The 144,179-nt window shown below is 40.2% G+C and overlaps 7 protein-coding genes and 1 long non-coding RNA gene across 14 annotated transcripts; 4 read left to right on the top strand and 4 right to left on the bottom strand.

Annotated features, from left to right (window-relative positions):
• Positions 1-1,499: 1,499 nt before the first annotated feature.
• On the bottom strand, positions 1,500-3,686 carry LOC124268241 (glutaconyl-CoA decarboxylase subunit gamma-like). Its single transcript, XM_046703281.1, has 3 exons — positions 3,650-3,686; positions 2,420-2,745; positions 1,500-1,610 (listed from the first exon to the last, which is right to left on the bottom strand). Exons 1-3 carry the CDS (start codon positions 3,684-3,686, stop codon positions 1,590-1,592), a joined length of 384 nt encoding a protein of 127 aa, XP_046559237.1. The 3' UTR covers positions 1,500-1,589.
• A 5,965-nt stretch (positions 3,687-9,651) lies between these two features.
• On the top strand, positions 9,652-10,850 carry LOC124268240 (spore wall protein 1-like). The gene is made up of 2 exons (XM_046703280.1): positions 9,652-9,872; positions 10,658-10,850. Exons 1-2 carry the CDS (start codon positions 9,652-9,654, stop codon positions 10,848-10,850), a joined length of 414 nt encoding a protein of 137 aa, XP_046559236.1.
• A 14,016-nt stretch (positions 10,851-24,866) lies between these two features.
• On the bottom strand, positions 24,867-26,587 carry LOC124268260. Its single transcript, XR_006896250.1, has 3 exons — positions 26,306-26,587; positions 25,421-25,614; positions 24,867-25,119 (listed from the first exon to the last, which is right to left on the bottom strand). It is a non-coding gene; the product is annotated as an uncharacterized LOC124268260 (long non-coding RNA).
• A 10,032-nt stretch (positions 26,588-36,619) lies between these two features.
• LOC124268214 (solute carrier family 2, facilitated glucose transporter member 1-like) lies at positions 36,620-102,054 on the bottom strand. Of its 6 annotated transcripts, XM_046703245.1 has the most exons (13): positions 101,888-102,051; positions 98,592-98,690; positions 97,875-98,035; positions 91,868-91,992; positions 90,797-90,967; positions 89,952-90,059; positions 84,972-85,060; positions 84,568-84,666; positions 83,922-84,134; positions 83,210-83,285; positions 82,507-82,634; positions 81,978-82,202; positions 80,516-81,403 (listed from the first exon to the last, which is right to left on the bottom strand). In XM_046703245.1, the coding sequence occupies exons 1-12, from the start codon at positions 101,987-101,989 to the stop codon at positions 81,993-81,995; spliced, it is 1,581 nt and encodes a 526-aa protein (XP_046559201.1). In that variant the 5' UTR covers positions 101,990-102,051; the 3' UTR covers positions 80,516-81,403; positions 81,978-81,992. The 6 variants fall into 6 exon arrangements, with proteins under 6 accessions (XP_046559202.1, XP_046559206.1, XP_046559203.1 ...); XM_046703246.1 differs by lacking the exons at positions 80,516-81,403; positions 81,978-82,202; positions 82,507-82,634; ... (7 more) ...; positions 97,875-98,035; positions 98,592-98,690 and adding exons at positions 36,620-39,975; positions 40,751-40,878; positions 41,492-41,567; ... (6 more) ...; positions 63,931-64,091; positions 64,569-64,667 and having other exon boundaries at positions 101,888-102,054; XM_046703250.1 differs by lacking the exons at positions 80,516-81,403; positions 81,978-82,202; positions 82,507-82,634; ... (5 more) ...; positions 90,797-90,967; positions 91,868-91,992 and adding exons at positions 36,620-39,975; positions 40,751-40,878; positions 41,492-41,567; ... (4 more) ...; positions 61,881-62,051; positions 63,218-63,342 and having other exon boundaries at positions 101,888-102,053.
• Positions 102,055-102,202: 148 nt separating this feature from the next.
• LOC124268215 (DNA-directed RNA polymerase II subunit RPB4-like) lies at positions 102,203-107,559 on the top strand. The gene is made up of 5 exons (XM_046703251.1): positions 102,203-102,314; positions 104,626-104,683; positions 105,998-106,120; positions 106,464-106,559; positions 106,785-107,559. Exons 1-5 carry the CDS (start codon positions 102,248-102,250, stop codon positions 106,861-106,863), a joined length of 423 nt encoding a protein of 140 aa, XP_046559207.1. The 5' UTR covers positions 102,203-102,247; the 3' UTR covers positions 106,864-107,559.
• Positions 107,560-115,076: 7,517 nt separating this feature from the next.
• Positions 115,077-120,429, top strand: LOC124268257. Its single transcript, XM_046703294.1, is given in 5 exon segments — positions 115,077-115,499; positions 115,502-115,777; positions 117,398-117,606; positions 118,699-118,794; positions 119,520-120,429. Coding segments are annotated over 5 exon segments (1,359 nt in total). The 5' UTR covers positions 115,077-115,144; the 3' UTR covers positions 119,943-120,429.
• A 4,246-nt stretch (positions 120,430-124,675) lies between these two features.
• Positions 124,676-132,338, top strand: LOC124268213. Of its 2 annotated transcripts, XM_046703243.1 has the most exons (5): positions 124,676-125,048; positions 125,079-125,465; positions 127,024-127,256; positions 130,461-130,556; positions 131,562-132,338. In XM_046703243.1, the coding sequence occupies exons 1-5, from the start codon at positions 124,937-124,939 to the stop codon at positions 131,985-131,987; spliced, it is 1,254 nt and encodes a 417-aa protein (XP_046559199.1). In that variant the 5' UTR covers positions 124,676-124,936; the 3' UTR covers positions 131,988-132,338. The 2 variants fall into 2 exon arrangements, with proteins under 2 accessions (XP_046559199.1, XP_046559198.1); XM_046703242.1 differs by having other exon boundaries at positions 124,676-125,465.
• A 1,236-nt stretch (positions 132,339-133,574) lies between these two features.
• LOC124268239 lies at positions 133,575-135,583 on the bottom strand. The gene is made up of 2 exons (XM_046703279.1): positions 135,122-135,583; positions 133,575-133,788 (listed from the first exon to the last, which is right to left on the bottom strand). The coding sequence occupies exon 1, from the start codon at positions 135,581-135,583 to the stop codon at positions 135,125-135,127; it is 459 nt and encodes a 152-aa protein (XP_046559235.1). The 3' UTR covers positions 133,575-133,788; positions 135,122-135,124.
• Positions 135,584-144,179: the final 8,596 nt, after the last annotated feature.

Raw genomic sequence — 144,179 nt, 5'->3', positions numbered from 1 at the left:
GTTTCAGGCATAGCAAAACCGACTGACTAGCAAAATTTGGAAACTATACTGAACATCATTGAAAACGCACCACTTATAATAGTTCAGATCATTAAAAGCACGTGTAAGGAACTGATATTTTTTGAGTGGATAATAACAGATAGACGACTGACAAAAACAACAACACAGAAAAGACGCTCATTCATTGAAATGTTCCACAGTCAGAAAGGATCAAACACACGTGGGGTCAAATCGAAAAGTCAATATCGCGAGTGACCGAAATTTGCATTGACACATGCAGTTCAACGTCTCCTCATTGAGTCAATAAGCGTCGGAATAGAGTTCTTGAGGACGGCATTCCACTTCTGCAGTAGTGTAGCCTCAAGTTCCCGGATGTTTCGCATCTGTTGTCGCCGTGAAAGACTCTGACGAATTTGGTGGTGATTGACGAATTTCGTCCCAAAACTGCTCCATGGGGAATACATCTTGCGAACCACACACTCATCAGCATAACGTTCACCACGTCTACGCCAAACACGTAATCGGCCGTCAGCTTTACGTAGATGAAGACGTGACTCGTCAGTGACTACTACACCATGCCATTGTTGTAACCTTTACTGAAAATGCCTGCTAGCCCATTGTATACGCTCATTCTGTCAGTCAGAATTGGTCCAACGTAAGGACGTCGAGCATGGAGCCCCGTAGCGTGTAGACGGCGTCGCATGGAGTCAACGCTGATGACCCCCACGTCAACCTTGAACTAGTGCAGCAGTCCTGGCAGTCGGCAGTGTTCAATCACTGATATGGACAAGGTCAATATGGCGATCCTGATGGAGCGTTGTAACACGTTGTTGCCAAGGCCATTGACGGTCACGGGTGCTGCCTGTCTACTGATGTCGTCTATGAAGCCTAACGATGGTGGAGTGGCCAAGTCCAAGTTGTCGAGCAATATCCCTGCTGCTGGTGCCAACCTGAATCATGCCTAGTGCACGTTCTCTTTCGTGAGGTGTTAACCTCGACATCTCTGTCCTCGTTTCACAATCGTTAGTGAAGAAATGCGAATCGGTTCTCATACACCCGCTTTAATGTCACAGTCAGTATGATTTCAGAATAAAATTCGCGCTTTTTTATGGCGTGGCTGCATGTTGATGCATTTTGGAATTAAGAGTCATACTGTGGACAGGAATTTGTTTCTAAAGCATTCAACTGGACATGCCCTTCGACTTCATGTTAGTTATATTCATTGATCATTGTCATGCTTAAATCCATCTTGATGAAAATATGGACAAATTTAGACTGGTGCGTTTTCAATGATATTCAGGATATTTCGCATACTGGTTGGGATAATGTTCAAAGCGGTGTAAATTTCTACTCACTCACTCACTCACTTCCGACTCACTCACTCACTCACTTCCGACCCAAGGTGTACAAACACTCGTATAAAATGCAGAACTACATATTGATAATAAAGTCTGAAAACACTGAAGTAGATCTTCATTACTTTTATTACAATTTCACTATTCATCATTTTACACATCAACAATCCGTATTTTATAAAATATATATTGATCCAAGAAAACCAGTGAGACCAGCTCCACCCAAAGAAAACCTCAACCGAAAAAGGAGCGAATCTGAAAGTAAACAAAAAATACTTTTAGAGTTGGTCAATGTATGGTTACACACATGCCATGCATGTAAATCCCTGGCCTATCACTGAAAACAATATTTATCTATCAATCTGTCGAATCACATTGATCTGAGATACATTTCCTCGGATGTGGAAGTTTATAATAATTGGTTTATTCAATATAATGTGGCCCCATTATACAGTTACATGAGTCATATCATGAAAGTGGAAATCTGGAGCGCCATAACACTGTACAAGGGCAATAAACATACACTTAATGGGTTGTACAAGTTTTGTTAAGGTAATTGTTACGTTGTTTGAATGCAAGGAACAGAAACTTCGCTAAACGATTTAAAATACCTGAATCGTGTGATGTGCAAAGTAATACAAGTTTATCATAAGAAGGATGAGTACAATAGAACTCAGGCAAAGGGTGGGGTGGCGTAGTGGTTAAAGCATTTGCTCGTCACGCCGAAGACCCGGGTTCGATTTGCCACATAGATACAATGCGCGAAAACAATTTCTGGTGTCCCCGCCATGATATTCCTGGAATACTGTCGAAGGCGGCGTTAAACTAAACTCACCCATTGGAGATTTTGTATAGCTCACCAATTACAGTTAATCATCATAATAATAACCCTAATAAGGGATCATCTGTATATTTGACAGTTTTACATTTTTCGACTTTTCTTGAAAGAAGACATCATAAACATTCTATAGATAAAATCTGTGGTTATGAATATAAGAGAAACCAAGCTTGGCCACTTCAAAATTGTCCATTTAACATTATACTGCTATCTCGAAACTACTAACTGACAAAGCTCTATTTCTTTCCACCGTTGAGGAGAGCCTGCAGGAGGGCAGCATCAGATCCTCCGCTGCTGCTGCTACCACTGCTGCCTCCGTGACTGTAGGGGACGGGGATTGGGATGGGGTAGTCCTCGGAGGACGAGGACGAGGACTTGGAGCTGCCTCCACAGCTTGAGCAGCCGGAGGACCCGCCGGATGAGCCAGAGGAGGACGGAGAGGAGTGATGGTGGTGGACGATGATGGTCTCATGACTGCTGGAGCTGCTACTGCTGCTGTGACTGTGGCTGTGGTGACGGTGATGTCTGTGGTGGCGATGGTGACGGTGATGTCTGTGATGTCGGTGATGGTGGTGATGATGATGGTGGTGGTGGTGGTGATGATGACGGCGATGACGATGACGACGGTGATGATGATGGGCGTACGCCAGAGCGGCTATCACTGGGTAACAGAGGGAAACAAAAGTAGCATTAAGGTGCCAGCTGAGACCGGAAATGCAAATCTAATATGTACATGTATTTCATTTAATCTCCAATACAATATCTGATTATGTTTTACAGGTTGTCCATGTGATTCCACTCCCGATACCAAAGATAGGAATCCACTGATTTAACAATGATAATATTTTCAGATAATTACCAAACCATGTACTCATTCACAGAATATATATTTTCATAGAATGTGATATATTGCTGGAATATTGCTAAAGACTGCGCAAAACATAAACCCCAACTCACTCATACTGAGTATCTTGTAAGTAGCTTTAGCAATATTCCAGCAACATCACGGCATACTCACTCACTCACTCTGGTGAGGAACAACGTAAATGGCCTTTACGCATTGTACACATGTGTGGAATCGAACCCACTCCTTCGGCGTGACGAGCGAATGGGCTTCCACACCGTCCCTCACTCACTCATAGAGATGCATCTACATTTATGTGCATCCATATAATCCATATTACACCCAAGGCGAACAATACAATATTGCTGAGTGTACAGTAATCCGAGCATGACACTTGTCCAGTGGACAACTATATTTAAATGACATGAACACAAATAAACCTTATCATGACGGACAGAATCAGCACATCATAAACATACAACCAAGACACAAAATTCCAGGTACGTAGTTTATAGAAGATCCGGGTTAGACCGCTGCCATATAGGTGGACTATTGCTGAGTGCGGCGTAAAACAAAAAAAACGCAAAAGAAGAGAAAAAGACTAATACTCACCCACTAATACAACGAGGATCAAGGTGAGATTCTTCATGCTTGAGAGAAATTAGCTGAGGTCCAGCGAATGATGCTTCTTCTGTTCGTGGTTGTTCTTATGTAGTCGTGTATTTTGAAGCTAAGCATTATGCAGCATTTTTTATAATACTTTATTACTGCATTAACTGTGATGAAATTGGTGTGATTCTGCTATAATCTCCATCACGCTGTCATCACAGCAGGCTCTGAGGATTACACAGCCAGAGCTCACCATTACCGTTACAAAAACTACACCAAGTATCTCTTTACCTTTGAACTTGTGTGAAGCGTGTGATTTATGATATTATTTCAACAATACGTCATGGTATGTTCCACAGACTGTGGTTGTTACCCTAATACGGAGATTTACGGAGTCATGATGAAAATACTATGACCTGGCTCCCTGGCTTACCTACCACAGCTGTTTCCGCGTGATGTTCAGTTTACCTTACTGGTTGTGTGTCTTCAACTAATTGCTGAATGGAAACTGGACTTTCATGGAGTAATTAATACGCACTGGATGTTGTGAGCTGGTTACAAATGATGTGTGACTCAATGTATCCATTGAACTGCAAACCAACTTATTCAAAACATTATTGGATCCTTGTTTTTGTGAGTATTTGCAGTGAGGGGGGTGTGTGTGCAAAAACACGGCTTTAAAAGCGATAAAAAGTACAAGATTCGTTCCTATTATTTTAGTTAATATGTCAAGGTAAGAATAACTGTAGTAATTTTAAAGAATCGAGTGTTCTTTAACTATTTTTGTGTGAAGAATACTTTCTGTTTTTATATTATGAATCTTCTTAAAGGAATAAAGACAATGAGTGAGTGAGGCAGTGAGGCAGTCACCTAAATACAAACCCAGTCTTATAGAATAGGTCACTTGCCCTGAACAAGGTAATTCATCACTAAAAGAGAAATTTGACTCACAACAATGAAAATGTACTTAACCTGAAAGAGGCAATCCACCCAAAGATAACAATAAACATTTACCACCAGATGTGTTTGTAGTCGGGTGTGGTAGATAATGTCCAGCCACTGGGCTGCTAGTCATAACATAAGTTTATTTGGTTCAAAGTTGGGAGGAAGGCTGAAAAGAGAGAACCTCCCTCCTATAAGAGTTCATGCAGAAAGTATATAATTAAGCCAAATACTTTACATGACTATAGCACTAAGACCATGTGCTCAGTCAGAGTTATAAAATATGTGGTAGCTGGTAAATATTTAGATAATATATGAAATAATATTGTAATTAAATATATTTTGCTATTATGAAGTAGTGAGAAAGCCTTTAATGAATAGTATTTGATTCCAGAACAAAGTACAGAAAGATAAGAATATTGAAATCATTCTCACTTGAAAAGAGGGAACCTCCCTCCTATAAGAGTTCATGCAGAATGCATGAGGGGGCAGGTGAGAAATCAAGTTTAGAGAGGAGGACCAAAAGGCAAATCAAAAGACAGATTTAAGTAGCATCTCCAAATGTTCATTATTGAAGATCACGTTTTCTGCCCATTTATTCAATTGGAGAATAGACTGTGTCAAAGGAAGTCAGATGCTGGACAGTTACATTAGGTGATGGAAGTGTATAAAAATAGAGAAGGGAAGTGCAGGTGTAGCTGGAGAAATCAGAGGCTGCTAAGGGTATTCAACATTGAAGATGTTAGTGGGCTGACATTCAACTGCAGACAAGGACAACATATAATGCAAACAGCATGAAATGATGATGACAATGACAATATGGGTGATAATGTATATATATCATGTATTTGATAAGACTGTGGGGGATTATGAGAGGGTGGTCATAACTCACTCAGAGGTATAGCCACCTGCTACATGTTCAATTCGTAATGTGGCAGAAATTACCATGAATGCATAAGAAATATGTACATAGTACCACTGGGGCTTGTATTGCTGAAAATACTACGTCCAGGGTCCTACTTTCGTTCAAATATCCATATCTGTGAACGAAAGTAGGACCCAGGACGTATTATAATAATTATGCCCCTGTGCATAGTACCATGTGCATCATCCCGCTACTACGCCAAAAAATATCAAATCATCTCTATTACACGGTTAAGCTTAGTGAATAAAATTTATGGACAACAAATTCCCATATAAAACCCCAAATGTGTTATGTTCTTCGACTTGACAGAACTCAAAACAATATATCACAGGACAAATGACGTCTGCTAAAAACATGTGCCTCCTGTTTGTTGCCTTACTCAACGAGAGTGATACAAGGGGACGTAACTCGCATCGTAACATCGCAGTCCGACACAGCGGTAGAGCGCCTAACCTATATTATCGTCAACACACTACAAACTGAGTCTCAAGAGCTATACTGACCGTCGTTCAGGGACGAGAGGGGAAGGCGATACGGCCATGGTGAAAAGCCTTGTTTTACAATACCCCGGTGATAAAAAACACACATCACATACATCATCCGAAAATATGTGAAGGTCATAGTCCGAGAAATAAAACCAGCTTCGATTATCAGACAAATCAGATTAAATTTTGCGTAAAACCGTTTTATGATTTGTCTCAAAAAAGGGTAAGCATGTAAGTATAATAGCAAGTACATGTAGTTCAATAATTGCTATGTCCAGAGCACTGTAGTCATTTTCAATGTGTTAAAAGGGTACGTGACACAGTTCCTGGACACAACGGTTGACAGAACCTTCTCAACAGCTTCACGGAGAGCATGAAGCATGCTGCATATGATTGTGTGGTATGTGTGCGACTGTGCGTCTTGTTTCAAACTCCCACAGGACCGGTTGAAAATGGACATATCAATTAACATGACAGGAACAAGAACAGTACGGATAGATTAACAAAATAAAAAGCTTGAAAACTACCGACTGACATTGTACTGACATAAATAAACAGCATCTTCAGATTAAGTTTCAAATTCATCGTTTCATTGTGGCTTTTCACATTTCTCCTTACAAGCGGATTTTAAGCTCAGATTATGATAAAGTACTTTCACGTTTTTCCGACATCAATATTACATGCCATGATTTAACCGAAACACTGTTATACTCAATCAATAAAACTATCGTTCAGTTATTTATGTATCCATGTAATCATCTGAGGTCCTATTGAATCTTTGCTGGACTTAGTCGGGTACAGCAGCATCAGGTGTTCGAGTGTCGACGGGAGCTAACTCTAAACATAGATTGGAGCTATACCATCCATTACGCCTGTCTGTATGTTGTTTAGCGCCGCACAGAGCACTGTTACAACTAGCTAAGATACATAGCCTTCACTGACAGGAGGTGCTGCATAGCGTTTATGTCAGTGAACGCTATGTATCTTAGCTATGTTCCAGCTAAATATCGGCAGCCTATCTTCAGTCGAATCTGGGCACGACCAATCAGTGAATGATGTGATACAATGCTTGTTCTGGAGCATGCGCGCACTTTTTTAGAAACCGTTTGCCAGTTTTACTTTTTCGAAACCGTTTGCCAGTTTTAATGCTATGGGCTCATTGCGTGACGTTACATATGAAATATTATTCTCTGGTGGGATAGAAACAGCAGTTATTGTATTGTATGTCATATATTACATATTTTTCAACCTTTGATCCCCTTTCACTAGCTCTTCTCATTCACACCTGGGCGGTAGGGTAGCTTACTGGTGAAAGCATTCGCTCGTTACGCCGAAGACCCGGGTTCGATTCCCCACGTGGTTACATTGTGGGAAGCCCATTTCTGGTGTCCCCCGCCGTGATGTTGCTGGAATATTGCTAAAAGCGGCGTAAAACTAAACTCACTCATTCATATCTCTAACTGACTCATTCAACGCACTCTGTGTCACTGTTCATGTGTACGTGTTTGTAATACCGAGACAAACATGCTCGGGCAGAAGCTACAGCTCTTCACCTGTGTAATGAGTGAGTGAGTTAAGCCGCTTGTAGCAATATTCCAGCAATATCACGGCAGGGGACAGCAGAAATGGGCTTCACACATTGTACCCATGTGGAAAAATCGAACCCAGGTCTTCGGCGTGACGAGCGAACGCTTTAACCACTAGATTACCACATCGCCCCTTCAAATATGTAAGGGGATAGCAAATATTTATATAGAAATTCCTTGTATGTGGATTATACAGTCCTAAGACTGTAGGGATGCGGTCAGAGTGATAAGATTATCAATGTCGGTGATTAACGTTTAATCCATGAATAATATAAAAATAAATTACATTTTTTAAATTAAGTAGAAAGTAATATGATCTGTTTTCTGCATGTAAATTGGTGATTATTTGCATGCAGGTTTGATCATGTGTAGGTTTACTCGAACCAATATTTAATAGTAGTAGTAGTAGTAGTAGTAGTAGTAGTAGTAGTAGTAGTAAACGTTTCTGGTACTTTATATCACATTACATTAAATGTTGAAATATGTTTGCGTGGTTGTTACACAGTGTTTTGCATGTACGGGTACCGGAAATAACAATCACATCAAATCGATACCCTTTTGCATGTTTCTACTTTAGACTCGAAATATCTTTTCTTGCGGAATGCAAAGGATTTATGACAAAACACTACATGTGAAGAAAATATGTCGTGAAGTAAACTGTGTGGCTACCTAGCATGCTGGAAATTACACCATTAAATAACTTCCTTAATGACGAGGTCTATATAACGTAGGCAGAGCACATCGACTGTCACCACAAACTCCGGATAACACTACCACAATGAACAAGGCCATTTTGATTGCGTTTATCGTCGTTGGTAAGTAGAAAAATTATACAAATTCATGTCGCTTAAAAAAGTCAAATTGACAAAACCTTCATAAGAAGTACCTGCTTAAAGCAGAGTCGCGTTTACGATTCCGATCATATGTTATATAGTGAGCATGTGTTTCTGAATCGATTTTAAACACTGATGATGCTAAATGTTCATGAGGTGTTCGCCAGATGTTCATGAAATAGTGATGAGACCAGGTGTTCGAACGAATGAATTGCATTGGGTCGTTTGTAGGGGTGATCATTCGAGGCATTGACGTTGCAGCAGTTAAAACAATATAGCAATAAGTGCGAGGAAATTGTAAATGTATGTAGACATTGTTATTGTATTTCGATAGTTTATTTACAATGAGGATCGACGATTCTGTGTAGATTCTAACACCGTTATCAAATAAGCACTTACATAATACTCAAGCACTTACAATATGCCTCTCAAAGAAACATATTTGTATTATGCGGCCTGTATTTGTGTTAATCATTTTATTCAGGTCATTTTAGTACAGCCATCATTTGTTGACGATTTCCTAAAGCAATCATTTCTTAAGCCAACTTTGTTTTCGATATCTCTGTTTCAGAAGGTGTTGAATGCTTGAATTTGTGTTTATCTCGGGTGCTAGTAGGGCATGACATGCTTAGTTGTATCTTTTCGCGAAAACCTTTTGACTGTCATCACTGATTTGCAGTGATCCATTCATTTAATTTTTACAGCTATTTTCCCTTTTACACTAAGGGACCGTTCATAATTTATGGCTAGGGGGCTGATGATGAATTTAATGGAGAAGCATGTACAATGTGAATGACCCCCTTAAAATACATGTACAAAATAAGTAACCCCCTGCTTGTCATGTACAAAATCAATGACTCCCCTCCCCTTCCCATAATTTCTAAGCATAATTTAAAAATATTGTTATGTACCAAATTGCTGACACCCCGCCCCTAGTACATGTGTACAAAATCGATGACCCCCCAGCTCCGCAGAACAAGATGGGTGAACCCCCTCAAATCATCATCAACCCCCACTCCCACCCCCACCCCCACCCCAGCCATAAATTATTAACGGCCCCTAAACGGACTTTGTTTCTGAAGTAAGTCAAGAGTGGGTATACCTTTGCACTGACGTGTGGTTTATGTGATTTATGTGTAAATTTCAGTAATATGTGCTGTCTCGTACGCTCATCACAAACATCACGAACATCGTCACCGTCATAAACATCATCACAAACACCACCACAAACATCATGGACATCACCGACACGGTCACCATGGTCACCATGGCCACCATCGACACGGTCACAGCCATCGTCATCACCATGGGCACGGACACGGACATGGTCACGGGCACAAACATCACTCTCACGAACATCATCACCACCATCACCATAGCAGCAGCGGCAGTAGTGGTAGTGGTAGTAGCGGTAGTGGCGGCAGTAGCGAAGACGAAGACGACAGCGAGAGCAGCGTCAGCTACAGGTAATATTTTCACGCAGTAACAGAGATGGATGGATTGAGGGAGGGAGGGAAGGAGGTGTGGATGGATGGATGGATGGATGGATGTATACAGAGTCCCTGGTTTGACCAGATTATGCTTGGTTTAATTAAACCTGAGTCAGATCTGAGGCACAGACATATAAATTCAACTTTAACCCATTAGTGCTGTTGACAAACGTTATTCAGTCTTCTAGGTATAAGCACATCTATTTTGTAATAGAAATGCAATTGTCTTGACGGGGCGGTGGGGTAGCCTAGTGGTTAAAGCGTTGGCTCGTCACGCCGAAGACCCGGATTCGAATCCCCACAAGGGTACAATGTGTGAAGCCCATTTCTGGTGTTCCCCGCCGTGATGTTGCTGGAATATTGCTAAAAGCGGCGTAAAACCAAACTCAGTCAGTCAGTCAATTGTCTTGACACGTCTTGTGATCTATTATCGTTTATATGAAGTCCAAATATGTGTATGTAAATTACTTGAATCAAGGATATCTAATATATAACGCAACACAACACCTATTACATCTTATCTTTATAGAATATTGTTTTTCATGTGGTTTTTACCTGTGATGAATCGGGGACTGTTTTCCTCGTCAGTACATCCGAAAAATATTAATGTTGAAATGTACAATTTGATCATTTGTTCAATCTCGGTCATTCAGTTTGTCCTGGTAGAACCCGAGTAGTAATCGGCACGTCTCTTTGAAATATTGTCAAGGGCAACGCGTGACCCACGACTTTACAATATTTGTCTTGCAGCAGCAGCAGTAGCGGCGATGAGGGCAGCAGCTACAGCGGTGAAAGCGGCGAAAGCAGTGGCAGCAGCTCCTCCAGCGAGAGTGGCTACGAATCTGGATCTAGCTCTTATGGCTCCTCTTCGGGCTCCTCCGGTTCTTCATCCGGCTCTTCGGGATCTTCCGGCTCCTCTGAATATGTCATCTATGATGACTAGTTTTGTTACTTTGAATTTTGATGTATGAAATATCTACAAGCGTTATTTCATATTATCTTTCACACTTTTACTTTTAGGGCATGTTGCATATCAATCAACATGTTATATCGTTGCTGTTACTTAACATCATTTGTATATGAACTTACCATGTTGAATTGTTACAAGCCTTGTTAAGTTTGTTTATATTGTAATATTACCTTTGTGACACGTTAATACATCATGTTTTCACTACCGATTAAAATATTGTACATATGGTTCCGTGTTCAAGTGGTTGTAGGGTTGTTTAATGTTGGCTCGAAACTGTGTTGGTGTTCGACGCGGAGTGAGTAGTGAGTGAGTAAGTATGGTTTTACGCCGCTTTTAGCAATATTCCAGCAATATCACGTCGGGGACACCAGGGTGCTGTTGTTCAAAACAACCTTAGCACTAAGGCTACCCTAAGTAGGTGTTAAAGTATGGAAGTTACGGTCACCTTAGCGCTAAGATCGCTTTGTACAATGGCACCCAGAAAAGGGCGTGACGAGTGGACGCTTTAACCACTAGGCTACTCCACCGCCCCCGTTCGACACAGATACCAGTGGGTGGTGGAGTGGGGAGTAAGCGATTGATACGTGGTTTGGTTGGTTCAGAGACCATATACCGTGGCTACGAGGGCAACCATATGGTTTTTAAAGAAAATACACATACGGCTTTAGGGGGTTACAACTGAGATAGCTTGCCGCATTAGAACTTGAATACCCCACTCTGACAGAGTATACAGAATCTGAGCTGACAAGTCTTTGTCAATGTCGAACACCACCAGGGCAACAATAAGTACCATCTCTTGACTTCTTTCGATATGACGCGGCCGGGATCAGGGATCAAACACCCAACCGTCCACAATGGCGAAAGACGCTCGATCCACTCCACCACATAATTTCGATGAGTGATTGATGGGAAGATGGTATGGATAATAACGCGATGTTCTTCAGGAAATCGTCGCTAATTTGAAATACTGAGGTTGTAATCCATAGCAACTGTTTTAACGTAAAAACACATAAACCTGATTGAATATGCTTATCATTTTATTACTTAAATACGCATTATTTTACCCAGTCACAGCCTCTGCATTCAGACTCTGTTCCGTCACCTGGAACGAAGAAGGCCGGGAAATGATTAGGTCATTTGGAAAGGTACCGCATACCTCCTTGAACGAATCAAGTGGCGTCGTCGTTTTCCTACATACTCTTTTATTTACATATGCGTGAGTGAGTTTAGTTTTACGCCGCTTTTAACAATGTCCCAGCAATATCACGACTAGGACACCAGAAATAGGCTTCACACATTGAACCCATGTTGGGAATTGAACCCGGGTCTTGTACGTGAAGAGCGAACGCTTCTACCACTAGGCTACCCTACCGCCCTTATTTACATATGAAATTACGCATAACACCAAATGTAGTTTTCAGTAATCAGGTTCCGCATTTTCGGTTACTGGAGTAAGTGAGTATGGTTTTAGTTTTACGCCGCATTTTGCAATATTCCAGCAGTACCGCGGCGGGGGACACCAGAAATGGGCCTGTTACTGGAAGAAAACATTACAATGGAATAGTTTTCGCATGTACATCACAATGACCACGGTAATTAAAAACGAACTGATGGACGCGAAATACATGAAACGTCATACATACTTCTTTCCGAAGGATCCGAAACCCCCAAAGGAACTGAATCCGGATTTGGAGAAACTTGAGGGAAAAAAACTCTTGAACTTGCTGGAGCCGCTGCCGCTGCTGCTACTGTGACGGTGATGACTATGTCGGTGATGACGGTGGTGACAACAGCCGTCGGTGTATGCAGCTGAGGCCAAGACTGAAGAGGCAAATAAACATGTCGAAATATATAGAAATAGCATGTGCATACTAAAATACGCACAAGAAAAACATCAAACATAATTCATATTAAAATAAGTAAAGTAAGAAAATTAGTATTCTTACAAAGGAAGGTGTTTATTATAAGATTGTAATCTATTATTTTCTGGAAATGTATCAGCCCAAAACTTTTCCATTTCCGGTTGAAAATACATGGAAACAAGTTTTGGTGTATGTAGATATCCTCTGACCAACCAAACTATTGAAAAGATATCAATGAATAATCTAACAAATAATTATTTACATAATTAATTTAAGTTATGTATCTTTTGGGTCGTTTTGTTTTGTTTTTTTTGACTGAGCACGAAGTCATACCATTGTTAGCTAATACACATCAAAACGTATCGTTCATACGCTTCTGAGAGTAAGTTTCCTGTCCCTCGTCCAATGGAAAATCCGCGTATCTCGTGAAAATGACATTAAGTTTGATTGATAGATTTTGACATGATCATTATAATTCATCCAAGACCTGTAATACTTACAAAGCAATGCAGAAACAAGGAGAGTGACAAGGGGCCTCATAGTTGAATGACTGTCGATCAAGGTCTTCAAGATCTGGTGCTTTGAGCTGTAACTGCGATCCGGGGTACACCCACACTTATATACAGTTTCACATCTCACTCATCTCAAAACTGAATCTTTAGCTTATCCTATTTCCGCGACCTGTTGTTTTGATCCGGTGATCGGAACAGGTAAAACTGTGTATCCTCGATGGTTGTGTTTCGATGGATCAAAGACAGGACCGTGACCATCTCACAGCAGGACATGTGTCCATGTGCCCAATGAAAGACTCTTTGAAAACTTAACACGTTCGGATCGTTATTTAAACCCTCTTGAACAAAATCACGTACATTCGGTCACGTTAGGTTTTATTAAAAATATAACTGAATTTACTTCATTGTTATTTTATTGTTATAACAGCAAAACACTTCTCTTTATGGAAACCTTTGTTATGTGAAGGCCGTGTGCTTGTTTGTTTGTTTATTTGTTGTTTAACGCCGCACTCAGCAGTATTCCAGCTTTATAACGGTCGTCTAGAACTACTCTAGTCTGGACCAGATAATCCAGTGATTGACGTCTTGATCATCGATCTACGCAACTGGGATACGATTACATGAATCAGCCAAGTCAGCGAGCCTGACCACCCGATCCCGTTAGTTGTGTCCCTTTCGAAAAGCATGGGTTGCTGAAGATCATTTCTCAACTAGGCCTTCACAGGTATATGGGGGTGTATGCAAATCATTTACGAGAGAATAAATATACGTTAAATGTAGATTGTTCCAAGCACTGCACGCATGTTCATGTCTCTCGAATGTAATGTATTTTGTGTAGATCATAATACTGAAATATCAGTCCAGATAAACACCATTTGATAATCGGAATCAAATGTGTGGAGAGCATATATAATGACTGATGGGAGCGTACTTTGACTATGTATTGGGGCCCCTCCATAGTGTGATCTTCAGTAACCCATGCTTTCCGTAAGAGGCAACTGACGGCTCTGTATAAGTGAAAAAAAACCCTTTTGGCGCGATGTTAAACCCGTATGTATTGTTTGTTTGATGTTTAACGCTGCACTCAGTAATATCCCAGCTACAAGACAGCGATCTCTAAATAATCGAGTCTGGATATGTGTAGCCCATCACCAATCATTTGACCACCCTAGTGTCTATCTATCGTTCTCTCTATCTATTTAACTAACTATTTCGCTCTCCTTATCTGGCTCGCTCTCTCTTTCTCTGTTGGGGACGTGCGAATGTTAGGACGTGTTTTGTGTATAGAACACTACAAAATCTTCTGCAGATAATTATTGTCAGATCAGAGGGAAGTATTTGTTTCTTTTAGGATCTTCGATTTTATTTTTACTGCACAAGAACAATGACAGATCCGATATAGTTCATCATCCTTTCTTTATTCCGGTCATGTACATTACATATCTCAGCCGATGAGTCCAGCTAGAAGCGCCAAGTTACTTCCTGATCCGGATCCGGAGTGGTGAGATCCAGAGCTGTGGCCAGACATGGGGACTGGGATGAACATTGGGTAGGACTCACTGGAGGAAGAGGAACTCTTGCTGGAACCACAACACCCACAGCTGGAGGAGCCGGAAGAGCTGGAAGATCCGGAAGATCCGGAAGAACCGGAAGACCCTGAAGAGCCAGAAGAGCTGCCATGGTGATGGTGAGAAGATGACATCTCAAGGCTTGCAGCTGCATTGTAACGAAAACTAATTAATGTAATGAATTCATGTAAGTTAATCCTGATATCTATTTTAAAAGCTTTGTAAAAGTTAGTCGTCTTTTGAAAGACTTCACACATCCGCCTGGTGTATATATGTATATACATATTTATAACATGGCAACGTGTTATAGTATGGCCACTCTCCGTGTTTCCAACCAAAACTAAAAAGCATCCAGTAATATACAGTTTAAAGTGAGTGTTTAATCGACGTCTCAGCTATTCGCGACTCACAGACATACACGCAATCATTGAACAACATATTATCTTACTCGATCCCGTTGTACCGCACCAAGACAAGTATCGACCCAAAACCCTCACATGTATGTTTTACAACGGAAATTTTTCAAAATCTGAAAACAGTCCTCCACAGTACATTTACTGAATCTGATCCGCAAACATTTCCGTTTTACATCTAAATGCCATTTCTCTGGTAAGGAATATAACAACATTTAGACCACATCAAGGGGCAGACATGCACCTTACCCAATACAAGTAGAACGCCCGAGAAGACGATAAGTTTGCTCATCTTTAAAGTGAATGAGATTTGTCCAGGCTTCAACCAATTATGAATTCCGTCCATACATGAGGCCTATTTAAGACATGTGTATTACCCCTAACAGAGTGTGTGTAGAGATATGAACGTGCATTTCTGAACCTGTTCTTCAGGAAACCAGAAAACACTGCTGGGCGTGATCCTGCTTAAGCCGATGACACCGCAGGGCACGCTGTCGACACTGCTGCGACAGTTACAGTAAATATCATGCAATTAAATGTTACGAGCTTCTACGATATCTAATTTTTTAAGCAGCAAAGAAACTAGTTTTCATTTCATTTTGAGACTTATTGCTTTCGCCATCGCAATTGGCTTTGTGAATATTGCATCAGATGATAAAACATAATTTCAAATTAGACACCCCGTCGCGTATGCTAAAGTGAGTAATCTTTCTCTCAGCTGGTCAACTGCGTGGGAGATGGGAGATAGCACTGTGCCATATTCAGACCAGCATACGATTTTCGCACGTGTGATTCGCAGGAGGTGGAAGCATTTTCTTATAAATATCCCAGTCATTGCTATGATCATTATTAGGGTGTGTGCGCTGCGAGTAGTGTTGTTAAAGGAATATTTTCAGAGATGCCCAAGGTTGTTCTTTTATTGGAAGCGAGAGAACAACAGAGAAAACACTTGCAAGTCTTACAAACATTTAGAAGTTTGTGTGAAGACTTTTATTAAAGGTTCAAAGTGATACACTTGCATTTACTAGTTAATGGATACCATTAAATAATAGCATCTAAAAGTAAAGATAGGCAGTTATAAGTGAAAATCTTTCATTCATAAAACGTGTCAGTTTTTGGACAAGATGGTAAATCAGCTCCTTCACTTAAGAAATCAGTTTACGATAGTAGATTTCCAAAGACTACATAAAAGCGCTGAGAATTTAGAATAAAATGCATCTTCACTCTACTTTGTTCCAATATTCTGATATTAAACGTGGCTTTTTAACGCACATATACCTGAGATGTACTGGACATTCTTACACCATGCGAACATTAAAGAAACTTAAACCATTATGAAGTTAAATAAGCGGTTTTCGTGAGTTTTGTCACATTGCAACTATCATGTTTCCGTGGCCGTACTTCATTATGAAATTGTCCACAATTCGATTACACAAAAATCTTTTCTCAAAAAAGATCACCACGTAAATTATCATTGTACGCTTCATGGTCTGTTGCTTTGCTGAATTCATAAATAAAGAACACGATTCCTAGTAGAACAAGAGTCTGAGTATTGAAAGTTATTACCTATGTTGTAACCTCCATATATGTATATAACATATGCTCAGTTGAAGATGGAAGTCACTTTATAAAGAGAGGGAATATTTGCTAGATTTAATAGAATTCAATGTCACTGAAGAAATCATCCCTCCATAATGTTCCTCTTGTCAAAAAACACAAAAATTGGAATAAGCAATGTTGAGGATTCATTGATGCAAATGGGATCGGGTGGTCAGGCTCGCTGGCTTGGTTGATACATATCATCGGTTCCCAATTGCGCAGATCGATGCTCATGTTGTTGATCACTGGATTGTCTCGTCCAGACTCGATTATTTACAGACCGCCGACATATAGCTGGAATATTGCTGAGTGCGGCGTAAAACAAAACTCACTCACTCTCTTGATGCAAACTGTTACACGTTTAAGGTCAGCCTACGAGATCAACTCAAACAGGGTAGCGGAAGGATTTGTTAGCTGGTGGTTAGTCTCTTCCCAGAATGCACGGTTCTGTAGCGACCACACGAATGTCAGTGCTTTATCTGTGGGCACGTCCAAGGCGCCTTTCAAATTAAACTTAACAAAGACATACTACAAATATTGTCTTCAAAAACATTAAAACCTGAATTAGCAAGGTACTCATTGATGCAAATTGTTTAAGATCCTAGGTCAACTCAAACAGGTTAGCGGAAGGATTGTTTGGATGGTGATAAGTCTCTTCCCAGTATGCATGGTTACGTACTGACCACATCAAGTCAATGCTTTGTCTGAAGGCACATTCAAGGCGCCTTTCACACTAAACCTTTACCAAAGAAATGCTACAAACACCAGCTCAGAGGTGTAAATGGGAACTGCTAAAACGCGTCCTCTGTTGCGTGTATGCATGTTTTAACTATCACGACATGTAGCGTATATTGCGTACCCTTAGTATTTTGGAGCGATTGTGGGTGTGAGTGTGTGCGTGCGTGTGTGTTCGTGTGTGCCTGTGTAAGTGTATTGTGGAAAGGTGATTTCTAAATTGACACGCAGCTGTTAACTCAGATATCGTTTCTTACATTATAAAGTGTGCGTGGTCAGTGCATCTGTGTGTTCATGTGTGTGTAGGACACGTGGTATGTGTATGTTATCTTGGTATGTGATGTGTGTGTCTGTTAAATGTGGTTTGTGTGGCCATGTGTGATGGGTGTACAATGTGGTATGTGTTGCCATGTGATATTTGTGCGTTCTTTTAAGGAAGTGGAATTCATTAGTGAACAGTGCTGTAATCGTATTTCTCTGTTTCTGTAAAGATCTAGTTGAATTCATGGCGTTGTGGCACTGGTGATCACTTACATAAGAAATAGTACAGATGGCGGAATTATTTGTCAATTCATGGGCTGCTTTTTTATACTGGTGACGGAAAGCAGTGTTGCTGTGCTAAGCTCGTGGGGATAATGTTTTGTTCACATAAAAGTCTGACGTCTCTCTCAGGTGGGGTGCATCAATTAATGAGTGTATTGTGTAGCAAACTCTAACGTCAATTGCTGACTTTTCATTAGAAACAATACAAAGGTCAGAGAGAAGTACACAAACTCATCTTATAACTTCTATTTGTTAGGACATTTTATCTTTATTGTACACGAATCATTTGACCACCCTGAGCGCTCTCTCTCTCTCTCTCTCTCTCTCTCTCTCATTCTTCTCTTTTACTGCACAAGAACTCTGACAGATCCGATATAGTTCATCTGGCTCCTCTTTTCAATGTTGGGGACGTATTCCGGTCATAGAACATTACAAAATATCTCTGCAGATGAGTCCAGTCAGATCAGAGGGAAGTATTTGTTTCTTTTAGGATCAACAAGTTACTGCACAAGAACAATGACAGATCCGGATAGTTCATCATCCTTTCTTTATTCCGGTCATGTACATTACATATCTCAGCCGATGAGTCCAGCTAGAAGCGCCAAGTTACTTCCTGATCCGGATGGGTGGTGAGATCCAGAGCTGTGAACATGGGGACTGGGATGAAGGACTCACTGGAGGAAGAGGAACTCTTGCTGGAACCACAACACCCACAGCTGGAGGAGCCGGAAGAGCTGGAAGATCCGGAAGATCCGGAAGAGCCAGAAGACCCTGAAGAGCCAGAAGAGCTGCCATGGTGATGGTGAGAAGATGACATCTCAAGGCTTGCAGCTGCATTGTAACGAAAAATAATGAATGTAATGAATTCATGTAAGTTAATCCTGATATCTATTTTAGAAGCCTTGTAAAAGTTAGTCGTCTCCTGAAAGACTTCACACATCCGCCTGGTGTATATATGTATATACATATTTATAACATGGCAACGTGTTATAGTATGGTCACTCTCCGTGTTTCCAACCAAAACTAAAAAAGCATCCAGTAATATACAGTTTAAAGTGAGTGTTTAATCGACGTCTCAGCTATTCGCGACTCACATACATACACGCAATCATTGAACAATACATTATCTTACTCGATCCTGTTGTACCGCACCAAGACAAGTATCGACCCATTTTTCAAAATCTGAAAACAGTCCTCCACAGTACATTTTACTGAATCTGATCCGCAAACATTTCCGTTTTACATCTAAATGACATTTCTCTGGTAAGGAATATAACAACATTAAGACCACATCAAGGAGCAGACATGCACCTTACCCAATACAAGTAGAACGCCCGAGAAGACGATAAGTTTGCTCATCTTGAAAATGAATGAGATTTGTCCAGGCTTCAACCAATTATGAATTCCGTCCATACATGAGGCCTATTTAAGACATGTGTATTACCCCTAACAGAGTGTGTGTAGAGATATGAACGTGCATTTCTGAACCTGTTCTTCAGGAAACCAGAAAACACTGCTGGGCGTGATCCTGCTTAAGCCGATGACACCGTAGGGCACGCTGTCGACGCTGCTGCGACAGTTATAACAGTAAATATCATGCAATTAAATGTTACGAGCTTCTACGATATTTAATTTTTTAAGCAGCAAAGAAACTAGTTTTCATTTCATTTTGAGACTTATTGCTTTCGCCAACGCAAGTGGCTTTGTAAATATTGCATCAGATGATAAAACATAATTTCAAATTAGACACCCCGTCGCGTATGCTAAAGTGAGTAATCTTCCTCTCACCTGGTCAACTGCGTGGGAGATGGGAGATAGCACTGTGCCATATTCAGACCAGCATACGATTTTCGCACGTGTGATTCGCAGGAGGTGGAAGCATTTTCTTATAAATATCCCAGTCAGTGCTATGATAATTATTTGGTTAAGGGCGTGTGCGCTGCGAGTAGTGTTGTTAAAGGAATATTTTCAGAGATGCCCAAGGTTGTTCTTTTATTGGAACCGAGAGAACAACAGAGAAAACACTTGCAAGTCTTACAAACATTTAGAAGTTTGTGTGAAGACTTTTATTAAAGGTTCAAAGTGATACACTTGCATTTACTAGTTAATGGATACCATTAAATAAATAGCATCTAAAAGTAAAGATAGGCAGTTATAAGTGAAAATCTTTCATTTCATAAAACGTGTCAGTGTTTGGACAAGATGGTAAATCAGCTCCTTCACTTAAGAAATCAGTTTACGATAGTAGATTTCCAAAGACTACATAAAAGCGCTGAGAACTTAGAATAAAATGCTTCTTCACTCCACTTTTTCCAATATTCTGATATTAAACGTGGCTTTTAACGCACATATACCTGAGATGTACTGGACATTCTTACAACATGCGAACATTAAAGAAACTTAAACCATTATGAAGTTAAATAAGCGGTTTTCGTGAGTTTTGTCACATTGCAACTGTCATGTTTCCGTGGCCGTACTTCATTATGAAATTGTCCACAATTCGATTACACAAAAATCTTTTCTCAAAAAAGATCACCACGTAAATTATCATTGTACGCTTCATGGTCTGTTGCTTTGCTGAATTCATAAATAAAGAACACGATTCCTAGTAGAACAAGAGTCTGAGTATTGAAAGTTATTACCTATGTTGTAACCTCCATATAACATATGCTCAGTTGAAGACGGAAGTCACTTTATAAAGAGAGGGAATATTTGCTAGATTTAATAGAATTCAATGTCACTAAAGAAATCATCCCTCCATGAAGTTCCTCTTGTCAAAATACACAAAAATTGGAGCAATTGAGGATTCATTGATGCAAATGGGATCGGGTGGTCAGGCTCGCTGGCTTGGTTGATACATATCATCGGTTCCCAATTGCACAGATCGATGCTCATGTTGTTGATCACTGGATTGTCTGGTCCAGACTCGATTATTTACAGACCGCCGACATATAGCTGGAATATTGCTGAGTGCGGCGTAAAACAAAAACTCACTCACTCTCTTGATGCAAACTGTTACACGTTTAAGGTCAGCCTCCGAGGTCAACTCAAACAGGGTAGCGGAAGGATTTGTTAGCTGGTGATTAGTCTCTTCCCAGAATGCACGGTTCTGTAGCGACCACTTAAATGTCAGTGCTTTATCTATGGGCACGTCCAAGGCGCCTTGCAAATTAAACTTAACAAAGACATACTACAAATATTGTCTTCAAAAACATTAAAACCTGAATTAGCAAGGTACTCATTGATGCAAATTGTTTAAGATCCTAGGTCAACTCAAACAGGTTAGCGGAAGGATTGTTTGGCTGGTGATAAGTCTCTTCCCAGTATGCATGGTTACGTACTGACCACATCACGTCAATGCTTTGTCTGAAGGCACATCCAAGGCGCCTTTCACACTAAACCTTTACCAAAGAAATGCTACAAACACCAGCTCAGAGGTTTAAATGGGAACTGCTAAAACGCGTCCTCTGTTGCGTGTATGCATGTTTTAACTATCACAACATGTAGCGTATATTACGTACCCTTAGTATTTTTGAGCGATTGTGGGTGTGAGTGTGTGCGTGCGTGTGTGCGTGTGTGCCTGTGTAAGTGTATTGTGGAAGGATGATTTCTAAATTGACACGCAGCTGTTAACTCAGATATCGTTTCTTACATTATAAAGTGTGCGTGGTCAGTGCATCTGTGTGTACATGTTTGTGTAGTACACGCGGTATGTGTATGTTATCTTGGTATGTGATGTGTGTGTCTGTTAAATGTGGTTTGTGTGGCCATGTGTGATGGGTGTACAATGTGGTATGTGTTGCCATGTGATATTTGTGCGTTCTTTTAAGGAAGTGGAATTCATTAGTGAACAGTGCTGTAATCGTATTTCTCTGTTTCTGTAAAGATCTAGTTGAATTCATGGCGTTGTGGCACTGGTGATCACTTACATTAGAAATAGTACAGGTGGCGGAATTGTTTGCCAATTCATGGGCTGCTTTTTTATACTGGTGTCGGAAAGCGATGTTGCTGTGCTAAGCTCGGGGGGATAATGTTTTGTTCACATAAAAGTCTGACGTCTCTCCCAGGTGGGGTGCATCAATTAATGAGTGTATTGCGTAGTTTAAACTCTAACGTCGATTGCTGACTTTCTATTAGAAACAATACAAAGGTCAGAGAGAAGTACACAAACTCATCTTATAACTTCTATTTGGATTTGTTAGGACATTTTATCTTTACTGCACAAGAACAATGACAGATCCGATATAGTTCATCATCCTTTCTTTATTCCGGTCATGTACAATACATATCTCAGCCGATGAGTCCAGCTAGAAGCGCCAAGTTACTTCCTGATCCGGATCCGGAGTGGTGAGATCCAGAGCTGTGGCCAGACATGGGGACTGGGATGAACAGAGGGTAGGACTCACTGGAGGAAGAGGAACTCTTGCTGGAACCACAACACCCACAGCTGGAGGAGCTGGAAGATCCGGAAGATCCGGAGGAACCGGAAGAGCCAGAAGACCCGGAAGAGCCTGAAGAGCTGCCATGGTGACCGTGCCCATGGTGATGGTGACAAGATGACATCTCAAGAGTTGCAGCTGCATCGTAACGACAAAATATGAATTCATATGAGTTAATATTACTGCGCAAAAAATGTCACTTTCAGTGGCCACATGTGTGCTCTGTAAAAGCAGTCGTGTCTACAGGTGCAACAACTGGGATGTTTTCATTCTGGTGTACATGTACAACACACCATAGGGAAAAATATTTTCAAATCAGCATATTTCCAACAAAGAAGTGTGGATTCACAAACCAAACAATTTAAAGTGAATGTCTCATCGAAGTCGCAGTTTTTCACAACTCACTGGTTTTACAGACGTTTTATAAACTGAATATAATACCTTTCACAGGCCTTTGGTTTCACACCAGGACAACCTACATCCCAATGGTCCTAAAACTGACATAGCTTAATGTATATTTTCAGTGCAAACAATTAATGATTGCCTTTTCCACCCAAACGTCCATCTAATCCAATGGGAGAGAGTTTCTGATTTACATATAAATACTAATTCTACAAAACCACTACGACCAAACCAAGTGATGGAACAAAGACATTACAGAAAACCTTACCCAACACAAGCAGAACACCTGAGAAGACGATAAGTTTGTTCATCCTGAAACTGAATAAGGTTTATCTCAAGCTTTACGAAATTATGAATTACTACCCAGGCGTAAGGTCTATTTAAGAGATAGATATTACCCCTTACAGTGTGTGCATAGTGATATGGACGTGCACATCAGAACCTGTACCCCATGAAGCCGGAAGACTCATGGGCGCACCACCGTCCTGAGTGAGCCGATTGAACAGCAGGGTGCCATTTCGACTGTTTTGGATCAATTATCAAACTTTTAAGTAAATTTATATAAAATTAAATAAATATAACAATGTGCAAACACGATGTGGGAGATGTTATCATGTAGCAGAAAATATATGTTATATTTGTTGTTTTAGGGTTATCGCTTTTACTTCTAGCAAACACCTGGTTAATTTCGCTTCAGGTGTTTAACAATACAAACTGTTGAGACACCCCGCCGTGTCGACGTACGTCTGAATGAGTAAACTTCCTATCACCTGGTCAGTTGCGTGGGAGATGTGAGATACACTTAGTAATATTCAACTTTGGTTACGATTTTCGCACGTGTGCTTCGCGGGAGGTGGAAACACTTTCTTTTAAATATCCCAGTCACCTTGTGTAAGATATGTTGTATGTTAATGGCCTACTATACTAGTATGTGAGTACTGTTCTTAAAGGAACTTTTAAAAATGACCAGGGTTGTTCTCTTGCCTTGAAACAGTAAAGTGTGCAACACAGCAAATTGCAGACGGAAGACGATTTGCTGAATGAGAATTAAAATTAAAATTTAAGAATGAAATATTCTACATTATACATGAATCTACATGAGTAGTTTCTCCGGAAACCACTGTGGGTGACAACAAGTCCCCTGCAACTGTACTAAGCATCAACCTCCACACCCTTATGTTGTAAAACAGTGTACACGCTCTAATGTTAAAAACATGTATATCTTACAGGACACTGACAAGGAAGAGTGTAGGGCCGCTAACATGGCCCTGTGGCTGATCGGTTTTAACAAAGGTCCATGTTAAAGTATGGGAGTCACGATCCTCTTTGTGCAAAGATTGCTTTGTCTGTTTGTTTGTTGTTTTACGCCGCACTCAATAATATTCTAACCATATGGCGGCGGACTATAAATATTTGAGACTGGACCAGTCAATCCAGTGATCAACATCATGAGCATCGATCTACGCAATTGGGATACGACGACACGTGTCGCCTCATACGATAAGCATGGTGGCTGAAGTGGATGCAAGTGGGTCCAGTTCAAACGAAATGAACCTCATGATACTTTCAAGAGATCGTGAGTTATTATGTTTCTAATCCTAGTTGGAATCCGTAGCAGAACAGGTACCATTCAAAAGAGGATCAGGGTTTTTCAATGCGAGACTTGTCCGTGAACCCTCATGTTTTCAATCATAATGTCATTCTATCAACCAATGACATGCAAAGCCGTGACTCTACTTGCACATTCTGTCGAGATGTTGGCTTTGTATTACTGACAGATGTGTTCAAAAACATTCGCACTGAAATCTAATTATGCAATTAGGGTAGCCAAGTGGTTAAAGTGTTTGGTAATCACGCTAAAGTTCGCTTCCCCACACAGACCCTATTGACTGATGCATTAGGAATGATAAAAAACGTTTGCGATGTGTCTACAGTTTTATTACTCGTTGGTTATTTCACGTGGGTTCACTAAGTGGTGAAGGGGTTTGCTCGTCACGTTGAAGTTCAGTTCTTCCGACAGTCACCACGTATGAAGCCAATATTTATTCTCATATCACTCACACATAAGGAATTAGGAAAGGATTGCTATGTGTCAACATTTTTATTACTCGTTGGTGATTTCACTGACATATTCGTTATCCATTCTAAATGCTTCTTGTGTTGTGCAGTCTGAAAAAGTAAAAGCAGAACTTCATTGAATAAGCATATACTCAGATCGCAGTCGATATCAATACTCAAAGTCATTTGTACCACGTAAATATGAATATATTTCAGAATATGTTTAAATGTGATTGTTAATGGGTTTACGCCAAACACCTGGGTTCTTTTCCTCACAAGAGATGTATATATGAGGCACATTTTGATGTTACCTTCCGTAATATTAGATACAGTTTACGCCATAAGTACTGAGGTTCAGACACCGGGCACACCAAATAGTTGAACTGAGCAACAGTAAAAATGTACATTCTACCTTTCATTTCCTTCCAAAGGACCCGAAGGATCCGAAACCACCAAAGGAACTGAGTCCAGACGAAGAGAAACTTGAGGGAAAGAAACTCTTGAACTTGCTTGAGCCCAAGCCGCTACTGCTGCTGCTGCTGCTGTGACGGTGATGACTATGCCGGTGATGACAACAGCTCTCAACAGCATTGAATGTTAGGGCAACTGGAAAAACGAGATTGTCAGACACGTAAAACTACGATTGAGAAAAACGTGTGCTCTTGTAATGATGCATATTAATAATGTTTAGAACTGGTTGAAAAAATAAACTTATCCACTATATTTCCACTTACAGATTAAGAACTAAAACTATGTTCGTATTCTGATTATATAAAAGCGACAAAGGCCTTTCCATATTAAGGGCGTTTGGGTGGCCTAATGGTTAAAGCGTCCGCTCGTCATGACCAGGGTTCGATTCCCCACACGGACACAATGTGTAAAGCCCATTTCTGGTGAGTGACATTGCTGGAATATTGCTAAGAGAGGCGTAAAACCACAATCACGCACTCACTGCCTTTCAATATTGATAAAAGCACACCTCTCGACTGTACAATCCAGACTGTGCCATGACCATGTAGTGACGAATTACAGTCAAATAGTTGTGGATACAGTGTCCCGTTCCATAAAGCCATCTTCCAGCCAAGACGATCCTTTGTGGAACAAGAACTTGGTCGTCATGGTAGCATGGATATTGCTGAGAGTGGCGTTAAACAACAAACACGGCAAGTACCATCCTGACATAAGCCAGATAGTGTACCAAGTGATGTATTTCATTAAACATATTGAGTCCCTAATACACTGAAGCTTATTACCTTAAAATATATCTGTTTCCTTTTATACATGCACGTTGACTTACCGAAACAGATGGCCACCATAACGATCACTGTGGACTTCATGATGTTTGTGGTCTGCGGATGAATTCACAGAAAAAGAGAGATTTGTTGATGAGCCAAGTGACTGTTTAGTGATCGTGGTCCCGAGCGTTGGTTCGGTGGAAGATCGCCAACGTTTATTTATACCAACGCAACGACTGATGTAAAGGGAAAACAGCTTCAAAAGATCGGAACAGGGTTATATTTCTTTAAAGGGCCTTGTCTTTGTACCTCCATCGTCACCCCATCACAGCATGTGGCTTCCTTTGTTGTCTCTGCTTCAAAAACAGAAATATATGAATCAACAAGGGCTAGGATCAATCGAAAAGCTCTGTGTTTAAGATTCACCTTCGCGGTCAACTCACGCAGTCAGCGGAAGGATTTATCAGCAGGTGATAAGGCTCCTCCCAGCATGCTCGGGTTTGTGGCTATCTTCGCTACCATCGATGGCGTCCATGTTTTATCTAGATGCACGCTCTGTGTACCTTTCAGTATAAACTTTAAACAAATATATGGTGAAACACTACCTTTTTGTACTGTAACATTGTGTTTAAGCAACCGCCACCAGAGACTATATACTGAGATTACCCAGGGAGACTATATAAGTTGTAGAGTATCCCTGGATTACCCAACGAGTATAAGAATGTACACACCATAATGTATAAGAATTAGCTGTGTTACCAAATTTGTATTATCGCTGGGATACAAACACGAAGGTAATGTTTCTTTTTATCATCCCTAATATATTAAATAAAAAAGCTGTAGGTTCCCTGTTTTGGAAACGTTGCACAAAACTGAACAGTGTCATGACTTCTACTTTTTGACTTTGGTATTGTACACCTGAATTCTTCTTTATCAAATGAATAACAGCGACGAAATATTTTCTATATTCATATGAAATCTGCTCAAAGAAGAGCCGACTGTAGTATTTCACGTCTGTATCGACAAGTATATGGGTATGAATCCCTATAAAACAGTTAAGATACCAAGCGTTCGTCAAAAGAGCAAATCCTGTCCGATCCGTGACAGCAGTCACAAACACGTGCAGGGGCAAGTCAATTGTTGACCTAAAACAAAACACAGAAACGTGACACAAGTCAAACTAAGGATATTGCATCCGACTAACTAGACTTCTGGATCAGCATCGGAGTAATTTGTGGGACGAGAACAATATTTTGTTGGTTGGGAATACCCAGATGATCACCTACAGTGTCTTGACAAGATAATAGGTATGAGTTTCGAATTTTTAGGAGTCTTTATTCCGTTTTTATGTATTCTACAAATCATTAGATCCACTGCGCAAAACAGCGCGTGAAAATCAGTTCGCGTGGATCAATAGACATGCACTAATCATGCTATAGGGATATTCTGAGTGTCCAGAAGGAGAGTAAATGTACTTGATGCACGATAACTATAATAAAGTTCAAATAGCAATAATCAAAGTTACATTTCACAATGTACGTAACAACAAGGTAGCGTCCCAGTACTTACCTGACAGGTGTACAACAAGGTGGCGTCACAGTACAAGGATGCACGAATAAAAGCCGCTTTTAGCAATATTCCAATAATATCAATATATTGGCAATATGTTTCACACATTGTAACCATGAAGGGAATGGAACCTGGGCTTTTGGTTTTAAACACTACACTTTCCAAGCCATCCTCAATATAACTGGGGAGACAGAGATTATTTAATGATATTCTCAAATTCCAGCTACCAGAAGCAAATATTTCATTTATTCGTATTTCCAAATCTTTGGAAATTCAGACGGAATTACACAAAGAACTGAAATTATTCAGACGAATGACATCTTGCTGGGCGATTCCATGTGCCCCAAACTGTGGACTTACTTCCTCATGGACTGCCTTCGTGGTTACGTGGATAGAGTATTTGCCAAGAGAGAGAAATGTCAGTGGTTCGATCCTACCAAAGACGTTAAAAGACGGTATTTGTCGTTTCCCTGTCGGTTGGCATTAAAGTGAGACAAAAATATGAACGGGTCTCTTCGGAGTTTACTGTTTCAAAGTGGGGTATCCATGGTAACTGTGACATTGCCTCTCAGTGTGATGGCACTATAAAACCGGCACCAGTCTGGCGTTTCACGCACTTTGTTTCAAGCTCAATGGTCTCGAACACGACGTAGAGCCCCTTTTGACCTCATCTCCTCGGATCTATTCCCGATCTGTTTCCTTCGGGAATACAGTAGAGTGCGGATAAAATTCAACCGTGTTAAACGTTGCGCCCAGCGGATCACCTAAAGACTCTACGTTGTGAAAATGAAGTCACACGTGCACTTTCCTGTCTGTTTGTAATAGTGTCGGGATGTTTTCTATGCTCAGCCAGCATCAAATGTCAAAAACAGAAATCAGGAGCGCTACGGGCATGTAAACCCTTGGAACTATTGGGAGAATTCACGTTTTAACTTCGATGACATGCTGGAGAATTCCACCATATTTATCTTGAACATTCCATCTAATGCTGAGTTTCCGTCCGAATGCAATGTGCACTATGCCTCTATTGAGTAAAATATACTTGCACGTTTTATTTCAACGCGATGGTCACGGGATATCAAAGGTAGTGCGATATCACAGAGTTCATTGTGTCACCGTTATATGTGGATGCTTTCAAGAGGCTTGGCGTTTCCTGGACGCCCATTATGACAAGTCGGTGTTCGGTTCTCTCTGTGTGTGATGTACAGTTCAAACTGTCACGTTGTTGGTTTGTTTTTTAACGCCTCACTCAGCAATATTCCACGTATATGTCGGCGGTCTGTAAATAATATGTCGGTGGGGAGTAGCCTAGTGGGCGGTCTGTAAATGGGCACAATGTGTGAAGCCCATTTGGGATACGATGATATGTGTCTAACGTAAAACTAAAAGTCAGTCTAGACCAGACCTGATGATCAACAGCATGAGCATCGATCTACGCAACCCGTTAGTCAGCGAGCCTGACCCTCGATCCCGTTAGTCGACAAGCATGTGTTGCTGAAGATCACTTGATTCTCACCCGTCGCAATATATGTGTGCCACTGATTATGGATCTTATTACTGTACATATGTTAAGAACAAATGCATAGTTATTGGACTTATTCGTCATATTCAAGCTTAGTCCGTACATTTCAGATCTTCCATCTCATATCATTGTAGAGAAAACAACATTTACAACAAGCACGCTTGTAACGAACTTCAGTAAAACGAACTGGATTTTATCCCAGCCACTAACCGTAATATTTTAGTCGAAATGCTTTTACCGAAACTACCGATGTAACTAACTAGACTTAGGTACAATATCGAATAAACTTTATGGATAATAACGTCTTTTTATTCGTGAGTGCGACGTTTTGATACAGATTCTTGTACCGTTGTCAAGCATGATACAGATTCTTGTACCGTTGTCAAGCATGACAACCGTACAAGAATCTGTATCGAAACGTCGCACTCACGAATAAAAAGAAGTTGTTATCCATAAAGTTTGTTCGATATTGTACTTCCCAACTTCTAAAATGCCACTCAAAGAAGTTAGACTTAGGTAGTTTTCATTATTTGTATATCTTTTCTTTGTTTTTTTTAAGAAAAAATAGGTCGGGGGGTACGAAAGGAACTCTAACCCCGTAATTTACTGTATTTGAGCGCATGCTGTAAATGTCAGTCAGTCCCATCACTATAAGACAGTTTATTACGCATCAAAGTATACCGTATAGTAGCATATACCTCATTAAAGCATACTGTATGGTAGTATATACCGAATCGAAGTATACCATAAACCAGCATATACCTCATCAAAGTAAACCGGATAGTGGCATATACATCATTAAAGTAGACTGTATGGTAGCATATACCGAATCGAAGTATATCGTATACCAGCATATACCTCATCAAAGTATACCGTATAGTGGCATAAACATCATTAAAGTCGACTGTATGGTAGCATATGCCGAATCGAAGTATACCGTATATAGGCATATACCTCATCAAAATAAACCGGATAGTGGCATATACATCATTAAAGTAGACTGTATGGTAGCATATACCTCATCAAAGTATACCGTATACCAGCATATACCTGATCAAAGTATACCGTATAGTAGTATATACCTCATTAAAGTAGACTGTATGGTAGCATAGTGAGTGAGTTTAGTTTTACGCCGCACTCAGCAATATCCCAGCTATATGGCGGCGGTCTATAAATAATCGAGTCTGGCCCAGACAATCCAGTGATCAACAGCATGAGCATCGATCTGCGCAATTGGGAACCGATGACATGTGTCAACCAAGTCAGCGAGCCTGACCAACCGGTCCCGTTAGTCGCCTCTTACGACAAGCATAGTCGCCTTTTGTGGCAAGCATGGGTTGCTGAAGACCTAATCTATTCCGGATCTTCACGGGTACCCGTATACCAGCATATACCTATTAGTAATCAAAGTATACCGTATAGTGGCATATACATCATTAAAGTAGACTGTATGGTAGCATATACCGAATCGAAGTATACCGTATACCAGCATATACCTGATCAAAGTATACCGTATAGTAGCATATACCTCATTAAAATAGACAGTATGGTAGCATATACCGAATCGAAGTAAACCGTATACCAGCATATACCTCATCAAAGTATACCTTATAGTAGCATATACCTCATTAAAGTACATGTATACTGTATAGTAGCATATACCGTATCGAAGTATACCGTGTACCAGCATCTTCCTTATCAACACTATTAAATCAATCTCACGGTGTGTCATATTAATGTGAGAGATAAGCCGAAGCGATGCGGGTCTCGGGGTGTTTACCGTGAAATCCACAGGCAATAATTACATAAATGTGATGAAAAAAAATATTGTTCAAAATCAACTCACTTGCTGTAATGATTTTTTTTATAAATACCTACATCATTTATCATAAAGAACACTAGCCCGTGTTTGAACTTAAAAATAGAAGGTTCACGTTTCATGACAAATTTGCATCAGTAGAGTTTATAGATAATGCCGACGCAATACACACAGTAGACAGTGTATGACTAAACACATCCAGCATCAGCCGCGGTGGTATATAAACACGTACGGGATGTACAGCAGTAGGGACAAGGTTGCTTCCTTGTGTGGTGCCAAGCAGCATCGTCGCCGTCGTGAAGTCGTACAGGCAAGATGATGACGCTAGCATGGTTTATGCTCATGTCTTCCATGATGAGTGAGTACAACGAAGTTATTCTCTGATGGCAATCTTTTCATTACTATATTTTGAAAGAATTTGAAAATTAATTCGGGATTGAGAAGTTGTCCGGCATATAGGGAGATGGCAGGTGTCCGCTTTAGGGTTGAGTGGATGCTGCCAGTGACGGTAGTGCAGCTAAGATGTAACGGAGTGATGCTTGGGAATGTTGGGTGTGTGTTAGTTAGGAGATAAACATCATGTGTTGGCCAATTTCCGGGTGTTATTGAGTATTTGAAGCACGGGAATTCATTTGGAACCAACGGCATCAGCCACAATATGATTTGATTGACGTCACCACTGCTGACGACGTAACAATACAATGGTGTGTGCGATGTTTGTACGTATTAACACGTAGCGAATGGTCTTGCAATTTCCGGGAATCGAATACCATTCGATCATGTTTTTCAACCAATCGGATTAAAGAACACGGTGACTTTTGGTTTACAATATAGGGCGGGTGTTTCACGTCGCACTCTGCAATATCGTGGGGAGGGGCGCCACGTGGACTTGAACCCTAAAGGTGATGGAGTATTAAACGGCATCATGAGAACACCGGAACTTCGTGATGTGAAATGGGCGACCAAAATTAGATCGATAAAGGGAAAAGTACGGTGAAGGGTCTATTAGGACAAGGGGATGTGGATATTTTTTATATTAAGCATTTCGTTTTAATCTTTGTGAACGTATCAAATATGTTCATAGGAATAAGTCGTAACACTTTCCAATCACTTAATTTTCAATGAAAAATGTACATCTCTGAACACGGTACTGCCATTAGACTTGCAGTGCAGCGATGTCATAGCATTGTGACGTCATCAAGTATATGACGTCATAGCATTGTCAGGGCATTGTACAAAATCTACTGTCAAAACGATATCTCCTAGTCCTAGGAGATATCGTTTCATCGCACACAAGCGATATCTCCTGTGGAACACAGTTTTTGATGATACAATTACATTTGTATAATGTGCGAAAAGAACCTGATATCTCGACCATTTCGCTCATATTTGAACACCTAATAAGAGAATTCCCTCGCCTATATTATGGGTAGAAAGTAGAGGCTGAACAAACGTAGAGTTGAACTTGTCCTTGTTCTCGGTATTGCTGACAGTTTGGTTTTCTTCTTCACTCGTTTCAATCTTTTCTTCATCACTCGTTTCAATCTTGTGTCTGTAGATCGACATTGCATGACTTTATTACTAGAAAATGAAATAGGAAAATTTCCTTTCAAACGAAATTAAATTTGGTAAACTATAATAACTTTAATAACTGAAAATTTCTTCTTTCACCTTGAAATCACGATGGAAGTGGTACATCTCTCAGTGTTGGTAGTCCGTGTTCGGAAACTACCGCATGTTGTCCCATATCAACATGTCAGTTGAATCATAAGGACATTATCTTTGTGGTGGTGTCGCTAATGACGATGTTGATGACTTGACAGGACGCCGGAGACGACGGCGTATCTTCTGGGTGAGGAGAAGACGGATGATGTGGATGTGATGTCACGGTGACCTGTGAAGTGGTGGACACAGCTGCAGCACAGCGGAAACATCAATATCAGCAAATCCACGAACACCATCCACGGCTACTATTTGTTTAACAACAACGAATTGTTTACACAGCGACAGAGGACTCGTCAAATGTGTCGAGAGTCGATCTCTACATAACAGCAGGGAGACTGATAACAGTAATAAATAGAACACCCAAAACAATAAATTGTCGTTTTTATAGAACAATCATGGGTGAATACGGCTGAGCGTGTCAGCAATTGTCTGCCATACGAAAGTCGGAAAGACTTCCGCCGTAACCCCACCCCCTCTTAAAATTCATTCTAGTCAATTCTTATCATATCTGGATGCATTGTAAAACTCGGCATCAAGGGGGTTAATTCTAAACAAGCTTCAGAACGTATGACGCGCCTGTCGTTAACAATGTTTTGTTAACATATTTTCACCTCGGTGAGGTGTGTGGACAACTTCTCACAAGGACCCAACTGGCTGGTATGATACCGGAAGCGAAACGGTGTCACTCGGTCAAAGGGAGACAACTCAATCAACAGTCCCTTATCATTGGCTAAAATGTTTTCGAACACAGTGTTGACGCTCGCTTTAGCAGAGCATGTTGCGTCGTGTTGCGGATGATAGGTTGTATTTAAAGGAGTTTTTTATGGTTACATCGGTAACGCACTGAAGACTTCAGTTTCATTCGTTTCCATCAGGTGTATTCGGTAGCAACATGACAACCATGCGAGCCATACGCCGTGCCATTGATGGTCTAAGGGAGGTAATTGTAAATCCTAATCACATTTGCCAAAAAGATTTATCTCCCTTTGGGACAACAGGGACATAACTCTTGTTTATTATACGTGATTACCTCCCTTCGTTTATTGGCACACGCCATGTGTGAAGTTCTGAGCGAGACACTGTGGGGAGTTTACTCCCTTAAAAACAAAAATAGTGCGATTATCTCCCTTTGACCATAAGCATTCTAACATGGTACTTTCTTTCGGTATCGTGATAACTCCTCAAATGGAACCTTCATTTGCTAAAAACTACCACGATCCTTTTATTAGAAGAAGTTATACACGTCCCCGATTAGGATGGTGTGGTGGACCAGTGAACGAAGTGTTTTAAAGATTCCTCAAATATTTTAAAGTTTGGATTCGGTATGAGGCAACACTGTGGCGACTTAAATCAAGGGAGCTAACTCTTGTTGAAACACTTACCTGTTTAATTACTTCCCTTTGACCAAGACCAAATAAGATTGGGAACATCGCGATTACTTCCCTTAGACCATGAACAAACAAGGTTGTCACGAAACATCGCGATTATCAGGAGTTTAATCTATACAGAACCCTGCATCGTTTGAATTCAACACTTCCATATCAGATTTTATGTTTGAACAGATTCGCATGGAGGAAGATTATTTAAGTTGAACGTTGAGTGTTACTTCTCGTTGCCATCCCTCTGAAACCAACGATTTTTTTTAGTTCAAACGTAATTTAAAGTTTGTACCATGATGACCACATAATTTTATTGGAATTTATTTTTTTCATCAGTAAAGTTTGGTTTTATTTGATGTCGCTTAATCTTAACTTGAGAGCATGCTGTAGTTGGCTTGTGTCAGGTTATATACAATGGAGAGCCATAATTAATTATTAACGTTCGAGGATCTAGGCAGGTACGGGAATGTTTTAAAATCAGATTCACTCAGATGCAATTTCCTGATTTCTGAAGGTAAAATGACTCCATTTATATAATCTCCAATTTTGTATAAAATAGTTTTTTCCTGCTACGTCTGTTCAAAATTGTAGCATCTGCACATGATGTTCTGAACTAAACTTTATTTATGTTATGACAAATCTGTATACATTTGTATATGCAAAACAACTGTTTTATTCAGTTTAAGTATCAATATGCAATAGTTGTATTATTAAATTCATTTGAATCTTCAGGTTTGTTCATACACAGTTTACTCATTGCAACTTAACAAGATAAGTCAGTCAGAAAGATTGCTTTATTTATGATCAACCATGAATTTTACACATCTACAGTCCCAAGGAAATATCAAAAATGATTTTTACTCCATCATACACTTTTAGCTGTATTTGAATTTCCTCCAGTCTGTCTTCCTAGAGTAGATAGTGCATGGACTTGGTATCAAAGGTGGGCTTCTGTATGTGTGCAGCATAATGCCAGAAGAGTTAGATGTTCAGTGCTCATTGTAGCATGTGTCCACAGCTTTAAATTAAGCCTTCGAAGAGAGGCAAAAGACCTTTCACAAGCAACACTGCCGGCTGGTATGGTCATGAACACACAGATCAAGTTACCACATGATCATTGGGATGAAGGAATGATTAATGATATAGCATCGGTTCATAGTAGTGGTGGTCCGATTAATTGAAATAATCGAAGATTGGTCGCAGTGACTAAACGACCAAGCAATCAAACACGACCAATCTTGGAACACTTGTTTGCATTAACACTATTTTTCACAAGGCTGGTTTTGTCTGTCATTAAATTTACATTTCATAAGCACTACATGTACAAGCTCGTTCCAAGTCATGATTGAATTTATCTTAAAGAATCCAGGAAATATGTGATCCTAACATACTAATCATCATTTAAATATGCAAAATTTGCAAATGGAATTGATGCAATTTGCAAAAAAACACAAATTACTACAGTTTTTTTCTTTATATTTGTGTGCATTAACAAAAATTACAGGAACATTTGATAAATGATGCTAACCAATTATTTTCGATGATTGATCGGTTGTAATGGACCAATCATCAATTATTAGATTTTAAACAATTCCCAACACTAGTTCATAGTTCCACAAATAAAACAAATTCGATAGTTTATATAATACTATGTATTTATTTTTTCACCAATCTATGTTTGTTTGTGTATTGTATATTCATTGTTTTCTATGTTATCCTTTACTTTGTCTATCCTGTCTATTGAAGTTATGTGGATTGAATGCAATCTTTTTTCTAATTAAGTCTTTTGCTCCTTGATTATCATTAGGTATTGCACAATATGCCTTCAGTTTAAAGGATTCCGGCTAGTCTATGTCATTGCCCTGAATTCCTTATTTTATTTATTAATGGTAGTTGTTATCATATGTAATTAGGTGTATCATTTCTGGTACCGATCATCTGTCAATCTTTGCGTCATAAATTGAGGTGTAGATTTCAGGGCTGCGTTGAGGGTATACGACACTCAAAAGAGTGTTATATCAATGCTTTGATGTACATAAAATAATCTGTAAAAAAACTGTAGGGGGGCAGCTGCCTCTCTGCCCCTGCCCCCCGGGCTACGTACAGCCCTGATCAATCATACTAAAATTCGGGGTGATGTTGTTCAAAGCAACCTTAGCACTTCAACGCCAGTTGTAAGTCTATATTATGGTATGAGAGTTGCGATCACCCTAGCCCTAAGATTGCTTTGTACAACGGTACCTGTTCAATAAGTCTTGTAGTTCCATTGTTAAAGTTATTGAGTGACAACCACACAATGCCCCATCATAGAAGCTCGCTGGACTTTCAGTCTTGTCAGCTAATAATAAATAATAAACAAGTGTTATACAAAAATCTTTTATTTGCAATATCAACATAAAGTAGTTGTTTACAATTATCTTTCATTAAAATATAACTGTGTGATTTGTTTACACTTCAACATGTATATTGCCAACATGTTTTCTTTGACAATGGCAAGATGGCATTCAGAGAAATCTGTGTTTGACATGATTCAGATTACACAGGTGAACAAATGTTCATGATCAGCCATTTGTAGCCTGGTGAATTAACACCTTTCCATTCAGGCCACAATTGTAATTTCTAGTTGCCACATTCAGCACCCTGCTCCATAAAGGATTACGTAGATTCAGCCATATGGTGACTAAGAATGTTGTGAATTTATAAATAAATAAAAACAAATTTAGATAATATATTTACCTGTCTGCAAAGGACAGTAAAACAACTAGAATGTCACAGTTATACAGATGTATATGTAAAACTAATAGAGAGTGAGTGACGAGAACAATTTAATTTATATCAATATCAAAATTAATAAATTTGGTACGCAAAAACCTGTCATCATTGGACAGTAAAAATACTAGATTATCACATCTCTTAATTTAAAACTAGTAATAAAAATAAATCACTAGAGATAACAGTACATATAAAAAAGGGGGTATAGATCATGAGCCACTGAAGGCTGGACATATTGGGACTACACAAAGAGAATATACAATGTATACATAATCAACAGATCTGATTGCACAAGGTCATTCAAAGGTCAGTCCAATTTTTCTAAAACAGTAACAATTATCACAAGGAGTAAGTCATTTCCCTATAGTTGGCCCATGATGTATACATGATCAGAAACATGGAACTTGAGTGAGTTTGACACCGTTTTGAAACATATTTCAGTTCAGTTGTGTCATGGCATCTTGAAGAATGAGTGAGTGAGTGTTGGGTTTACACCGCTTTTACCAATATTCCAGCAATATCACAGCGGGCGACATCAGAAATGGGCTTTGCACAATGTACCCATGTGGGGAATCAAACCCGGGCCTTCGGCATGACGAGCAAATGCTTTAACTATTAGGCTACCCACTGCCCCACATCTTGAAGAAAATCCCAAATGATGTTGGGTACAAGGTACAATAAGACTGAACTGAATCACATTGTTCACTCTCATTCCCACCAGTATCAATCATCAGCAATTTACACAGAATTGTGTGGTCACTGTTTGTTTTTTCTTTAATGCCAAACTCAGCAATATTCCTACAATATGGTGCAATCTGTAAATAAATGTGTCTGGACCAGACAATCCAGTGATCAATATCATGAGCATCAATCTATGCAGTTGGGATACAAATCAGCAAAAGGGGCGGATCTAGGATTTTGGAGAAGGGGGAAGGTGCACATAAATCATGAAGTCCAATGGTTGGGGGAATCACCGCACCCACCAGTGGTAAGTGGTTCTGCTTCACAGGTACATGTTTTGAGTTTGATTCCCACCATGAGGAATACCAAAGGACTTCATTATAATGGCTGCCCACCCCCTTTTGGTACACAGAATTCAGGTATTCTGGATTTATAAGTGTGGTGGATAGATATAAACATATAAAAGAAACATATAAAACTCCTTTACATGTTTTAACGTTTTCCTTGCTTTCTCAGTTTAAGTAACCCGTGAAGGTTGTCAGTAACCCATGCTTGTCATAAGAGGCGAGTAACGGGATCAGGTGGTAAGGATCGCTGGCTTGGTTGACACATGTTATCGTTTCCCAATTGCGCAGATCAATGCTCGTGCTGTCGATCACTGGATTGTCTGGTCAGACCGCTGCCATATAGCTGGAATATTGCTGAGTGCGACACAAAGCTAAACTCACTCAATTTAAGTAAAATCAAGCCTTTTTATGACTTTATAACATTGTATTGGTTTTCATCTGCGATCGTTATTCTGCCTTTATAAAGTATATTCCAATATATGCATTTGTGATATGTGTTAAGTTGTTTTGAGAATACAGGAGTGTTAATACAATACAGAGCGAAAAGTTACCTGGCATTCAGGATTCGTTTTTAGCAGCACTATCCTTTTATGGTAAAACTGGTAAAAAGTGTAATTTAAACAAGACTAAAATATCACATTACTTCCAATCTACAAAAACCCTTTCCATATTAAAATAACTTCAGCTCAGTCTGGAACTCCCAACTTGCTCAATATTAACATGCAATGAACATTTTCTATGTTTTAGGAGTACACAGCTGACATATCATTAATCAAGGCTCAAGTTTTAATACTTTCACAAAATCTTGTTCTTGTTGTAATTCCATTCAGTCTCAGAAAGAAGGATTCTTGGTCAGATTATGTCCCATGCACCTGTTGTCTTAACAACCAACAAAACTAAGGATCAGGCAGTCACATGCTCATCATGTCTGTCTGTACGTCTAGATGTTTGGTATTTTTGTCACAAGCCAGCAGACACTCTTCAAAAGACTGACTGACTTTGGTTTTACGCCACTTTTAGCAATATTCCAGCAACATCACGGTGGAGAACACAAGAAATGGGCTTCACACATTGTACCCATGGGGCATTCGAACCCGGGTCTGCGGTGTGACGAGCCAATGCTTTAACCACGAGGCTACCCCACCGCCCCATCTTCAAAAGAAGAGATGTATATCATATAAATCTTGTATTGCTGCAGTGCAAATACATTCACACGCATAAAACATACCTTCCAAAATCCACATCATTCAAACTAAAACTACGCCGACACATTAGCATTCTTTCTGTAAAGGATATAACATGATCCCGAGGTTTTGGTTGAAAATGTAAACATGAGGGCGAGGGAGAACCCAAGGGCCTGATATCCTTACCTCAGCGCCAAAACGTTTGATGAGTGAAATTAAAACTATGGCAGCTACGGATACAGAAAAGACAACTGCCGATTCAGGAAACGACATGGGATCCACGAAATCTACGATGAAGCCGACAGTCATCTTCAATTCAATATTTCTTAAAATGTCATTGAAAGAAATAAAACCACTGTCTCTACTTGACCTTTTTATCCAGAAAGAAAACATTCATTTCGTGAAAATCTACTTTCAGGGCCAAGTATGGAGTATTGTATAGAATGTCCCAGGGACATTGTATATGACCCTGAAAGGAGGTTTACCTAAGAAAAATATAACCTCCAAAACGACAAAATATGACACCTGAGGTTTAAATGTATTGATCCTCGTCCATATCAGGTGGCATTACATCCACATACACTGACGTGCATCTATTCTGTGTTGGCTTTGAACAGGTGTGTGATCTCGTCAATCGTCTTTCCTTTCGTCTCCGGTAATTTGAACATCGCGAACAGGAAGAATAGCAACAGCATGATGGCGAACGGTACAAATGAATACATACCAATGGATTTCTGCAAGTACAATGGTGAAGAAGATGAATATAGAGTGAAAAACACACTATGCACGCACAGCTTGATAATTTGCAAAGCCAGAAGAATTATAGATGTGAACATCAGATTGGAAAAGGTCATGATACTCCAGTAATAAAATTCTCAGTTATTAACAAAGGAGATTCATCCCTACATCATCCATCCATCCATCACAGGGCTCGATTTAAGAGTCTCATGTTAACCTTCTTGACCCACGTGCACCCTGAGATAAAAACCAAGTTGCATCAGCCACATTCCAATTGCACTGCTTTTATTGCTATTTTGTAATGAAAGAAATCTGCTGTTGAATTATTTAGATGTTGAAACCTCATTCCTGTTTTTTTTCCATTCCTCTTTAAATTTGAAAGTCTTAATTTTTTTAGCATTTACGTTTGTCTCTAATTCACATTTCAATTCATCATCTGTAGTTATATCACTCAGCCTCTAAATGCCGCACATATTGGCAATGTCAATGGAATCACTCGACACATATCGGCAATGTCAATGGAATCCCTCATGTTCGTATTGGCCAGAAGAATTATGCATGTGAAAATCAGTTCAGAAAAGGTCATGACAGGCTAAAACGCAAACTCAAACTCAAACCCATCCATCCATCCATCCATCTTTCAAGTATGGCTATGGCAATATTTTAATTGCAATTATGATTTCATAGAAATAACATTTTATCGAGACAACCGAAAACTGAATGACATAAGATTATTTTAAGTTGAATATCATACCCGAAACCCTGACCTACCTGCAGTGTGGGGAATACCAGACCCACAACACAGTTGGCCGACCAGTTGACGAGCGTTGCAGTACTGACAGCTGCTGACCTTGGACCCTGGGCGAACAACTCTGCCACGATCAGCCAGGGAACGGGCCCTGACAACAATTACCCTTCATATAAGACATTTTGTCTATAATTACATGAAGGATCTTTTTTGTGTGAGAGACATTTTGGTTAATTCAGTAAAAGTATAATATAGAGTCATATGATAAATGTTTCATGTATCTGTGATTTATCTCTCCAAACACACGTTCTGAAAACCACTTACAAAAATCCGTTCTGCTCTTAAAATCAAGCAAGGATGTTTTGGGAGGTGAACACACATGGGCTCGTGAAGCTAGCGTGTAATACAGGTTAATGTAATACTCCAGCAGCTAAAAGCTATTTAAGTTCTAACCTTGCATTTTAGTTCCCAAAGAATCTTATTGCTGAATTCATAAATTTGATAACAGGTAGATCATGAAACTATTTCTTGCCAAATTGGCACCCTTGTGGGTTTGGAATACAACATGTTTCAAGATTCAACCTTGGAATCGCAAGCACAAGCAAAAGATCTTGTGGTAGCAAAATAAATTGTTGGATAAGTAGGACAAAAATTTAGCCATTTATCGATTTTTAAAAAAAGCTATAAAAAAAGTCCACGGCCATGTCAACGCTCTGCCGGACTATAACACCTGATGACGGTGTTTGATTCCCGGGACATGTTACCTGGTCCGATTGCAAAGAAGGTGATGTAACAGATGATGGCCACTATAGACAAGTAGGACAGCCATGACGCTTGGTCCTGAAACAAAATGATGGCCTTCGTGAAGGACTCTACAGAACATAAAAAGAAGAGCAATGACAGAGTACATTTCAGTGCTGATTTCACAAGGATTTCAAATATGTCATTGCATGTTAGCATGTTCATTGAGGAAAGATTGCTTTATTGCAGGATGTAGATATTTTCCCTTAAATGAAGCTCACAAGTTGAAATAGTGCTAACACATGGTCTGTGGCTTTGCATGTTGGATAGATAGATTACAAAACCACAAAAGGATGTGTGATATTACTGAAATTCCACTCTAAATTACTCCCCAGCTCCAAACATTCATCGATCATTGGCCATGGGTCATTTTTAAGACAAGCAGAATGATACTTCACATGAAATATAGTATCAAAGAGATAGAGATAGAACTAAGCAAACCATTGCCACTGTAAAGCTACCCAAATGTCATGTCTTTCATGGGTTGGTGGGGTGGCCTTGTGGTTAAAGCGTCCACTCGTCACGCCGAAGGCCCGGTTTGATTCTCTACATGGGTACAATGTGTGAAGCTCATTTCTGGCGTCCTCCATGGTGATATTGCTGGAACGTTGCTTAAAGCGATGTTAAACTAAACTCACTCACTCATGTCTCTCACCTTAAACTCAAGAGCCACAGTGATGACGACGGTGAAGATGAACATCCCTCCCAACCCCAGCAGAAGCAGGATGCGCCTCCCTGCCCTGTCGATGAGCAGGGCTGACACAAGCGTCATCAATACATTCACCATGGACGATCCCAGGGTAGCAAACTGGGAGTTTTGCGCAGACAGACCAGCTGATCTGTATATACTCGTTGAGTAGTATATCACCTGTGAATAAAAAAAAATAGATGGTAGATCAGGTCATAGTCAGGTGCACTGCATGGCATTTTTTTCTGAGGTCAATAGGGGCGTTGGGGTACCCTAGTGGTTAAGGCATTTGTTCGTCACAGGTTCAATTCCCCACATGGGCACAATATGTGAAGACCATTTCTGGTGTCCCCCGCCATAATATTGCTGGAATATTGCTAAAAGCAGGGTAAAACCAAACTCACTCACTCACTCTAAGGCCAATAGACATTAATGAGCTGGCTATCGATTTATATCTGAGATATTGATAACTGTTGACTGATTGATTATTGATAGATATTGAGCAAAAATGCCCAAAAGATCTGAACGAAATCAATATAGTTCGCATCATTGGTGAGTGGTTACATATTTAGGCCTTACTCTCTAACAAAACACTGTCCTGAACATAATTTAGAATAGGCCCATAAATGCAGTGTCTGAGGGTGACTGTAAACACATTGGGCAATAAAATATCCTTTTTTTCATCAAAGAATTTGACCAAAATCACAATACAAAATGCATCACATATAAACAAAAATTAAATTTGCCAAGCAGGTTTTGACTGATGGAAAGTTAAGAAATAGTGTACAACTGCAAAAATCTAACATATCCTATTTAAAACAGAACAAAAGTTATGTTTGGCTTATGTTTTTCATTTATTTTGAAAGACATATGATACCCTTAGAATTGTTATATTCTTAGTTTGTGATATGTATTTGCGTTATTCGTATTCGTACCTTTTCGTATTCTACATTCTAGTAGTTGTAAATCATGGATAAGAAATATCCTCATGAAAAGTGGAGCAATATATTAACAAAACACCAATCAATAGACGAAATATTCATCAAATCCTGATCAATACATATGAAGGAAAATACATTTCCAGTAACACATACTACGTCATAACCTTATATAAGTAAATGCAAAGACGGGAGAAAAAAAGCTCAGGCCATTGAGTGCTCAACCGCTGACAATAATTGTAACATGTCTTAAGCCAAGGGCCATCTACTAAAACATTATTTTGATGTCTGAGGGTCTGAGTGAGGCACAAAATTCGAACCAACCAGCAGAGGTTGCTGTTTCTTTGAAGAGAGTCCTCCTTGGGGAAGATATAAGCATTTTTATGTCCATAACTATATTTTGAATAAAATATTTACAAAACAAAAAAGTCATTTTTGTCTTGTTCGACCACACCATGGGGCCTCACGTCCAAGAGAAGGTAACTCTAACCTTCAACCTCGAAACTCACTTTCCATGCCAATCGTGATCAGACAGAATGTGGGGAGGAGGGTGGCCCTACCCCAAGGAGGACTCTCTTCAAAGAATCAGCAACCTCTGCAGGTTGGTTCAATTCTTTTTCAGAAGAGGTCCTCCTTGGGGTACTTATGTATAAGCATAAGACAGACTCATAAAGAACAAAGAGTCGGGAGTGGCATTCTGTCTGGCAAATCAATCCCAATTCAAGTGGACTTCACCAATCTAAAAATAGATTAAGATCTCACTTACTTACCCAGTCACGTGACGTCCAAAGCCGATTAGTTGAGTAAGGATTAGGGGTTGAACAATTGCTGAGCTAATATGTTACAGCAAATTAATGGCTCAAATGCACACACACACACCCAATCCCCCTCCTTTTTTGGGAGAGGGCTTAGCACTTGCCTCTATAATAACCAGAGAAATTATAAGCCCCAATACAACCTTTCTGAGGAAATCGAATAAGTGCAAACGCCACTGAATGACTGAAAAGCAGGATAAATCACCCCCACCAAACAATCTTGGCGTGAGGAAGATAAGTGTAAACACCCAACAACCAATGTGCTGATTAACACAGACTCCCATATACGAAATCTTGAGAAGAGGGAAATGCTGTTAGTGTGACCGAACTAGTGTTGGCTCGCCATTACACTTACCTGGTCACGTGGCTTGAAGGGAGGCATGCGCGTTCATAACCTGCCCTGCCCCCTCCCTCCTTTAGGCAGGGAGGCATGTACAGACAAACCTGACCTGACCCAACCCGAAACAGTGGTAAGGCTAAACGATGTAGTGACATGAACCATCAGTGGATATATCAATCATAGACATTGAACACAGAACCGATACCAATGACCTGTTACTCACTTGGTCAGGGTGGACACTGTCCACTGGAGAGAACCAAAAGACCTAACTGAGCACGAGCCTTAGAATGGCAAATGAATGCGTTCGGCCGGTTCCAAAGAGCGGCAGAACAGATCTCTTTATTGAGCAGTGCCGGTGTGTAATGACCTCAAAGCGGCAACTGCCCTCATCAAATGAGCCTTCAGCTCTTCAGGGAAGGCATACCTTAGCTTTGTAACCGAACAAATTACAGAAACAAGCCAACAAGATACAGTCTGCTTGCTAGCAGATTTCCCAGTTTTCTCTCCACTGAAACAGCAAAACAGATGGGTTCCCATACAAATCCCTTTCTTTCGTTCGCTATAGTCCCTGCGGCAAACCAACAGATGAGCACTGGAAGGAGCAGTCCCCAATGTGGAAGGCTGGGTAAGCATTGGAAGTTAGATATGAGCTGTCATGTGGAAAGCAAGATCAATCTGAGTCTGGAAGGTATCTGGAAGGCTAATACTGGCATGATCAGAATGAAATACTGTCAGTGCCGGGTCAGTAGATATTGAATGGATGTCCCCAACCCTTCTACCAGGGGTCACCGACACAAGAAGAGCCATCTTCCATGTAAAACAAGTGAAGTGAGAGAGACAATAGACTTGAAAAGGCAGGACCAGACAGCCAATTGAGAACGATTGGCAATTTTCAAGGTGGGCTGGTTCGCCGACGACACGGTCAAATTCTGTTCACACCAGGTACAAAGTGCTGTACGAGAGGGTGCTGCCTAGGCAGAGCACCATCGATTGGGGTGTGAAACATGGAAATAGCCATGGAGTACCCGTGAATTGTGGGGGCCACAAGTTACTCCAACATCCGAACTAAATCTGCACAATAGGGATTCTGAAATCCCAGCTCGCATAGCGGCTCCACCTATCCACATACTGAACTGGTGTTAAATCCAGCCTCAAAGCCAGAATTGTGTCTGCTACTGTCGCAGGAATTCCGCGTGTCTGGAAATTAGACCTGACAGAGGCCAAACCACCCATTGAATTCGAGGATTTGGGTGTGGCACCCCGTTCAGAGTGAGAAAGTCTGGCCTTAAAAGGTGATTCGAGTCCTGGCGTATGGACTCGAACACCAAACTGACTGCTGTCAGTTCCAGGTTGCCCAAAACACCGCCCCAACCCTTGAGGGATGTATCTGTTTGGACTGAGAGTGTCAGCATCGGTATTGGTGTCTCCAAGGGGAGCCCCTTGGAGAGATGCCCGATGTCTGCCCACCACTGAGTTCAACCATTCTGGCGTCTCAAGTAACTTCTAGTTGCTCTCTGAGTGGGACGCCAGCTGTGCTAAAGCTTGCTGTATGGGTCACCATCGCTGCCATGTTTCCTAGCAACTGGAGCAATCTCCCTGCTGAAACTCGAGGAACTGAAGAGTTACCTCTGAACTTTGACGATTTGATGTTGAGACGAGGTCTGACTTCTTGAGATTTACAATCCAGCCCAGTTTTGAATGAGTGTCCAACAATGATGGTGTGGCTTCCAGACTCAACATTTGTTCTGCAGCCCTGTGGGGAGCCAGTTGTCAAGGTACGGGTGACAACACCTCAATTTGGAGAACACCCTTGGTGCTGTAGAGATGCCTAAGAGGAGCACACGAAACTGGAAGCTTGTCCCGTCGAAGGAGAACTGAAGGTACTTCTTCAAATTGGGGTGCACTGGAACATGGAGGTATGTGACCTTCAGGTCGATTGACGGCCACCAATCCCCTGCCTTGACAGATGAGATCATCTTCCGTTTTCCAGAGGCCCTGTATGCCCATAACCGCACTCATCATTTGGCTGGCACAGCTACAAATGCTGTCCCTAACCAGGTGAGAGTGGACTTCTGTCAGCTGCTGTGCCAGAGCCACTGATGAAGAATCACTAGCGCTCTTTCCCCTTTCCACCAGTTGCCTCTGCAGAGCAGAGAGATACGCCGAGTAGACCATACAGAGTTGGGCTGATTTGTGGGAAGGACAACAGACTGACATATAGAATGTGAGGCCATGTCTCAGATGCCTTGCTGGATGCAATGGCTTCCCCCAGGAGGCAGAACTCCGACGGGTCCTCCCCGTCGACAATGACCCGAGGCAACACAGCAACTATTCTACCTCGCAGTTGCCTTGGGCACAAACTGAATCATTGTAAAGTTCAAAGTGTCGAAAAGAGCCAATGCTCAAATCGACTTGTCCACTGTTTAAGTCCAAACCCCGGTTCTGAGGCATGTGGGAGTAGCCTGATAAATCGGCGTTCCCCTAGCACTCCGGTAGACCTCAGAGTATTCGGTATTCCCGGCACACTCGACAGCCTCTTGGCCAAGGCTGAGACCTGAGCTACCGGCACCAGGCATCTGCGCTGTACTGGAGTGGAAGCCCACGTTGGTGCTACTCCCGAGGTTCAGAGCATCCGTGGAGCCAACTCGGCAGTTCGAGTCTGAACCCCGGTCCCGATCGCAAGACACATGGGAGTAGCCTGACAAATCATGGTTTGCTGGTAGTCATGTAGACTGTGGTGTGACCATTAGCTCTATCACACTCAACAGCCTCTTGGCCAGGACATTGTTAGACACCAGGCCAAGGCCTGAGCTACCAGGGCCATGAATCTGTGATGTACCAGGTCGGTGAGAGTCCCCAGGTTGCACCGGTGCCATCTCTGCCTGTAGACAGGGTACCAAGCTCCACTCGGAGCCCGGACACCACGTCAGAGATCAGAGTGCACACCGACGACCTCTGCTGCTGCTATAAGGAAGAAATTGCATCAATTGTTAGTGGTGCACCAACAGCGTTTGTGGGAGAGGTATAGGTGGGGGAAGAGAAGAAAGTTTCCTTAGAAACCTAGCTTTTTACCTCTTTAGAGGTTACCGCAGATGATAGAGCCGTCAGCTTGGCTTACTCTTTTTGGACGGGGGGTCCTGACCACAAATATTACCCCCACTTAAAGTAGATGAGTGAAAACAATAAAATCTGGGTGCCTAAATAAATGCGCTCCAGGCAGATGGGTCGCCATGAGCCTCGTGTGTATACGTATGTAATGTATATTGGAAAAATTAACGCAAGGGAGATAATTATAGAATGTAATGCGAAACAAACCATAAAAGCAACACCGTAACATCGACTTAACATGTGAACATGTAGAAGAGTGTAGCATGTTGTTCGCCGTATCCACCATCTTGTCAAAAACGTAGCTTGAAGTGGAGAATTTGGCAAATATAAATAACACAAATTGCAACACAATTTGAAAAAATGATGAACAATATTCCCCTAGTAGTATAGCAAAACGATCATATAGAAGAAATTACTCGTCGCATGACATCGTCAACAACAAAAAGCACCAGCTTGATGCGACGACATGTCACAAATAATTATATATATACTTGGCGTCATTAATAAAGGGTCAAGCTATTGGTAACACTACTACTTAAAAGATGAAAATCTTCATTTTTGTTTGAAATACATAAAGCTGAATGTTTTACAAACTTTCTTAACAGTATGGAAAAACACATCAGGCCATTGTGATACATTCGTGTTTGAAATGGTAGCTTAAAATGAGACGTTTTTTTACACTTGCTGAATGGGGTCAGGCTATAGGCCTTTTGAAAGCTGGTCAAACTCAGCGGCAGGTTGCTGTCCGCTTTAATGTGAGTCAGAGTGCTATTGGTAGACTGTGGCAGACATTTCAAGCCAATGGGTCCATGAAATATGCACATCGACCAGGTCGGCCTTGTCACAACAGTCCAAGACGATAGGCACATGATTAACACTGCGTTACGTAACATATTCCTTAACGCAGCAGATCTTCAGACAGAACACTTCAATGTTAACAAAGTAGGGATATCCAAGAGCACCGTTCGTCAACATTAAAGAGCAGCTAGACTCCGCTGTAGGCGACCTGCAGTTTGTCCACCACTAACACCACATCACAGGCAGGTGTGTTTGAGATGGATTAGACATCATGGCCGCTGGAATCAATGCTCTTGTATGCTCTTCGCAGATGAAAACAGATTCAATTTGTCCTTCCATGATGGTCGGGAGAGGATTTATCATCACAATGGAGACCGAATCACAAATGCAACTGTGGCCACGCATAACTGATTTAGCGAGGAGTCGGTCATGGTTTGGGCTGGGATAACTCCTACTGGATGTACTTCACTGCACGTGGTCGGCGGTAATCTTACCGGATAGTGTTATCGGGATGAGATTCTGGCTCCTATAGCAGTACCATTCCTGCAAGCTATGCATGGCTTTTATGGCCGGACCCTTTTACTGCAAGACGAAAACGCTAGTCATTGGGCCAATATTGTCACGGAGTTCCTTCAGCAGCAGGGTGTAGAGAGGGTGGAGTGGCCAGCATTCTTGCCAGACCTCAACCCAATTGAGCATGCCTGGGATGAACTCGGTCGACATGTGTACACGTCACCCAGCACCAGTGGATCTCCCAGGACTCCACAGAGCTCCAGTAGAGGAATGGAATGCGATTACACAAGCTTTCTTTATGAACTTGATAAGAAGCATGAGAACAAGGTGCACCTGTGTCTTGGACGCTCAAGGAGGGTACACAAGATATTGAATGACAGAGTGCTTCATGTTTGTCATTTTCATTTTGGGGGTGGGCCTATAAACTGATGTTTGAAAATGCTGTTTGAACTTTTTGTCTGTATGTCACAATGTGTCACGTTTGTCAACACATTAAACATTATGATGACACTCTTAGTTCTATTATTTCTGAGAAACTTTTCTTTACATGTGCTATATATCATTTGACACTTTATTAATAACACCTAGTATATATGTAATGCGATGTAATTATAATTTACACATAACAACAATCCCTAATCTAAGGCATAGAAGCCTTCCAAGCGGAAACGTGCACAGAAGAAGGGAAAGTAGGCCGCCCCGTCCGCCAACTTGCAAACACATGGTTTGCAGTGGCAAGGCGACAGTAAAGTTACAACATTTTTGAATGAAAATGTTTTGAAACGCGTTCCATATATCACCCAAAAGAACCATACATAGAGTATTCGTTTCCTTCTCACTCATCTTTATCTTTGTTTAATTGGAATTCAACTTTAAAAAGCTTTCTCGATGGCATGCCTGCCTTCATCATGTGAACAGCATGGAAAATGAGTTACGAGGTTGAAGGTTATAGTTACCTTCTCTTGGCTGTTGTGCCCCGTGGGACCCTTCAGGGGTGGTCGAACATGACAAAAATGAGTTTTTGGTTTTGCAAATATTTTATCAAAAATATAATTACAACTGACGTAGGAATTTTTAATGGACATAAAAATGCTTATAAGTACTCCAAGGATGACCTCATCTGAAAAAGAATCACTGATTATCACTCATGACACCCTTGAGTAATTCAATTCAATTCAATTCAATTCTTTATTGTATATAAGGCCATAGGCCCATATACAAAAGAGATACATCTTGACAATGGCATATATAATCAATTTTCTAACTAATCAATTCTTTTCTTAACAAAAATGCATTGTAGATAAATAGAGCAACTTTGTGTTGTTTTGGAGGTTCTTTGCAGGAAAGTAAGGAAGACAATAGATTAACGTTGATTTGAGATAAAGCCAGTTGCGGTAGATACTTATTTCTTAGATTTTCATATACAGGACAAATAAACATAAAATGGAATTCGTCTTCAATAATGAAACAGAATGGACATAATCTTTGGGTTTTTTCCATAGAAACATATCTAAACCAGTAAAAAGCATTGTGAATATTTCTGTATTGAAGGTGAGCAAGATAACACTCTGGCTCAAGCAACGACTTAAATTGACGATATGAATCATATCTAGAACTTTCATTAATAGTTGAATGCCATTCCTGCTTAAACATATCAATAGCCCGCATACGAAACTGTTTAATAAACATATTTGCATTGCCAACTGTCTGTGATAACCAAATACAACCAAAACCATATCTAAATAGTAAGGTGCGAATATGGGATGTCCAGTTATTCTTTCCAAGATAATCAAGATGTAAAAGCATATTGAAAGCTTTTTTAGGTAAAGAGTGTTCAGGCATATTAATTATTTTACACCAATATTTTAAACAACGACAATAAGATGATATGTACAATGGGAACCTCCCACATTCACATAAACCACAACATTTGGTGTTGACAAACCGACATTTAGAAACTTTTTACAGGCAAGCAAATGAATTTTTTCTATGGTATAATACTCTTTAAAACCCCATATTTCAGATCCATACAGTAAAATCGGTTGTATCTGAGAGTCAAATAATTTGAAGTAAATAGTTGGTGGAACAAGACCGAGCATAGGAACAACAGAGTGAAGTTGTAAAAGAGCTTTCTTTGCTCTCCTCGCCAGGTTAAGTACGGACTTATTCAGATTCAGCGTATGGGTAAACAATATGCCAAGGTATTTATAATCATTCACAACATTCATGCGTTTATCTTTAAAAAACCATTTCTCTCTAGCCGACAAAGGACCACCTCTACGGAATATAACGATGTTTGTTTTATCTAGATTCACACTCAACTGCCATTTATCTGTTTACGCTGAGAGTATATCTATTTGATTTTGAAGACCAATTACAGAGCTGGACATAAGAATGACATCATCAGCAAATAATAACATAAAAAGTTCGATTACATCGGGAGAAAGTTGGATGCGATGTTTACCAGACTTCATGATATCTAAATATAATTCGTTAATGAAAAAGGAGAAAAGTAAAGGACTTAAGATACATCCTTGACGCAGAGCGACAGGACAATCGAAAAAGTCACTTACCGGTACACCATAGCCACAGCGGACACATGACTTTACATTGGAATACATCGATCTTATGATACCATACATTTTACCTCTCAAACCTATATTTCTTAAGCATTTCCACATTCTACCTCTATCTACAGAATCAAACGGCTTTTTGAAATCTACAAAAGCTACATACAACTTTCGCTTGCTAAAGGATAAATATCTCTCAATAATAGCATACAAGGTAAATATATGATCAAATGTTGAGTAGTCCTTTCTAAATCCAGCTTGAGGTTCCGGTATTAAATCTCTCATATTCGACCATTGTGTTAACCTACTGTTGATAATAGATGTAAAAGTTTTACCTAGAATACTAGTCAGAGAAATACCCCTATAATTGTCAGGATTTTGTGCATTTCGTTTTATATAACGGGATAATAATAGATTGCGCCCATACGGAAGGAAAACGACCTGTATCAAATACTCGATTGAACATTTTAACCAGGAAGGGCATAATGTCAGGTAATGAGTATTTCAGCATTTCTGAAATAACACCATCAACTCCAGCAGATTTACCAACTTTAAGACGAGACACAGCATCCAGTATATCATATTCCGTAATAGGTGATTCCAGCACAAGCCTATCAACATCATTAAACTCTTCACTTAGCACATTGCTGTCACAATCTGATAACCAATTGTCAGCATCGTAAGCAATATCTTCCTTGGAAAAGAGATTCTTAAAATGACATAACCATTCCGTTTGCAATATATTTACTTTGGGGGTAAAGCGACTTTGCAGAGAACAGATATTTTTCCAAAATAGTTTCGGGCTGTTTAGGGAGTTATTAAGTCGCTCAAGTCTTGACGATTGGATATCATATTTGAACTTTCTGCAAGAAGATTTATAAATGTTTCTAAGTCTGCAGTAACCTTTACGATTATATTCACTGCGACATCGTCTAAATTTTCTTAGGGCTTTCTTGCTTTCTGTCCTCGCTTGTCTACAAGCTTTATTCAATTTAGGTTTACTAGTTCCAGGATCAAAATGCTTCATTTGTCTTTTCATACTTGAAGCTGAATGAAGAAGACAATGTACAAAATCTGCAATGCCCTCTTCATGGGAATTTTCAAGTTTAGTTAATAAAGAATTATCATTGATATGCAGCATCTGTCTCAATGATGCAGTAAATAAGTCTATCTTCGATTCATCCCAGACAAATCTAAAGTCGGCGTCATGGTCATCACAATCTACAGTACGCTTAGCATGACTGCTTAAAGGAAACCTGCAAGATAACTCAAGGGGGAAATGCTCAGAGTCTAACCGATCACCAACATTTAGCATTTCTACAAACTCAAAAAAACTAACAGATGCAAGAAAGTAATCAACAACACTAGAACCCCTTTCTCCTACATAAGTAAACTCGCTGCCTTTGTCACCTTCAACTCTGCCGTTCAATATATACAGATGACAAACATAACACAAATCCAATAAAATGCGTCCAAATCTATTAATAGTAGAGTCATGTGATGCCCGCTGCTCGACAGGGGCATTGTCTTCTTCAATATATACATCATCATTACCAAAGTCTACACTTTGCTCAAGGATTGGATTATTTTCATTAGCTGTGTGAGCATTAAAATCCCCACAAAGTAATACATGTGATGACGTGAAATCAGTCCAATGATCCAGTATAAAAGCCTCAAGTTTATCAATAAGGCAACCAGAATTATTATTTCTGTTGTAAAATGTAGAGCCTACAGGCGGAACATACATACACAACAACATGAAATCATTAATTAAACTAAATGTAGCTTTGGGAAATTTTAAACATATCAAATTGTCTATCTGTGTGTTAAGTTGAAAGCACTGGTTCACAATTTCTTGTCTCACACAAACACACACACCACCAGAACATCTACCTGATGAAGATAGTTTCACTGCTGGGGCAAAGTATGTTTGATATCCAGGTAGCCAGTTCAAGTTCGCAAAATCAGTGATAAATGTCACCGTTAAACACACAATATCAAATGACTTGAGATAAGCTATACAGTCAAGGTCATCAAACTTTTTACACAAGCCACTAATGTTCCATGATAATATTGACAGTTTATTGTTACCGGTGCGTGAGTAGTTTCCATCCTGTGAGAGAGGATCCTGGGCCTGGCCGCACTGCTATCTCCTGTTATGAATGTCACTTCGCCTCGTTTGTTGACTGGTTTTCTCCGATCTTCCTGTGTCTTGGGGTTGCGCATCATTACGTGGTTTAGTCATCAGCTTACCATTTTTAAAGTAACCGATCAATCCCTGGGCTCTAACATCCTTAAGTTGTTGGCGTTGTCTGGCGGTTAAATCATTGGACACGCCATAACCGTTACTCTTGAGTGTTGCTCGTGATTTCAGAACCTCGATCTTGTCATCAGAGAGGCGTAATTTAGCGATGAGCGGTCTCGTTGGGAGCCGAGTCGATGTGGTCATATGACGTCATCAGCAGTCCAGGTCTTAGTCTTTACATTATTGTTCAAAATGTTAAGTACTTTGAACTTACAATCGTTGTGCGACTCCCCTGTATCCTCTGCAACATTGTATATAATAATGTTGTCACGTCTGCTGAAGGCTTCTAGTTTGTCGATCTCGCTGTCGAACTGTGATATTTTCTTCTCTACGTTTTCCATCTGGACGGAGATCAAGGAGACGTCCTCATACATTATGTCCTGATTGTGACGCACATTTTCCAGATCACTATGGAGGTTTGACAGCTTTGTTTTGAGATCTGTAAACCTGGTACTTAAATCGCGGACTTCTCTCGAGAGTGAGCTGATCTGGCCTCCAAGCTCATGCTTCATGTTCTGTACTTCCTTCAATATATGGTGTCCCTAACTTCGTCTAGGGTCACTTGTCCAGGGTTCATTTCTACGTCGTTAGCACACAGAATCCTATGTGTTATAACCCCAGCCGGCATGGGATTACCTCCTAATAGACAAGTGTCGGGTGTACGTTGAGATTGAGCTACCCAAGCTGTAAAATCAGCTTCAAAAGGCATGACGTCAGTGGCATATACAAGTTCATAAACATGCTCTTTTGGTAAATATGAGTGAAAATCGATATTTTCACATGTGGCCATAACAGCATAACTCAATCCCATGTGCAGCGAAAACATCATTGCACACAAAACAAGTCTGAAATGCACATCAGTACCAACGACAGTTGGTAAATACTCGCCATGTTTGTCGAGCGTTACTTGCCGGGTGCCCTTGGGTTGAGAGAAGAGTCCAATTCTTGCCCTATATACGCCAATCGACACCATTTCTTCTTTTGAAAAGGTCACTTGTAGTATCACACACACGTTTTACACCACCTATGATGTCATAAGTGTGGATAATCACGAGTAAAACAATATACAGCCATTTTTTCCCGAGAGCGACAACACACACGTCTTCTCACCAACGCATGCGCACAAACCAAGACCTCATAGCCCAGAGTCACAACACAACAAAATGCCTGTACAAATTCACACTTATTTGTGATGAACTAATAGTGATGGAGAGTTGGTAAAAGGTTTACATGAGGTTATAATTGTTTGTTATTTAATGTGCATGTGCAATATTCAAGCTGTGTGGTGGCACTCTGTAAAAAATCAAAGCTGAACCAGCCAATCCAGTGATCAACAGCATAAGCATTGATCTATGCAGTTGGGATATGATGACATGTGTCAACAAAGTCAGCCAGCCTGACCACCCAATCCTGTTAGTCGCCTTTTACGACAAGCATGGGTTGCTGAAGATCAATTCTAACCCGTGTTCTTCATGGTTGGAGTTGGTGTTAGTACAAATTCTATGAAAATCCTTACAGCGTTAATTCCTGAGAACTGTTGTGACAGCTGGAGGACAACGCTGATGATAAGTGGGATGCGGAGCTCATTGTGGAGAAACAGATGTGATATCTTGAACTGAAAAACATTTGACACACATAATATAATATAATAAATGTAGTAATAATCAGTTCACTTTTAACATATCCCTAATAATTTTTCTAAGTCATTTAAAGGATATTTTTTATTTGTTCCAAATATTAAAACAAGAACTAAAGGGAATTCCTTTACTTTATCAAAGCATTATGTTAACATGTTCTGGATCAGGAGTGATGTGAAACGGTGTTTAGCATCACGTTCAAGGTTACTGCCCTCATTTAGACTTGTGGTGTTGTGTTTTGTTGTGTTTTTTGTGCCGTGGCTTGGTGTGGTGTGAGGGGCAGTGGGGTAGCCTAGCGGTTAAAGCATTCGCTCGTTACACCGAAGATCCGGGTTCGATTCCCCACATGGGTACAATGTGTGAAGCCCATTTCTGGTGTCCCCCGCCATGATATTGCTGGAATATTGCTAAAAGCGGCGTAAAATCATACTCACTCACTGGTGTGGCGTGGCTTGGTTTAGTGTGCATACTGTTGCAGTCAGTTTAACATTGAGACACTACTCACAGATACTTGTTGACAAATTGCATTCTATCCCCTTTATATCATGCAAAAGGGTGAATGAGTGAGTGAGTGAGTGAGTGCATGAATGAGTAAGTGAACAAGTGAGTGAGTGTGTGAATGAGTGAGTGATTCCAAGTCTTCGGTGTTATGAGCAAACACTTTAACTACTAGGCTACCCTACTGCCCCACACAAAACAGGATGATCTAACAACTGACTTGCAGAAACCAGACTATGGAGACCGTCATGGTCCAGAAAGTCATCTTAAGATCATTTTGTGGAATGTGACCGTGTCATCTATTCAGCAGCGTCTACTGGAATGGCATGTTATAAACAAATATGTTATAAATAAATATCCTTACATCAGAATGTTTCTCTTCAGCAGCTTTTTCAAAATTCATCTCTTCAATTTCATCCTCTACGTCATATGACTTCCTCAGCCACATCAGCGCTGTGAACAACAACATCAGTGGCTATCAAACATTTCAGCATTAACAAACAAAACAACATCAGAAGGATAAACAAACAATAATTTATCTTCCCTGGAGCAATTTCTCACAATGATGTAAAGCAAAAATACATATAAACAAATACTCTTGAGAAATTACTTCAAACAGGACTTTAGGATACAAATGTGTTTGCTATTTAATGATTTTCAGAATTTCAATTATATTTAATACTTTGTGGCTGGCTATCTGCACTATTCAAAGATATTCAAAAGAAAAACATTTTTCAATATTTTTGTTGACCAACGAGAAAGCAAAATGATATAACTGAGATGGTACCAGCACTATCTCCCCTCATGTATGATATCAATGAAATCTATTCAATTAAAAGAGCACATTGCATATGTGCTTTTGAGTTTCGGTTTGTCCATGTTACTGATAAAGAAAACTCTGTGTATCTTTTCTCAATAATTCTTTAGGGGACAACAGAAATCTGAAGTCACCTCCATTCTCAAGTGAATGAGCGAGTGATATTAGTTTGTTTTTTGTTTTGTTTTGGGTTTTGAGGGGAGGTTGAGGATAGTCTAAATTGTTAAAGCATCCACGGCCCGGGTTTGATTCCCCACATGGGTACAATGTGTGAAGCCCATTTCTGGTGTCCACTGCCATGATATTGCTGGATTATTGCTAAAAGGGGCGTAAAACGGTTCACACCCGTACCGTCGAATGTTTTATTGAATACACTTCCTGACTTTTGAAAAGCAGAGGACTGTGGCAATGCTCACCACTGCTCTAATAACACCCGGAGTGTCGACTGCCTTGGAGAACATGACTGCCTTGCAGAAAGACTGTGCTAATCCGCTCTACTCTAATTAACGAGGGAGAAGACATGAGTGCTATTGTTGTTGAAATGAGAAAAGAGTTTGAGTTAACTAAATTTGTATTTGTATGTATTGTTGTTGTTGTTGTTGAAATGAGAAGGTTTGTATCAGATTTGTCACATGATGGAGACAACAGTCACATCCTTGTCTTTGCCACTACTGCCAGAAACTTGGCCTAGTGACTGAGTACAAAGAGTGTGATGACTTGCGACGACTTGTACGACATGCCGTTTCACTAGCTTTGGTGCCTGTTGATCAAGTTGAGGATGTTTGTGTCCAGGCTATTGTTGATGCTCCTCAAGGCGCTGCTATCACCAGATTTATGGACTACATCACAGAGACATGGGTGGATTGACCTAATCAGTGGAAGAAGGAGCTGTGGAACCAATTCCTGAATGATGGCCGTCGCACGAACAATAATCAAGAATGTTGGCATCATTGTTTGAACAATATCAGTGAGAAATGTCATCCCAACATCTATGAGCATGCTCGTGTGCTGAAGAGAGAGCAGTCCTTTGTTGAGGTCCGCCTTGCTCAACATGCACCAGCAAGGAAGCACTGCTACCGCAAGCTTGACAGAAGGCTTCAGCGTCTCAAGGTTCAGCTTCAGAGATAAGAGATTACCATAATGAACTGTGCTGATCAGACTGGCTACCTTGCTAATTTGGGGTGAATATGATGTGAGTCAAGGGTCTATGAGCAGTGTACATTGTTCGTTGTAACAAAGTGGCCACAATAAAGAATGTACTGTATAAAGTATTTTGTTTTCCTTAATGCCCAGAGCATCGAACGTCATAGTGTTAACGCCTAATTATCTCCTTACATAATACCCGAAACATCGAATTTATAAAATTTCAATTTTCGACAGTCCGAGTGGACACCCTCCAAACAACTCACTCAGTAGAAGACCCTTCAAGGATTAGATACCATGGCTCATAACCAAAAGGTGTACAGATATCCACAACAATGTAATAACATGGCTTCATTTTGTTTTTCATGGAAATTCCAAGATTATATTTGCTTTTATGATACAGAAATTAAATTAATGTTTTGCTCACACGAAACTTAAATTTACATCCTTTATGCTGATTGGTTAATAAGAAAGATTACCTGACACAAACTCTTAACGAGGTACCCTCAGATCTTCACACAGAGACACATGATCTCAGAGAAAAATGTCACTGACCTTTCTTGGCACCCTCTGTATCCTCCCGAGCCAGCATCAGGAAACGGGGACTCTCGGGACAAAAGGTCAGTGTCAACAGCTGGAACACCACAGGTCCGCAGGTCAGAGCTAAAACAAACAAGTTCACTGCTACTCAGTCTTGGTCCTCTCAGTCATGGTTTTATTCTTATTTTCACCAGTAACGGGCAGTGGGGTAGCCTAGTGGTTAAAGTGTTTGCTTTTCACGCCTAAGGCCCGGGTTCGATTCTCCAAATGGGGACAATGTGTGAAGCCCATTTCTGGTGTCCCCTGCCATGATATTGCTGGAATATTGCTAAAAGCGGCATAAAACCCAACTCACTCACTCACTGTTTTCACCAGTAACAGATTTTCTTTTCTGAAGGATATAGCTACAAACAGCTTTATTCCATGTTAACTTGTAAATGATCAAGCCTGGACCAGACAAACCAATGATTAACAAGAAATATAGGAACATTTCTTACTCAAAATCCCAACAAGGGACAAATAGTTGACATCTGTTTCTCAGTGGTTGACTTTATGAGTTGTCAAATTAAGAGGGAGTGATTTGGTTGGTTGGTTTGTTGTTTAACGATACACACAGCAATATTACATCTATATGGCAGTGGGCTGTAAAAAATCGAGTATGGGCCAGAAAATCCAGTGATCAACAGCATGAACATTGACCTACGCAATTGGGATACGATGACATGTGTCAACTAAGTCAGCGAGTCTGACCACCCAATGCAGTTAGTCGCCTGTTACAACAAACATGGGTTGCTGAAGACCAATTTGAAAATTTTAACTATAAATTGTATATTTATAATACTTATCCTATCTCACGGATTGTACTTATCCCACGGTTGGATGGTGGGCCACAGATTACCCTGTGTCTGAGTGGATGCAACCGTGGTGATGTGATGATGCTGCACAAGGAGGCCTGTTATGAGCATAATCTCCTGATTGAGTGCATAACTCGTATACTTGTGATGGGTTGCTTCTTCCAAACCCATTGGCTTAGCACAAAAACTCCCAGGGAGTGGGCGCTCCCAAGTAAATGTGGTTTTCAGCCGCAACTTTTGTTCAAGACAATCGAATGACCCTTGTTCCTTTGCATAAGCTTAGTTAACGATGTGCCCAGCAACTCGTAGCGAACCTAATCAAGATCCAATGGAATTTGGTATTCACACTTCACTGATTGCTTGTTAGAGTAGAGTATGAGTGTCGATCACCTTTGCATCAGAGTACAAGACTGGCCTCTCAGTCTATGACGAAGTCACGCAGCTGACTGTAACTGCAATGCCCCAGCATAGAACAAGGTGAGGTAGATCTAATGCCAAAGGAAAGAAGAACGAAGATGAAACTGGAGTTACATACATCTTGATTCACTTTATACAAGGTAACACCGATTTTGAGGATTGAGGATGTCACTATCTGCATGGTCGGGCCAAGGACAGCTGCGGCGCCAGTACCAGAGGACCAAACTGATGGTGTCCTCCTACGTCTGTCACTGAGAGGTTGTGCAGGTAGTGGATAGTAAAGACCGTCTCTCTCAAAAAACATCCCTCCATAATAGATGTCAGCGAACAGTTACTGTGAAGTGCCATTGTTGATGCTAAGGCCCGAGTCTCTTGAGGGATCTATGCAGCTTCAGGGGGAAAACCGGCGAAAGTGTAGGCTGGCAGCATGGCCTAGACGCATCCAGAAGGCAAGTGTGGAACAAGAGACTTCTGCTGATGAGGGTGTTGAGAGCGGGATAAACAGGCGCTTGCGCAACCTGCGACAGTCTTGCAAGGGAGCTATGTAAATCTTCAGAGCTCTGACAGGACAGAGCGCAAGATCTTTGGTGTTGTCAGGCCTGAGCATGGTGGACAATGGCAGTAGAGTGAATAGTCTATCAGGCTGCCCTGGCAGTTGGTTCTTTGCTATGAAGTCCTTTTGGGGACCCAGAAAAACTCATGCCTCTTCCTCTCGAAACATTCTCGATTGACATCCAGAGCATGGAGTTCCAGCATACGTGCAGCAGTAGCAAGAGCTACCAGGAAGAAGGTCTCAAATGTGATGCGCTCAAAGTTCTTCACTTCTTGAGGTTATATTGGTTGGAGAAGAGGTGTTTAAAGACGATGGAGAGTTCCCAGACTGGAGGTCTGAACTTCTCCAATTGGTCAGATAACTTCTATGAGTACAGAAGGGATTGGAGTTCAGGCACAGTGGAAATCTTGTTGCCAGTTGCCGTAGCTATCACCGTGTTGATGGCTGCTAAATAGTTGGCAAGGGTAGACACCTTGAGGATGGACCAATACATCGTCTCGGCCGGGTAGAGCCACTGGGTATGGACCGGCAAAACTCATCAGATTGGCCAATAAGGCACGACCAAAGGCTGTGTTATCTTCTTGGTGGATCATAACTTCTGTAGTACTTGTGTTAGAAGCGCCGGTGGTGGGAACACGAAAGCATTAGATTCTCACATGCAATCACTAGAGCGTCTTGCCCCCACAATAGTGTGTCCGAAATTGGTGACACGAATCTGGGTAACTTACTGTTGAACCTGGTCTGCCATCCATGCTTGCATGTGCGTCGTATCTACAAGATCAATGCTACCCTAAGGCACAGACAGAGGTAGGACTTGACGGCTCTGATTTGGAAAGGTATGTAGTTGCAGTACCCACAATGAAACTGGAGGTCAAAGGATCGGCAATCCGTTGGTATGCGTCCAAAGGATGTAAAAGTTATATCAAGTTCTCCGATGTCTGATGTCTTGCCGAATTCAAGGGGATCGTGAATTGTGAGGAACCACCGCATTTTGCCAGTTCACCGAATGTGGGTTTGCCGCATCTTGTAATACCAATGAATGTGGGTCTGCCGCATTGTGCCTGTTCAGGGGATCGGCGATATGAACGATGCATACAAATTCACACTCAATAATAATTTGATGGCGTATCAAGAAGTTGTCTGATCTGATATATGTGTGGTCGTTCTATGTGCCTTCTTCACGGACCTCTTGGATTTCTTAGATGAAGAAGGGCCAAATTCTTGTGCCTGGAGTCCCTGTCAGCATGAAATAGTCGTCTCAAATTCTTTCTTTCTTCAATCTCTGATCTTAGCTGAAGTAGAGCCTGATTCTTCTATAGAGTTAGCAAAGCTGTCGTCGTCTAACTTGGCGCATAGGCTGCACCTGATCTTCCTCTTCTATTCTCCAACCGTTATGGTTATTTAAGTCAGATTATATGCCACAGTTTACAGCACGTCAGCACCCTAATGCGACAAGAAAGAGAATGACAAGATAAAGGAGTCACATGATCAACCGGAGAGCATGCTGAAGGCTTCTTTGGGGCCACCAGGCTGTCCGGAAACGGGAGCAGTGGGGCGTGTTTGGGCGAGAGGTTCAAGAGAGGCCAGAAACTTTTACAGCTTGTTCCCACTCAACTGTCGATCAGAGTACAATCTGTGAGATAGGATAAGTTAAAAAATGTGAGGTTTCAAATTTTACACAGCTCTTTGTAATCCAGTATATCATATCAATTTTACCATAACAAAATCAAGCACAAACATTTATGAAGATATTTGAGCAGGGAGATGTTTTTTAGCATTAGATTAATGAATCGAATGGAGGAATCACAATAATCACACCTAGACATATTGGCCATAATGATCGTGAACCAAGGATGAATTCCATCCCCAGTAGTTGAGACACAAACACTCCGATTGTGAGTGCCAACTGATTGAATGTGCCTGCCAGCCCACGCTGGGATATTGGTGCAATCTCAGACAGGTACATGGGAACAATGCCAGTGTTGATTCCTGGAACAATAAGAACACAACACATTCTCAGACAGGTACATGGGAACAATGCCAGTGTTGATTCCTGGAACAATGAGAACACAACACATTCTCAGACAGGTACATGGGAACAATGCCAGTGTTGATTCCTGGAACAATGAGAACACAACACATTCTCAGACAGGTACATGGGAACAATGCCAGTGTTGATTCCTGGAACAATAAGAACACAACACAATCTCAGACAGGTACATGGGAACAATGCCAGTGTTGATTCCTGGAACAATAAGAACACAACACAATCTCAGACAGGTACATGGGAACAATGCCAGTATTGATTCCTGGAACAATGAGAACACAACACAATCTCAGACAGGTACATGGGAACAATGCCAGTGTTGATTCCTGGAACAATGAGAACACAACACATTCTCAGACAGGTACATGGGAACAATGCCAGTGTTGATTCCTGGAACAATAAGAACACAACACAATCTCAGACAGGTACATGGGAACAATGCCAGTGTTGATTCCTGGAACAATAAGAACACAACACAATCTCAGACAGGTACATGGGAACAATGCCAGTATTGATTCCTGGAACAATGAGAACACAAAACAATCTCAGACAGGTACCTGTATTTCTACAATTATGAGAACAAAACATGTTATCAGCAAGACAATTGAACCTCAGCCACATACACATTTGTATATTATGGGGCAGAAGCTATTCAAAATATGTGATAAAAATCTTTTAAAGTGAAGCAATGTTACTGGTCAATATGGGCTTCTATCGTAGCTTGTCCTTAAACAAAGTTCTGTTTAATACCTTGTTGTTAGTTTGTTTGTTGTTTAATGTCACACTCAGCAATATTCAAGCTGATTTCAATTTGTAAATAATCAAGTTTGGGCAAGACAATCCATTGATTGACATAATGACCATTGATGTACACAGTTGGGATGCGATGAAACATTTCAGACAAGTCGGTGAGGCTGAGCTCCCAAACTCAGTTGTTGCCTCTTATGACAAGCATGGGCTGTTGAAGATCAATTCCCAAGATCTTCGTGGGTTAATACCATCAACTGACTGACAAAGCTGACCATATAAATCTCAAGTGAGTTCATGACTCCGTTTGTTGGAATATTTATCGGTTCTGTCTTGAATTAATCAGTCAGTTCCACTCTACCTGAATTTATTCCGGAGATAACTCGACCCACAATGAGCATTTCGTAGGACTTGGCCATCTTGGAGAAACCCAGCAGTCCACCAGCTATCACTGCAGTAACGTTGTTCCTCAGCAGAGCCCCTTTCCTGCATGGAATCCAAACAACTGACGTGTTACTGAGCGAAATACATGAGATGCAGTTTTACACAACCATCAAAACAGAACCTTTTTTGTTTTCTCCATGGAAATACTGTGTAAATGAAATAAACAAATTGGAAATTTTAACTATAAATTGTATATTTATAAACATACTTATCCTATCTCATGGTATGCTCTTTATATATTAACGAATATTCACGATTTTTTTAAGGGAGCATGTTTTACTTGAACCCTTATGTCCTTTCCAAAGGGAGATATGCAAGAATGGAGCATGTACTAGCATTGCAGTAGTGCAAGTCATGTTAGTTTGCCAAGACTGCACATGGTACTGTCGATTTTAACTATTACATACCAAATTTGAGTGCCATGAGATCACTGGTAATGGCTGTGACAAATCAAAACTGTCAACATGGGCGTTCTATAAAGTGCATCAATCACTTAACTACAATATTGTATTCGTGAATAATTATTCGTATTCGTTACCCAAAATGCAAGTGTAGGTTAAAAATGGGACTCAAGTTATAATCATCTTAGTGCTGAGATACGTTTGTGGAAAGGTGGCCAGATGAACAAACCTGCCATATCTGTTGGCCAAATATCCAGCACTGACACCGCCAATCATGCCACCGACTGCATATATGGCAACAGTGATGGACCACAGCAGGGTCTTCAGTGATGGCTGCATGTATTCCCCATGCCGATTAAAGTAGGTTTCATTGTAGAAATCCTTTATAATCTGAGAAAAGCAATACTAGAATTTGTTTGAATGGCATCATCATCTTCATACAGAAACATTATGTGAGCATTGTCTATTGAAGGCCAACACAAACTTACATATCTACACAAATTACTAATATTTCCTGAACAAAATGCTTTCTTTACTGTTAAGACCAGAATAAATTTCTTGTAATTTCTTGTTTTTCCAAGTTTCTGCAAAATTTGGGGACAAACAGAACGAGACGTTAACAACTGAATAAGTTCTTGTTTGAATCGGAAAAACAAAAACAAATTTTAATCTGGCGGTAATATTTATCACAGATCTAGATGCACAGACTGCTCACCACCACACACCACATGCACTTCTTTTTTAAAATGTGTTGTAATTATTTCTAAATTTTAGAAACAAACAATATGTTCCTGTTTCATGCATTCATTGTATTTCAGTGCACCCTTTCACTTTACACACAGTCTCCCTCATGACCAAGCTCTGTACCAGTTCTGGAGAGTTGACTACTCCTAGGTTGTAGCCAAACTGGAAGGATGAACCCAAGGTGATGGCTGCGATGGCCAAGGCCAGGTGGCTGTTGAAACCCTGCAACACAGTACATACATTCCCTCAAGAAATAATGACTGATAAAGACTTCACAATCTTCCCTGAGCAAATCTATTACATAAGTGCTTAACAAAGTGCGTTTACAATTAAGAGCTTACTTACATGGAGAAATAACTGTAAAAATTAAACTGGGAACCAACTATTCAGACAGCAACTTTCTGCTCAATCATATTGTATTGTATTTGATTGATTTGTTGCTTAACACTACACTCAGCAATATGTGGTGACGGTCTGTAAATAATCAAGTCTGGAACAGAAAATCCAGTGATCAACATTATGAGCATTGATCATCGCATTTGGGATATGACAACATGTGTCAACCAAGTCAGCGAGCCTGACCACCCAATTCTGTTAGTTAATTCTTACAACAAGCATTGATTGCTGAAGACCAATTATAACCCCTATCTTCACGGGTCTGCTCAATCAGAGGGAGTGAATGAGTTTAGTTTTACGCCACACTCAGCAATATTCCAGCTATATGGCAGTGGTCTGTAAATAATCGAGTCTGGACCAGACAATCCTGATCCTGGGATCAACAGCATGAACATCCATCTATGCAATTGGGATACGATGACATGTGTCAACCCAGTCGGCGAGCCTGACCACCTGATCCTGTTAGTCGCCTCTTACGACAAGCATGGGTTACTGAAGATCAATTCTAACCTGGATCTTCACAGGCTTGCTCAGAGAAAAAACAGCTACATTGTGATCAAAGTCCCATTCCAGTGTAGTGCAATTACATGAAATCGGCCACAAAGGCAAGTCTTTTGGCACAATTCATTTAGTCCTGTTTCTGACAAGCAGAGATTACTACTACTCCCAATCTAACATTAGCCCTCATAGGATAGAATAATCATTTGTCAATAAATTAGTAGAGCTGTGTATCGTGGCCTAAGTGGCGAGACGATATATCCCAATACCAGTTTAATGAGGCGAGACGATATATCATGAAAGTATTGGCAAGGAACCTGCGAGACAATTATCATCACGATACAATGGTGGCGATACGATACGTATCCCGATACTTTACAATTTCTAATAACAGAACAGGTATGATAGATAAAATGACCAAAACTTATTTGTTATACAGCAAAACTTGTGTTACCCGGTACATTCACACACACTTCAGAAGCTGTTAATCTGATAAAATTTCAGCATTGAATGGTTAAGAAAGTACAATCAAACATATTCAGTATACCTTGATCTGCTATAAGTAAATCTGAAATTGAAGTTTCCTTTGAGAAGTTATATTTCCACACCAATGCTTTCACAAACAATTCAATGTAATTTATATCAGAATTCAAAATCACTGAAAAAAGCCCCTCTTAAGTCTGCTTTCTAATTTTTATCTTATTTTGTTCTCTTTCTTAAAAAAAGCTTTGTCATCATTCATAGTTGTTAATAAATGGTGTTATTTGTCAGACAACTAAAACAAGATGAATATTCTACAGTTCACAGAGTTTGAAAAATGTTCACACTCTTTCACTTATACCCAAACTCCTTTGTTCATGTAACAAAGATAACAGACACAAACAAATTCCTATTTTAGTTTTCTTAGTAAATTATGCAAGTAGTATCGAGATATATCATCTCTTGTGGCGATACATCGATGTATCATGGACCCCCGCGACATAAATATCCTGATATATTGCCTAAATATCATTTGTATCGATGCACTCGTATCGCGTAGTTGACGATGCAAACCTTGATACTATCGATGAATCGTTACACCACTATAAATTAGACATATGTCCTAGCTCACTTGATCATCATAACAGTTGAGACTCAGGGTGTAACCATTTGATTTTCAGTGAGATTTTTGTTTAAGGCCGGCATATTTAGTTTCAGTGTTTGGGATCTCAATCTAACATAAACAGGTCCATGGTGTATTAGGCCACATGACCTCATTAAGTTGTTATAACAATTGAGACATTTTACAATCCCCTAGTATATATTATATTACAAGTATATATGTTATTGTATTGTGACTCTTTTTCCTGTGACATTTTTTCCAGTGACCTTCTTTCCTACATTCCATAAAATAATTTCTCATTACCGCCCGACCCTAAAATTTGGTCCGACCTTGAATTTTATTTTATTTTTTTTAACTGGTAACTTTGCCTGGATAAAGTCGGTAACAGGCCAAACTGTCTCCCTGGCTAAACCTTCCCCGAGGAAACTTTGGCCTATTCCAAACTTTCCTCCCTTTAATAAGGCTTAATCTTCCCCATGGAAAGTTTGACCATGGCCAAATTTTCCCCACCCTTCAATCAACTTTAAAGGCTACTTCTTTCCCACCCTTGTTCTTAGATCAAAAGGGGGAGATTCTGGCCTAGCTAGGCTATTTCTTCCCCAACCTTGTTTTCATGTTTATGCTCATCTCAAAAAAGTCAGAAACGAAAACAAGACAGCTATTCATGTGAACACATTGATAAGATATTCATGTTGATGACATGCAACGTAAAACAAAACTTTGCAGATTCTGATACCTTTCGGTATGGACTTACCGAAACAAATCATCAAAAATGCAAATTCAACTTATAAAGTTGAAAAATAACGCGATGAAAAAAACCGCGCGAAATCGGAGTTCAAGCGATTCACTAATTTTCCCCGACTTTCGGGGAAAACTGGTTTCAACAGCTGGGCTGCTCATAGCACGCGTGCAGTGAAATAGGTTCACAAGAACTTGGAAGGCGGGCTGTCCGGTGAATACTCGGTGAAGGCTTTGGTGTGAGCTATTTTCATAATGTTTTGTTGATATCTCACAGTAGCGAGCTTTTATATGTTATGACAGTAAATAAACTGTTTATATAATTTCATTTGTCTATTTCACCACACATTCTTCTTACCGAGTCACTTTTTCAGTTCGATACTTAAAAGCAATGTCATTATTTAGCGTTGACAGAATTTCTAACTGTGATATAGATATGTCGTTGTCACAGACAAAACTCAATGTCTTGTTTTATTGACACCTGTGTGTCTGCCTGCCTGTCTGCTAATGACAATATTCAATACACAACTGAGATCACTGACCACATGCAATCTGAACTTAACACCAATCAGGCTATACACCATAAACAAAATGCATTGATTTATGGCCCGAGTTCGGTCTCTGTCACATTATGTAATTACACAGACAGGAAGGTGTGATACTTGAACACATGACATGTTATGATGTCTGTTGATTGCAAAATGTTATACACAAAAAATGAGCATGTATTTACAAAACCCAACATCTCTATATATACACTCACAATGAGTCGTGAGGGCATCTGCAAATGAACCAGCCGTTCACTTGAGTGCACACCCACCCGTAAATATCAACACAACAACAACAACAACCCAACGCAATATCTATATCAAATGCTGTATCATCTATCATTCCACTATAGTGCCGTATTCTAAATTCAAAAGGCAAGGTTTGACTTTGACAAAGACTTGGCCCATGGATATATGAAACACATTTCATTCACCAAAAGTGATTATCGATTAGTATACAAGCTTATATGAATAATGTTCCATTACATTTATACATAAATACAACAAATATTAGATTATAAACAGCATGATAAGAGAGCAAGCAACCTGTGTATATTACATCTTATTTACCCATCAAATGTGAAATTGAATGTTTACATCTTATGGTGACATGATTTGGACAGATGAAGAAGTAATGCAATGTGTCTTCATAGGAATGACAACAGGAGCAGGACGGATTTAGAGATATATGCAGTTCAAACATGTATGCATTCAAATCACAACACCCAAGTCAGAGGCAAGAATGGACTATTTGGCAAAAATGTGTACCAAAATTTAAGTAAAAACTTCTGTCGGTTTGATGTTTGTGAGAACTTGTTCTCTCCCTTTTGATAAAAGAACAAGGGTGGGGAAGAAGTGGCCTAGCTAGGCCAGAATCTCCCCCCTTTTCATAGTAAACAGACCAAAATATCCTAGCTTACACAGGGGGGAAACTTTGGCCTAGGGGAACTTTAGCCTAGCCCAAACTTTCTCCGGGGTAAGAATATCCTAGGACAAAACTTCCCCGGGGAAAGTTTGGCCTAGGCCAGATTCTCCCCGGGGAAAGTTTAGACCGGGGAAGAAATGGGCCTGCTACACCGGCAGACTTCCATCACAGCTTCCAAATTGTTTACTAACGTTGTAAAGAAATATTAAAAAATAAAAATAAAATCTGCCCTACTTACCAATTTAAAAAAAAGAAAAATGATGAGAAACAAGAAATTTATTTTATGTGGCCTTATATGAGCTCAGGGTTTTACGGGAATATTCCTGCATATTGGACACAGAAATTTGGTGAAGTACCCCCAAACTAAAATCCTGCAGTTTGCAGTGATATCCTGTATTAAAATATAAACATTCTATTTACAATCATTATTCTAATGACATTGAAAGTAACACATATCTTAACATAATCATTATCAAATGGGAAGCATTCATTATCATTGATTTAATGCAAATTGATGGACCCCCAATTTTGGAAATGGACTCTCAAAATAATACGCCCTGAGTCCCCAGGACTCCCAGTTTCGAAGAGCTATGTAAAACCCTGTGAGCTTTGGGGTATTATAAGAGTGGACACATGTTATATGCACTGGGTACACACAGAGACATCACTGTAAACCCAAAACAAATTTGTGTATCACTGTGAAATAACTGATCATGCATCACATATTTTACACAAATCTGTATCCCAAATGTACCATCAACTTAGTTCCTTCAACCTGTTTACGGAATAATGAGATCGAAATTTAATGCATGATCTATGGCAAAACTAGATGATGGTACAGCATTTCATGATAATGATACTCAGCGCTGATGAATGTTTCATGCTGAAGTGAATTGTTACATAATGAATATCACAATCAGACCATAACTGAATATAATGTTGAAAATGCTATGCTTAATACAACTGAAAAACAAAACAAAAAGAAAAACAAATATCAATAATACATTCCCACTAATGCACTAACTGGCCTCTACATGATGATAACCATATAACAGAATGTTATCACTAAGGTGTGAACAATGTTGAAATAAGCAGTAAAATTAGAAATGCTATCAGAACTTGATCTACAAAGTGAAATAACAAGAGAATAGCTGGATCATATCATAGTCAGATGCCTTTCATGACCATTGTTTTCTTTGGTCAATAGGAAAAAGTCTTGATGGACCAAATTTTACTGATAACAGTAGTGTTTCTCTAATGCATTGAGAACTGGTGGCCTTCAAAAAGCTGTAACTCACAGTGTCAGTCACTGGAAAGAATGTAAATTCCCTATCAGAAAAGATAATTGCATGTACCGGGTACAAGCATTACCAATGAGGAAAGCTGCACACTTCATGAACACTGACATCGACCCACTGGCAGGAGAGCTTAGCTTTCTGTACAAATGTTGTTTTTTCCTATTCTCATATATACTTGTAAAACATTATTTGTATGACATATATTATTTTTCTGGATTAATTTTATCATTTTGAAGCAAACACCATGTTTCATCAATATAACTCAAAATACATATGCTATGCATGTCAGTTTGTTTTGTTTATTGAATCTTTCAGGTCGTTCACTTACATCTTGAAACCTAAAACTGAACTTGGAATACACTGAAAGTTTTAAAACAAAATATGTTGGAGTTATCTTGCACATTTTGCTGACAAAAAGAGTATTTATTTATGAACTGACCTCTTTCAGTGCACCAAAATGCACACATTCACGATGTTTAAACTTTCTCATAATATCAAGTTGTGCTGAAATTTTAAACAGCAAGAAATTTGTGAATACAAAGATCACTCTTGTATGTGTGTCATATTCATGATAAAAAAAACAAGCGACAAAAATATTTAAAATTTCAACCAAGAGTGACTGGAATGTATGAATTAACAAATGAATTTTCTATAATCCACGAAGAGTCACTGTCTGCTCGTTGTTGAAAACACCAACTTCTAAATGACACTCAAAGAAGTGTCTATTAATCCATCTGACACAAATATGTTTGAAAAATCATATCCTTTAAACCAGTGATTTTGTTAGCCTTCAAAGAAAAATGCACCTTCAACTTTTTTATTTGTAGGACAAAAATTCTGCAAAAACCTCACAGAGTGGGTATGATGTTTTGATTATGATCAGCGTTTCATTGAGTATTTTATGTGTACAGTGTACTCTGTCAATACCGGCATCAGTCGGGACCAAATAAAAATGCCGGTTTTGACAGAGTGCCGGTTTAGCTAGGTTCGCTTATGACGCCTGCGCACACGGAAGTTCGCTGTCGTACTGTCACTTTAGCATTAACAAGATGTTTGAATAAGAAACAAGGCAGTGTCTGAATGCACATTCATGTTGTTTAAATCAAATAAAAATGTCTGAAATCTCTTATTAAATTTCAACTGATCATATATTATCGGCAGAATTAAAATTATAAACTATTTTTCGCAATGTTATTGAAAATACCTTCGGCAAGAGTACAGTGATATTGTTGATGTTCAGAGCTTTCGAACGATACCCGCCATCAAACGATTCGCCTCTATGTAAGTGACACGTGCCACTCACTAATTAACAAGAAACTGATTGACACTTCCCGTTTCTGAATATTCTCGGGAGTTAATACCAGCGAATCAACAAAATGTAAACACTTGCTTGTTTATACAGTCAAACTGCCCACTACATGTATTAATTACTCAGGGTAAGTGTTACGTACCACTCACTGATTAACAAGATACTGATTAACACTTCCCGTTTCTGAATAATCTCGAGAGTCACAGCGAATTGTGTTGTTACATCATTTGGACCTAATTGCATCAAAGGGTTACGCCGTCTTTCATGTGCCGGTTTTTACAGATTCGTTTTCATAACAACTTGTTCGTTGGGACTGAAAAACAATGCCGATATCCTGAATAGACAGATGCCGATGTTTACAGAAGTTTCTAAATGATAATAACGTGCATTTCTGCCGGGACTGAAACTTTGTGCCGATGTAGACAGAGTGTCGGTGTTTACAGAGGCCGGTATTGACAGAGTCCACTGTATTAGATTTCAAGTTAGATAGCAGTTCATTGGTCCGCTTTTGAGCTAAACGGACTATAGTATGAGGTCATTTCTTGTGTGACACATTTCGACTTTATGTCACAAGACAATTCTGATGAAATCAACAATCCAATCTCGATGACAAACACTCTACACTTGTGCACATGATGGGCAAATTGCAATACAGAGATAAAGATAACTTTTGGGGTCATTGAGTTATGTCCTCGCTTGTGTTCATCTCAATTGGGTATCGTAAATCACATTTGCCAAATAGATTGTTTATTTTTGAATAAATGAAGTATGTCATTAATATCATTATATGGTCCCTGATCTACCATCCTACTGCATGGATGTGTATGTCATTCATTTCCTTCTAATAAAAGGACCATGACTGGTAGGTTTGAGCTTATGAAGGTTCTCACAGCGATAAACCCGTTCGATGTGCTATCGCAATACCCGCAAGAAAGTAACACGTTGGAATGTTTATGGTCAAAGGGAGATAATGATCCTATTACGGGAGTGAAACTTCCCAAAGTGTCTCGTTCGGAACTTCACATATGGCATGTGCCAATAAACGAATCATGTCCTAAATGGAGTTAAAACTGTGTAATGATTTCCTCGCTCATCTGATTATATCTATTATTCGCAACAATCCTGTTACATCTCCAAGACTCGTTGGATTTGAGGAGGCGTGTGATTATGGTCACACGCCAAGACACTGTGGCGACTTAAATCAAGGGAGCTAACTCCTGTTGAAACACTTACCTGTTTTATTACTTCCCTTTGACCACGAACAAACAAGATTGGGAACATCATATTATCATGATTGGTTGGTTGGTTTTATAGTTTTAGGGCGACGTGGGCCAATAAGAGGCCTATTTGCGCCCAACACATTGACTTGATTTAATAAACAATCATAGGTAATTTCATCTCCAAAAGAAATCGTTTAGTTAAGATAAAAGAAACGACAACACTATTAATTTGGATAGATGTATACGTATGTCGAATAACCTCTGCTTTGTGTTACGGATTAAAAACCTTAAGTAATCACTTCCATTTCTGAAACATGAAATACTCATTCATTAAAAAAGCAGTAGGTTCAGATGACAGAGTGTTAAAATGATTTAAAACCACAGAACTAAATCTGTCTAAGCCATTCGAGAGCCTGTCTAGATTACATCATATTTTCCAGATGACGAGACAAAATCTAAAACTGCCCGTTGCACAGACCCATACATGATATTGGGGCCCAAAACTGTTTCTAATGAATATACATCATCAACCTCAAGTACAGCACTTCTGAGATTATGTCTTATGTTGTTATGCCCAGGGCATGTACTTAGATAATGTTCGATCTTTTCAGGCGTCTCCAAATTGCAATGGCCACATTTAGAAGAGACCGTCTTATCTATAATACTCCAGTAAGTATTTAGCCCACAGTGTCCAAGTCTGAGACGTGAAAGAATAACCTCATCACGCTTATTACGACGACGAATTTTATGACCAGATTTTAGTGATGGTTTAAGTTTGTACATATGTCGGCGGTAGTACCTGTATCCCACAACTGTTGGCAACGTCTTGTCACAGATTTCGATAAAACATTTTCAAAATCTTTAGGGATTGGTTGAAATTTAAATAAATCAACTTCAGGAAACTGTAACCCGGATTTGGCCAAATTATCTGCAATCTCATTCCCATGGGACCCACACAGTGTCGCATGCAATGTACTTCATGTTTAAAGATGTATCCAACTTTAATATCTCATGAACAATGTCATCTCTAGATCCATTTGCACCAGTTTCTATAGCTTTGATTGCTGCCATGGAATCTGTAAAGATAATTGCTTCACGGTCATGTTCATCTACCCATCTCAATGCTTGCAAAATGGACAAAAGTTCAGCTGCAAAAACAGAAAGATAATCAGGGAATCTGAACACCTTAGCGATCGATAAATTGGGTATCCAAAAAGCCCCAGCAGTACGATCATTGGATGGTTCTTTCGATGCATCAGTGTATATATGTGTGAAATTAGAATACTTTTCAGACAGAAAGTCTTGAGTTATCACTTTTATTATGTTTGGTCTATTCTCTTATTCACGATTAAATCGAGTTTAGAATTCAATCCAGGCTTCAGCAGAAGCCACGGAGGTGTGACAGGCGGAGCAGAAGGATCAACTGGGTTACAGTTGTAAATACCATGTTGATCAGCTAATCTCTGAATATTCAAGCCAAAGGGTAATTTGCCATGCGTCCAGTCACACATGACATATTCTACACAGTCATTAACAATCTCAGTGACTGCATGGTGTTTGTTCTTGGTTTTCATTTTTAAGAAATATTTCAAAGATACCTGTTGTCTTCGAAGGTGAAGGGGCATTTCTGAACACTCAACTTGAAGCGCTGAGGTTGGTGTTGTACAATAGGCCCCAGTGCATATTCTCAAAGCTTTAGACTGAATTCTATCAAGCTTATTAAGATGACATTTAGCCGCCGACATATACACCTGACAACCATAGTCAAGTCTGGACAAGATAAGGGCCTTGTACAACAATAACATAGCTGACTTATCAGCACCCCACTTTGTATTTGAAATATACTTTAATAGATTGATGATCTTGTTACATGTGTTATACAAATGTGTGATGTGATGAAACCATGTTAATCTTTGATCAAAATACACACCATTTCCAGTTTATGGTGTCCAAGAATTAAATTGATATCATGAGGGATCTTACGTCTTGCGATCATCATTGCCACTGATTTTGATTTTGAAATCTTAAACCCCCATTTTGAACGCCATGTACATGACTTTACTTAAGCAGTTTTGTATAGATTCTATGACAAACTGAAAATTACCAAAGCGTCTCCAAAACGATCCGTCATCAGCAAACTGTGCTGCATTTATGTTTAGAGGCAGGTCCTCGAAAATGTCATTGATCATAATACATGTATTAAATAAAACTGACTGCGCGAAATATAATACGTTTACAGTATTACACTTCCTTGTGGGGTACCATTTTCAATCATATGCATGCCTGACAGTTCTTGATATATGTGAACTTGAATGGTTCTTTCGGACAAAAATGACCATATCCTATTGAACATGTTGCCTCTAATTCCAAGTTTCCACAATTTTAAAAGCAATGATTTCTCCAAATCATGTCATAAGCCTTTTCGATATCAAGGAATACACACAACATGTATTCCTGGTTGCATAAAGCCTTCTGTGCTTCAGTTTCCAGACGAACATGCTGATCTATACATGAACGCCCCATAGGCGCCCGACTCTGATATATTTATAATCATGACCTTATAAGACATATATAAGGTCATGCTTATAAATATCAGAGTCGGGCGCCTATGGAACGCCCCTTTCTGAATCCTGACTGGATGTGGGTAAGAAGCTCATTTCGTTCAAGATAATAGTTCAGGCGATTAGTAACTATTCTCTCCATGATGTTACATAAATTAGAAGTGAGAGCAATCGGTCTATATGATGCAGGAAGCGATGGATCTTTTCCTGGTTTGGGCACTGGAACTATTATTGCATGTCTCCATGTCCTGTAGGCAAGGATCCAGAACACCAACTTAAATTCAACAGTTCCCGAATAACAGCTAGAGTAGAATCTGGCATATGCTTAAACATTTCATAGCACAACTCATCCGCACCTGGTGCCGAATTATGTGTTCTTGATATGGCTGCCTTAACTTCATCATGAGTGATAGCTGTATTGATTTCCAAGCTACTTTCCAACATGGCAGAAGACATTTCAGGTAAAAAGTTTGTTTCAAAAACTTGTTTATATTCTCTGAATTCATGACAATAATTTTCAGAACTGCTAACAGATTTAAATTGTTTAACAAGAGCATTTACTTTCTGGCTTTTTGATACGAGTTCTCCAGCTTCTCCCATTACCGGTATAGGTGAACGAATATTATTTCCACCGATCGTTTTCACCATGGACCAGATACTAGTTGATGATGTAAATCTATTAATATTAGAAATATATTCCCTCCAGCTCAATCGTTTTGTACTCCGTACAATACGTTGGAACGTAGTTCGTTTCTTACGAAAATCAGCCAAATCACATGGCAATGACGAGTGGCGAACCTTATTATGTGCCTTTTTCCTTGCGATATTGGCTTTTTCACAGCTGTCATTCCACCAGGACTTTGGCGGGAATGCCGCTTTCTTAACAGACGATTTTCCAATGGACTCTTCTGCAATTCTTATTAATTGTGTTGTGATATTTTCATTAGACATGAGCATTAACATTCGTTACCACTCGCCCCTTTCCGTAACTGCGCTATTCGGCTTGTCCCGGAATAACACGAGTTGGTCACGAATGGAGCATTATTTATTTATGTTATAACATGATTACTTCCCTTTGACCATGAACAAACATGGTCGTTACGAAACATGGTCGTTACGAAACATGCCTGAAAAATCAAGTCTCAGGGCTCCTTTTCATTATATATTTATCAGGAGTTCAACAAACGAAACCTGGCAAAGTCGTTTGAATTGAACATTTTCATACCAGATTCATTTTGTAATGAAACTGATCCACATAATGGAGGAAGAATTTCTAAGTTGCATGTTGCCCCTGAAACCAATGGGATTTTATTGTAGTTCAAGTGTATACATTACCTCAGAAGTTTCCTATAAAATAGTTTTTTATCATTAAGTTTGGTTTTATTTGAGGTAGTTTAATCTTGACTTGAGAGCTTGCTGTAGTTGGCTTACCAAAGTCAGTTCAATAAGGGACCGTTCATAGTTTAGGGCTAGGGGGGGGTGGTGATGATTTTTATGGAGAAGCATGTACAATGTGAATGAAGCCCCCCTAAAATTTATGCACAAAATCAATGACCCCCCCTCCCCTTCCCATAATTTCTAAGCATAATTTTAAACATATTTTATGTACAAAATTGCTGAACACACACACACACACACACACCAGTACATGTGTACAAAATTGCTGACCCCCTTAGCTCCCAAGAACAAAATGGGTGACCCCACCCCCCTTGAAATCATCATCACACACCCCACCAACCCCCACCCCTAGCCATAAATTTAGAACGGTCCCTAAGTCTTGCAGTTCCGTTGTTAAAAGTTATTGAGGGGCAACCACAAAATGACCCATCACAGAAGCTCACTGGACTTTCAGTCTTGTCAGCTAATAGCAAATAATAAACAAGTGCCATACAAAACTATTTTATTTGCAACATCAATATGAAATGCATGTGACAAAATTTGACAATTATCTTTCACCAAAAGTTTGTGATTATATTCCACTTTAACATGTATGTTGCCAACATAATAATCTTTGACAATGGCAAGATGGCATTCAGAGAAATCTGTGTTTGACATGGTTAAGATTACACAGGTGAACAAATGTTCATGATCAGCCATTTGCAGCCAGGCAAGTTAACACTTTTCCATCCAGGCATCCATCATTCATGCCACAATTGTCATTAGTTATTAGATGCATGTTCATTGTACTATATTCAACACCTTGCTCCATAAACGAATAACTTCTAGACCTGTTAAAAAAATAATCTAACTCCTCTACACAGGCCTTGTGTATATCACAGACTTTTTCTCACAGCAGAGCTGAAGGAATGCCCAATAACTGTTATAAGAAACAGATTTAGTTTCACAGACAATTGGTGTAGGTTTGTTCACCAACAATAGACTTCTGTAACCTAAACATACTCACTTCTTTGAGTGGCATTTAGACTGACTGAGTTTGGTTTTACGCCGCTTTTAGCAATATTCCAGCAACATCACGGCGGAGTGTGGCATTTAGAAGTTGGTGTGATGAACAACAGGGAGAGATCCATGGTTATACAACTTCATTATAATTAATAAAAGCGACTTTTCGGTGTAGCTCATAACACCATTATCAACCTTATAAGGTAGCGATCACCACTTGCCTGATAACAGTGTTAGCAGCTACACTGAAACATCGCTCATATTAATAATAAAGAAGCTGTATATCTATAGATGTCTCTGTTGTTCTAAACATTCTGACTCTGTATGCTTCTTAATTCCCAAGTGCATTCCCGAGAGCACTCATTGCAGCCATTACAGTGCATGCAGTCATTCCTGTTTTGTTCATAAGGGTATAATATATGCATTTATTAGTTAATTAAGTGACAGTATTACACTCACCATGCATATTTTGAAATAATTGATACATCCATAGTTTGTTAATCTTAACTCAAGACAATGTCAAATAATGTCAAATGAAAATAATCTCGACAGAAAACACTATTCACACGTTATTTGACAATGAAAAGAGAACAAAACTTGACTATGTGAACATATCTATGTGTAAAAACAATTTGTTGTTTGTAAAAAAGTGTTTAACTTTGAAACTCTTTCCTGACTGCATTAATAATGTACCTATGCTACTCCCAATAATTGTTTATGAGGTCAGTTACCAAAGCTGACTAAACAGAATACTGGAACCAAATTAACAGTAAACATGAAAACACCTGAAAAATAAGAACATTATTTTACACACACTCTAACAATAATCAACAAGCAGTAAAACCTATTTCTGTTCCATGGATCAACTGTATGGATACACAAATTAAAACTATGGTCCTTACACAACCTATATTTTACTTGGATATATTTTGAGCAGCTTTGGGTATCATTTTACGTGATTTAGATTTTGAGTGTCATAGGCAGTGTGGTTTTTTCTAGATGCCTTAGGATATTGAAGTTGTATTTGTACATATTGAACAACTGTTCAACGGAAATTGTTGGAGCTCAGTAATTCATCAATAATCGATTGTAACTATATATATATATAAGCCCTTCCACAAAACTCAAGTGGGCAATAGTCTGACACAATCATAACATTAAAACAGGTAGTGATTAATGTCGAGATCAAGGATACTCCCTGTCAAGGAATGTACACATGTTGTTTACATTATAGTGAGTCAGGCATCGGTTGTTTATATCTTGATTTAACAAACAAAACAATAAGAAACATATGTAAGTTTAATTTGATGTATAATTTTTCATGAATATCAATTTGTCTCCCGAGCCCATTTATGATCGCTGACACAAGCGAGACGATCGGTTGACCGATCATTTGATCACTCACTCCAACACTAATCTAAATACCCCAAAAACAAATACATAAAAAAGATACCTGAGGGCTGAACAAAAGTTTAGAAACCTGATTATTATCTGATAATGCCACTTGTTACAATAAATAATTGAAGGACATTTACAACCACAACATTCACATAAATTTAGTTGTAGCAACGAGTATTCATGGACAGTTAAAAATGTTTAAGGGACTGCTGACATTGACAGACTCATCTGTAGTTCATTGTACACAAAGCCTTGCCCGCCATTTTGGATGACATATTGGGACTACACAAAGAGAATACATACATAAGCAACGGATCTGATTGCACAAGGTCATTCAAATGTCAGTCCAATTTCTAAAACAGTAATTATCACAAGGAGCAAGTCATTCCCTATAGTTGGCCCATGATGTATACATGATCAGAAACATAGAACTTGAGTGAATTTGACACCGTTTTGAAACATATTTTAGTTCAGTTGTGTCATGGCACCTTGAATAAAATCACAAATGATTTTGGGTAACAGATATAGCACAAATGAACTGAACATCACATTATTCAACTCACTCCTTCATCCTAGACATTCTCACAAATCAATCTTCAGCAACTTATGGCTGTCTTAAGAGCTGCTAACAGAATTGTCTGTTTGATTCATGTACAGAACAACAATACTGATGAGCATTGCATTAGACAAGAAACAAACAATAAAACCTTGACATATTATAAGAAATCTCTGCCATAAGCCAAACCTACCATATCACAAGCATGTGTTAATGATCACAATCCAACACTAACAATGCCTACTATAAAAAAACAACGGGGAAATAAACTGCCATCATCACATCACAAACATAAGTACCAGGAGTATTAAAATATATTTATATATGTATAGTAAAAATATATAATCAACATAATAATCAGAACACTAGCGGAGGTTATATGAGATGGAAGACCCTCACAAACTTTTACCTATGTTGCTGTAAACTAGCAGCCCGTGGTAATCAGCTCATGATTGTTGAATGGGGTAAAATAAGCAAGCCAGTTTGTTGACATGTGCGGATGCTCTTTTTGTTGTCTCATTCTTCTTCTTGCAACATGGAATGGGTATCTCCCAAAATCAATGTAAAAGCCATTTAAACCTCCCTTCACAAGCTGAACCAGGCCACCTCTACCCATTACCTTATGTTGCTGTAAACTAGCAGCACACATGGATTATATTTAGTTAGTTACCTCGTATAGACATCTATAAGGTTTAGCAGTATCCTTCAACAATTATATATTGATATTGATTCGTGTTTCTACTGTTTAACGGGACGCCATGTTTGTTCTGTGGATTACGTTGATGAAAAATTCTGTACTGTTGCAGATTACGTTTTTTATTCTGCTGCTGATCCGCATTTAATATGCCCTAGCTGTAATGCGCCATGTTCATTTTATTCCGTGGTGTACTAATTAATGATTTTACATTGAAGGAGCTTCAATTAGGGAGATACAAGTGTTCCACAAAATAGAGCATGAGTCAGGATAAGGAAAAATAATATATTATCCATTTTCTGTCAACTACACTTCATTTTGATGCGTGAGTAGACGAAATATGATTGTGAATTCTTTGAATAATGTGGACCAAACTTATAATTATTGACAACTGCCAGTTGTCTGTGGTCTGTGTTTGCCAGGATTAGGACGCCATCGAGGGGGATCGGCTTATGTACGAAACATACCATTTTGACACTGATTTTAAGGGTCAAGTTTGGGGGTCGGCTTATCTGTGAGGTCGGCTTATAGACGGTAATATACGGTATGTCAGGGAAATGAAAAGAGCCCAGTGCATCACTGAACATAACATTCCTTGCTTTTTGTGCATGTCTCTTACTCTTTGGTGTCTTTAATATTTCTCACAATTTCAATGGTCTTACCTCCATGTCAGAATGGTTCCTGATTTTACCTGGGAGGGAAATATATTTCACAGAGGGACAATAAATCCCTTATAGCCTGCCTCAAAGAAAACAGGCTGCAAATGGACATCTGAGCATGACAAAAATCTCTCATACTCCGCCACAATGTGAAAAGCTGCATGATATAAGTCAGTGAAAGTCACATGAGGCAACACAAGTTTACCTCAGCTCAAATGAAGTTTATTCTGCTTCATGGTAAAAGACCGTAGGCAAAAAACACATACATCCCTCACTATTCTGTTTAAACTCATAATGTTCAGACATGTGGGTTTCCCCTCCATGAGAAATATTTGCACATTTACAATGAGAACAGAAAACTAATGGATGGGTCAATACTAACATAAAATGCAATAAAAAAATTACCTGATGATGAAATCATGCTAAATGCTCAAGACAAAATCAAGACAAAGACATATATATGACATGGGATTCTGGAATAAGAACCATTTTTTGTCAGTTTGTCTCAAGGATGTATTTGCAAAATAAATATAAACAAACAAGAAATTCTGTCAGTTTACATATATTTTGGCAAAGCCATTATTTACAGGGATGATGATGTGTAGTCCCGATTTGCATTCAGTTGAGATTTTTCTCTTTGGCACTGCGATCTGGAACTGATGATCACAAAATTGTTTGTACCTCTCACATTGTGAAGATGGATATGAACCAGATTTAGATCCCTTATTGAATTTATGACCTTGTAACTTTGTATACGTTTTCTTCTGTGATCGTTGTTCTGCCTTTGTAAAGTACACTAAAGCGTGCTTTTGTGATATGTGTTAAGTAGTAGATGTATTCAGAATACAGGGGTGTCTATAATGCAGAGTGAAACATAGCTGGCATTCAGGATTCATTAGCAGCTCTATCCTTTTATACTAAATTGGTTAAAAAGTAGAATTTAAACAAGACAAAAATTAAATTTTAAATGTAGAAAAGAAATATTATATGGTTAAAACTTGTTAGTATCTTTTTTTATGTCTCTCATAATTCTATTTTGAATGATTCTGTACACCTTTATAAATGAATGGTATGTACAATTGTGTGTATATTTTAGCTTTATACAGAAGTGAGACGTTAATAAACTATTGTCTGTCTGTCTGTCTGTCTGTCTGTTTCTTTTGTCAAATGCCTGCTGTACATAGTATAATTCTTGTATTGCTGCAGTGAAAGCACACACATTAAACAAACCTTTCAAAGACCAAATCATTCTCTCTGTATTGATCCTGATGTGTCTAAATCAGGTGACATTACATCCACGTCCTTGATGTGGAGCTCATCTATGTTGGCCTTGAACAAATGTGTAATCTCCTCAATCGTCTTGCCCTTCGTCTCCGGTACTTTGAACATCGTGAACAGGAAGGACAGCAACAGCATGACAGCGAACGGTACAAATGAATACACACCAATGGATTTCTGCAAGCACAGTGAAGAAGATGAATTTACAGTAAGAAACACACCATGCATGCACAGCTTAATAAGTCACAAAGTCATTTGCAAAGCCAGAAGAATTATAGATGTGAACATCAGATTGGAAAAGGTCATGACACTCTAGTAATAAAATTCTCAGTTATTAACAAAGGGTTTTATTTATTTATTTATGCTTATGGCAATCTTTAATAGAAATAATTTGTAGAAATAATATTTCATCGAGACAACCAAAAATTGAATGACATAAGATTTTTAGAGGTTGAATATTATACCCGAAACCCCAGCCTACCTGCAGTGTGGGGAATACCAGACCCACGACACAGTTGGCCGACCAGTTGACGAGAACTGCAGTACTGACAGCCGCTGACCTTGGACCCTGGGCGAACAACTCTGCCACGATCAGCCAGGGAATGGACCCTGAGAATAATTACCCTTCACATTAGTCATTTTGTTCATGATGACATGAAGGATCTTCCGACCCTAACACATTCTGATAAACTTTAACAAAAAGTCCTGACATTACCAGTTTTTTAGATCTTTGAGTGAAAGACAGTTTTTGTTAATTCAGTGAAAGTATAAAACAGATTCATATGACAAATGTTTCATGTATCAGTGATTTATCTCTCCAAACACATGTTACTTCATCCAGATTCTGATAAACACTTTCAAAATCCTTTCCGCCTTCTAGTGGAATCGGGGTCAGTGGGGTAGCCAAATGGTTAAAGCATTGGCTGGTCATGCTGAAGACTCAGGTTCGATTCCCCACCTTGGTACAATGTGTGAAGCCCATTTCTGGTGTCCCCTGCCATGATATTGCTGAAATATTCCTAAAAGTGGTGTAAAACCATACTCACTCACTCACTCAATCTAGTGTAATCAAACATGGATGTTTTTGGAGGTAGACCCATCCAACCTAGTGAAGCATGTGTGCAATGCAGGTTAATGTAACACATATTGATTCCGCCTGATTCATTTCTGTCAGTACTCTTTACCTGGTCCGATTGCAAAGAAGATGATGTAACAGATGACGGCCACTATACACAGGTAGGACAGCCATGACACTTGGTGCTGAAAACAACATAATGGCCTTCGTGAGGGTTTGTTTGTTTTGTGTGTTGTTTATGCTACACCAGCAATATCCAAGATATATGGCGGTGGTCTGTAAATAATCGGGTCTGGACCAGACAATCCAGTGATCAACAGCATGAGCATCAATCTACGTAAATGATGACATGTGTCAACAAAGTCAGAAAGTGTAACCACCTAATGCCGTTTGTCGCCTCTTGTGGCAGACATGAATTGCTGGAGACCAATACTAACCTGAATTTTCAGGCGTACCTTCATGAGGGACTCCACAGAGATCATAAACAAAAAAACAGTGACTGAGTGCATTTCAGTGCTGATTTCAATTTTTGATGCTGCAGAATTATATTTCACATAAAACATATTTGCAAATATATAAGATAGAGATAGAATTAAGCAAACCATTGCCACTGTAAAGCTACCCAAACGTCATGTCTTTCATGGGTTGGTGGGGTGGCCTTGTGGTTAAAGCGTCCACTCGTCATGCCGAAGGCCTGGGTTTGATTCTCCACATGGGTACAATGTGTGAAGCTCATTTCTGGCGTCCTCCATCATGATATTGCTGGAACATTGCTAAAAGCGGTGTAAAACTAAACTCACTCACTCACTCATGTCTCTCACCTCAAACACAAGAGCCACAGTGAGGACGACGGTGAAGACAAACATCCCTCCCAACCCCAGCAGGAGCAGGATGCGCCTCCCTGCCCTGTCGATGATCAGGGCTGACACAAACGTCATCAATACATTCACTATGGCTGATCCCAGGGTAGCAAACTGGGAGTTTTGCTCAGATAGCTGAGCTGATTCATATATACTCGTTGAGTAGTATACCACCTGTGGATAAAAAACAATATACGGTAGATCAGGTCATAGTCAGGTGAACTGCATGGCATTTTTCCTATGGTCAGTAGTCATGAGTGAGCTGGCTATTGACATATATCTTTGGCATCGATAACTGATTGTCAATCGATTCTTGATAAATATTAGAGAAGTAACTTTGAGGTTTTATTTGTTTGTTATTCAGCAATATTCAAGCTATATGGCGGCAACCTGTAATCAATCAAGTCTGGACCAGACAATCCAGTGATCAACAGCATAAACATCGATCTACACAATTGGGATACGATGACATGTGTCAACCAAGTCAACGAGCCTGACCATCTGATCCAGTTAGTCGCCTTTTACGACAAGCATGGGTTGCTGAACACCAATTCTAACCCATGTTCTTCATTGGTGGTGTTAGTACAAATTCTGTGAAAATCCTTACAGCGTTAATTCCTGAGAACTGTTGTGTCAGCTGTAGGACAACGCTGATGATGAGTGGGATGCGGAGTTCGTTGTGGAGAAACAGATGTGATATCTTGAACTGAAAAAATACATTTGACACACATAATATAATATAATAAACATAATAAATGTAGTAATAACCAGTTCACTTTTAGTATATCCCTAAAAACTTAAAACTAAGTCATTTGAAGGATAATTTGTATTTGTTCCAAATATAACAACAAAGAACTAAAGGAAATTCCTCTAATTTATCAAAGCATAAAGTTAACATGTTCAGGATCAAGGTTATTGCCCTTATTTTGACAAGTGAGTGAGTGGATGGGTGAGTTTGGCTTTGAGTGAGTGTGTGAGTGAGTGAATGGGTGGGTGGGTGAGCGTCCTTACATCGGAATGTTTCTTTTCATCAGCTTTTTCCAAATTCATCTCGTCAATTTCATCCTCTACGTCGTCTGCCTTCCTCAGCCACATCAGCGCTGTGAACAACAACATCAATGGCTTTGAAACATTTCAGCATTAACAAACAAAACAACATCAGAAGGATGAAAAAACAATAATTTATCTTTCCTGGAGCAATTTCTCACAATGATGTAAAACAAAAATACATACAAAGAAATACTCTAGAGAAATTATTTTCAACAGGATACAAATGTATTTACTATTTAAGGATTTTCAGAATTTAGATAAACCTGTAGAGGTTTCCAATTCTTTGAAGAGAATCATCCTTGGGGTACATATATGCATTTTCTGCTGCTGAAAATGTCATGTGACAGTTGTATCAATGTTTCAATAAAAATATTGTACAATAAATTAAAATCTTTTCCAGCCCCCGGAGATAAACAGGAATCACATGACAGTCGCACTTTTCGCACCAGAGGAGAAATTCCCATGTCTCCCAAAGGAGCGCTAGGGACACCGTGCCGCCTTGCTTCAGGATGTACGTCATGGCCGTACGGTTGTCCAACTGTAGACGAACCACCTGGCCCTGAACATGCTCCTGGAAGCGCTCGAAAACCAACTGCACAGCTCTCAGTTCTAAGACATTGATGTGAAGGCTGGCCTCGACTTCGGACCAGAGTCCGGACACCGACAGACTGCCCAGAACACCCGTGAGGGACGCATCGGTTTGAACTGTAAGAGCTGGCGTCGAGATTTCCAAAGGAGAGATTCCCGAAATGGGTGCACCACTGAAGGTGAGGAGACAACCACCTGGAGACTGTGAGACACTTCTCCAGATCCTCACCAACACTTGCTGTTTAGGGCGCATCCTCAACTGCGCCCGCCACACGACAGAGATAGTCACCGCCATATGACCCAGCAGACGGAGCCAAGTCTGCGCTGGTGCCTGGGGCTGGGAGAGGAACGAAGACACCATCTCCCGTACTCTAGTGATCCGGTCGGGCGACAGAGACACAGTTGTGAACCGTGCATGGCGAAACCATACTGGGTGGGTACCAGGTCAGATTTCTTGAGGTTTATGATCCACCCCAGTCAAACTATAATGTCTATCACTGTGTGAGTAGAATCTAGGCTCGCTGGCTGAGTTAGTGCACGCAGCAACCAGTCGTCTAGGTGAGGATGACAATGCCTTCCTTGCGACTGCGGGAGAGTCGCCGGCACCAACATGAGCTTGGTGAACACCCTGGGGGCAGTGGATATGCCGAAGGGGAGCACCTGGAACTGATAACACATCCCGTCGAAAGAGAACCTGAGGTACTGGGATGAATAGGCACATGCAGATACGCATCCTTTAGATCGATCGACGTAAGGCAATCACTCGGCTGAACAGAGGGGATCACCGAGCAAAGTGTCTCTAACATGCGATTCAAACCCTTGAGGTTGAGAATGGGACGGGACCCGCCGTCTTTCTTTGGAACAAGGAAGTACGTGGAGTAAAATCCCGCCTGTTCCTCACCCGGTGATACACACTCTATTGCGGACTTGTCCAGCAAAGCCTGAACCTCATTGCGCTCAATACCTGCCTTTACCGGACAGGACGGCACCGGAGTGCGCTTTATGCCAGTGAAGTCACAGCAGTAGATGGCCGACACGGACGGTGGAGAGCACCCAAGAGTTGTGTGTTGCCTTCTCCCACTTCGGCACCTCCCACTGGGATGTGTGGTAAGAGTGCATGAGTAGTCCCCTGCAGTTGAACTGGCTGGGACGTACTCACGGAGACAGGCTGCACGTTTAATGGGAGGTCGGGGCAGACCCCCGCGACTGCGAAAAGGCTGCTGTGAGCTAGACGAAGAGGCCTGCTCCTTACCCCTACCCTTGGCGGGATGGCTCCTCCTCATACTCCTGCCCAGCAGCCGAAGCTAGCCGGCAGACTCGGGCGTAAGCTGTGCCCCGGAGGAAGAACTCGTGACGGGAGCGAGAAACCCGCGGTTGTTCCAGCAAGGCTTTAGAGTTCTTGAAGGAAGTAGCTGCAGCAGCAGCCACCCGAATGACCTGCTGTGCCCCCGGAATAAACGTTGCACCCAGCTGATACAGAAGGGCCAGCAAGGTCTGCTGGGTTGCCGCCGAGTAGCATGAGGTGGACAACCACAGCTTGCGCATCCCTATGACTCCGCACATCACCGTTGACGCAGCGGACCGTAAAGAGTCTCTGGTCAGGTGGGCCTGAATCTCGGTTAATTGACAAAGGAGGACAACATTAGGTGAAACGTCACCCGTGCCCGCCTCCGCTTCCAGGGCCGACCTCTGAATCAAGGAGAGGTACACCCCATGAACCACAACCCGAATCTATTGCATGGCATTCCTGTAAACCTCCTCATAGGTAAACACGCATTCGTCCACCACTGGAACGAGGATGACGGACTCTTCACCCAGCTGATACCGCTTCACAAGTTCGGGCAAATTGAACCGGAGTCTAGAGCCAGCTAGTAACGGGTCCACAACATCCTGAACCAGGGAGGGCAACATGCGTAGCGTAATCTGAGAGGGCTGCCTAGGAGCAAACGCTTCACCCGTCCGGCGGAACTCAGACGAGTCCTGGCAGATAGTCAGGACCGTGGCTAGGGGTAACAGTAGCGCAATGCGCTGACGTACCTCTCGTAAAGCTGACGAAAAGCGAAAAGCGTCCTTGGACTCCTCAATCTCCCCAACCTCCATGGACTCGGCCCCGGAACCCGAGCCAGAATCTGGATCCTCTCGAAGAGAAGACCCGAACCCCGACCCGGTGGAATGCCGAACCACAGACGACAAGGGGAAGGAAGAGCCCGAGACGCTCTCCGCTCCGGCCACCGATCGCATGCCAGGATCCCGGTCCCTAGACGCAGTAGGCTGCCCAGGAAGAACTGGAACCTCCGCTCTCAGGGGGATAGGGTGCGCAGGGACAGGAACACCAGGAATACTCAACAGCCCCTCCGCGAGTACTGAGAGAGGGACTTGGTGCGAACCCTCCCTCTCCGGGGTGGCCGAGGCTTCCGGACCCGTAGCCAATGGCAGCGATCAACAGAAGCCTTGAGGCCTATGGATCGAGCCGAGCCCGGCGATCCAACCCCGAAATCTATGCCCCCCATCCAGAGCCAGCGATTTTTATTTTTTGGACAATATTTTTATTAAAACATTGATAAAACTGTCACATGACATTTTCAGCTGCAGAAAATGCATACATGTACCCCAAGGATGATCTCTATGAAAAAGAATTCAATTATTTCTAATACTTTGTGACAATCTGCACAATTAAAAGAAATATAAAGGAAAAACATTTTTCATAATTGTTGTTGTTGCAATTTCAATCTTGTCACAGAACACAAATGTACATCTCAGTAGTAGACCCTTCCAGGAATGGTGGAGGTGGGTAGCCTTGTGATTAAAGCATTTGTTCATCACGCTGAAGATCCAGGTTCGATTCCCCACATACGTACAATGTGTGAAACCCATTTCTGGTGTCCCCGCCGTGATATTGCTTGAATATTGCTAAAAGTGGCATAAATCCATACTCACTCACAGCCTTCTGGGATTAGATGCCATAGATCATAATGCTAGGGTTAAATTATGTTCCCGGCGGCCATGGCAGCCCCAGTTCGCCGAAAGGTACTGAAACGGGATGAAACGGGATGGACATGAGAGACCATGGGGGGACTGAATGGGCAAAACGTGAGAGTCCATGATTGCCGTGGATGCCAGATTTTTAAACTGCTCAAACATTTGCCACGGCAGTTACGGTACTAATGAGAATCCTAGTAGGCCGTAGTAAAATGGGCAACACAACAAAACTTGACAGCATGTAATAGGCAGTAACAAAACTTGTTGACGGTCCGTAGTGGGATGGGAGGCATATATATTCCCCAGCATCTCACGACCATTTCAGGTTTTGTACATTCGGCCACGTTTGTTTCCCGTTTTGTCACGGTTGTTTCACCCTTGCTGCCCGTTTTGTCCTGGTTCTCACAGCAAGCTAGGTTGTATGGTAGCCGAATTGTCCCGTTCTATCATGTTGCATCCAGGCGTGTGGTGGTTTACAGGCCGGCAAGATACGGCACGTTGCGTTCTCTGGCATTCCCTCTCTGCAGTTGATGCTAGTATGCATGCCCCCAACAAACATACAAACACAAAGTCTTCTTCATCTTGAGGATTTCATGCTGTATTTGTCTCTCAAGATACAATGGCTGCTATTTTTATACCGTGGGCACAAACATGCTCCAAAACTTGATGGTGTCCACAATTCATCTGTAGAAAGTCTTGACAGAACGCGCAAAATGTGTCAAAACTTAAAATGTGAGAAACGTGAGGGAACTCATCAGAACGCGACAATCCTGGAAGAAATGTATTGGCATCTGTAGTGGACTGCAGGCCGAACTGTAATGCACCTTGGAGCTTGCAGGACTCAGCAGCCCATTTTCCCAATGACCCATCACCGATACTGTGAAAGACCGTGAGAAAACTCACGGCTCACTACTCTTCGGGGAAACGGGGCTGTCCTGGCCGCCGGGAACATAGTTTAACCCTAGCATAACCAAAAGATGTACAGATATCCACAACAATATAATAGCACGGCTTCAGTTTGTTACCAATGGAAACTCTCAGATGATATTTGTTGTTATGATACAGAAATCAAATAATTGTTTTGCTCACATGAAACTAAAATTTAGATGCACGAAGCTGATTGGCTTATAAGAAAGATTAATGAGGTGCTCTCAGGTCTTCACACAGAGACACCTGATCTCAGAGGGAGGTGGGGCAGCCTAGTGGCTAAAGCGTTCACTCGTCACACTGAAGACCCAGGTTCAATTCCCCACATGGGCACAATATGTGAAGCCCATTTCTGGTGTCACCCGCCGTGATATTGCTGAATATTGCTAAAAGCAGCTTAAACAATACTCACTCACTCACATGATCTAAGAGTAAAATGTCACTGACCTTCCTTGGCACCCTCCGTATCCTCCCGGGCCAGCATCAAGAAGCGGGGACTCTCGGGACAAAAGGTCAGTGTCAACAGCTGGAACACCACAGGTCCGCAGGTCAGAGCTGAAACAAACAAGTTCACTGCTACTCAGTCTTGGTCCTCTCAGTCATGGTTTTATCCTTATTTTCACCAGTAACGGGGTGGTGGGGTAGCCTAGTGGTTAAAGTGTTTGCTTTGCATGTCTAAGGCCCGGGTTCGATTCTCCACATGGGGACAATGTGTGAAGCCCATTTCTGGTGTCCCCTGCCTTGATGTTGATGGAATATTGCTAAAAGCGTCGTAAAACCACACTCTCTCACTATTTTCACCAGTAATAGATTTTCTTTCTGAAGGATATAGCTACGAACGATTTAGCTTTATTCCATGTTAACTTGTAAATGATCAAGCCTGGACCAGACAAACCAATCATTGAAAAGAAATATAAGACCATTTCTTACTCAAAATCTGGTTGGTTTTATGTGTTGTCAAATGTGAGTGACTTGGTTGTGTGGTTTGTTGCTAGATGCCGCACTCAGCAATATTACAGCTATTTGGTGGTGGTGGTCTGTAAGTAATCAAGTCAGGACCAGACAATCCAGTGATCAACAGCATGAGCATCGATCTATGCAATTGGGATACAATGGCATGCGTCATCCATGTTAACAAGCCTGACAACCCGATCCTGTTAGTCATTTCTCATGACAAGCATGGGTTGCTGTATATCAATGTGAGGTTAAAAATTTACAAAGCTCTTTACAATCCTGAGGTATTTTGTAGCATTAGATTAATGAATCGAATGGAGGAATAACAATAATCACACCTAGACATATTGGCCATAATGTCTGTGAACCAAGGATGAATTCCAGCCCCACTAGTTGAGACACAAACACTCCGGTTGTGATGGCTAACTGATTGAATGTGCCTGCCAGACCACGCAAGGATATTGGTGCAATCTCAGACAGGTACATGGGAACAATGCCAGTGTTGATTCCTGGAACAATGAGAACACAAAACAATCTCAGACAGGTACATGGGAACAATGCCAGTGTTGATTCCTGGAACAATGAGAACACAACAATATCAGCTGGACAACACATTCTCAGACAGGTAAATGGGAACAATGCCAGTGTATATTCCTGAAACAATGACTGACTGACTGAGTTTGGTTTTACGCCGCTTTTAGCAATATTCCAGCAACATCACGGTGGGGATCCTGAAACAATGAGAACACAACACAATCTCAGACAGGTACATGGGAACAATGCCAGTGTTGATTCCTGGAACAATGAGAACACAACACAATCTCAGACAGGTACATGGGAACAATGCCAGTGTTGATTCCTGAAACAATGAGAACACAACACAATCTCAGACAGGTACATGGGAACAATGCCAGTGTTGATTTCCTGGAACAATGAGAACACAACACATTCTCAGACAGGTACCTGTCAGGTACCTTTTATCGTACCAGACCGCCTCAGTGGAGTAATGGTTAGAGCATCTGCCCGGAGTCAAATTGATATTTTATACTTATCCTGACTCATGAGGTTGAGCCCTCCCAACCTCCCCGCTGAAAACACTTTGGATTTCACAGTAGATCCAAGTGCATGGGCAGAAAAATCAGGAGAGAGTGACAAGTAAGGCTGGTCACATGACTGTTTGCGCAGGAAAGGGCAAAAGGGAGGTAACTCGTCGGTGAGTGCACTTTTATGTCCGCTTTGGGAACTTCAAAGGATTCAAGTGTTCCACTACCATTCGCACAGGAAAGGGAGATAAGCAAAAGATCATGAATCAGGATAAGGCAAAAATTAAATCTCATCTGAGTTCATGACTCCATTTGTTGGAATATTTGCCGGTTCTGTCTTGACTTAATCAGTGAGTTTCACTCTACCTGCATTTAATCCGGAGATAACTCGACCCGCGATGAGCATTTCGTAGGACTTGGCCATCTTGGAGAAACCCAGCAGTCCACCAGCAATAACTGCAATAACGTTGTTCCTCAGCAGAGCCCCTTTCCTGCATGGAATCCAAATAACTGATATGTTACAGACTGACCAAAATTCATGATGATGCAGTTTCACACACAACCATCAAAACAAAATCAGTCAGTGGGGACTAGGAAGCTATCCAATAAGGAGAATAGAATGCACATGTGAATGGACAAGGAGGCCTATGGAAAAATGTTTACAGTAGTTCAACGTGGAGTCGAGGCGAGAGAGAGAGGTGCATTAGTCGTGGGATAGGATAAGTTTAAAAATTTGTTTTCTCCATGGAAATACTGTGTAAATAAAATAAATAAATATACCTGCATTTATCACTTTTTCTTCATCTTCATTAAATCCAAAGACAACATGGCCACCCAATACCCTTATATATAGGTCCACTTGCACCAAGTGAACTTAGTGCTATGGTGATAGCAATTTCCATAATTAAGTTAAACTTCTCATAGAAATTAGTACAAATTACACTATTTTCTGTTCCAGAACTGCCCTTCAGTTTTACATGCAATCATTCTCCTACTGAAAAACATATAAAATCTAAGGACTGATTGTGTTTATGTAACACACTTGGTTTGTGCTTTTCTTTGACATAAAGCTGGACTACCCAACTTTTATTCACAGATGTGTAATAAAATATGACAGTTTTTCCAAAAGGGTTTCTGCAAATTCTTCAATTGGCATTTAGAAGTTGGCATGATGTTCCGGGAAGAGGAACAGTTGTTATTGACAGACAACTTCTTTATTCCGATAGCCAATATCTGTAATCACAACAACCCTCGGTAATGTCATCACACTGTACATCAACCTCTTCAATTGTATGAACTCAAATACCCTTCATGTACATATTCTCCTTGTGCATAATGTTGTGTATCATATGCTTGATAACGGTGTTATCATCCACACCGAAATGTTGCAGCTATTGCACTATAGAAGTTGTCTATCCATAAAAGTTGGAAATTTTAACTATAAATTGTATATTTAGATACTTATCCCATCTCACATCTTGTACTCTTCAGTTCGACCTGCTGAGTGGAAACGAACTGCAAATAAAAATCCTTGGCCTCACTTGCCCATACGCCCGTGCGCTCCATGCAGCCCCCTCATAAGGACGCCTGGGCAACCTCCTGGGAAGCATGCAGCGCACACCACCACCTGCTCATGTGATCATCTTACCTTAATCATCCTTGCGATTGGGGAGTAGTGGGGAGGCTGGGCGGTCATCCATCGCATGAGATATGATAAGTATATAAATATACAATTTATAGTTCAAATTTCCAAAATTTTAATCTTATCCAAATATACAATTTATAGTTCAAATTTCCAAAATTTTAAACTTATCCTATCTCACGTCTTGTACTTGTCAGACGGTAGGTCGCAGATTACGTAGATCAGGACAGTGCAAACAGCTGACGCTGTGTAGCCTGAAGTCAACCATAGATAGCGTTACACAAGGAAGGCCTGTTACGAAACTTGCAACTCCTAAGCTTGTGATGGGCTCTCCAAAAACCAATAGTCTACTAAGCACAACCATTCCCAGGGGAAGGGTGCTCGTGAGCGAAGTGGTATTCAACCGCAACCTTTGTACGAAACGAAAGGACACAACTTTTGATGAGTAAAACTCGCCAAGTTTACAGAAGGCCCCAGTAAATTAAAGTCTTTCAACCTTAATCTGGCCCGCCTCTGCTTCGAGATCGTTCCGCAGACACCATCACTAATAGATGAAAGGGAAAAACGACTTGGAAAGCTCACTATGTAAACATCCAGTTCCGAACGACATCAAATGACTCTCGTTTTCTATAACAACTCATCAAAGATGTGTCCAGCAGCTTAAGAGCAGAACACAATGAATCCAAAACAAATTCGGTAGGGATCCACTTCACTGACGTAATTGCTTCGTAGAGTAGAGGTCCGTAGGCGGGAGTGGTGATCACCCCTGCATCCGGATACGAGCTTTTGCCTTGAAGTCTAAGTAGAACAAAAGACAGCCATAAAATTCAGACTTCAGTAAATACAAGGAAGCAATGAACTGAGCGTGGTACACGTCCCTTCACCTGTGTTGATGGGCTGATGATAACAGCTGCACGAAAACCGAATTGATGGACATCAGTCACGGAGAGGTCTTGCAAGTTGTGTAAGAGAAGACATCAGTCACGGACAGATCTCGCAGGTAGTGTGAAGAGAAGACTGTGTCGGTTCGATAAAAACTGCCTTCCATAATGGAAGTCAAAGAACAGTTACAATGAAGAGCCATGGTCGAGGCTCGGGCTTGAGTCTAATCATGTGGATTAGAGGTGGCTGAGCTGTATGCCCGTAGAATGGTAGAGCGCATGTAGTCCGTGAGACTTTGGCTCTGGAGGCGGTTGACAATGGAATAAACAAGCGCTTCCGTAACCTGCAACGCTCTTGAGAGGCATCAAGAAAGATTTGGAGTGTCCTAACAGGGCACAATGACAAATACTCAGAATCATCAGGCCCAAGAATGGTTGACAACGGGGGAATTGTAAAGACTCGATCCGGTTGCCCTGGAGACCCAGGGGTGAGTGAGTGAGTGAGTATGGTTTTACGCTGCTTTTAGCCATATTCCAGCAAGATCACTGTGGGGACACCAGAAATGGGCTTCACACATTGTGCCTATGTGGGGAATCGAACCCCTCTTTGGCATACGAGCGAACGCCTTAACCACTAGGCTACCCCATCGACCCCTTGAGACCCATGAAAGCCTTGCCATGCTTCTTCCACTAAATCTTCACACGACTGACATCAAGAGCATGGATCTCAGATATATAAGCTGCAGTAGCCAAAGCTACAAAGAAGAAGGTTTAAAACGTCACTAAAAGTCCTAACTTTGAACATTTTAAAGTCCATCTCCAGAAGCGGTTTGTAGTCACAAGATACGAGATGCTGAAGGATAACAGAAAGATCCCAAGAAAGATCCATCAGTCTGTACGAGCGTAAGAGGTAGTGGAGCTCTGGAACCGTAGAAACCTTTACACCAGTTGTAGTTGGTGATAATAGGTACGTGGCTGATAGAAAGTCGTCCCGGTTGGGTAGGGGTACTGGGTTTGGCTCTGCCAGGTTTAGTAGATCCACGATCCAACTTCTTACTGGCCAGTAAGGTGCGACCAAAACCAGAGATATCTCCCTGGTGGTCGACAGTTTCTGGCTTACCCTTGGAAGAAGGGCCGGCGGAGGAAACGTGTAGGCGTTGAGGCCTTCCCATGACATTGCTACGCTAGGTTGTCCGGAATGGGGGACACAAACCGTGGAAGTTGGTGATTGAACCTAGTCGCGAACAGATCTACCCGTGGTCTGGTGATCGAGTAAACTATCGACCGGAATACCTTCCACTCCATCAGAGACTCCTGGAATGTGTCTGGCTCGCACTACGATGCCGAGGGAGTCGATGAGATGAAAGAACTGGAACTCCCACTTTAGGAGATTCGCCGAGCCCGTTGAGCCAAGATGGTTTATGTACCAAACCACTGTTGAGTTGTCCGATTGAATCATCATCCTGGTGGATCGAAGCTCCTTCGCTCAATGGTTGAGGGCTAGAACGACAGCTGTGAATCCTAGCTGGATGATGTGGAGAGTCTGATCGGCAGATGACCACTGCCCAGCCACTTGACAATCGAGAAGATGTGCACCCCAGCCTCTGAGAGAACCAGATGAACAGATGATGAGTTGGTTCGACAAGTGTCAAACAAATTCCTGTGCAAATGTTCCGCTCATTGAGCCACCATTGGAGGAGTGGCTGAAGAAAATCGGGAAGCTGAAGAATGAGAGCTTTAGTGTTGCGGAAGACAAGGACAAAAGAACCTCTGTAATGGCCAAAGCTGAAGTTGTCCTCTGTAAGTCAGAGCCTGAGCCAAGGTCAGGAGGCCTAGTAGCCCCTGACCCTGACATAGTGTTCTCTCCTGTGACAATGTTGTACTTTGAGCCACCTGTCTTGGGGCACAAAAATCATCCCCAGACAGGTGTCAAACACAGCACCGATGAATTTCAGTCTCTGGGTTGGTCTTAACTCCCATTTCCCTACATTTATCAGCCACCGTAACTGCCGAAGCAGCTTGGTGGTGAACTGAAGGTGATGCAGGAGAACAGCTGGATCCTGCTGAGCCTGGATAACAATCGTCGAGGTAAGACTCAAAGGTGATCCCCCCACAGTGAAGGTAACGCTTACAATGGGCTTTGTTATCTGAGTAAAAAGATACGGGGCTGTAGAAATTCCAAAGGGAAGGACTTTCAATTGGAAGTTGGTCCCTTCGAAGATGAACCGGAGATATTTGCGATGATGTGAGTAGAATCCTGGAGTGACTGGCGCTGGGCCGAGAGACTCTATCGTGCACTTCTCGACTAAAGTCTCTATGGTGGTTCGTAGAACTGTCAGCTGATCCGGAGGGTAAGTCCTGTGAGACGAGACGAGGGTTAGAGGTGGTGATCAGATGACCAGCATCTCGTAACCATGAGTCAACTTTGAAAGTATGAACGGGTCGTTGAGAATAGTCCAATTGAGGACAAAGAGCCCCAATCTCCTGCCTTCCAGTGTATCCGAGATCAGCACGACTGGTGGTGGAAGGTCCCAGGAGTTCGGCGAGTCACTGATGTCCAGAACCGAAGCCGGCACCAGAGTCGGGTTTAGAGGGGCACATAGAGAAGCTACCATAGCCCTGCTTCCTGCCCCTGGTTGCCTCGAAAAATATCTCTGAGTTCCGGGTTGGAGGGAGTAAACTGCGCTGTGTGCCGCTTCTTCAAAGACTCCTCAAGCTGTGTCTTCTGGTGTTTCAAGAGGTCCATGGACACCTGAAACTGTGTCTCGCAGTCGACCTTAAGAGATACACCATGAATCTGGCCATTGAAAAGAAAGTCAGATGACCATGGTTGGTGGAACAGTTTGACCCGGAGCCTATCATCCCAGGACGCGTGACTAAGAGTCTGATGACCGAGCAGGTAATCGAAGAAATGGGTCAACTGGTCCAGAACCATCTAAAACTGATCCAACACCAGAGCCATAGACCAATGGATGTAAGCCTGATCATCAGAGTTGGCATGTTCGACTGCAGCCATGATCGCGTCTACAGCCGACAGGATGCAATTAATAAGGCCGATCCCAGTTTCAGAAACCAATACCATCCACACACAAAGTGTGGGGTCTGCTGCAGAAAACATCATTTTACAGTGGGTGCAAAACTTTCTCTTCCTAGATGGGTTATCATTCTTGCCCATGATGAAGCAGTAGAAGAATAACATAGAAAAACTTCTGAGAGATTGCAGTGTACGTCCACACCAGTGTGCGACAAGAAAGAGAGTAATCAAAGTAAGATAATCACGTCACAGGTAGTGGTGCATGCTGCATGCTTCCTAGGAGGTTGCCCAGGTGCTGTATAACATGATAAGGGGGCAGCATGGAGCGCACAGGTGTATGGACAAGTGAGGCCAAGGATTTTTATTTGCAGTTCATTTCCACTCAGCAGGCTGAATTGAAGAGAGAGAGTACAAGACTTGAGATAGGATAAATATATAAATTTGTTCCTTTTCAAAAGGGTTTCTGATCAACCAACTTCAAATTACTTAAGTAACCGTCTGACACAAATATCTTGGCAGGTTCTTATATTCTCACTGCTGTGACAGTATAACTTGTTGTCACAAATAACAGACCCATTCTACAAAGAGTTCTCAGCTCTACTACTACTGAGTACTACAGATGAATGCGTAGGTTAAAAATGAGACTCAAGTTGTAATCATCTTGGTGCTGAGATATGTTTGTGGAAAAGTGGCATGAGACCCTATCCACAAAGCGTACAAAGCACTACCCTATTCGTAAGCCAACGATATAGTACAGAGTTACGATACATCGCAATGCTACGGCTGCTTCGTGGATCGGGAACCAGATGTACAAACCTGCCATATCTGTTGGCCCAGTATCCAGCACTGACACCGCCAATCATGCCACCGACTGCATACATGGCAACAGTGATGGACCACAGCAGGGTCTTCAGTGATGGCTGCATGTATTCCCCATTCCGATCAAAGTAGGTTTCATTGTAGAAATCCTGAATAATCTGAAAAAGGCAATACCAGAATTCATTTGGATGGCATTATCATCTTCTTGATTGTGAGCAGTGTCTGTTGAAGGCCAACACAAACATACAGATTTTCATAAACTGCTAATATTTCCCAAACAAAATGCTTTCTTTACTGTTAAACCCAGAATAAACTAATTTCTTGTTTTTCTAAGTTTTCTGCAAAAATTGGGGATAAACAGAATGAGATAACAACTGATTCTGAATAAGTTCTTGTTTGAAAAGGAAAAACAAACTTTAATCTTGCTGTAATATTTATTACAGATTTAGATGCACGTACTGCACACTCCACTTTTCAGGCATGCACTTCTTTTGAGTATGATTTTACACCGCTTTTAGCAATATTCCAGCAATATCCTGGTGGGGAACACCTGAAATGGGCTTCATACACTGTACCCATGTGGAGAATAGAACCCGGGTCTTCGGACCTTTAACCATTAGGCTACCCCACCACCCGCTATATTTATTGTATTTCAGTGCAATCAGTGCACCCTTTCACTTTACACACAATCTCCCTATTAATCAAGCTCTGTACCTGTTCTGGAGAATTGACGACTCCTGTGTTGTAGCCAAACTGGAAGGATGAACCCAAGGTGATGGCTGCAATGGCCAAGGCCAAGTGGCTGTTGAAACCCTGCAACACAGTACATACATTCCCTCAAGAAATAATGACTGATAACGACTTCACAATCTTCCCTAAGCAAATCTATTGCATAGGTGCTGAACATAGCGTGTTTTCAATTAAGAGTTAGCTCTCATGGAGAAATAACTGTGAAAAAATGAACTGGGAACCAAATATTTACACAGCAATTTTTCTGATCGATCACAGAAAAACATTAATGACAATTATTATGGATATACAACTTCTTTTATTCTGTGGAGACGACGTTTCGACATAGGTTCTAATGTCGTTGTCAAGCAAGTGATACATGAGTAACAAATTGAGAGAATATATACAGGAGTTGTTGTTACAGTAGATAATGAATGAGTCGTTTATACAATAGAAGAGGTTGATGTACAAGGTTTGTATGAGAGATTGAGTAAATTGATAGGAAGCCAGTAGGGTGACATACAAGGACTGAATTAGAGCTTATACAACAGATAGGAAGCCAGGTGGATGTTTATACAATGGATGGGGTTGATGTACATAGTTGAATTGAAACAGATAATGTACAAAAGAAATATTATTGATTACTTTATCAAGTGATGGTAGGCATTGGGAATGTAGTATCCTTCATCTCTGTTGAGGGTGGGTCCTATCTTCTTGATGTGTACTGCTTCCAAAAGTTTACAAATTTTGTAGTCTGAATGGTTCTTTACTGTGGCTTTGGTCTTGTCCCATTTGATGGTGTGATGTGTTGAAACGTCGCCTCCACAGAATAAAAGAAGTTGTATATCCATAATAATTGTCATTATTCTTCATCAACTCAACTTCTAAAATGCCCTTCAAAGAAGAACACAGAAAAACAGCTATTGACATTGTGATCAAAGTCTTTTTCTGGTGTATTGCAATGACATGAAACCAACCATAACACCAAGTCCTTTGGCACAATCCATTTAGTCCCATTTCTGACAAGCAGAGATTACTACTATTGCCAGTCTGACATTAGCCCTCATAGGATAGAATAATCATTTGTCATTAAATTTAGATATATGTCCTAGCTCACTTGATCATCATAACAGTTGAGTGAGTATGGTTTTACACCGCTTGTAGAAATATTCCAGCCATATCATGGTGGGGGACACCAGAAATGGGCTTCATACATTGTACCAACGTGGGGAATCAAACCCAGGTCTTACCCAACAGCCCTCATAACAGTTGAGACTCAGGGTGTAACCATTGATTTTCAGTGAGATTTTTGTGAACCCAAAGAAAATTTGTGTATCACTGTGAAATAACTGATCATGCATCATGTTTTTACACAAATCTGTATCCCAAATGTACCATCAAATTAGATCCTTCATCCTGTTTTAGGAATAATGAGATCGAAATTTAATGCATGATCCATGGCAAAACTAGATGATGGTACAGAATTTCATGATAATGACACTTAGAGCTGATGAATGTTTCATGCTGAAGTCAATCGTTACATAGTGAATATCACAATCTGTCCATAACTGAATATAATGCAGAAACTGATATGCTTAATGCAACTGAAACAGCAAAATGACAGAAATGTTATCAATAATACATTCCAACTTTAATGCATTAACTTGCTTCCACCAGATAACAGAACATTATCATTAGGATTAGCAAGATGTGAACAATGTTGATACAAGCAATAAAACTAGAAATGCTATTGGTATTTGATCTTCTATTTTACTGAAATGACAAGAGAAAACCTATATGCCTTGCATGACCATTGTTTTCCTTGGTCAATAGGCAAATATCTTGAAGGACCAAATGTAACTGATAACAGAAGTGTTACTCTGATAACTGGTGGCCTTCAAGAGGCTGTAACTGTGTCAGCCACTGTCCTTTGGAAAGAATGTAAACTCTCTATCAGAAGAGATATTTGCATGTACTATTAATAAGGTCAGCTGCACACTTCATGAACACTGACCTCGACCTACTGGCAGGAGAGCTTAGCTACCTGTACAAATGTTGATTTTTCCTAATCTCATATATACCTGCACAAATTATTTATAGTATATATGTTATTTTTCTGGATTAATTTTATCATTTTGAAGCAAACACCATGTTTCATTAATATAACTGAAAATCCATATGCTATGCATGGCAGTATGTTTATTGAAGCACTGCAACAATAAGCAATCTTTCAGGCAGTTTACTTACATCTTGAAACCTAAAACTGAACTTGGAATACACTGAATGTTACAAACAAATTAAGTTGGAGTTATATTGCACGTTTTGCTGACAGAAAGGGTATTTATTTATGAAGTATTGCAGACCTTTTTCAATGCACCAAAATGTGCATATTCACCATGTTAACTTTTTCTGGTAACGCTTCTAAGAAAATGCATGCACCTTCTTTAAAAAACACAATTGTCAAATGATGTCAACCATTCTCTTCCCACAGAGGTTACTCCTGTCATATCTTCCTACATAACCTCTGTTCTAATACGGCCATATTTCCCGGTCCTCGTAAAATCCCCTAGCGGCAAAAGATCGCAACACGAATTATCTCCCTTCTTTCTATCCAATCAGAACACGTGTTACATCGACTTAGATTCAATTTGACTAACACAAGCAAATGCGGGGCCACAAATATCCCCCATCTGCCGGGGAATTGTGTTGATGTTACACACAAGACGTTTAATGGCTAGCTTGTCCGTTGTCAACGAGGGCGATGGAGACGCCATTGATACGCCATTACATGACTGAGTTCTGTCTAGAAGAAACGTTTGCGCATCGCGCTCGGGAAGAGGTTCTAGTTTTCCCGAAGCATACGGAAATTACCGAGGCCTTGCGAATGATCACTTTTGAAACAACGTCGCTGATTGCACAACTAAATCGGCTTGTCTCCAATCACGAGCCTTGAACGCTGACACCAAGAAAGGGTCGTATTAGAACAGAGGTTATGTAGGAAGATATGACAGGAGTAACCTCTGTGGGAAGAGAATGGATGTCAACAGGCTTTAGCTATCACTGGTAATGAGGTCGTTTCTTGTGTGACATCAGTTCGACCTCACCGTTACGTCACAAACTAACACCAACTAACAAGAAACAAACCCCTAAAATTCACGAACAACAAACATACTGCTGCTGGTGGTTGACTATTATTGGGGAACATTTTTTGGTGTATTTATAAAAGAAATGTACGGCAATGCAGCGATTCAATATTTAACAGCTCAATTTCTAATACGTACATGCTTAGTTTTGGCCTTGCCGACACTATATTCATCATATTCTTTACCCCCATCGTCATCACTCGAAGACAGTAATGGTTTGCGTTCTTGTCTATCTGCCATTTTGACAGCACCCCATGTGATTGTCACGTGACGTAAATATATAACGCGATGTTCCTTGAGTTTGTAAACTTACGTTTTTGAGGGCAATCTTTCATTCGAAATAAAATATTATATGGTACGTATACAATATTTTATAATTGTGTACCTTTTACAGATTTTCTAACATATCATTCAGATGTATAATGTTTTCTTTCTTTTCGATTGTTGTTTATGTTTTCAATATACCGAAAACCGGAAGTTTCTCAAATTCGTGTCATCATGGCGAGCGGAGGATTGCCGTCTGACCAGCAAGAAGAAGATGCCTCGGAATTACAGTTCCCGAAAGGTAACCACAGAAGACATTTTGACAAGAGTGCAGTTTATGACTGTAGAACCCAATCGCGACTGGCGGCTAGATTTATGAAGGCGGCGTCTGGGCCGCGAAGTTTACCTGTGTCTTTTGTACGCTTTTGGCTCGCTACTAGGAACCGCAGACCACATTTTTAAATATAAGGGATATTTGTTTGCCTATTTTTTTAGGTCTAGTAACCACTGAGAAGTAAAGAAATAATGTTTCTTTTACAAAAATGTATATGCTTTAGGCCCAGAGGTCCCCAAAGCGGAACCGCCGACGTCACCCATTTTCGCATGTTTAAAACAATTTTGGCCACTCATCTGCTCCAAGGGAATGTAAGTTTTCATGGAAAAAACTGTTCCAGTCTGTTGAGCAGTTGATGCATATTTCCCTTAAGTTTCCTTTGAAAATATTCATAATGTTTTTAACTACTAGTATGTGTCTGCATGGAAATATCGTTGTGAGACAAAAACAGAGACAGGATCAAGTCACAAAATCATGTTTATTATCATATTATATTTTCTTCTAAGCAATTATGCACATAGTATCACTGAATGTTGTCACTTTTAGTTCAGAATAAAATTTCTTCACCCTATTCATGTCTATTTACATGCATTCAAGAACAAAAGTAAAAAAATTATCATGTTGCTTTTACTAAGGTTTTGAGCCAAAACTACTTCTCAAAATTCCTCTTTACTATTGTGTAAACTTCAAACTGAAGTCATATTAATATAAGCACTCATTTGATTCTTGAAAATTATTTTTAAAGATAAGAAAAATCTGAGCGAATTTTAAAAATACTATGATTCAAAAGCCATAATGATTGCTTGTTGTATACATGTCGCAGTTCTGTCTTGAACGCAGTAAATAGTTCATATAATTGTTGAAAGTCGTCCATAATCCAAATATATTACATGATCTGACACTTTCAGAGTATACTTGAAATGAAACCTCACACAATATATGATACAAATTACAATAATGTATGTGCATTCTTAGCAGCCAAACACTTGACAGTTCTGAAAAACCTAAAGCACATAAGAGGAGATTAAACCTTAAAAGATTCAATTGTCATCTGACATTAAATATACATGCCCCACCCCCATTACCCTACAATAAATGGCTATCACTTAATTTTTTTTCAGTTTTGGTTTGTATATTTTCATACATGCAGTAACCACTTTCATTAATACTAAACCTCTAAGCAATGCATAACATTTCACAAATTATTAATGCTCCTTCCATCATGCATTCATTCTGGTTTTCAATAACTATAAGTCAGCTTTAATTAAGTGAACAGAGTAAAAAAACCCATTATTATACTCGCAAGTGTTACCACTATTTCAACACACTAAAATGAACATGTAATGAGCCTTGTCTTTGCTAAGAGACGGGGATTGTTTACATGCATATAGTTTGAAAAAAATCATACTCAGGTTACTAAATTGCAGTTTGTAAACAAAACAAGAGTGACAAATTCCTGTTATTTCTACTTCAGTTCAGAGTAACTTGCTCAAATACGATTACCACAACACTAAAAATGTTCTATGCTCAGGAGAATCCAGGAAACAAAGGCGTTATATATAAAAACGTTCGCTGTGAAAAAATAGCTGAATATCTGCGTCTACTTTCCCGCTTAATATCACGGGCAGATAACTCTAAATGACCGAGGTACTCAGATTCGCGGAAATGACACAAGAAAAGTTTAAGGTCTCATTTCAGTAAGTTATATACTTCCGAAAAATACCAAACTTTTTGTGCGTGTACATTCATAGTTATATTGAGCGGATTTGCCCATACTTCAAGAAAATAAATACTTTTACACTATTTGGCATACGTTTAAAAAAGATCAAAGTTCAACTTACCGTCGTTTCTTCATCTTTCGTTGCCAGATGTTAGTTTTGCAAAATACGCGCACCGGAACGTGTACAACGCGATACCATAAATAAAATCGCATACCTTTAGTCAAAATATGTGTATTTGGACCTTAACCGTCGGCCTGTCCGTGGCCCAAATTGTCCGCAATTCTAAAAATAGCGACACTAGCGCCCCTAGCAGCATCTGCGGTCCCTACTCGTACAGCTTCGTTGCCTACGGGTCCGACAAAGGTCGCCATCACGGCTCTCTGTAATCTCTGTCCTGGCGTTAAATTTTATATAAATATCTGCTGATGCATTTTAGGCAACGTGTGTCATTGGTAGGGTTTGAGGGCTGTGTGTAATGGTCAACAACATGTAGCAGTTTTCAAAACATGCTTATATTCGTGACAACCTGCCATGCCAATTGTCCATCTTTGTTTCAGAATTTGAAAATGCTGAGACTCTGCTGATATCGGAAGTACAGATGTTGTTAGAACATCGGTATGTATGTATGTCACGGGAGCGTTGTGTATCAGTCTGGCAAGACTGTAGTCGTAAACGGGGCACAGCTTTTGCAATTAAGTTAGGGTGCGATTAAAATCAACCTCGCCACTCAAAGAAGTTAACTAAATTTTAAGTATGATGATAAGATTAAAAATGTTCTCAAACGTATTCTGTCGCTGCTCCGGCTTTAGCTGTGCCTCTTGTGATACCTAGCTTGCATGGCTCTTCTTTTCTCTAGTGGTGCTGGAATAGTTATGCCAGGATAACAACACTGTCCTTAGCACTTTGGCCCCCTTTCAGGTCAAGGACCCCTTTCTGATCATGATTAGAACTGCACTTTATCAGACAGACTTCGAATATCAGTCTGGAGGATTGCAACCCATAATGTCTCCTTGAAGAAGTACATCTAATTAGGCAACACTTCACAATGGTACTGGTTCTATGATGCTCACATCCATATCATAGAATGTTTGAAATAGATTTTGGAAGTGTTCTCAGTCGGGGTCAGCAAGGGACAGCTTTAAATGGCTAACTGATCCTGTGTTTGTGTGTGTGCAAAAAGCAGCAGCATTGTATTGGTTTGTTGACAGTGTGTGTTTTGCCAGCAAGTGTGAGTGTTAAAATGGTAAATTGATCCTGTGTTTGTATGAGGGGGCATCATGGGGCAATGTTAAAATGGCTAACAGATCTTGTGTGTGTGTGTGGCCAGCTTAGGGAAGTTTTAAAATGGTAAACTATTCTGGGGGAGTGGTGGGTGAGCTGTCGAATGCGTCAGGCTAGTGATCCAACGAATTGGAGGTGCCGGGATCGAGCTCACCTGTGACCGGGTGTAAACACCTTGAGTCAACTTTGTGTGCAGACTCTTTCAGTGTTGTCACAACCCTGTGCACTTAAAAGAACCCACGCATCCATTTGTAAATGACCAGATAGTGGCCTCATAAATGTGCAAACACATAGTTGTGGGTACAGCAACATGCAGTAAACTTGGACAAAGTACTGTAACTATGTGTCCCAGTCCACCCAGCTGCGAATGGGTACCTCGTAAGGATGGAAGAGCCACATTAACTCGGTGCACCTAGTGGCTGCAAAAGTTTGTATGATCCCCAGGGAGTTGAGATTGATAATACGACGTGCCATTTGAGATAGACATCCAGTGTTCGAGGGAAAAACAAAGCGCCTTTGAGCAACTGAGCTGGATATTGGCGCTATTCAAATATTGGCACAATAAAAAAAAAATCCTCTGTTTATGTGTGTGGCTGACAAGTGGCCATGTTAAAATGGCAAACTGACCCTGTGTTTACATGTATACAGAAAGCAGCAGAATGAGAGTGCTGAGGAGGAGCAAGAGCTTTCTGAGGTGTTCATGAAGACGCTCAACTACTGCTCCCGCTTCAGCAAGTTCAAGAACAGAGAAACCATTGCCGCTGTCAGAAGGTAGAATAGGAGCTGCTGTTGTTCTATGAGCTGATGTTTGAGACTCATTGATGGATGTGGCTTTCCTTCAATTCATTTTTCTGAAAGACGAATGAATACTTTGTGTAGTCTTTATCATGTTCATTTTTCCATTAGTATTTTTCAAAGGTTTTACATAATTGAATTTGTTTTAATGAAGAACAATGCAATATATCTTGACTTTTGTTTTTTAAAGCACACTGAGATATGTGTTTTAAGCCCAATCATCAAAACTCTTTACTCTTTAAACAGTCAAAGAAATGGAGATTACTCAAAGTGAGGTTTGTTATAATGATGATGAACAATGCATATTTCTTTGTTCCAGTTCACTTATGCAGAAGAAGTTACACAAGTTTGAACTTGCTGCCCTGGCTAATCTATGCCCTGAAACATCAGAGGAAGCTAAATCTCTCATTCCCAGGTACTGTGCCATAAGAAAAAAGAATACAAACATTTTTTATTTATTTGCGTAACATTTCATTTGTGAGCAGCATATTTTGACTGCTGTTACATCTCAAGAGGCTCTCAGGTATACATGCCCCACCCAACCACTCCCACTTGACTAACGCCTGGAATAGAAGGAAATGCTTTGTATGCAGGATACATATAAATATAAAATATATTAGTTGTTTCTTTTTTTCTGTAGTTTGGAAGGAAGGTTTGAGGAGGATGAGCTGCAGCAGATATTGGATGACATCAAAACAAAGCGAAGCTTTCAGTACTGAGACCATCCCTTCACTTGTGGAACCTTTCTGGAGTGTTGTGGAGGCAGGAGTTATCTCCCTTGCATGTCATGCTAGTCAAGGGGTGTGAGCAACATTTCTGTTGTGAATATTTCTTTGGGACTATTTTATTTTTACCTGACACTAGCATGACCATCTGAGTGCAACTACCGTTATAGGGACACCAATTATTGACGTATATCTGTTGTGTGTCATGAATTGCATAAAACTCTTCATGACTTACAGAAGTTGTAAAAGATCTGCCACAAATACATGGCTTTAGGATATGTATTCATATTCTTCATATTCACATTTACATTAAAAGACTTTGTGTTTATATTAAAGAGTGAAATTTAACATTAACAAATGTTTTGCAAGTACATTTACCATACATGGTAAGAGAGAATAATATTTAAAACAGGCTTTATTGTCAGCTTAAAAGTGCACAAATGTTTTGAAATGTTTTCAGTTCTTCAACAAATACTTGGTACTACCATAATGGTCTGGTCTCTGGAAATGTTTGCAGTTCAGATCTGTATCCCAACATGAAGCTGGATTAATGATCATTTGTTGCAAGATCTTATGGCATTGTGTCTCATCTCTCCATCATTTCAAACATTGTTGTGTCATTATTCATATGAAGCAAAGTCTGTGCTCATTGTAATATGTCATGTTTCATCAATAAACATTTTATTTGTCTCTTCTGTATTCATTTCTGTGTAATCTCACCAGTATTTCTGCTAGCGTAGAGGTTATGTCATGTATACCGTACCAGTATCTGCTGCTGATCATGGGTTTGAATCCCACACATATTTGCTGTTTACTATTACAGATAATTGTACATTCTCAGTTGCTTTAATTGTTTGTTTCTTTTATGCCCTACCTGAACGAAATTTTGCAAGGGATGTAGAAATATGATTCGTTTTATTTCTGGATTTTTAATTCTTGAACCATTCAGCATTTTACATTGCAATTATGTACACATATCCAGTGCTTCAGCTAGGGAAGCGCCATTGCGCCATTCACACTAAAAAATATGCAGTGGCACTTTTGTTTTTCAATGCTAGAGCGCCCATTGGCGTAACATTTAATATAATCCACAGGTCTTCTACACCATGGTTACCATGAATGGCAAAAGTCTCAACTGCATTGGCACACATTTTAGTAGTTAAGGTGCCAATTGGCAACACTCAAAATAATTCTGGCTGAAGCACTGCATATCTGAGATATACTGAACTGGTCTTTTTTGCTACTCGTGAACCTTATGAAAAATTAACAGTTTTCCCTGAAGTTATTGAGAAATTTGTTGTTTCCTAATACTGATAATAGAATTTTAGAATAGGTGTTACATTATGTAGTAGGGTACTCAATATGGGAGGCAACTCTTGTACTCTGAAGAATGAACCTTACAACTAAGAGTTATCTCCCCTAGTGCCGTCCCCTTTGAAAATGACATAAGACCACATTGAAGATTTCTTTTTTGCGTTGGCGGAGCCAATGGGGGGTTCATTCCTAATTCCTGAACCGCCCATGAAAGGGACATGACTAACGCAAAATAGTTAGCGGGTAGACATGACATTCCTCTGTTTACAGTATACAGAACTTTGAAGAATATTCAGTCAGGAGTTGGGATTGAGCACAAGACGGGCTTGGAGGCCAAGGATGAGGAAGTTCGGTACTACATCGAATTGGTCAGATTGTGAGTAGGGGAAATTTGAAAGGCGTTGAGAATATCAGAAATGAGATGATTAATAGAGGAAGCCCTCAGGTATGTAATGAAACCCTTAGGCAAGAATTACAAAGACTTAACTGGGTAAAAAAGCGCGGAATTCCCACACCATTGATGAAAGCACAAAAAGAAACACGTTAAAACTGGTGTAGGGCTCACGAAACTCAAGATTGGGATACTGTTGTCTTTTCTGATGAAAGTTCTGTCTGTCTTTTTTCGAATTGTATGAAAATTTGGACTAAAGATACCGTGAAACCTATCTACGAACGCCCAAAACATAGCCCGAAATTTCACATGTGGGGTGGGATATCATCACGTGGAGTGACGCCGTTGTGTATTTTCACTAGAAATCTGACGAAGGAACGATATGTTGACATCTTAATTGATCACCTCCTTCCAGCGGACTAAATGCTGTGTGAAGTTAGATTTTCCAGCATGATAAAGACCCAAAACACACTGCGTGCTAGACAAAACAGTGGTCTTACGAAAATGTTCAAGTTTTAGACTGGCCCAGCTACAGCCCAGATCTTAACCCTATTGAGAATGTGTTGACTACTGAAGGAAAGAATAAGCCAAAAAGTTGGGCTGGATATTGTTCTGATTTTCATATTGCGATATATTGCAATAACTTCAGAGATATTGCAATATATATTGTGATATTTATATTGACTGGAAGGTTTCTGCCCAAGTGCGTACATGATAAATTTAAAATAGCTGTCTGTGTGCGACATCATCTACACCATACTTTCAGGCTACCCGTCCCCATTGTGTATGGCTGTATGCCAATGATTACAGATAAATAAAATGATATAGAGCTTTAATGTGGAATATTTAATCGAAGTATTGCAACAAAGTTTTGCGAAAATAATGATAAAGGTAATAGTAAAACATAATTTTCATGGTCAGCGTTGTTTGCTTCAACAGAGTGCACTTCAATGCAGGATGTACTTATTGTTATGGTACGAGGGTCGATCAAAGAGTACGTAGCCTAACTATATTCTCGATGTCCAATGTTTGAAAAGCTTCCATTTTATTTTGAACGAATCGGTAGCAAACCCATATCCAAAATTTCACATGTGTGGGTAATGTGGTTAACCAGCTATTTGTCATCACAACACATTGCGGTATAATATTTCTAACAAAATAGCAGAAAGTGAAAAAAACGATTTGTCTTTTGGTACCTCTTGGATAATGGTATGCACTCAGATAATGTCATATAAAATATGTTCAGTATAGTATTGGATGACTTCCCGTCATGATCAACAGTCAAAGATTTGGATTGTCTGATTTATATTTAGTCGGGGGCTATTTTTTAAGGACACCCCCATTTTAATCTTTCAAAAACATTGTGTCCAGATATTCAAGCTGGTACAGTTTACAATATATTGTGAGCTGACACTTGTGTGACCATTCAGTATTTAGTTTGAACCCTTGGCATCATGTATGCATAGGTGAAAACATTAGAATAAGTTATGCCCTTATGATTATGTCATCTGAAAGGGGGATGGGTAGTGTCTCCAGAACAAGCTCTTTCAGTCAACATGAAGGGTGGAGTTACTTTAACAAGCTCTTTCAGTCAACATGAAGGGTGGAGTTACTTTAACAAGCTCTTTCAGTCAACATGAAGGGTGGAGTTACTTTAACAAGCGATTGTAATTTCAATTTCAATTATCTTTTTGATTCATTCAGATTCAACTCCAATATAAACATGTGTTCACATGAACTATTGCAAAATGAAACAAAAACATGATTATGGGGAACTAATGTTAAGATCCTTGATTAGAATGTCATTATACAGTCCTACAAAATTTATGAGACTTAAGCCTTTATGATAAATTGATAACATATGTCCCATTATGAAACAAACATAAATAATATAATATTTTGAATTGTGAAATGGTCCCTCACAGCCAGAAGCTCTACTAATAAGACCAAATAAAACATTGGCCCATTTGAGGCCACTTCGTTCCTCCAAACTGTCACATATGAAACCGTTCAAACCCACAAAACTTGGTAGAATGTTTGGCTCTTTTGGAGCCACTTATAAAGATACTTCCACTTGTAAAACATTACATGAAACCAACTAAAAGTAATAAAAGTATATTTGACACTTTTAGAGCACATATTGTTGCCATGGAAGTCAAGGTCATATAATTCAAAGGGGGCTAACTCTGGATGACCCAATATATTGCAGAATCTGAACCATATCGCGAGATACCGGTAATATTGCACAGCCCTACCAAAAAGGTCTTAGAAATACTGAGGATATGAAGAAAGAAGTGCTTAAATGCTAGTACTGGGATACGCTGACACACGATTTCTTAAAACTTTGATTGGTAGTGTACCTAGGCGCATTCAGTCGTGTATTGCATTGCAAGGAGGTCTCACAAAGTATTGAAAAGACACTTAGACTGTAAGAGAATCATATCTCAGCATATTCATTAAAGTAAAACTTCTATTGTTTAAATACATGTATTAGATATCAGAATTTCTTGGAATACGGTACTATATATTCCAGTTATCTTTGGTGCTACTCTGTTCAATGGAATAAAACTACAGTGTCGTTCATATCCTGTGCCCCCTTGAGCATCTGATTAAATAATAACATCTTAACTTATTACAAGGTACTAAACAGCCCCCGGAGCCAATGTCATCTTAGCTCATATCACTTGAGCTATCGCGCTAACAATCTTTATATTGGCAAAACCTGAGATTTTAGCTGTGACCTTAAACATCTCAAGGTCACTAAATTCAACTGATGTCGGTGAATCTAGCGAATACACCTTGGTACCAAATTTTACGGAAGCGTAGTAGGGCCACGGTGAAATTTTTTTTTGGTCTTACTATCTCCTATGTAGTACTTAATATCTCCTACGTAGGACTTAGTATCTCCTACGTAGGACATATTAACTCCTACGTAGGAGATACTAAGTCCTACGTAGTACTTAATATCTCCTACGTAGGACTTAGTATCTCCTACGTAGGACTTAATATGTCCCCCTCATTCACTATTAGAGTCTACAGTTATGTGTTTCATTTACGGTTAGAGCCTACTATCACGTGTTTCAATTTACTATTAGTCTACTGTTTCCTTCACTATTAGAGTCATGTGTTCAACTAATTGTTGCACATTACTGTGTTGGACCGACTGTTATTCTTTACTGCCTTGCGTTCAGTTTACTATTACGGGTTGCAGTTAGTTCACTGTTATAGGGGCGGTGGGGTAGCCTAATGGTTAAAGCGTTGGCTCCTATGCCAAAGACGGGTTCGAATCCCAACATGGGCACAATGTGTGAAGCCCATTTCTTGTGTCCCCCGCCGTGATGTTGCTGGAATATTGCTAAAAGCGGCGCAAAACCAAACTCAGTCAGTCAGTCACTGTTATATGTTGCACTTTGTTACACTTTACTATTATGCGTTGGATATTTCAGAGATCGTTGCACATGAATCATAATCTGCGTGTACAGACGTGTCTTAGACTATCGGAGCCAATCTATGTGTACGTATCCCCTTATATTTATACACATAAATATAATGACAATTATTTGCCTTTTTGAATTTCGTATTGTTTTACGCCGCACTCAACACTTGTCCACTCATGTCAAGTCAACCTGTAAACAATTACTGAATGCAAACGAGCGTTGCATCCGATCCAATGCTAGATTCATCCATTCTTATTTATTAGCATGCATCTTTTAGTGTAAAAAAATCTTGCCACCATAAGGCTCCAAATGTTCTGAAAATCATATTTCCTTCGCCCCTCAGATACCCCCACCAGGGCGTCGCCCTCGAAATATCGCAACACGGCTTATCTCCCTTTTTCAGTCTCACTCAGAACCACGTTTTACATTGACTTAGCTCAACTTTACTAACACAAGCAAATGTGGGGCCACAAATATCCCCCCATCTGCCGGGGACTTGTGTTGATGTTACACACAAGACGTTTAATGGCTAGCTTGTCCGTTGTCAACGAGGGCGATGGAGACGCCACTGATCCGCCGTGACATGACTGAGTTCTGTCTAGAAGAAACGTTTGCGCATCGTGCAGGGGAAGAAGTTTAGTTTTCTCGAAGCATACGGAAATTACCGAGGCCTTGCGAATGATCGTTTTGAAACAACGTCGCTGATTGCACAACTAAATCTGATTGCCTCCAATCACGAGTCTTGAACGCTCACACCATGAAAGGGCCGTATTAGAACAGAGGTTACGTAGGAAGATATGACAGGAGTAACCTCTGTGGGAAGAGAATGAGCCCCATCAAGACAAGCAACAACTTGCGGAGGTCGTGTTATAACCATAGTTTCATATCACAACCTCACCCCAACCATCCCACCCACCTCTGTGTGTGTGGGTGTGTGTGTTTGTGTGTGTGAATGTATGTATGATAGATTAAACATAACCATACCCAGTGTAGGAAAGATAGCCCGTCCCAACGTCCGAGACGGGTGAATTTTGTGGAGGACGGGTTAAAAAAATATGTAGTCCGTCCTCATGTCGGGTCAATTTTAGCAAACCAGTGACATACAGTGTATATATAATGTTTATAACCTTTTTGAATATTTACTGCCGAAGGTGTTTTATTTATATTTGGAGGACAGGCTAGATTTTGGCAGGACTGGTAAAAAATTTGACCTGCCAGTCCTGTGGACAGGCTAGATTTTCTACATCTTTCCTACACTGCCATACCCAAACCTCCATAACTGCAATTAGAACAGGGTCCACGTCACTCTAACGTAACACACACACTATAACACTGTATAGTAACACTGCGTTAGTGTCATGAATATTCACTGACTCACATTTCAACTATCTAACGTCCTGCATAGCCAAACATTTCTCAACTTAATAACCATCCTTAAAAGGATTTAAAGGTCACATGCAACGTAAAACACAACGTTGCAGATTCTGATACCTTTCGGTATGGACTTATGAAACAAATCATCAAAAATGCAAATTCAACTTATAAAGTTGAAAAATAATGCGATGAACAAAACCGCGCGAAATCGGAGTTCAAACGATTCACTAATTTTCCCCCGACTTTTCGGGGGAAAACTGGTTTCAACAGCTGGGCTGCGCTCATAGCACGTGCGCAGTGAAATAGGTTCGCGCAACTTGGAAGCGGGCTGTCCGGTGAAGGCTTTGGTGTGAGCTATTTTCCTAATGTTTTGTTCGATACTTAAAAGCAATGTCATTATTTAGCGTTGACAGAATTTCTAACTGTGATATGGATATGTCGTTGTCACAATGTCTTGTTTTATTGACACCTGTGTGTCTGCCTGCCTGTCTGCTAATGGCAATATTCAATACACAACTGCGATCACTGACCACATGCAATTTGAATTTAACACCAATCAGGCTATACACCATAAACAAAACGCATTGATTTATGGCCCGAGTTCGGTCTCGGTCACATTATGTAATTACACAGACAGGCAGGTGTGATATACTTAAACACATGACATGTTATGATGTCTGTTGATTGCAAAAGGTTATACACAAAAAATGAGCCGTGGGGACATCTGCAAATGAACTAGCCGTTACACTTGAGTGCACACCCACCCGCTCTGACTGGGTTCGGTATCCCGGCTGCTTCGTTTCTTGGGAAGTAAACCCAAGTACACAATATTGCACTTTTGATTTGCGATTGTACGCTTCTAATTTTGTTTATATGTTTTTTCATAACCAGCAATGTATATTATATGTCATGAATAAGTGATAATTGTGTTTTAATTATGTTTGATTTTTTGGTTGCATGTGACCTTTAAGTACTACGTAGGAGATAGTATGTCCTACGTAGGAGATACTTAGTCTCCTAGGAGATACTTAGTCCTACGTAGGAGATACTAAGTCCTACGTAGGAGATATTAAGTACTACGTAGGAGATAGTATGCCCTACGTAGGAGATACTAAGTCCTAAGTAGGAGATATTAAGTCCTACGTAGGAGATAGTGACCCCAAAAAAGATTTTCACCGTGGCCCTACTACACTTCCGTATTTCTTTCTTGTGTTATCGCGCTAACAGGCTTATATGATATATGAAATGCAACGAAAAACGAACACACGCGTATTTAAGACTGATTAAAATAGTTATTACAATTTACGTAATTATTTATTACATTTTACCGCTACGTCAATTTTAATTACAATTTGCGTATTACAATTTACGTTTTTATTACAATTTACGTCAAGGGTTATTACAATTTTCTCCAAGTATTACAATTCACGTTTTTATTACATTTTTTTAAAATACGTCGTAACAACCATTAAAGCTATCTCCGACGTATACTCTTGATGTTCTTATAACAATAGGGTATCATGATCTGTCACTGAACACGACAAAGGTGTGTGTGGTTATCTTTCCCATTGTACATACTTCAGCAGGTCCACTGAAACTTAATCGGTTGTCTTATGACTGGATTATTGTAGTCACGAGTCGAGAGTGGACAGTTTCCTTCATAACAGATGACTGTGTGACCACTCATAGGCAAACAGGAGCCTCAACTACAAGGAAACCTACTGATTCCTGAAGTGGACAAAACCTTTATATTTGAAAGATGTCGGGTGGTAGACAATCTCTGATGAATGTTCAAAACGATAAGCATCCGATAATATCTCCAGCTGACGAAAGTGATTTTGAAAATTCCGGCCGATATCGTGGTACCGGAAACGTGTACCCGCCATTGTCTCCAAAAGAAACCGGACCAGTTCATATCGTTACGCTTCTACGTGTACCGAATGAACCTCAAACTGGGATAACGGGGAAACTGGGGATTTCACGAGGGGCGTTAACCGTCTTCATCGCCGTAATTAACATTCTCGCCAACGTCCTCATGAACGTCTCACTTCCGGTGTTTGCCGGGACGATGGACCACGTTGGCGGAGACACCTTTGTTGTGTTGTTGGTATCGTCCTGTGGTTTCCTCTCATCTTCGCCGTTATGACTTTAGTCATGAAATATCTAACTGTAATCAACCTCAGACGAGGTATCTCATATATTATATGGTCTCTGTTCAAACCGACTGCAAGCTGGAAGATTTTGTTAACGGTAGGGTTTGCTACTACCATGAACGGAGTTCTTATTGTGTTTGCAAGTCCCCCAAATCGCACGCCGCCATATTTGCAAGGTATCCTAGCAGCAACCATCATACCCTATACAGTTGTAGGCCGATTTTTCATCCTCAGAAAAGGTAACACGTCAGTCTGCTTTGTTTGTTTGTTTGTTTTAGTAGATACTGTCCCAGGTTATTTAATGACATCGTGACTAGACAATTTGTCCCTTGAAGTTCACGGATCTGAAGAGCAGATTTAAATGGAACTGGGTGAACTTCATATATCATTAGGGTAGCCTAATGGTTAAAGCGTCTGCTCGTCACGCCGGGTTCGATTCCCTACATGGGTACAACGAGTGAAACCCATTTCTGGTGTTCCCCACTCACTCACTCAGATGTTAAACGTTAAACAGTGGCATGAAAGTTTGCAAAATGGTTTTGAATTTGGAACAGGAAATGGACACACATTGGATTCAGCATCTTAACCGTGTATATGGGCAGCTAAGATCTTCGGCAACCTATGCTTGTCGTAAGAGGCGACAAATGGGATGCGACATGTCATCGTATCCCAATTGCCTAGATCGATGCTCATGATATTGATCACTGGATTGTCTGTTCCCGATTCGATTATTTAATCCCCGCTGCCATATAACTGGAATATTGCTGATTGCGTTAAAAACCAAACGCGTTAAAAAACAACCCAAACCAAACACCTTAACTATGACAATCGTTTGTCACAGTTACCTCAATACCACGCCATCTGTTGATTGAAATATGTCGAGTCACGGGCCGTGTGTGTACATGAATAAGCTTGTCAGGTTCCAGGCGTGTTTATAGCCGTAGGCTGTGTACGTCATTTGTAGATTGTCACATGTACACAAAGGGAGATAACGCATATCCAACTGTTGAGGTTAATATGTTTTGTCATCTGACTGACTGACTGACTGAGTATGGTTTTACGCCGTTTTTAGCAATATCCCAGCAATATCACGGCGGGGGCACCAGAAATGGGCTTCACAAATGTCATTTTCTGAAGGTTACAGTATGTGACTTACACTTAATGATATAAGCCACTTGTCCAGGCACAGATTCGACGGACTACATGTAGTAATAAATCAATATTCAGCACACGCATGCACGCACGCACGCACACATACATACACACCCACAAATGTAAATATAGAGCGTCAACGCCAGAGGATATTCAGTCAATTGAAACAGATTCAATAAAAAGGCAAAATATTGTGGTAATTCAACGAATGGATCAGGTCGGTGTTTACAAGAAAGGGCAAGCATGTTCAACTCAATCGTTCGCTCCCGCCACCAGCACAGTTTGCATCAAGTAGTAACTGTTACACGCCGACCCGAGGCCAATTTTTTTAAGAAATGGAGAGTTACGGGGATTATCCCCAACTTAAATTATGTTTTGTATGACTTAATAATACGTGTTTTGATGCATTTCCAACATATCCTAATGCAGAAATGTCAAAATCATCGCGACAGGGTAAATGTTTAAAAAGAGACCCGCTCTTGTACGTACCCGTTGTTTTGGGGGCGAAGGGGTAGTCAAGTGGTTAAAGCTTTCGCTCGTCACGCTGAAGACACGAGTTGCATTCACCTCATGGTTACAATGTGTAAAGCCCATTTCTGGTGTCCCCCGCCATGATATTGCTGGAATATTGCTAAAGCGGCGTAAAACTAAACTAAACTCACTCACGCGTATCCGTTTTATGTGTACACAAACTATTCATACTCCAGGTATCAGTCTTCGACGCCTGGTTTGTACGGGGGTGGTTCTCATCGGCCTCTTCATCACGGTGGAACCCCAAATTTGGGGGCTGGAAGGGAGTGGGGATACAGGATCCGGAAGCACAGGAAGCATACTCTGGCCATTTATATTTGCACTGGGGTTCTTGCCAGCAGGTTTAAGCAGCGTTTTCGTGGAGAAGGCGCTCCATGGAACTGAGGTAAGATATATTCATGTGTGTCACATTCATACCCGTTTAACCGGTTAATTTTGCTTTCTTTAAATATGTTTCGTTACAATATTCTCTCGCTATATTGTCACAATATTCTATTGCTGTATTGTGTGAATGAACACATTTCACAAAGGGTAAAATGGTACAAACAATTGGCGAAGTTGGCAATGACGTAGTCAAGTTCATGAAGCTAACACGGTCGCTCTTCACAAAAAGACGATGGGGTAGCCTTGTGTTTAAGCGTTCGCTCGTCACGTCGACGGGGTTCGATTCCCCACATGGATAAATTGTGTGAAGCCTATTTCTGGTATACCCCGTCGTGATTTTGCTGGAATATTGCTAAAAGCGGCGTAAGACGCAGCTCATTCTCTCCCTCCTCACACCGAGGATTCCTGTCCACACCTCACACTTGTAAGAGTTGATAGAGATGAGGACCGACTGTACTTGTACTCAGACATTGAGTGAATGAGTGAGTATGGTATTATGTCGCTTTTAGCAATATTCCAGCAATATCACAGAGGGGGACACAAGAAATTTGCTTCACACTTTGTACCCATGTGGCGAATCGAACCCGGGTCTTCGGCGTGACGAGCGAACGTTTTAACCACTAGGCTACCCCACCGCCCCTTTCAAACATTGACGTAGATGATTGTTCATGCTGTTAACCACTGGTTTGTCTGGTCCCGACCCGTGACATACGTGCGGCACAATAGGTTTTAACGAAAGGACCACTAGTTTTCTTTCGTTATATCCATAGTTCATTGTACGCATTTATAGACAAAATGTACAGCAAATATGCGAGACCGATAAACAAAACAATACGTTTTATTCTGCATGTTCGTTATAAACGTTGTTTTGTTTAGCTGTTCGTTATAAACGTTGTTTAGCTGTAGTTGGGTGACAAATTTGAATTAATTCTGCATGTTCGTTATAAAGGTTGTTTAGCTGTAGTTGGGAGACAAATTTGAATTAATTCTGCTGCTGCAACTACACCAACAATGGATGTGCATTATGTATGTTGTTTCTATGAGTGAATGAGTGAGTGAGTTAAAATTTAAAGTCACGTTGGATCTCTTCCAGTCAGAGTCACTGAACTTCATCATGTGGACCCAAGTCTATCAACTGTTAACCCTGCTGCCGTTATTCTGGGTGGATTTTATTCCACATTTTGGTATGGTATGTATTTCCTGCCTTCAAGTCTAATTGTTTGACACACGCCATCATATCCGAATTACGTAGATTGATGATAAGATTGTTGATTGGGTTGTCCAGACTCGATTATTTACAGACCGTCGCCATACAGCTGGAGTGTTACTGAGCGCGGCGTTAAACAACAAACCAACGTAATCCAACTTATTTCGGTGGGAAACTTCTACATTCAGCAATGAAACAGTCTTTCCTCGATGAATATGCTGACATGCAGTGACATATTTGAAATACTAGTGAAATCAGCACTGAAATATACTCAGTCAGACACTTGTACCACACGATGCCACTGGGACTCTCTGCCATCTGAACTAAGAACCACCAAATCCAAAGACCTTTTCAAGTCTCTCCTTAAAACACACCTCTTCCGCTCACCATTCCGCTAGACTTTCAGGATTATGTGTATAAATGTGCATGTATTTGGTTCTAACTTTGTCATAGCGCCAGTGAGCACCTGTCGATAGATACTAGGCACTTTAGAAATCAGTTATAATTATCATTGGCGGATCCAGAGGGGTGGGTCTGAAAATGACTTAAGATCACATTGAAGATTTTTTTGCGTTGGCGGAACCAATGGAGGGGTTCGAACCCCCTCTTTTCAAAATTCCTGGATCCGCCCATGATTATAATATTATTATTGTTATTGCGAAGACAAAATCCTGTTTACACATGCCCTGTTTTCTGTCTGATTTCAGGCTGATTCAATCCAGGACTTTAGTGGTATCCTTGGAACTGGATTCCGCTGCTGCTTCAGCTCGGACCCTAGTTGTAATGGCTTATGGTGGAAACTCTGGTTGTTTCAGATTGGATATTCCTTCGGGAATCTGTTCCAATTTCTATTAATAGAATACGCAGAGGGCGCTGTATATGCGGTTGTCGTCCAATCAATGGTGACGCCCTTGGCAACGTTGTTCTGGACCCTGTTCAAGTTTGACGTTCCAAACAACCACTTCTATTGGTCCCCGGAGTTCAACATCACCACAGGCTTCACCTTAGGCGGCCTTCTCATCATCGTGCCAACTGTAATTATGTACAACTACTTCAGCAAACAGGACGCCAAGGAGAAGGAATTGAAAGAGGCAGCAACTGTCCATGACATCATTGATAATCACATGTAAATCAAAGAAAGATAACAGAACTCAACAGAACAAAATCTTTTTCAGAGACTTGGTTCCTGGTTATCTACAGTATAAAAATGATAAGTATATAATGTGTACAGAGTATGAGTCAGGACATGGATATTTACGATACATAAAGTTTTTGATAAATTTTGCTATAAACAATAGATTATTTTTATAAGTAGACTGCAACAGCTTCATAAATTTATGTTTTGATGGACACTCCAAAAAATTAACGACTTATATATTTGAGTCTATAAACATCGTAAATTCATTTTCAAATGCACTGAAATTAAATTCAGTACGCCATCTCTTTAATAATTACAAGTAAAATGAGTCTCATTAATATTTAATTTGAGTGCGATCTGTTTGCGAAACACATGGAAAATGTTTTTGGTAAGTTTTGAATAGAATTCAGAACACAACAATTTTGAACATGAACAACGGGAGTTCTATGGATATACAACCTCTTAATGACGGTGTAAGTAGCTACACCGAAATGTCGCTCATGTAATGATAAAGAAGTTGTATATCCATAGAACTCTCCCCGTTGTTCATTTAATAGTAGAAATTCAAAAGAAATAAGAAATCTATCCAAATATCTGCTAGCATTAGATAAACTCTTTGTCAAAAAATGGTTAAACCTCAATCAGCTCTTTCTATAGACAACAAATCACTTAATAGATCTTAATTTATGGCATAATTCTGTTTCATTTTAAACTGTTCTACCTGTCATTTTGTCATGTTTATTTATATGTATTTAAATGGATTATGTTTGATTTTCTCTTGTACCACCAAACGTGGTTATTTGAGAATAAACTGAACTTGAACTTGAACATAACGCCATCTTCTAAATGCCACTCAAAGAAACTTTGAACATTACATATTAATTTCATTTTGTCAGCACTATGATAAAACTTTGTACGTGGACCCTTTAAATTACATTTAAGATAAAGGATGTTAATTTAGAAACACAATTCTGAACGTGACCTATTCAAATAACGCTATAATTACTAACCTCATTGACGTTTTAGACGTTTGTAAGTGACAATAAGGCAAGATGGCTTTTTGTATGAAAAATCCATAATTTGATATATATACATGTAATACAGAAGCAGTCATCTGTGAAGTATTTTGCCATATAGCTAATTCACGGTACTGTGTACACGTTTGGTGGGGGTGGTTGGGTAGTCTAGTGGCTAAACCGTTCGCTCGTCACGCCGTAGACCCGGGTTCTATTCCCCACATGGGTACAATGTGTGAAGCACATTTCTGGTGTCCCCCCCAACCCCACCGTTTCGTGATATTGTTGGAGTATTGCTAAAAGCGGCGTAAAACCAAACTCACATGTTTGGTCATTGCTAGCGAGTCGTTATTCATTATGGATGATAAAGACACACGTGACAAGGTCAGACCTATAAATACAACGATGCATCTGTTGTCCCCGTTACGAAAACGGACCATCAAACGTTGATCCCATGAATATATATGACTGGGCAGATTAATGACATACCAGGTCACATGCATGTCGAGTACAGGTTTGATCCAGAGCACACTGGGTTACATGTAAATGGAGCACAGGTCACATGCAGAGCAAACCATGTCGTGTACGTATCAATCACAGGTCAGATTAATAGTGCACCAGGTCACATGTGTAGTACACCAAATCAGATGAATATCTTCAGTTCACACAAGCATCAGATCAGATACCCAGCATAAACTGGTCACCTGATGACAGTTCTGTGCACCATACACGGCCTTGGCCCCAGATTAATTCTTACTTTGATTATTGTTGACCTGCGCCTGATACTAGGGTACCATGAGAAAGATATATGTATAACTATATTTGTACGTGCATGTAGCTGTACTTTAAGGACTTTTATACAGGGTATGAAACTCCCCAAATTTCAGCCAGATAACAGGGCTGGTTAGATGTAAAACTTGCCAGCCATAACCAAATATTACCTGCCCGCAAATAATTTAGGTTTGACAAGCGACGTAGTAAATCATCCAATTGGAATTTATGGAGTGATATAATAATGATTTATTATCCTGAATTATGATGAATATCTTCATATACATGTCAAAATTTTAACCCGACCGTCTGGCAGGTGGAATTTGAGAATCTGGCAGTCCGTGTTGAAAATACCCGTCCCGGGCGGTCGGGCAGGCAGGTATTTCGAACGCTGATTTATACCATTGATATCCGATATTACATAATTGTGAGATGTTTTATAATAACGAAAGATACAGACACATTTTTATCTCAAAACCAAAAGCTTTCTTATCAGTATACACTTAGTTGTTAAGAGCTAGCTTGATGAGAGTATAAGATTGTGATACATATGGTGTGTGTGTGTGTGTGTGTGTGTGTGTTCACGCGTGTTATGTGTAAACATTATGATACAGACACATTTTTATCTCAAAATCAAAAGCTTTCTTATAAGTATACACTTAGTTGTTAAGAGTTAGCTTGATGAGAGTATAAGATTGTGATACATATGGTGTTGTGTATGTGTGTGTGTGTGTGTGTGTGTGTCCACGCGTGTTATGTGTAAACATTATGATACAGACACATTTTTATCTCAAAATCAAAAGCTTTCTTATAAGTATACACTTAGTTGTTAAGAGTTAGCTCGATGAGAGTATACGATTGTGATACATATGGTGTGTGTGTGTGTATGTGTGTGTCCACGCGTGTTATGTGTAAACATTATGATGTCTCAATATTAGAGTTTAATACAATTGCCCCTTTCGCAAACGCTTTGTGTTATCACTGAGATTTTAGTGATCAATTCATATAATTTCTTAACCGTTTTTTTTCAGCAAGCTATCAACTTATCATATTGGAATATTTGACGTTTTCAATCAACAAAGTTTGATATTTTAGGGTTGATTAATATATTTTATATATTTCTTGTCATAATAAAAAAATACAGTCAGTTTCACTCTGTCTCAAATTCCTTTGACTATCTATAACGTTATCCTAACCCTGTATTACACTCACACAAGACATGACACTACGGTCTACTCCCATTTGTGAGGGTCTACTCCCAATTGTGAGAACACCCAATAGTGAGACAGTGGAGTAGGTAATTAACAAAGAAAACACACCTTACTCCCCTGTCCGATAGAATGGATTAACCCTAGCTAATTACTGATTTGCGATGTAACTGAATCTTGTGGAAGTCTTAATGAAACTTGATAAAGATAAATTGATTAACATACACTTTGTGTAGGTAACTTCGTGATCATTTGAAAGAGAAATTAATTTACCTACTCAGATTTACATCCGTCTCCGAAACTACAAGATATAGCTCTGAAATACAATTTTACAGTCGAACTGCCCCTTATGCCAAATCCTTTTTACCCGGCACTACCCATTATAACCTGGATACCATTTTGAACGGAAACAAAGAATTTACTCCTTGTGTAAACCAGAAAATAGTTGAATCTGTCCACGATTATATCATCAAGATACAACGCTTCAAATTTCTCAGGAAAATACTTAAATTAACTCAACAACCTTCTCATGATTGATTTATATTCCCACAATAGCTTGTTAGACACACACAACTGTAACTCGCTAATTATGACTACTTAGAGAATAGTTGTATTTGATGTATACTTAAAATATATTTTTGCAATAGTCAATATCAATGACGTCACATCCTCCATTTCATTTTGTATTTTATGTTGCGTGGGAGCGGTGTTAACATAAGCAGTAATGCTTGCTCACCAATCCCAATTCATTTTCATAAATAATAATAAAATATGTTTAAACCAAAATGACTTTCAAACTTCATAATAGTCTATTTCTTCTGTGTAAATATAAGCTTTGATAATCTATTTCATTAATCTACTCATCAATGAATCCTGTGGGTACTCTTCAACAACTGGGCTGATCCCACTTTCATTGTAGGGATGTGGAAACACCACCTATGTGCAGTGAACCATTAATTAATGTATCTCACAAATGGGAGGACACCGACACTACAGTTCAACATCACGGAGACGGTACCGCCATGAACGTGTGATATCAGTCATGTTATCAAATATCACATGATACCCAAAGTCACGTGATATGCGATAAAAGGCTTAAAAGACATACGGGGCAGTGGGGTAGCCTAGTGGTTAAGGCGTTCGCTCGTCACGCCGAAGACCCGGGTTCGATTTCCCACATGAGTACAAGATGTGAAGCCCATTTCTGGTGTCCTCCGCCGTGATATTGCTGGAATATTGCTAAAGCCGGCGTAAAAGTAAAGTAACTCATTCACGCACTTAAAAACATACCATAAACCCAGTCACCGGACCTGACCAGCTTTTCTATATGTGGTCGGGAATATTTCTAGACCTGAAATCGGAGGCAGATATATTTATTCCCCATTGGTGCAAAACGAAAATTAGCACATCCATTGATGAATCTAAAAGTTTGAGTCAGGGATTGATGTTAGAAATTGAAAATTAATTTGAATAATTACTTATTTCTCTCTTCTATCAAACGGTGATGTGCTTGCATGAACAATATTCGGTAATAAAAACTTTAAACATAAATTTAGGAATCGTTATGGTGCCGACTGCGGCATAAAACAGTATGATTAAACTGATGCAGACATACCCATTCGTAAGTAAGTATACATGCACACTCGCGCAGTCGCAAACAGTCACTCTGCAATGCACATAGACCCAATATATAACGCGTCTCAATCTCACGGAAGCTTCAACGAGGAAGGTCGAACAATCAGTTCACTATCAACATTTCGTCCAAGTTGGGTCGAACTGTCTTCATGTGCAGTGGTCTCCCGAAGTCATTGTCATGTGCCTCGCTCGTAGCTAAACGAGGTCAGCTGTCAGGCTTCCCGTTGAGATTACATTGTACCAGGAAACATGACTCTAAGTTTACTGTGTGAAATATCTCTATTCAACAGGATAAATCCTGTATTTATACGCAGGGACCTTATACACATTCGCCGTGTATGACGTGAGTGACAATAATGGAAGGCACGGGTCATGGAACCATTCAAACAGGCGACACAGAAACAAGTGACCCCAACGAGGAAGAGTCACGCCTCCTTGGAGATTCACGGGAAAACAAAACTTTAGGATGTTTCTCGCGTCTACGATCATGCATTGGAGGCTTGTCCACAAACGCCAAGAGTATTATTCTTTCTCTATTTGCTTTGCTTGGACACCTGGTGACGTCGCTGGTGTTGCCGGTATGGGCGTCCACGTTTGATGAAATTGGAAGTGACGTATTTGTTGGACAGTTCGTTGATACGTTCTGGGAGCTTCTGATCCTTTCTGCAGTGTACCTGGCATGGAAGTGTTTCGACAGGGAGGTGCCTTTGAGGCCAACTGTCAGTTTGAAATCTTTGGCGATTTATGGCCTCACAAATGCTTTGACTGGAGCCTTCATCGTCTTTGCAAGCCTTCCAGAGAGAACCCCTCCGTATTTGCAGTCAATCATCGGATCCTCTCTGATACCATTTACAGTTATTTGTAGATACATAATGCTCAGAAAAGGTATGTAGAGAATTACAGAAGAGTGAGTGAGTGAGTGAGGTAGGTTAGATTTACGCTGGGACATGATGACACGTGTCAACCAAGTCAGCGAGCCTGACCACCCGATCCCGTTAATCGCCTTTTATGTCAAGCATGGGTTACTGAAGACCAATTCTAAATGTTTTAAAGGGCTAACACGTTTCAAACTACAAATAATTAAGCATATGATGAGCTGAGACTGTGAGTCAAGGTTATTAAAACTGAGTCATATTATTTTTTGTACATATATTGACTCCTTGCACAAGATGCTTGTGCATAGTGCTAGATAACATAAGTGCTAGATTACATAACACAAAAAAGTATGCCAAAGTTATGCTATACTTGGCTTTCCTCTCGCACTGAGCATCTAATTCGTTATTTGTTATTCAACACTGCTCACTCACTCTAAACTGATCAGGGGCGGTGGGGTAGCCTAGTGGTTAAAGCGTTGGCTCGTTACGCCGAAGACCCGGGTTCGAATCCCCACATGGGTACAATGTGTGAAGCCCATTTCTGGTGTCCCCCGCCCTGATGTTGCTGGAATATTGCTAAAAGCGGCGTAAAACCCAACTCAGTCAGTCAGTCTAAACTGATAACTTGTGACATTGAAGGTCATTGTTTACAGTTGTATGGTTTCTGTTTTAAAGATGATGCATCTGATCAGTAACAGAATGATCAAATGTTTTAATGTACACACAATGAAGCATCGAGATATATAATGATATATGCAGCTTGATAATTCACCGGAATGAATTACTAGTATTCAAATTTATGGTGTCATACAATCACACTGTGTTTCAGATAGTTGTCAAATGTAGCATATGTTTTATTTAGGATTACACCTACAGATATTACACTTACTCAGTGTACACTTTCTCAGCAAAGTACTCAGAGAGTGTGGATACATGACCTATTTTATGGATGACAACTTTTTGCTATTTTTTATACAACTTTTCTTGCTCCGTCATCAGCTGAATGATGAGTCAGTGCACAGAGTTAATATGTATTGATGGAACATGTATTCATGTTCGTCCAACTTCTAAATGCCTTTCAAGAGCTTCTGAGAGTGTGGGTTCGACCCCAAAACGTACTAGAATCTGTACTTCATTGAGAAAATGTAATCCCAAACATGACATATGTTGCATACAATGCACTGACATTGACATTCTTCCCACAAACAGTTTATTCTGGCATGTCTGAAGGACACATATCTGCATATCATACTGGATGTCCAGACGTGCGATGGAGCAAACATCAGCTACACATGCATACATCGCTTTATTTATTAGTACTAATTCATCCATTCGGCTAAATTTTCGTTTTCGAATCATCCGTCTTTTGACACCATGCGTTTGTTGCAGACAAGCGGGGTAACTCCCGTTTGCAAGAGTTGACACAAAAACATGTAAATCATAAACATCATCGAAATATGATTAATCACACGAACACTATGTTCTGTCACAAAACGTGCACTATAGCTTTGTGAATAATATAAACTTCTTTCGAAATTGGTTTGGTAAATAAATGCTTCGTTTTTCAGGTGTGAGCTTGAGAAGAGCTGTTTGCATAATAATTGCAATGATAGGACTCTTTATCACAATGGAACCTCGTATCTGGGGCCTGAAAGGAAGTAGCGGAACCGGAAGTAGCAAAGGAAGTGACACAGTGGTCTCCCCTGTTGGACGAATTCTTTGGCCCCTTTCATTCTGCTTTGGATTCGTCCCAGACGCAGTTAACAGAGTCATCACAGAGCAAGAACTGAAACGCCCACAAGTTAGCTATACTTCTTTCAAATTTTAGAAAATACTGTTCCAGTTTTACATTGGGTGTGTATATGACAATGAAAGTTCAACTGACGGACTTTGAGGGACAATGAGTTTTGTCTGTGGTCGTTCATTCTCAGCAATGGCCTTGCAGAGTTGCGTTCGAAATTTCGACGTGCATCACAAACCAATGTTCGTCCTCTCAATGATTGTTGTTTTGTCAGCCCCACTTCTGAGCAGGTGGGTTTTACGTCTATGAACCTCATCACTTCAGATGTCTTCCCAGAGCAACTAATGTAACAGGGCTTGATTTAAAAGATGTTAACCTACTTGCACCAGGTGCAACCTAAGATAAAAACCTAGTTGCATCAGCCAAATTCCAGTTGCAACGTAGTGTGTTAAAACATCAGAGGTTTCGGTGCACATAAACATATTTCTGTCATGTAGTGCCATTGAAACCATAGCAACACAGATACACAGCTGATCCCTGTTTACAATATTGAGCTATCATAGCCGCGACGTGTCTATGAATAGCAATGTTTCGTTGCCATAGCTATTCAAAGTTTAGAACAAAATGGAGCTGACATTTTTATGCTTATATTGTTAGATTTATTGTTGATTTATTTCTCAAAAATGACTTGCACCTGGTGCAAGTTAGACTAATAACTAGGTTGCACTTTGCAAAATTGGGTTGCACCAGTGCAAGTAACAAAGCACTAAATCGAGCCCGGTAATGTAACTGACCTTAAATCCACTAACTCGCATGAACACAAGAATACGAGCGTACGTGTTACATTCAACGTATAGTAACTCTGAAAACTAATTTCCCAAAACATATGATCTATAAGTGACTAGTGGTACTTGTATGACAATGTGATGGAATTGGGAACATATCACAACCACTATGGAAGTATGACAGGAGATTACGGAAGACAGTGGTGAGATTTCAAAAGTTGACACTCCCCCTCCTACCCGTGAAGATCATGTCATCGTATCCGAATTGCATCGATGGAATTGATCACTGGATTGTCTGATCCAGGCTCGTTTATTTACAGACCTCCGCCATAGCTGGAATATTGCTGAGTGCGTCGTTAATCATCAAACGAACGAACACTTCCACTCCTCTAACGACGTCCAGGGTGCCGTTCCACTAACCGATCTTAGCCCTACGCCAATCGTAAACCCCTAAAATCCCAATCTTAGCGTGACGTTACGATCGGCATACCGTTCCACTAACCAATCTTACCTAAGTCAATCGTAAAGTTAAGATTCAATGTCTAAGTTGCTCATGACCAACTTAGGATAGCTAAAATCAATCGTAGAGAAACCAAAATGGTGGCTTTCCTATTCTATGTGAAAAATAAGAGCGAGCATTTCACCGTGAGCGTCCCCTAAAGTCCCCCATGAAATGAATTTGTATATTTCTGTGATGTAAACAAACACTGCACTGAAGCCTTACAAATGTCAGGCCAGTCTGACCACTGTCGTCATGGGAACACAACCGAGCGAGTCGGTGTAACACATTTGTACAACAATATTGCAACGTCATGGTTAGAATAGAATAGGGACAGCATATTTTGTGGGGATTCTAAAGGCAGGCCGCGTGTTATTCAAGACCACTGAGAGTGAACAATGTTCTGAATTATCTGTACAAAAAGATAATTTACTCGAGAATATTTACAGCCGAGATTATAAGTAATATACAGAGAACAGGTGTTAAGTCTGGACTTTAAAAATGTCAATTGCGTCAGAGCTTTTAATATGTGCCTTAACGTTGTCAATCAGAATAAACAAGGCGTGACGAGGCTATAACGTATGTAGAATCTGTCTGTGGTCTTGAATATAACACGCGGCCTGCCTTTAGAATCCCCCACAAAATATGCGCAGTGAAATCAAACATATTTGTATCTTTTTGCTTCAGAACATTGTTCACTTCACGGCTGTCCCTATTCTTAACCATGACGTTGCAATACTGTTGTACAAATGTGTTATACCGCCACGCTCGGTTGTGTTCCCATGACGACAGTGGTCAGACTGGCCTGACATTTGTAAGGCTTCAGTGCAGTGTTTGTTAACATCACAGAAATATACAAATTCATTTTATGGGGGACTTTAGGGGACGCTCACGGTGAAATGCTCGCTCTTATTTTTCACACAGAATAGGAAAGCCACCATTTTGGTTTCTCTACGATTGATTTTAGCTATCCTAAGTTGGTCATGAGCAACTTAGACTTTGAATCTTAACTTTACGATTGACTTAGGTAAGATTGGTTAGTGGAACGGTATCTAAGATTGGGATTTTAGGGGTTTACGATTGGCGTAGGGCTAAGATCGGTTAGTGGAACGGCACCCAGGGCTCATTGCTAGCCATTCTACAGATGCTGTGCTGTGCTGTAGGTGAGCAATGACGACTCGTGCATTGTGATCACTGGCGTTGTCGTCCTGAAAGATGATTTGCAAATTGGACAACAAAGGGTGTGGGTATCCTGTCCTGGTAACATTGCCTAATCTGTCATGATCAGTGAAGATCCGTGTTATAATTGGTCTTCAGCAACCCATGCTCGTCATAAACGTGATCGGGTTTGCCAGGCTCGCTTATCCAAGTTGCGTAGATTGATGCTCAATTTGTTGATCACTGGATTGTCTGGTCCAGACTCGATTATTTACAGACTGACGCCATATAGCTGAAATATTGATGAGTACGGTGGCAGTAAACAACAAACAAACGGAAAAGGATAAACAGAATCAATACGGTTGACAGGTATAATGATCCACAGAGATTCACCGACCACCCGGGAGGTGGGGAAATCTAGTGGTTAAAGCGTTCGCTCGTCACGCTGAACACCCGGGTTTGATTCCCCACATGGGTAGAATGTGTTAAGCCCATGTCTGGTGTTCCCCGTCGTGATATTGCTGGAATAGTGCTAAAAAGCGGCGTAAAACCATACTCACTCACCTACCACCGTTGAAAGAGTCAAAAGCAGCAATGACACCCTTCTGTGTGTCGCGCTTCGGGAGGCAGATGCAAACGGTCGGGAGGTATTTTGTTGTTAAATTTTACAGATCTAAACGTTCTTGCAAATGATATTTGTCTTCAGCACCTGCTTTTGTTTATGATAGATTTATTAGCATTTATAGTTCATAATCATCTTTTGCTTCAGGAGGGTATTTCTCACCTTGCTGCTTCTGTAATATCGAACATGTTGTGTTTTAGGCCCAAACCGTGAATTTTCTGGTGTATGCTCAGCTATCGGCCTTAGTGTTTGTCGTACTTCTGTTCTGGGCAGACCTCATTCCTGGATTTGGAATGGTAAGCATTTCACATTATCCATTTACCAAGAAAACCAAGATATCTTTAAATATAACACAAGCACTAGGATTTCATTACAATTACCGCGAGCACCAAAATCTCCTTCATATTGCAGCGAACATATTAAGATCTCATTGAAATTAACTCGAGCACTAAAATCTGGTTTGAACGTGATTGCAGAAATGTCATTTTGTTTCTATTGAAAAGGACAAATTTCGAATTATACAATCCATGTGATGACGTTCATAATAATATTTGATTGTACTAGCCTTTTTGCTCATTTCTTATAGAACTTCTGCCTACCTAGAAAGACTCCCACGACACCCCGTCCTTTCCGCGCAGGGAATGTGATGGAATATTGATCAATGACTTACAAATGTTGAACATCAGCGTTTGCATCTTTATTGTTCCATGTCGTAATCATCACTGCCCCTTAAAATACATGAATGTCAAATCAAAATTGTGAAATTTGAATTTTGATTTTTTCGTCGTGCTCATCAGAGCTTTAAATTTCGTGCGACTTTGGTTTATGAAGGGTGCTACCGGTGGGGCAAGTTTTTGCGGAATTTTTTATCATCCCTATTTGACAATGATTCATATTATGAATAGCGCATTTTTATTATATATACTGATGGAAACGAATAAGAGAACACATGGAAGTACACGCGTTCCAATATTTATTTCATGATTTTCCCCCACAGTTCAATACAAAGTATGCAAAGAAACCTTGAATAAATTTAGTAACACTTGTACTTTAATGTGTTTCCATCAGTATATTTATTCTGTACATGGGGTGGTGGTGGGATAGGCTAGGGGTTACAGCGTTCGCCGAAGACCCGGGTTCGATTCCACACATGGGTACAATGTGTAAAGCCCATTTCTGGTGTCCCGGCGTGATATTGCTGGGATATTTCTAAAAGTGGCGTAAACGTAAAACCACTCACTCACTTCTGTATATGGACAGGGTTTTGTATATTTGACCCAACAAATTGGTTTCTTTTACAGGCCGACTCTTTCCAGGAACTGTTGCGTCGCGTTGCTGTGGGCATGCGCTGTAGTGTCTCCACGGACGCATCCTGCCAACACCTGTCATTAAAAGCATTTCTAATGATATCGGCTCACTGCGTTGGATACCTGTTTCATTTTCTGCTGATCAAGCACGCCGAGGGAGCAATCCTTGCATCTTTAGTTCAAGCCATGAGAACCCCCATCGCGTCTATATTCTGGACGTTGTATCATTACAACGAGGATTTAGATTTGTTGTACTGGTCCCCGGAGTTCAACATAACCACGTGTTTTTTGATAGGAGGACTAATTATTGTGATGCCAGCTATGCTTGTTTATAACTACTTCAGCAATGAGGAAATGAAAAGTGTGTATATGAGGGAACGACAGCTGCTTGTACCTGGCAATGAAAACATCAATTCATAGTGTGGAATCCATCTTTCATAACATGCGGTGTTTGGTCAGAGGTTTGTCATCCACCAATATACTGAACACGATACCCTCCCCTAACGCTTTTCATATTTTAGGGGCGGTTGGGTAGCCTTGTGGTTAAAGCGTTCGCTCGTCAAGACCGGGTTCGATTGCCCACATAGGTACAATGTGTGAAGCCCATTTCTGGTGTCCTTGGTGATATTGCTATGATATAGTTAGAAGCAGCGTAAAACTAAACTCACTCAATACTCCTTATTTTTGAGTGACCCCAATGCCGTTGTATATTTTTTGAATGATTTTCCATGACAGCTTGGTATCCCATTGAGAAATAAAGTATGTGGAGTTGATATGTGTCGGATATAATACCTCCAGGAACATTAACCTCAACCCTTCCAATCCAACCCCTTAATTTGAAGGGGCGGTGGGTTAGCCAAGTGGTTAAAGCGTTCGCATGTCACGCCGAGGACCTGGCTTCGATTCGAACATGGGTACAACGTCATTCGTGACCAACTCGTGTTATTCCGGGACAAACCGAATAGCGACTCGTGCCCCTCTGGAAGGATTTCATATTGGCGTAGGAACATCAGAACTACTTCAAACAGGAACGATAACTCTATTCCTGTTTGATTCCAATGGTACTTAATATCACCGAAGTACTCATACATTGTATTGCTGTTTTTGTTTTTGCTATTTATTCTAAAGAATTAAACCTCCTTGGTACAACTAAAAGAAAGAAAAAAACACATATTTGTTAAAGACATATTCTGACGTAATTATTACCAGATATGCACCTTATACTTCCAAATATATTTCTGAAAAGGGTTTAATAATAACAAATGGGATTTGTTTTATTGAATATGCAAATAAAAGTTGTAAAAAAAACCCTGCTACGTTAAATCCCAAAGCAGAAACTCAAAAAATGACTTTTAAAATATTTCTCAAACTGAACATACGTGTAACCTTGCTGTCATACCACAAGTGGACTTTTAACTGAATTCGCTGAAAAATATATGAATGACCACAAGAAGGTCAGACTAAAATATTCCCAGAGAATTGAAATATATGCCCAATGTTATATATTAAAGTTGATTAGGTACATAAAGATATAATATTACTGTTTTAAAGCTCGTAGCGATTTATAATTACATTTCCTAAAATTGTTGGAAGCGCACGTACAATCTCCATAGCAATCTCGTCAGAAACACACTCGGTTGGACCCATGAGAGCCGTTATGGCAACAAACGCACGTGCGTGTATTTGAATCTCTCGCCGTCAATCGCATGATTCTTATCCAAAACACCATAATAGGCAGCAAAATCCTGTAAGCTAAGTTCTTTGTACTTTCAATATGACGATATATATTTTTCATGATTTTTTAAACAATGACATAATGCCATAAACGATTTAAGTACTCGGGATTATTTTTACCAAAGCGCCGCAGTCATTTACGCGCGTTCTGATTGGTTTGTCGTATATTCGCACATAACAAGTATCGAGAGGGGGACGAGTCTTCTTGCAGGTTACGGAAAGGGGCGTGATATTCCTGCTCCAATATTGCTAAAAGCGGCGAAAAACTCAACTCACCCACTCACCATAATTTGAGGCATGGTTAATTTTGTCTGACATCGAATTTGTTACATTAAACTCGACCCTCAATACAATTATATTTTGTATGGTACCAACGCTTACGCGGCTTCTATACTGGTGTAACTGAGACACAGAACAAGAACTGAATATTTGACACCACTTTAATGATTTCAGAAAATATGCGCCGAACTGCCTCCGATGAAGAGTCCTGAAATAAAATATACATGTATTTGATAATATAAATGTTAATGATAATACAGAAAAGGTATATACTCTATTTCTTTATTTGGGTCCATGACGGGAAAACTGGGCATGCGGCAAACTGTACTTCCTGAGACGGAGCACTGGTGGCCCTGTCGCAATTGCAATAGGCTATGCAGAGTTGCGTCCCTTGCGCACGCAAGAAATCGAATAAAAAATGTGGGTTAAAAGCACAGTTCGCCTCGATTATGAAACAAAAATAAGGTGTGAAAATTGAATATTGTTTTAAATGTTAGATTTTATGTTGTGGTAAGAGTTCCTCCCGTTCCCCCATCCCTCTATAATATGTATATATTAATATATATGAATATGATTAACAAACCCTAACACAACAATTCCAAGAGAACTCACAAAAATTAAACAAAGCCCCAAAATTATTTACAATATATAGGGTCGTTGCGTTACCTCTGTTAATCTGCCGAAGAAAGAAGTGGGGGAACGGAAGGAACTGTTTCCTATGTTCTTTAAAGAAGTGATTCATATCAATTTGCTTGTAACCGAAATTGAACATTTTTATGATTCTGATTTAAAATTCTATTTGATATTGCCATCTCAATATTTAGAGTGAGTTTGTTGTTTGTTAACAATTAGGAAGTTCTACGTGATACAAGTCTCATATTATATACCATTTCGCTGAAACACAACATGGGTATGGTTCTGACAAAACTAGAAACATGGCGATTCTATGATTCGAAGCCTACGAACAACGTTCCTGTCGACAGGGAGGCAACTCTGAAGAGTGAGTCAGTGAGTTGGGTTTTACGCCGCTTTTAGCAATATCACGGCGGGGGGTACCAGAAATGGGCTTAACACATTGTACCCATGTGGAGAATAGAACCCGGGTCTTTGGCGTGACGAGCGAACGCTTTAACCACTAGGCTACCCCACCGACCCAAAACTCTGACTGATTCCTTGTCCCGGATATTTCTTATATACTCTTCCAAAAAAGTAGGGGAACTTCATTTTAATTTACGATTGAAAAAATTGGGAGATATATCGGAGTCAATCAATGTTGATGTGATAATGTTTGGAGAATGCATCACCACTTGCACTTCCTTATGACCATAGTTGTTTGTACAGTAATCGCTCTTGAAAGTTGATTGGTGTATGACGTGAAATTTGCAAGTGTGCGATTTTCATTTTTTTAAAAGAAACAAAACGGCCAGAAACAAACACTAACAACTGTGTGATGCAAGGTGATTTATACTTCCTATTCAACTTGAAAGTTTAGGTTCCCCAACTTTTTTAAAGAGTAGGTTCCGTCATGTACAATTACTCACATGTTAGTAGTAGAAGTTCCGGTTCGCCATGCTGCTAAGTAAACGGCTTTTCCTCCGTCCGCTTCCATAAAACTTCAGCTTTCCAGTAAACTCAATCACTACTTGACGGTTGGCAGGCCTAGGATCATATAATTCCGATTCGTAACCAGTATAGGCATTGGGAACCTCGGGCTCTGAAGGGTAGGGGTCGTAGCCGGGCTCTGAAGGGTAGGGGTCGTAGCCGGGCCCTGAAGGGTAGGGGTCGTAGCCGGGCTCTGAAGGGTAGGGGTCGTAGTAATCACGTTGTTTGTCGTCATGGCCCGGCTTCTTGTACGTGGCATAGTCATCTTTTCGGCTGTCATAATAATAGGATGGCTCTTTCTTCTCTTTCGAGAATAGCCGCTTGAAAGTAGAAGGCTTCTCCCCTGCAAACGCCCCAATGACGAACATAGCGATAAGGAGCACTTGAGTTACAGCCTTCATTGTTGGACTCTGAAATAGTAAGTGAGTGACTTTTGTTAAAGGCCGCCTTGGACGCTATCGCAGTAACGTTAGTGAGTGTGGTTTTACGCATTATTATTCCAGCAATATCATGGCAGGGTAACACCAGAAATGGGCTTCACATATTGTACCCATGTGAGGGATCGAACCTGGTCTTCAGTATGGGAAGCGGACGCTTTAACCACTAGGCTATCCCAGCTTAATGTGGAGAGAGTGCTTGGAGTGATTCAGGTCCCAGACGTTGACAAACCCGTACAATTCGCAAGCACGGGTAAGGTGATGGCACACTTAGAAACATAACCGGGGCGGACATGGATTCGAACCCACAGCCACAAATTTCTGTCTGCGTTCGCTCGTCACGCCGAAGACCCAGGTTCGATTCCCCACAATGTCTGAAGCCCATTTCTTGTATCACCAGCCGATATTGCTGGAATATTGCTAAAAGCGGCGTAGAAGTAAACTCACCCACTCACCCTAACGTGTCAAAGGGACGCAACTCTGCACCGCAAAATGCGGCACCACACCACACTGGGCCACCCGTGAGTGAGTGATTGACTGACGGTAAGTGAATGAATACAACTGCAGTCCAGCTATATGCAGTTCCGCCATATAGCTGGCATATTGCTAGGTGCGGCGTAAAACTAAACTCACACCCAAGAGTCGCGGTATATTGCCCCTGGTAGTCTACTGTTGTCAGTAGAAACATGTTTCCTATTCTTCAAAAATATTTCCAAATTTAAGAAGCTATATTTTCCTAACCATAATATGATTCAATCCCAAAACTTCGTAAAACCAAAGCCATTTGAAGCCATGACGAATGTAAACGCAACGTCAACATCAACGTCAACGTTTATATAGTCCGCAATATCTACCGAAACAGATTCAGCAGAGTATAAATGGCAACGTTGTAATGAACATTATGAGAATGTATGACTGAACATCCGTAACGAAAAGAGCTGTGTTTATTTTTGCAGTAAAGTGGGTACGCTTCAGGAGCACCTGCTACATCATAGGTGCCGGTGACTCCATGTAATTTTCAAAACATTTCTCTTTAGATGTAGCACTACATCCTGGAAGAAATATATCCGAAAAATGTCCGTTCAAGTCTATATTATTTGGCAAGTCTGAAGTAAGCAAATCTGAAAATGATGAAAGTTTGGGTTTTTTAAAATTCTATCTTAGTAACATACATTACGAACTTTTCTTCTGTAAAAGTTTCATTTCAGAGATTAGATTCTTGATGCAGCACATTTACTGGTTTATGTAACATAAACCAAGAAAAACGATATAGATATTTAATAATGGAGCGGTTTTGGGTTCACTGTAAACAAACTAATACTTTGTTAATTATTTTGGTGTTCCACTTAACATTATTCACGAAATGCAGGTACAGGAAAACTGTATTAACATACTTTCTTTGACCATGCCTGTATTTCCAGTTTAAAGAAACAATATTGATTGACTGACTGACAATACGTTATTCCGTCCCGAAGGACTGGATTATCTGGTCCAGACTCAATTATTTACAGACCGCCGCCATACAGCTGGGATATTGTTGAGTGTGGCGTTAAACAGCAACCAAACCAAACCAAATCATGATGATGATCTCTGGATTGCCTGGTCTGGTCCAGACTCAATTATTTATGGACCGCCGCTATGCATACAGCTGGAATATAGCTGAGAGCGGCGTTAAACAACAACCAAACCAAACCTCACGCTGCAACGAAGAAGCTCTAACATCGGACGTTTGACGCCGCTATTACAGTTTAATTTTACATTTCGATGTCCCCAAAATATAAAAATGAAAATTATTTCAACACAGGAAATGTCAGATAAATTTCAGTCACACATCATGCATCGCTCATATCCCTTATTTGAATCTAACCCTGTAGTATTTCGTACAAGGAACATCTTTATATCTTGGTAATCGGGCTGATAATTACAGTTTATATAGTTTGCAAAGTTGGCGACCCACCTCAACGATCCCTTCCACCACGTGCTGCCGTTGTTGTGCTCGACCGATTATAATCATCTTTATACACTGGAAATTGCATTTTGAAAAAATCACACATTCATTTATTTCTCATTAGGCTTTTCCCCGAGCTTTGCCCTGGGGAACATTAACCCTGTATCTAGTGATAATGACACGATGCGTACCACTAGTTATGCTCGACAGAAAAATAGTCAAAAAAGCTTAAACATTTACAAAAATATTTCAGTCAATCCAGTGAACCCGAAAACTCAGTTTTCCGAATTATGCTAGTTGGGGACAACTAATTAAATATAGGGCCCTGCAAATCCGAAAACTCCATCTTCCCAGTTTGGGACGACTAATTTAAATGTAAGGCCGTGCAAATAAAAAACCCAACATCTTCCCAGTCATACTAGTTGTGGACGGCTTCTTTAAACGAAAGGCCCTGTAAATCCGAAACTCCATCTTCCCAGTTATACTAGTTGTGGACGACTAATTTAAATGTAAGGCCCTTTATATCCGATAAATCGTCTTCCCAGTTATACTAGTTGTTGACGACTAATTTAAATGTAGAGCCCTACATATCTGAAACTCCATCTTCCCAGTTATACTCCTTGTAGACGACTAATTTAAATATAAGGCCCTGTAAATCCGAAAACTCCATCTTCCCAGTTATACTAGTTGTGGAGGACTCATATAAATATAGGGCCCTGTGATTGTATTGGGTCCAATCCGAATGTAATATTGAATAACCTCCCTTGGTATCAAAATCATGAAATTAACATATTCGATTTTCGACCAGGCCTTATAGATTTTGAAACGTTTTTGACAAAATCTATTTCGATAATTTTGTATCAATTATAGATTACTTGAATGACCAACCGGCACATGTACAAACGTTAACCATGCGTAAAATCTAGTCATAAAATTCGTCGTCATTAAAGGAGCGATGGAGTCATTCTGACACGACACGGCTCTTACTTTGGACACTTTGGGCGAAATGCCTTCAGGAGCATCATTGACAGGGTGACCTATTCTAAATTTGGCCATTGCAATATTGAAACGCCTGAAAATGTGGAACTGAACACTACCTGATCAATTGCTGTGGGAGAAATAACAGAAGTCCTGTTCTTGAAGCTAATGAAATATTTCTCCAGCTACAGTTTTTGGCCTCAGTGCCGTTTATGACTACACGCAAAGGGGTGTTTTAGATTTTGTGTCGTCATTGGGCAAATAGGAAGTAATTTTGCTGAGCTTTCGAACAGCTTCAACAGACTGTATACTGTGATATGTTATGATTTGTGTCATGTTGATCGTCTGCTTTTATATTGAACGAGTATTTACTGTTTCAGAAAGAAAGGTGCTTAAATATGTTGGTATATTGCTAAAACATGCATAAATCTACATGTTAACCATCGACTAATTCTGAAAGTTAATCACTTACAAAGAGATAGTCCTTAAAGTGCAGGGGCAAATTTCAAATTTCTGCAGAGTCGATTGTACAATATCGATCATATCATGCAATCATGACTCACTAATCATTATCACATTTTTAAAGGTTCCTCGGGCTTTTGAATAATCTTTTAAAAAATACAACATAAAAATAAATACATACATTTTTCAAGAGGATTGTAACTTTAGGGTAATATTGGCATAAAAATACTTCCGATGCTTACCCAGTGACACAAGTGTTACTATGTCAACCCAAGCTATGAAATCTTACGAGCTTTATCTCTTCCAGCTGATTTAACAATAAAATATATCGAGCAGTCGTAAACGGTCAATAACTCTAAGGCATGCCTGCCACACTATCACACTTAAAAAGTGTTTGCTTCAAGTACTATCCTCTTTACATGTACGTAATGTGCATTCCTGAGGGCAATTACGAAATATATATTAAAAATTCAATCTTTGTGAATCTCAATCTTCGATGATCACGTGTCATACGTTTCAATTTTATTTTCATAAATACCTACTCGCTTCAACCATTTCGTTCTGAGGCTAATTTCAGTGGCATAAAAGTAGCCCTGCTGAAAAACTGCTTTCACCAGCTGAGTCGGAGACTTGAGCAGTGGGTTTTTACCTCTCTTCCAAAACGACGCTACAGCAGACCATGCCATATAGGTTCATGATATTCATCAGCTTAGATATAAATAGAAACGACAAAACCCGTTAAGTATCAGTAAGAAATCTGTGCTAAAACAAGAGGTGATTGTCAGGCGCATAGCAAGCCAATTTTCGTTTAAGCTCGTTAGGTTGCAAAGTTTTACATTTAGATAGTTTTGGGGATTTGCCTAACTTTCTTAGCAACAATCATGTGTAAGCCCGGGTTTATTTTATAACGGTACCTACGCCCCAGATTGTATAACTCAGATTATATCATGAGTATGTCTTTGTTTGACGCCGTATACAGCAGCATTACAAACAATCCAGTAAGAAAAGAGTCATTCGAATACACAACAAGGGGGGTTCGATTCCCCCCATTTCTGGTGTCCCCTGCCGTGATATTGCCGGAATATTGCTAAAAGTGGCGTAAAACCATACTCACTCACTCACAACAAGTGGATCTGCCTTGACAGCTGTGTAAATATAACATAATTAATGATTTAAACATTATGCATGCTTGCTTGTGAGCACATAACACAGTTGAGCCAGTTTACAAATCAGTCTTGGTATTAACGCCCATTCGATAACGCAAACATGACACCGATGTTACAAAGTGTCTTGCAAGTAGGGGCGACTAATGACGAGGAAACAACTATTGCAACAGCGATAGTCTATTGCGACCAACTATTGCAATACTATTGCAATAGCTTTTTTCTCCTTTGAAGTCATTTCCCACATGGTTGTATAGTTTATATGAATTAAAAACAAGTTGAAGTTGTTTCAGTCACTTTTAATAACTGGCAAGAAACTTGAAACCAAGATCAAATAAACCGCCATGTTTGTTAAAGAGGTAACATGGTCGGATAACTCTAAATCAAAGTGAACGAATCTGGTACATCCTGTACTTTGTGCTGAGCATTTATCAACGGAAGTCCATCACTAAACTATCGATAGTCACACATACTATCGATTTATCGATAGTTTTTCGTATCTACCATCGATTAATTAATATCTGAGACTTAACAATTGCAATCCATCGTTACAGCACAACTTGCAAGTCATACTTTGCAACCTTCCATTGTTCATCATGACATCGTTATAGCACACAGTGATACAGTGTCAGGCACTGATAGCAACGTTCCCAGGATCACCCTGCCACCGATGAAAATAGAACCCTTTCTCATCTCTAAGAATTCTCCTTTAATAGCAGATCGAATTTACAAATTCTTCAATATCGTTAGATAGTGATTACACAATACCATTGTGGAAGTCACGGTGGCTGAGCGGGTTAGACGGCTGACTTTGTGTGCTGGCGATGAGGTGACTCTGAGTGTGTGGGTTCGGGTCCAGGCTGGGACCCAACCCAACAAAAGTACTAGAATCTGTACTTTACTAAGAAAGTGTACTCCCAGACATGGCATATGCTATCATTAGATAGTGTTTACGAATCACTATCAAATAGTGAGTGAGTGAGTTTAGTTTTACGCCGCTTTCAGCAAGTTTCCATCAATATCACGGCGGAGGACACCAGAAATGGTCTTCACACATTGACCCATGTGGGGAATCGAACCCGGGTCTTTGGCGTGACGAGCGAACGCTTTAACCGAGAGGATATCCCACCGCTCATATCAAATAGTGATGATATCACGTGTTCGTGATAAAGAGGGCATATCCTGACTAATCGGTTGCACCTGTCATAAACAAATGCAAAGGCTAGTTAATTGTTCACCTGAAAAACAATCGGGAACTTATGGTACAAGTGAGGCTTTGAATGTTGTAACTTTGTTCTACAACTTTAGTGCAAAGAAAGCCCCTTGAAACCTTAATAAAAGTCACTCTGAGTCCTTATGCATCGATCTTAGTTTATAACAAATAAAACGGTCTCACTGATCTCCTATATATTAAGTTCAGGTGGATAAATCATTTGAACTCATTTGATTGTTATTGTTCGATAACAGATAACAGATATACCTCTGAAGCATAAGTTAAAAAGACTTGACCAAATTACTTTGGCAGAAATTCTGACTTGTATGCATACTGAAAGAGATTCGCAAGTTGGGTAGCACAAATGGTAACCATGATAATGTCATTGACTATTTCTTGTCCAAATATTTTACCCAAACATTTTACAAAGATGTATCAATGAGGAAGTCCAGCTTTTCAAATATTGTTTTCTCGGTAAACTTCAAATGACATTTGACAAACTGTCCTGAACCTCCGAAGATAAGTAAATAACTATACCTTTTTCTAACCGCGTGTATTACCAAATTCCCCATAGTTAAAAGAATTAAACTCATCCTTAAGTGTGCTATGTGGTGGTGTACAAAGTTGAACATTAAATGTTTTGACAAAACTGAACTCGCTCCGTTTCTGAAATTGTAAAATTCAAACAACATGTTTGAAAATCAAAATATGTATGTTTAACTTTTCTGAAATACTTTCTGTGAATTAAAACGTCCTTCCTTAATAGTGTTAGTGATTATTCCATCCTGTGATTATTCCATCCACAATAAGAGGGAGGTCACTGATAGGAACCTTCCACAGTGGATCCGATTTCGATGTAACACAGTGTCTGGCAAGTAACAGATAGCATCTCCTACGGTGCATGCCAGCACTGATGTTATACAGTCAAACCTCCTGAAACTGGCTTCGCACATTGCACCCATGTGGGGAATCGAACCCAGGTCTTTGGCGTGACGAGCAAACGCTTAATCCATTAACATAATGAGCTCTATCTAGTTTCTGCTCAATAATTGATGATGTTAACAGTGCCACTGAATATATTTGTCAATCGATGTTAACAGAAGACAATTCGTCTGTGACTGATACTGACTTGAACTGAACTGAGGAGCAAAGAAGCTTTATCTCTTAGTTAAAGTTTATTATTAGTTTGATTTTCAATAACAAATGTCTTAAGATCAACAATATGAGAAAACTATTTGACTGTTCTGGCGCTTAGTCATCCTTAAAAAAATACTTCTTCATGGTTATGCTTAAATATGATTTATTCCTTTTTTAATACACAGCTGCTCATGGTTAACTTAAATGTCCTATAAAAACCATTCAATATGTGTTTTTCGATAGACATTGACAACATTTAATTAATCTAGGAGTCATGTGATGTATTTTTGCACAAAATGCATAGCTACAGTGAACCTTTTACAAACTGTTGAAGGAATACGTGATGGTGACATCAATATTCAGTTACACAAAACTCTAACCTGGTAGGCAATGTGCCGATCGCTATCAGATCCGGGGATATTTTCTTTCCATTACCGTGGTAAATGTATGAGATTCATTCATTGCACTTTATCCGAAAAGTACAGATTCTAATACGTTTGTTGGGTCAGGCTCCTAATCGCCAGCACACAATATCAGCCGTATAACCCACCCAGCCACCGCGGATCCCACAAAAGGAAGTCTGACAACTGGTAGTCTAGACTGTGGTCTTTGTGTATCCTCTGAAAAGTGTAGATTGGCACGGCTCCACGACCGAAAGCTAGGATAGGGGCTCAACCCAACAAAAGTACTAGAATCTGTATGTGTGTAGATTAAAGCACAATTAACTATCATATTTATTGCTATTCATTTAGTAAGTGTTTATAATTGGCGATCAAAGCACAAGTAACTGTTATGCAGTACCAATACCAGCCATTTCAGATGTGTTTATATGTTTGTGTAACCACTGTGGGGTAGGCTAGTGGTTAAAGCATTCGCTTGTCTCACCGAAGACCCAGGTTTGATTCCCCACATGGATACATTGTGTGAAGCCCATTTCTGGTGTCCCCCGCCTTGATATTGTTGGAATATTGCTAAAAGCGGCGTAAAACTAAACTCACTCACTCACTTATACGTGTGTAGATCAATGCCAAAGTAACTATCATATAGTACCAACCATTCATGCAGTGTATAAACGCGTGTAGCTCGAAGCACAAGTAACTGTCATATAGTACCAACCTTTTAAATATGTAACGTCAGTGTAAAATAATGCTGATGACAAGGGATGATGACTAATGTCATATAGTACCAACCATTCATGCAGTGTATAAATGCATGTAGCTCGAAGCACAAGTAACTGCCATATAGTACCAACCAGTTAAATATGTAACATTCAGTGTAAAATAATGCTGATGACAAGGGATGATGACTAATGTCATATAGTACCAACCCATATAGTACCAACCAGTTAAATATGTAACGTCAGTGTAAAATAATGCTGATGACAAGGGATGATGATAAATGTCATATAGTACCAACCATTCATGCAGTGTATAAACGCGTGTAGCTCGAAGCACAAGTAACTGCCATCTAGTATCAACCATTTAAATATATAACGTCAGTGCAAAATAATGCTGATGACAAGGAATGATGATAACCATTCATTTAAGAAGTGTATATATAATGTGGAGATCAGTGTACAATTAACTATCATATAGGACCGTTCGTTTAGAATATGTGTACAGACGAGAGCTCAAGAACCGTGATAAAGTACCAAGCAAA

This window comes from Haliotis rubra, unplaced genomic scaffold, assembly GCF_003918875.1.
Source record: "Haliotis rubra isolate DU_JTF1 unplaced genomic scaffold, ASM391887v1 Scf137, whole genome shotgun sequence".
Taxonomy (NCBI): domain Eukaryota; kingdom Metazoa; phylum Mollusca; class Gastropoda; order Lepetellida; family Haliotidae; genus Haliotis; species Haliotis rubra.
The sequence above is the reverse complement of the archived record's forward strand: the minus strand, read 5'-3'. Positions and strand labels throughout refer to the sequence as shown.

Bases quoted from the DNA above. Each gene is read 5' to 3' on its own strand.
- LOC124268241 (XM_046703281.1), bottom strand. From the start codon at position 3,686: ATGAAGAATCTCACCTTGATCCTCGTTGTATTAGTGG. The intron at 2,746-3,649 runs GTGAGTATTAGT...CCGACATCACAG, and splicing joins GATCCTCGTTGTATTAGTGG to ACATCACCGTCACCATCGCC. The intron at 1,611-2,419 runs GTTAGTAGTTTC...GTTTACTTTCAG, and splicing joins AAAGAAATAGAGCTTTGTCA to ATTCGCTCCTTTTTCGGTTG.
- LOC124268213 (XM_046703242.1), top strand. From the start codon at position 124,937: ATGGAAGGCACGGGTCATGGAACCATTCAAACAGGCGACACAGAAACA. The intron at 125,466-127,023 runs GTATGTAGAGAA...TTCGTTTTTCAG, and splicing joins ATACATAATGCTCAGAAAAG to GTGTGAGCTTGAGAAGAGCT. The intron at 130,557-131,561 runs GTAAGCATTTCA...TTTCTTTTACAG, and splicing joins TCATTCCTGGATTTGGAATG to GCCGACTCTTTCCAGGAACT.
- LOC124268239 (XM_046703279.1), bottom strand. From the start codon at position 135,583: ATGAAGGCTGTAACTCAAGTGCTCCTTATCGCTATGTTCGTCATTGGG.
- LOC124268214 (XM_046703245.1), bottom strand. From the start codon at position 101,989: ATGGCAGATAGACAAGAACGCAAACCATTACTGTCTTCGAGTGATGAC. The intron at 91,993-97,874 runs GTTTGTACATCT...GATTCCATGCAG, and splicing joins TGGGCCAACAGATATGGCAG to GAAAGGGGCTCTGCTGAGGA. The intron at 83,286-83,921 runs GTGAGAGACATG...TGTTGTTTTCAG, and splicing joins CTGTGGCTCTTGTGTTTGAG to CACCAAGTGTCATGGCTGTC.
- LOC124268240 (XM_046703280.1), top strand. From the start codon at position 9,652: ATGGACATCACCGACACGGTCACCATGGTCACCATGGCCACCATCGAC. The intron at 9,873-10,657 runs GTCAGCTACAGG...TTTGTCTTGCAG, and splicing joins AAGACGACAGCGAGAGCAGC to CAGCAGCAGTAGCGGCGATG.
- LOC124268215 (XM_046703251.1), top strand. From the start codon at position 102,248: ATGGCGAGCGGAGGATTGCCGTCTGACCAGCAAGAAGAAGATGCCTCG. The intron at 106,121-106,463 runs GTAGAATAGGAG...TCTTTGTTCCAG, and splicing joins ACCATTGCCGCTGTCAGAAG to TTCACTTATGCAGAAGAAGT. The intron at 106,560-106,784 runs GTACTGTGCCAT...TTTTTTCTGTAG, and splicing joins GCTAAATCTCTCATTCCCAG to TTTGGAAGGAAGGTTTGAGG.